This window comes from Salvelinus alpinus, chromosome 27 (genome assembly GCF_045679555.1).
Source record: "Salvelinus alpinus chromosome 27, SLU_Salpinus.1, whole genome shotgun sequence".
NCBI lineage: Eukaryota > Metazoa > Chordata > Actinopteri > Salmoniformes > Salmonidae > Salvelinus > Salvelinus alpinus.
In genome coordinates this window covers 45827248-45948694 of record NC_092112.1, presented here as the reverse complement: position 1 = coordinate 45948694, position 121447 = coordinate 45827248, and the positions used below count along the sequence as shown (strand labels likewise).

General features: G+C 42.8%; 3 protein-coding genes and 1 long non-coding RNA gene across 9 annotated transcripts; 1 reads left to right on the top strand and 3 right to left on the bottom strand.

Annotated features, from left to right (window-relative positions):
• Positions 1 to 1380: 1380 nt before the first annotated feature.
• Positions 1381 to 24095, bottom strand: LOC139556653 (ras-related protein Rab-32-like). Its single transcript, XM_071370865.1, has 3 exons — positions 23492 to 24095; positions 10716 to 10993; positions 1381 to 2596 (listed from the first exon to the last, which is right to left on the bottom strand). Exons 1-3 carry the CDS (start codon positions 23703 to 23705, stop codon positions 2447 to 2449), a joined length of 642 nt encoding a protein of 213 aa, XP_071226966.1. The 5' UTR covers positions 23706 to 24095; the 3' UTR covers positions 1381 to 2446.
• A 29-nt stretch (positions 24096 to 24124) lies between these two features.
• LOC139556654 (metabotropic glutamate receptor 1-like) lies at positions 24125 to 97848 on the bottom strand. Of its 5 annotated transcripts, none has more exons than XM_071370870.1 (10): positions 97509 to 97848; positions 95778 to 96645; positions 91101 to 91353; positions 40926 to 41161; positions 37026 to 37272; positions 34152 to 34320; positions 33266 to 33392; positions 27965 to 28895; positions 27194 to 27284; positions 26492 to 26591 (listed from the first exon to the last, which is right to left on the bottom strand). In XM_071370870.1, exons 2-9 carry the CDS (start codon positions 96502 to 96504, stop codon positions 27194 to 27196), a joined length of 2781 nt encoding a protein of 926 aa, XP_071226971.1. In that variant the 5' UTR covers positions 96505 to 96645; positions 97509 to 97848; the 3' UTR covers positions 26492 to 26591. The 5 variants fall into 5 exon arrangements, with proteins under 5 accessions (XP_071226967.1, XP_071226968.1, XP_071226969.1 ...); XM_071370869.1 differs by having other exon boundaries at positions 26524 to 26626; XM_071370866.1 differs by lacking the exon at positions 27194 to 27284 and having other exon boundaries at positions 24125 to 26626; positions 97509 to 97844.
• Positions 97849 to 107579: 9731 nt separating this feature from the next.
• LOC139556651 (putative nuclease HARBI1) lies at positions 107580 to 112086 on the bottom strand. Of its 2 annotated transcripts, none has more exons than XM_071370863.1 (10): positions 110566 to 112086; positions 110302 to 110478; positions 110150 to 110211; positions 109981 to 110067; positions 109610 to 109893; positions 109495 to 109530; positions 108842 to 109396; positions 108657 to 108772; positions 108449 to 108560; positions 107580 to 108354 (listed from the first exon to the last, which is right to left on the bottom strand). In XM_071370863.1, the coding sequence occupies exons 7-10, from the start codon at positions 109311 to 109313 to the stop codon at positions 107984 to 107986; spliced, it is 1071 nt and encodes a 356-aa protein (XP_071226964.1). In that variant the 5' UTR covers positions 109314 to 109396; positions 109495 to 109530; positions 109610 to 109893; positions 109981 to 110067; positions 110150 to 110211; positions 110302 to 110478; positions 110566 to 112086; the 3' UTR covers positions 107580 to 107983. The 2 variants fall into 2 exon arrangements, with proteins under 2 accessions (XP_071226964.1, XP_071226965.1); XM_071370864.1 differs by having other exon boundaries at positions 108842 to 109530; positions 109610 to 109783; positions 109852 to 109893.
• A 73-nt stretch (positions 112087 to 112159) lies between these two features.
• LOC139556652 (uncharacterized) lies at positions 112160 to 117013 on the top strand. The gene is made up of 2 exons (XR_011671160.1): positions 112160 to 112572; positions 113173 to 117013. It is a non-coding gene; the product is annotated as an uncharacterized lncRNA (long non-coding RNA).
• The last annotated feature ends 4434 nt before the right edge of the window (positions 117014 to 121447 follow it).

The following is a 121447-nucleotide window of genomic DNA, read 5'->3' as shown; positions in this document are numbered from 1 at the left end:
TCTGAACCCTGGCATTATGACGTAACAACCATTCCTGGACCTGACTCCAAAAGTGAGCCACCGATGGACAATACCATAAAACATATTCTATTGATTATGTTTCCTCGTGGCAGAGTCTGCACAAGGCTGACTGATCTATTGATTCTGTTTCCTTGTGGCAGAGTCTTCACAAGGCTGACTGTTCTATTGATTCTGTTTCCTCGTGGCAGAGTCTGCACAGGGCTGACTGTTATATTGATTCTGTTTCCTCGTGGCAGAGTCTGCACGGGGCTGACTGTTATATTGATTCTGTTTCCTCGTGGCAGAGTCTGCACAGGGCTGACTGTTATATTGATTATGTTTCCTTGTGGCTGAGTCTGCACAAGGCTGACTGTTCTATTGATTCTGTTTCCTCGTGGCAGAGTGCACAAGGCTGACTGTTCTATTGATTCTGTTTCCTCGTGGCAGAGTCTGCACAAGGCTGACTGTTCTATTGATTCTGTTTCCTCGTGGCAGAGTCTGCACAAGGCTGACTGTTCAAGGCCCCATATATTGAGAATTATTTTTATATCAAATATCTTTCATAATGTAATAGCTTAATTTGAAACGAACAGATTGACGTGTCAATTGTTGTTTTATGTCAGTTTATAGACCTGATGCCAAGATATTGGGCCATCAAAAACCTGTTCCCAACTGACTTGAATTTGATATGGTGTTGCCATCAAACCTTCTGACTTTAAGTGAAACTGATGATTTTTTTTCGATTCACACTAATCATTTTAAGCCATTTATGATTTTTTAATGGGTGGCAGACAGACAAATTATTTAATCACATTCAGCCTTCTTTATAAAAGTCCACTTTATTTCAGCGGCTTTTAAACTGGCACTAATGGCTCAAATTGCATAGGCATACTTCCTTTTATTTCAGTCAAAATGAAGTCAGTAGAGACAAAGTGAATAGGCAGTAGTAGACATTGCTGCAATAGTCGACATGAGTGTGTGTCCTGGAGGCTAGTGTGACGTTGGTTTCTTCTCTGGTAATAATGGGGGCATGGGAGACCATGAGCTGCAGCATAGTCTGATGACTATCACACACACAGCCTCCCCTAAGTGGTACAGCATGGTCATGCCTGATACACATCAATAGCCCAAGGAATTATGTTGGGAAACATTTCATAATGTGAATTCCCATTTCTCTGATCGCATTTTCAGTTTCTCCTCACATGTTCAGCTCCAAGGCACTTAACCCTAATTGCTCCGGTAAATTGCTCTGGATAAGTGTGTCTGCTAAATGACTCAAATCTAAATGTGACACAAACACACACACATTCTTTCAATTCCACTCAATACAGACAATTAAATTGTGTCACGAATAAAGAATTAAGCCAAGACAACACAAAGTATTATCAATTAAAATGTTTATTATTTTTGGGTTTCAAAGTATATTTTCACATGTAAACTTAATAGACTCCGCACTGTGTTTAAAAAAATTATTTACACTTGCCTAGGATTCTCAACTGCTTGGGTAGAGGGAGGGTTCACTCCCCCGCCTAATGTACCTCACAGGGAATTGTACAGTACATGATCAAACACAAATGTTAAAAAAAAATTATACGCATCTTAGATGTACTCTTTCGTACTATTACTACGACATCAAGTCTCTCAGGGATTTCTCTCTGAGTTCCTATGGCACCTTCCTTCTATTTGTTCTTTCTTTCAAGATATTTTTTTTATTTTTTTGTCCGTGTGTGACTAGCATTGCCTAGAAGAACACTGGAAGATATTCCACAGATCGTGATAAAAAAACACACATTATTTATGGCGCATCCTTAGTCCCACCTTTGTTCAGGCCTTCAGCAAAAACTATGGAAAAAAGAGAACTCATGGCACCATTATGAAACAAGACGGTTACATGCGTAATTGTCAGTGGGCTGGGGTGTGCCGAGACACACTCCCTGGACAGTAGCCCTTCCGCAGGGTCATTGGACAGGGGGCATGGGTCCAGTGTAACGACAGCTTGGGTTGGATATGGGGTTCAGGGTCACGCCCTTCCAGAACAGCAGCTCGTTGTGATAGGAGATACAGAAGACGGCGGCTAAGGTTTGGAAGGGTGTTGAGGCGGTCGAGGGTTAATGGACATAGGGGAGGGGTGGGGCTAGGAGACCCAGTCCTTGACCTCTAGGCCCTTTGTGTGAGCTGGCCTGAGGTGCTATCCTGTTATAATCTCGACCCGGCACAGCCAGAAGAGGACTGGAACCAGAGCCTGGTTCCTCGCTACGTTTCTTTCTAGGTTCATTCCATTCTAGGGCGTTTTTTTTCTAGCCACCGTGCTTCTACATCTGCATTGCTTGCTGTTTGGGGTTTTAGGCTGGGTTTCTGTATAGCACTTTGTGACATCGGCAGATGCTTTATAAAATACATTTGATTGATTGATCCAGTGGGAGGAGGGGGGAAGGTGGATGCAGAGCTAGCAGCAGCCTGGCTTGATCTCAGCAGCCACTGTCTCCTGGTCGAGCTTGATGGGGTCTCCGTTGCTCTCCTCGTATGGGAGGCCCTTGTCGTTCAGCAGGATGTTCTCCACCAGGAACCGAGCTGCCTCGTCCACGTTGATGTTGTCCTGGGAAAAGGTTAAACAACAACAGGCTTAAGGTTAAAGGTCACATCAATTCAATATGAATACAGTTGCTGGGGATATTGGTTTAGGCAGTTACCTAATGAGGAGCAACATTGGTGAAACAGGTTTGGGCACATTCCATTTGTCACACAGAACAATAGTCTATAAAAAAAGATAAACCACTGGTATTTCATCCACCTCTCTCTTCTATGCAAGCACCAGAGGTTGTTTTATCCTCAGTTGTCAACTCAAGAGGACCTTTCCTATAGCCATGGCCCGTGACTAGGCTTCCAACATTTGCAGTCTGGCTAATATTCTTTCATGACTCCGCTAAAGCTCTTCAGACTACTTCATATAGGCAGCTGAGTGGCATCAGAGAGCGGACCTTGAAAACAGCAGCCATCCCTCATTTTGTCATTTCGCACCTCGGCAGCACAGCACAAAGCTGTCATCCCTCGTTTTGGAGAGGTTATGAATATTAATGTGTCTTCTCCAGGCCTCAACTGCTGCTATAAGACATTCACAAAGTGACACTTCAGAGAAACAGCCAGGGCACCTTGGGAGCAGTGAAACTCAGGGTGAGTGTATGACTGGACGACACAAGTGTCTCAAAGCTGCATCAAACAGAAATGAGGGGTCAAATATGATGGCGCATGGCATCAAACACAAAGTCCAATTGTGAATGCAGATGAGATTTGAACTAAATTACTATTTGATAATAAACTGCTCTTTGTGTTGTGCTGTGAGGTCATTACTCCCACAGCAAACAGCTATAGGCTACATCATCATCAGACTTCTGGCATAGGAGGAATCTGGTGTGTGAACAAACAAGGAAATCTAAATCCAATTGAAGTCCAATCCAAAATCAGCAGACACAGTGGATCTCTCAAGGAATGGATAAGGCCACATACACAGTGTACAAAACATTATGAACACCTGCTCTCACCATGAGACTGACCAGGTGAATCCAGGTGAAAGCCATCATCCCTTAATGATGTCACTTGTTAAATCAACTTCAAAAATCAGTGTTGATGAATGGAAGGAGACAGGATAAGAAGCAGTTTTAAGTCTTGATACAATTGACACATGGATTGTGCACGTGTGCCATTCAGAGTGTGAACGGGCAAGACAAAAGATTTAAGTGCCTTTGAATGGGGTATGGTAGTAGGTGCCAGGCGCACCGGTTTGTGTTAAGAACTGCAACGCTGCTGTTTTTTTTTTTTTACACAACAGTTTCCCGTGTCTATCAAGAATGGTCCACGACCCATAGGACATCCAACTAGACACAACTGTGGGAAACATTGGAGTCGACATGGCCCAGCGTCCATGTGGAACGCTTTCGATACCTTGTAGAGTCCATGCCCTGATGAAATGAGGCTGTTCTGAGGGCAAAAGGGGGGTTACAACTCAATATTAGGAAGGTGTTGTTAATGTGTTGTGCACTCAGTGTATAATACACCCTTAACATATGGATTCCCATTCCACCCAGAGGAATGATGCAGGATTTCTATTACGCTCGCAGAGCTGTCCAACGGTCGATATTGAAAGTGACCTGTGACCTCTAGGGACTGTAGCCGGAGGTGTGCTTCTGAACGCTTGGCCACCCTTCACATGGTGATGCCCCCTAACCACACACACACACACACACACACACACACACACACACACACACACACACCTCACGTGAGACGACATTTAGCATGGGTGTTTAGCAGTACAGCACTATGTCAATGAGTCAACTAGATTAAACCTGGATGGCTAATGTAGCCAATGCATTACTGAGCATCAAGTGAAGGGTGAGTATCTTGGGAAAAATGTAAAATTATATTGATTATGAGACTCAAATTTGTCTGGCTCGCTCACTTTGAATGTGCAAACTGGGTGTGTCTATGAATGTGGGGTGGTATATTTTGTCTTGGGTCTATTTTTCCTGGTTGCTACATCTGCTGTGTAGCTGGTCGGTTCCCGAGAGCCAAGCTGTTTTTTCATTATTCCTCAGTATATCAGAAAAATTAGGCCGGGTGAGAAAAACAGACCCAGTTGAGCTCCTCAGAGAGATTTTCATGTGTGTGTGAGAGAGAGAGATTTTCATGTGTGTGAGAGAGAGAGAGAGATTTTCGTGTGTGTGAGAGAGAGACAAAGAGAGAGATATTTCCGTGTGTGTGAGAGAGAGCGACAGAGATTTTCATGTCAGAGTGAAAGAGAAAGCTAGGAGAGAAAAGAGGGGTACCGATAGAGAGAAAGAGGTAATGAGAGAGTGAGAAAGAGAAAGACAGTGAGAGCCGGAAGAAGAGAGTGATATTTTCCTTGAGTCTCATAGTTAAAGAGATGGTTGTCCAATTAAATGGTGCATAGAGCTGGGCAATATGACCAACATATCATAACACAATATTTAAAACAAAATTACGGTATATTTATGAATAATAACAATTCTAAATGTGTTTTATGAGTAGTGCATGACCCTAGGGTGGAAACGCATACATTCTAAGTGATTTCAATGAGTCTTTCACCATTCTGATTGTTTTATACTGTTCAATTCAACCTAAAATAATTTTCTGCATTTTCATACATTTCCTGCGGCACGATATGGGCAAACAATATAGGCCTTGTTTTTAACCAAATGTTGCAATTGCGATTTCACGATTTAGAGCACAACACTTCGGTGAACTGTTGGAATCATGGAAATAATAATTATTCCAAATCTATAGTTAGAATGTTATAGTGGGCACTTTCAATACAGTGTTGTTTGACATGACAATGAATGAAAATGCCATTGTGACAGGGTAGAAACCAAAGTGTTGATAAGTGTTTCCTAGGGGACCCTATAATCTTTGGACACATTGAACATTTTCTCTTAGCTACTTCATGTAGCTAACATATTCTTGCTTTGATTTACAAGATACTGTTACACAAACATGCTGATTTCGGTCTATACCATCACTGGTATTATCAGGACGTATAGCTAATTACATTTTCTCTGACTCAGTACATTTATTAGCTAGCTAGCGATTACCGGCTAACAATTAGCAGCTAACAGAATTTAGGCCCAACTTGCTAGGAAATGACAAACTAGCTGTTGGATGTAAGAAACTAATAGTGTAATTATAGAACACTAGTGGATTTATATTAAAAGGCAAAGTGAAAAAAACATCGTTGTCATCAACATTGTTGCATGTGCTGCATTCACCATGCAGATTGAACGCAAGTGTCTCGTGGTTGAGGAACAACAAATGCACTCATGGAGTGATAGGGGGCAGGGCTAGCTCTGTGTGGAAAGCGGCATGAGAGAGACAGATGACTCAAGTAAACTATTAAAATGGACATTACACATGGGATCTCACATTTAACAAACCTAACATTAATATATATATATATATATATATATATATATATATATATATAAATGTCATGTAAAATCCCAAACTGGTCCGTGCATCAATATCGGTAGATCGTAAAATAGAGTATACTTCCCAGCCCTAGTGGTTCAGCACAAATTAAAACAGACATGTCTATAAAACACACGTGTCGTACTTGCGCACACACAGCTCCATGCCAACCATCTGAGTTACAGCCTCTAATGGAGTCATTTATCTCAGGAACATGTGCTGGTGCATGCTGGGTACTGGCACACCTTCTGTCACTCACATGAACTCACACACACACACACACAGCTGCAAATGATGACAGAAAAGGGAGTTCAGCAGCAGGCACATTTTACATTTGACGAAGCCTGAGATTCCCTGGAGGCTCATGTTTGCCATTCTGTTCAACTGTTAGACAGAAGTGCTCACTGCATACAATCCCACAGAATAACACACACACGCACACACACACACACACCTCAAGGCTCTAAACAGACATATATAAAGTCTTTCCTCGCAATGTAGGTTATGAGGTTATCCTAGAAGAAATAACACAGGAAATCCCATGTGGCTCAGTTGGTAGAGCCCGGTCCTTGCAACGCCACGGTTGTGGGTTTGATTCCCAAGGGGGAACCGGTATGAAAACGTATGCACTCAAGTCGCTCCGGATAAGAGCGTCTGCTAAATTACGAAAATGTCAAATGAAACCAAGTTTTCAAAGCAGGGAACCTTCTACAGTACCTCAGTATTTGACCGTCAAGATGTTGCAACTATATGGATTGTGTCCCATGATTCAACACGTGAGAGCCTACTGTGTAATGAATGTATATGTACGAGGGTGGATTAGCCTGATTCTGCAAGAAGGAATTCACTCCTATAGCAGAGATGGGGCTAAAATAACTGCCACGCTTTCGGTTTCTAGTGGCACACTTAAGCTATAATCAATCAAAGGACATGTCTAAGCACCAACAGGTCTAACAGCTCAGGATTAGAGCTGGGAAACGCTGAGGGTATCATAACCTCAATGCTGATAGGGACACAGAGTGTGTGGGGTTCTAAAGGGTATCCCTGTGAGCTTTCCATGGGCTGGGGAATGGGGATGTCACTGAGATGTGGGTGAGTGTGCCATTATCCAACCAAAACTCTCAACTGTTGAAACACAACCTGCCCAAACACATTGAGTGAATGGTGCTAGTGTGTGGACATGGACACTGCAGGAGATCACGTGTGAGAGTTAACTGTAATTTCCGCAGGGACTAGAGGTGGCATCAGAATTGCAGTGACAAGCAGAAACTTAAAGAACTCCCGGTGAACTGAGACACACACACAGTCCCCAGCTTCATGACAACAGGGCCCCGTTGACCTAATTTTCACATAGATCGGGAGCAATTTCCACACACACAATACTCACAGTGTGTGTTTGTGCATACCAGGGCTTTCCCAGACTAAAAAAAAAATATTGGTCGACCGAGATTCATCCTGTTCTTTTGACCAATCGACCAAATGTTGAAACTTATTTTTCCATATATAGACAGATAGACCCTATGTGTTTAAGAAAATCAACTAAATATGCACTGAGCTTGTCTGATTCTTTATGCACACTGTTTGATTAAATAATTAAGACACACAAATGACTCATTGGTAACAGCGCGATTTTCACACAGTAAGTGCATGTGTGACTGGTGAACGTCGTCTCGCTCTCCTCCCAACTGCAGCGAGAAAGCACCACAGCAAGTGTTTATTAAATAAGTGTACCAGAGAGTCTGTTCTAACGACGAAAAAAAAATATATATACACACAGTTGAAGTAGGAAGATTACATACACCATAGCCAAATACACCTTAGCCAAATACAGTTGAAGTCAGAAGTTTAGTTTACATACACTTAGGTTGGAGTCATTAAAACTCGTTTTTCAACCACTCCAAAAATTTCTTGTAAACAAACTATAGTTTTGGAAAGTCAGTTACGACATTACTGTGTGCATGACACAAGTCATTTTTCCAACAATTGTTTACAGACAGATTATTTCACTTAATCACAATTCCAGTGGGTCAGACGTTTACATACACTAAGTTGACTGTGCCTTTAAACAGATTGGAAAATTCCAGAAAATAATGTCATGGCTTCAGAAGCTTCTGATAGGCTAATTGACATCATTTGAGTCAGATGGAGGTGTACCTGTGGATGTATTTCAAGACCTACCTTCAAATTCAGTGCCTCTTTGCTTGACATCATGGGAAAATCAAAGACCTCAGAAAAAAAAAAGTCTGGTTCATCCTTGGGAGCAATTACCAAACGCCTGAAGGTACCACGTTCATCTGTACAAACAATAGTACGCAAGTACAAACACCATGGGATCACGCAGATGTCATACAGCAAAGGACCTTGTGAAGATGCTGGAGGAAACAGGTACAAAAGTATCTCTATCCACAGTAAAACGAGTCCTATATCGACATAACCTGAAAGGCCGCTCAGCAAGGAAGAAGCCACTGCTCCAAAACCACCATAAAAAAAACAGACTATGGTTTGCAACTGCACATGGGGACAAATATCGTACTTTTTGGAGAAATGTCCTCTGGTCTGATGAAACAAAAATAGAACTGTTTGGCCATAATGACCATCGTTATGTTTGGAGGAAAAAGGGGGAGGCTTGCAAGCCGGAGAACACCATCCCAACCGTGAAGCACGGGGGTGGCAGCATCATGTTGTGGGGGTGCTTTGCTCCAGGAGACTGGTGCATTTCACAAAATAGATGGCATCACGAGGGAGGAAAATGATGTGGATATATTGAAGCAACATATCAAGACATCAGTCAGGAAGTTAAAGCTTGGTCGCAAATGGGTCTTCCAAATGGACAATGACCCCAAGCATACTTCCAAAGTTGTGGCAAAATGGCTTAAGGACAACAAAGTCAAGGTATTGGAGTGGCCATCACAAAGCCCTGACCTCAATCCCATATAAAATCTGTGGGCAGAACTGAAAAAGCGTGTGCGAGCAAGGAGGCCTACAAACCTGACTCAGTTACACCAGCTCTGTCAGGAGGAATGGGCCAAAATTAACCCAACTTATTGTGGGAAGCTTGTGGAAGGCTACCCGAAACGTTTGACCCAAGTTAAACAATTTAAAGGCAATGCTACCAAATTCTAATTGAGTGTATGTAAACTTCTGACACACTGGGAATGTTAAAAGATGAAATAAATAATTCTCTCTACTATTATTCTGACATTTCACATTCTTAAAATAAAGTGGTGATCCTAACTGATCTAAGACGGGGATTTTTACTAGGATGAAATGGAATTGGGAAAAACTGAGTTTAAATGTATTTGGCTAAGGTGAATGTAAACTTCTGACTTCAACTGTATATATGGATGACTTATAAAGCCAGGCCCATTTAATAGTTGGGCTATTGATTATAGACCTAATTAAGATGGAGTCGACCAAACAATCGATCAGTCCACTAATATGGGGTAAACTCTAGTGCATACGTATTGTAATACATATTCCTGTGGTGTCTCTCTATGAAACATAACTGCCACTTAAAACGAGATTCAGTGCCGGTAAGGGTGATGAAGCACCCCCTGAAAAATCTATATAAATATATATATTTATTTTGTACTTTCATTCTGATTTAGAAAAAAAAAACACAAAAAAAACAGAAGTGGGCCTTTAATAGTCCTGTATAAGCGGACCGATATAGCCGTCTGCAGCGCGGGCAAATCCACCCCCCGTTGAAAACATTTGCATATTCGCAGCACCCCACCTCCAAACTACTTCACACAGCTATGATCCCTAATATTATAAATGTCATTCAGAATTTCTCGCTAAAGACCTCACCTAGCAAACTCCAATAAAAGCTCAAAACTGTTCAACAAAAAGAGCCCGTAAACAAAGCAGAGTGTTTTCAGATGAGGATAAGCATTCAATTGAAGGCATTTTAACATATCTTGGAATGGAAATGAAGACAGCAGCCGTTATCGTTGTGATTGTGACCCTGGCTGGAATTGCTTGACTAGCATGCTTCTGTCTCACCTAACGAATAGTCCCCCGAGTGACACAGAGGGATGTGCTTGTGTTTTCCCACTCTGCTTTTTTTCAACAACACAGCACAAATAATTGGATTTCGCAGCACGAGGAGCACTGCTAACTAAGGTTCTGATTTAACTCCCCCAAGTCAGGCCTTAACACTTTTATTACATTACCTTTTCATGCTATTTTTGCCCTCGTTTTGATTTCCATTCATTAATCTATTAATCTGTTTGACGTTGCGCAAAAAAAACGACCAGAAAAACAGAATGTAACGTGTGAAATGTGATTTAAAAATCGGTAAGCCGTGGTGAATCAACCATGCAACTAGACCTGAAAGCACCGGTTTATCCTTAATACGCTGAGGTATGTCAGCCATCTTAAACATGTGGCTTAAAATTGGCAATTTCATGCTACTCTGAGCTGATCTGATTAACAGAGCAAAATGTTTGTCATTGTCTGTTGACAATCCAAGTGTTTTTTTTTATATTTACTGAAAAGCAACCTGTAAAACATTAGGAAATAACTTTACAAACAAAAACCTACATTTACCTTCAGTTCAAGCCGATACAAAAGCCTAATGCACACACTAACTATACTATTATCTGTAGTATGGTTGCAGCAAATGCTTTATGATTAGGGGAGAGCGAATAGCAAAACAGCAAAAGCTACACGCTGTTATAGTCTTATGGTGTAGGCCTAGCGTATGTGTGTGTGTGTGTCTGTCTCTCTCTCACCATGGCCGAGGTCTCGAACCAGCCCAGGAAGCCAGTCTCTTTACAGAAGTTGTCCATGAGGGAAGTGTTTTTGGAGCTCTCTTTCTTCTGGTCACACTTATTGGCAAGCAGCACCGAGGGTATAGGGCTCCCATTGGCCAGTTTCACCTTGCTGTCCAAGTCGTGCTTCCATTTGGACACTGCCTCGAAAGTGGAGCCCCTCGTCACGTCAAACACCACGAATGCCCCCACCGCCTCCTTGTAGTACACCCGCGTCATGTTCCCGAATCGCTCCTGACCTGAATGGGGGACATGAAAGGAATGTGATCCGTAACTCAATGGCACAGTACACAATGCAACCTCGTAGGTCTAGTAGTATCTATGGAGTTAGTAAACAGAATGCGGTTGGTTGAAATGCTCAATGTAGATATTCAGCTACTGCCCAAAAGTAACACATCAGCCAGGGTCCAAGGAAAAACAACACATCTTGATGTACAAAACATTGAAGTAGGCCTATAGGAGAGGGGTGACCGAAGTACGCCTTTGAGTGTTGCTAATGAGACATCAAAGCAGGGCCTGTTCCCTCCGTACTCACACAGGCAGACCTGTGAGAGGATATTCCACTGGTTCCTATAAGCCAGGGAAGTGAGCACACCACAACAAGGACCGGCCCCGATATTACTCCATAAAATATCTCACCAGACTCACATTTGAGACAATTAAAAAGGTACCAGTTTTGGGGAGAATTAGCCCAGTTTACCAATAATGATTTAGACATGGATATCAAACTGAGTGAGGGTTCTCAACAGTGTTTCACAAAGGCAAAAGTCTCTCAGTCAAAGAGAAGTCTTAATAGTCTTGATGCAGCATTTAAAGTGTAAGAGTGGTATTTTTTTCCCTTCATTGTGGTTCCCCTTCCCCACCAAATATGATGAAAACGGATCTTGACCCACTTTTTCCTCACTCTAATCCAAAAAGACAAGCCTAGAAAGAAATCTGCCTCCTCGATAATGAACCCATTCTCTCTAGAAATCTCGAGTGATGCTTTGAAGTCAAAGCAAGGGGAATTACCACTGAGATCTGGGGTGCCACTTTCAACTAAAAATGTTGTTACCAAATCGATAACGGAATCCCCCCCCCCCCCCCCCCCCAAAAAACTGAATTTCGGCAATTGCATTGTCTAGGACGGGAAATGATATTCGTCACAAACCACAGTTGGGTTCACAAGTTTGGACAGTGCAGAACAGCACAGTACAACACGGAAAAGTAGAGTATAGTTCATTACAGTACAAAACAGAGTAAACGTAGAGTTCAGTACAGTACATAGTAGAGGACACTAGAGTTGAGTATAATACAATGTACTCCACTGTACTGTACTCTGAGCTTTACTGTGCTGTACTTTGATGCCCAAACTTCTGAAACATAGAAGTCTATGCTAGGTTCAGATTTGGTCCGGTCCAACCAAATATGGTCTTGTTTGGGGTAAGAGCTCATTAGAATAATAGCCAGTGAGTAGGATAATAGAATAATACCCAAAGATGCAAAGGAGGATATTGTATATTTATACCTTTGTGTACCTATTTAGGTTACATCACCATGAAGAGAATGACATTCATATTATTATCTGTGTAGGACAGATCAGGGACCCATGATGAAATTCCGTTACCGCGATTCCGTTACCGGGTGTAAATCCACTCACTTACTGTAATTCAATAACCAAAAGAGATTATTTCAAAGTCAATGTGTCATATCATAGCTGAGCCCCCATTCTTTCTGCATACATCGTTGAGTTTTTGGAAAACGTGACACAAAAAAACTGAGGGAGATGTTACCAACATTATATTACCAAACTTTGCATCTGCATTCTAACAGATGTGTTTTTGTCAAATGTTCTGTGTAAATTGTTAAAAGTACAGTAATACTTGTGCATAGAGTCGTACGGTTTGTTAAACTTTGAAATCAATGGTTTTCATTTACAACTGCGACCTGGCCAAGATAAAGCAAAGCAGTGCGACAAAAACAACAGAGTTACACATAAACAAAACGTAGTCAATAACACAATCGAAAAATCTATCATCTATACATGATGTCAAACGGCAGCCAAGCATCATTTATCATGTCACCTGAATAAGATCCTTGATATTAAATGAAAAGGAGCATCAAGCTCATCACTGCAGTTTTGCCCCCCTGTGAAAAACATCATAACTTATTTCATCTGTAGCCTAATAAAAACGTCATGCTTCCCCGAGTCATAGTAGGAGACTACAGAACATATCGATATGATGGTTATTATATCAATATTTGCGTAAAAAAGGCATTTCCACCACCATTTATCGCATAATTAATTTTACCGACAACTAAACATCCCACCGTCTAATGTATTTTTGACTGGAACATTTACCGACAAATTTGCTGTTTTCCATCGGGTATGACATTTTTTATCAAACATGTACTTTACTCGCATAAAAAAGGTTGGATGGAAACCTGCTTACTGATATTGAACCGCCAAACAAGTGCCTGTTGCATTGATTTCATTGATTAAGAATTCGCACAGGTAGTCAATAATACGAGGATGAGGGTCCAATGCTCAATGTCGACTGAAGCTTGCAGATCAAAATCCTATCTAAAATCACCCATTCTGTTCCTTCCTTAATTTCAACGTATACCTCAAATACAACTAAAACTGCAAATTCTATTTGACAAGTTAAATAGAATGGGTATCATGCTTTAAAGCATTTCATCTGTATGTCTGGCAATTTGGTGGGAAAATTCCAACACAATTGACCCAAACAATTTTACATTTCCCTGAAAGGTCCATTGAATTACAGTAATGAGCACTGGACAAAAACCTTGAGAGGAACCAGATTCTGGTGGAGCCCCATCTTCCAAAAATAATTCCCAGGACAAGAGTTTATAGAACCTTCAAGACTGCTGAGGTCAAGCAACCAGTGAGTGACTGTTCGCAGAGGCGTATCTCAATTAAGGTGAATCTTTAGGTCGGGGGTTCAATGGGAAGACCCCTTGCTGGGATCACACCCAGCCAGCCAGCCAGGCTTCTAGACCATCACTTCAGTTTTCCACTGAAAGGGTTTCAGTTACAACAGAAATGGATGTGGTTACAGCACACTTCATCCAATTAAATATAACTAATTAGGAGTAGCTCACCTCACATTACAGCACCAGTATGCACTGCAGCCAAGTTAAACACGGAATACAGAGAGCAGTTTCAGGAACTTTGATGGCAGTTTTTCCCCCTGAAGGTATACTTCATTATAGGTACTTTACCCAGCCATGTATGGAAACTGAGCGGCTCGTTGCAGTGCGGCTGTAGGCGAGGGAGTGAATACACTGAGGAGCCTACAGACCTGCTCAGTAATTGCTCCTAATTGAGGGTCTAAATTTAGTCGGTTTAACCCCAGGTGAATTCACTGGGGACACGGCACAGTAGGAAGGAGAGACGATTGGTTGAAATAAGGCTTTCATTTCCAGGCCTTTTGGTGCCCAGAGATTCATTAGAAGAAGTCTTAGAAGAAATAAAAAACCCAGAAAAAAGAACCTGACTTTAAAATGTTTTCCCAGACATATTTCTTGGCTTTCAATCAACAGGCTCCACACAGAAACACTTAAGGCTCAGGCTCAGTCTGACATTTGCGGGAAAATGGTTTCCAGTATGAATCGAATTAACTGGGTAGTCAATGGAGTCAAATATTGACAGAACAAGTGCTCGGATATTTTCAAAATGTCAGCTATTTGTTGATGAGAGACGAAAGAGGAATGGTAAATGAAGATTTTCTGAAAAATCTTCTGAGGACAACACATTGAGTGGCGTTCACAAAGCTGAAAACCACATTAGTCTGAATACAGTGAATAAATAGAGAGACACAAGGCCAGTTGCAGGGAACATTATCCAGTCATGAGTTTCATAACATCGTAATTGATTTCTGCACAGTGGTGAGAAGAGGAAGAAAGATGAAGTGAGCTTAGAGAGTTTCACTCCCTGGTCCTCACTCCCAACCTGGAAACAGGTTCGCATACTGTACATACCGAACTTTAAAAAGTCCGTTTTCACTATAAATCAACACGATGCCGGCAAAACTAAGGTTGTTGTCGGTCCATTTCCGGCATGGGCCACACGTACTGGTTATGTTGACAATGACATGAATTCTGGAGTTACTCTGGATAGGAGCATCCTTGTGGTAATGAAACTAATAAGTAGCTCGGCTATTAGGTTGTGTTAGCCAATGATTTCACCTGTAGACATAATAAGCTCCGATGTATTGGAAGCCATTGGAAATTGATCTCTTCACTGACATCCTAAAATAAGATGGTGAGCTTAGGGCTGAATATTCAGTGCTACTCAGATGGTGTGTGGTCGATAAGTGAGCGTTGCTATGCTGTAGGAGTAGCCCTCACCTTCCCAGGGGAAACAGAATGAGTCGAAACGCTTCTTAGGCTGCGTCTAACACAGGCAGCTCAATTCTGATATTTTCCCCCACTAATTAGTCTTTTGACCAATCACGTCAGATCTTTTCACATCAGCTATTTTTCAGAGCTGATCTGAATGGTCAAAATACCAATTAGTGAGAAAAAAAAAGACGTGTAAACACAGCCATAGAGATTGATTAAATGGATCAATTAGCCCAGTACACACACACACACACACACACACATTACCGTGCACACAGGCACACACAGGCATGTGTACAGCATAGTGATGATTGTGGTTTGTGCTGAGATGTTCGGCCATTAGAGCCATGATGAGGTTCAATGGTTAGACAACAGACGGCTTGTTATCTATTCTACTGTAACTTCCAAGGCAGTCTCGAAAGAAGGTCTAACCCCCGATGGCACAACCTCGATGTAGGCAGCGATTCAACATTGTTAAGGAAGAACAGGATAACACAGTGAGCTTATGGGGAGAAATACGAGTCATGTGCTGTAATTGAGAAATTCTGTAACCTAATTAGCATTCCGACGAAGGGTATGAGTGTCTCACGGTGCAGGCTACCGTAATGAGCCGGAGACTGTAACGACAATAAGGAGTCAGGACAGGTTGGCCATTTACGGGTAAACATGGTTTGTTTTTGTGTGTGAGATTCTCATATCCTTTTCTAATCACTTCCTGAAGTGGAATGCCAAGTCTGTAAAACTAGAATATTTACAAAAACTGGGAGGAGAGACGATCATTAGGGAATTCCAGTACATTTACAACTTGGCTTTCCACATTATTAATATAAAACCCCAAACAAAATAAAATAGGAAGTATTGCTTAAGACCCTGTGAGACCACTATCAATGAACTGTAGGCAATGTTACTCCAAGTAACTTACCAATGACTTTCATTGAATATATTTTAAATGCCTTTAGTGTACAGCGATCCATATTGCTATTCCGAGAGGGAAAGTCATCTTTTCTACAGATACATAATGGTTAGGGTGTCCATCTCTCCTCCCCTTGATCCTTGTGGGAGTTGTCTATGAAAGTGGGAAGAACAGATGGAAACACTGAGAAAAGAGAGAAACTCTTCATCATCCCGTGCCCTAGCAACCCGAGTTTCCTCTACGGTCTCTGTCGAGATGCTATCTGTGGGTGGGTTGCCATGGAAACTATCCAAGCTAGACGTGGCAGCGGCAACGAAGGCACTGGCAGTCTCACCAGTCGGTTGTTAAGAGGCTTAGGGCTGTGAACCAACCTCCACAGAAGTCCACAGAAATGCTGGCCTAACGTTTCTCTGGCGGAGATACAGTAAATATGGTGGTCATTACGAGACAGCTAGGGCCAATAGAAGTTTGCATCATGCAGAGTGAGTGGCAAAGGAGAATCTGGAAAACAAAGAATATGAACATTGCCACATAATCAAATACTCTAAAAGGGTATTGATGGACCCTTGATGGACTATCCCCAATCTTCCTCTGTTTCACCCCTTCCCCCATTATTGATTTCCTTTCTTACCTCCCCCTCTAGAGAAACAGTGAGGTAGATCCTTGGCAAAAGGTGCTGGCTTACTTACTCCACTACCACCCCATGGTTGTAATCATCCTGTCCATGGCTCAGACAAGCCCAGATGAGGGCAGCTATTCTGGACCAGAGGGGGCGGCGAGGCCCAGGCCTCACGCTGACTTCCAACGTACATCCATTTTTCCACTAGGCCCTGATTACTATCATTCCATCCGAGATTGTAATCATTATGGGCGAGTAAGGACGACATTGCCTCTACGTTGGTTGGTCCTTATCGTTGCCATGAGGACAAGCCCACCCACTTATTCTGCACGATTAAAAAGGCTTAAAGAAGAACTGAACTCGTGAACCAACTTCTCGTTGAAAACGGCATATGTGACATCGATATTAGTCAGAAACAATTATTCCAGTGACAAAATTGACTAAATGTGCAAGTAGGTACATTTTGGTCATAAAGTCAGTATCTTCCAAAACGTAGTTTTGTGAGATTTAAATACAAGAGTTTGTCAGGACTTGAGGGCTGGATTTTGATTTCGACAATGCCCACTAATACAGGATAAACAGCTGCGGTGGATGCACTCCAATCATACCACAGGACACACTGACAGTGAGAACAACCTGCCCAGCAGATCAGATTTCATAAAACCAGTGCTTAATCTGAGCCAGATCCTGCACCTTTTAGTTTTGGACTGTTTCCTTCCGGAACCTATTTGCCACGATCTGGTACCTATATCATGTAATAAAAACAAATATCTTCACTGTTTGTAAAAATTTGAATAAAAGCGAGTTAATACGAGTCGCCTCTGTAATTCTCCTGCCACCTCAAAAAACGTCATGTGAAAACGTGCTGGACATTCTATGAATTGATTCATTTTGGGCTGGCCCGAGTTGATGGTTTGCGCAACATTGTATCCTCGGGACCAACGCGTGTGCCTGTGTCTCTCACAGAACGAGAATGGGATTCACTTCCTAGGATTTCTCTTCCACTCTGTGCTCTGATAAACACAAGCCTCCGACTCAGCGTTACACTTCATGTACTGACATAGAATCACATCCCGCGGGACGGGTGCTGGAGGTGCTGCAGCATCCCTGACAAATTGAAATAAATGTGCCAAAGTTACAGAATTACCGCTGTCTGTTCAGAAATAATTCACAATACTACAGTAGGAGTAAGCCTATATTTTAGCCACAGAAGATCAATAGCTTTTTTTTTTTCATTTTTAAATGCCTAGCTGTGGATTGTTAAGCCCGATCACAAGGCATAGCCGACAGTCGGGAACGTGCGGCAAATCTGTCAGTGAACAGCATTCAGCCTAAACAGGCCTTTTGCAATATTTCAAATACAATCGTGGGAAAACACAGGTTGGAAAGCAAATGGCTCCTGCTAAAAAGAGAATTCTCTAAATCAGTCTGTAGACTACCAACATATGTCATCAACTTCCAAATAGTCGAACAGCATCGCCGGTAAGTGAGTTTCACATCATTGGTTGAGTCAATGTAACAAGCATTTTTAGGACTATAATTTCCTCCTCATATTGTAGCCTACAATATGTGCCTCCACACACCTAGGCTATTGACGGATTCAAGACATGGTCGTTTTTATTGATCTCAGAATCGGTTTGTCAGTGTCAAAGTAGCCTGTCATTTCGATCACTTTGTGCGTGACTAAAAAAGATTCAGCTAAAGTCTCCAGTCGTGTAAAATGACACAGAATGGCATGAAATGTGTTATAAAAAGGCAGCATTTTTCCCGGACCCTAGGCTGCAAAAAAAATTATCCATGTGTGCAACTTCTGCAAGCAACTCCATTCTACTGCTCTATGCCACTATGGAAATGTAATGCAATTCTTTATTTTAAAGATTTTCCGGTACCTAAGAGCCCCCAGGTAGCCCCCCTCTCACGCTCCCTTTTTGTTCCGGCACCTCCTAACAGATTAAGCACTGCATAAGACAACATGTTACACATTGTTTTACTTGAGAAATACTGCACCTAAAACATTATAGCTAGATGTCAAATGGCGTGAGTAAAAACCTCGCCTGCAAAATCGCATTTTAATGACAGATTTCTTCTCTTAGATTCATTCTGATTATTTTCAGGAAGTGATATTGGCTTTGTTCCTATTGTGTCTCATGGGGTGACAAATATCAGTAACTGCCACATCGAACCACATAACAGAAAAACACATGCGAAATCTTTAAAGACTGGTCTTAATGACTTGGCAATACACCTCTCACTTTCTGTCTGTTTCACTCCATTATTCCTTCTCTTCTCTGACTCCTTGTCATCCTCACCGTCTCCAGCCTTGGTGTACAGGTGTGAATGATGAGTGTATCTGTGTGTGGGAGGGTGTGTGTATATTGTGTGTCATCCCCCTGTGGGTGTGAGAGTGTGTGTTTTCTCTCACAGCGTCTCTAGCAATGACATCAGTAAATGTGAATGAGGAACTGTGTGTTTGTGTGTTTTGCCCTCACAGCTCCTCTGGTAGAGTGCAATCCGGCTGTGAGAGACACTGTACCAGAGGAGGCTGGTGGGATGAGTTACAGGAGGACGGGCTCATTGTAATGGCTGGAATAGAATGAATGGTATCAAACACATTCAACATATGAAAGCCACGTTTCCCTCCGTTCCATTTTTTACAACGAGCCAGTCCTCCTATAGCTCCCCACACCAGCCTCCCCTGCACTGTACCATACCCACGTCGGTGTGTATCTCAACGCTGTCCCACTCTCTCTTTCTCAGCTGGCATGCGTATGATAGGGAGTCAACTGTGTGGAGGATCCTCAGAGGAAGAAGGGGAGGACCATCCTCCTCAGTAAATTTCATAAAAATAAGAATAGTTAAACATTAAAAGATTATCCTTTTTAAATAAAACTATACTAAATATATTCGCGTCACCAAATAACTGATTACAGTAGCCTCAAATAATGTTTAACAGTAGCCTCAACAGCACTCTATAGGGTAAAACCATGGTGGACAGCTAGTTTCCATCCTCCTCTGGGTACATTGACTTGAATACAAAACCTAGGAGGCTCGTGGTTCTCACCCCCTTCCATAGACTTACAAAGTAATGACGACAACTTCCGGAGGACATCCTCCAACCTATCCATCAGAGCTCTTGTAGAATGAACTGACACATTGTCCACCCAATCAAAGGATCAGCATAAGCTACAGCTAGCTAGCACTGAATAATTGACCCAAAGAGAGAGAAAGACAAGATAATGTCTTAAAACAATTAAGGAGAAGCAAGAGAGATAGCTGGCTATGTTTCATAGTATTTTTCTTTCTCACTTTCACTTACAGTTGAAGTCAGAAGTTTACATACACTTAGGTTGGAGTCATTAAAACTTGTTTTTCCAACCACTCCACAAATTTCTTGTTAACAAACTATAGTTTTGGAAAGTCGGTTGGGACATCTACTTTGTGCGTGACACAAGTAATTTTTCCAGCAATTGTTTACAGACAGATTATTTCACTTATAATTCACTGTATCACAATTCCAGCGGGTCAGAAGTTTCTATTTAGCTAGCATGCTGTTGCTAGCTAATTTGTCCTGGGCTATAAACATTAAGTTGTCATTTTACCTGAAATGCACAAGGTCCTCTACTCCGACAATTAATCCACACATAAAACGGTCAACCAAAGAATTTCTAGTCATCTCTCCTCCTTCTAGGCTTTTCTTCTCTTGACTTTATGTTGCGATTGGCAACTTTCATAAATTAGGTGCATTACGGCCACCGACCTTGTTCGTCTTTCAGTCACCCACGTGGGTATAACCAATGAGGATGGCACGTGGGTAACTGCTTCTATAAACCAATGAGGAGATGGGAGAGACAGGACTTGCAGCTCGATCTGCGTCACAAGTAGAACTGACTTCTGTTTTAGCCCTTGGCAAGGCAGACGCTTGTTGGTGCAATAATTGAATAATGATATTTTGCAACGCTCGCGCACGCAACACGAGCAGTGTAGTCATCCTGTTAGTTGACTGAGCCTTTAAACAGCTTGGAAAATTCCAGAAAATTATGTCATGGCTTTAGAAGCTTCTGATAGGCTAATTGACATAATTTGAGTCAATTGGAGGTGTACCTGTGGATGTATTTCAAGGCCTACCTTCAAACTCAGTGCCTCTTTGCTTGACATCATGGGAAAATCAAAAGAAATCAGCCAAGACCTCAGAATTTTTTTTTTGAGACCTCCACAAGTCTGTTTCATCCAATAGTACGCAAGTATAAACACCATGGGACCACGCAGCCGTCATACCGCTAAGGAAGGAGACGCGTTCTGTCTCCTAGAGATGAACGTACTTTTGTGCGAAAAGTGCAAAACAATCCCAAAACAACAGCAAAGTACCTTGTGAAGATGCTGGAGGAAACAGGTACAAATGTATCTATATCCACAGTAAAACAAGTCCTATATCGACATAACCTGAAAGGCCGCTCAGCAAGGAAGAAGCCACTGCTCCAAAACCGCCATAAAAAAAGCCAGACTGCGGTTTGCAACTGCACATGGGGACAAAGATCGTACTTTTTGGAGAAATATCCTCTGGTCTGATGAAACAAAAATAGAACTGTTTGGCCATAATGACTATCGTTATGTTTGGAGGGAAAAGGGGGAGGCTTGTAAGCCGAAGAACACCATCCCAACCGTGAAGCACAGGGGTGGAAGCATCATGTTGTGGGGGTGCTTTGCAGGCAGGAGGGACTGGTGCACTTCACAAAATAGATGGCATTATGATGAGTGAAAATTATGTGGATATATTGAAGCTACATCTCAAGACATCAGTCAGGAAGTTAAAGCTTGGTCGGAAATGGATCTTCCAAATGGACAATGACCCCAAGCATACTTCCAAAGTTGTGGCAAAATGGCTTAAGGAAAACAAAGTCAAGGTATTGGAGTGGCCATCATAAAGCCCTGACCTCAATCCTATAGAAAAGTTGTGGGCAGAACTGAAAAAGCATGTGCGAGCAAGGAGGTTTAGAAACCTGACTCAGTTACACCAGCTCTGTCAGGAGGAATGGGTCAAAATTCACCCAACTTATTGTGGGAAGCTCGTAGAAGGCTACCCAAAATGTTTGTCCCAAGTTAAACAATTTAAAGGCAATGCTACCAAATACTAATTGAGTGAATGTAAACTGCTGACCCACTGGGAATGTGATGAAATAAATAAAAGCTGAAATAAACATTCTCTATTATTATTATTATTCTGACATTTCACATTCTTAAAATAAAGTGGTGATCCTAACTGACCTAAGACAGGGAATTTTTACTAGGTTTAAATGTCAGCAACTGTGAAAAACTGAGTTTAAATGTAATTGGCTAAGGTGTATGTAAACTTCTGACTTCAACTTTAGCTAGCGAATGCAGCTAGCTAGTTTAGCCTACGCAAACACAAATCCAATCAAATTTTGGCTCAAACAGAGAAGGTTGCTATGTTGGCTATGGCTATCGAACACTGGCACTCTTCCAAGTCAAGGTAAGCTTTTGGTTTTGTTAATATATTGCCACCGGGCCCCGCCGGTGTAACAGCTAAACTGCTTGCTAACTCTACTGCATCATTGTAGCGGGTTTACCAACGCATTCGTTCTATTAGCTATGTTGACTATGGCGTTAGCTAATGTGGTGACAACGATGTAGACTGTGTGTAGTGGTTATCGGTTATGATATGAAGGTTTGGGTTGGAAAGGTTTTTGTGCCTGGTCACAGACAATTGACATGTTGTGCACTGAAGTCTTCAAGCAAAGGGAAAAGGTGAGAGGAGAGCACGTAGATGCAATATATAATTACGCAATGAGCAAAATGATCATGCTGTTTGTATGTGGCTGCTATGAAAGTGAACTGTGTTTGAGTGTGATCAAGGGTGTACTGTAGGCTACTCATTCCACCGATTCTGTTGATAAACGTTTCTTAAAACGGAACGGGATAAACATATCTGAATTTGTCCAATAGGAACTCTCGTTTGCAATTGTTGGACTAATGATTACACCCTAGATCAGCTAGATGCAGAAAAGAGAGTGCAAGGCGATATTGAATGTGTCACTGTCTGTCACCTTGATTGATCAAATTTCTCTTCAAATGTGCACCTATGTTGTATACTTTCAATTCATAGGCTAGGTTGTAGCAACATCATGATGGGTATAGGGAAAATGAGAGCATTAATGTAGTAGCCTAAACCTATCGATGTTACATTGAGCTGGGTGAATGGAATATGAATGAGTCATCCAATATGCTGTAGTAGAAAGACAATGCTCATAAAAAATAGCATCACCGACCAGCGACGGGCTGGCAAGCATGACTTAGTTTGGAAAACATCCCACAAACTAGATTGTAGGCTATTATTGAGAGACAGTAGGGCAGGCGTTCTTTCTGGTCTGGCATAACCAACTGTAACTCAACATGTAGGGATGAGATGCCAATGACAATGGACTGACGTTCGATTCTCGACAGACTCACTTCCCACGGGGCGGGTGATCGAGCGACCCCCACATTACCTACATTGTTTTATGTTGGTTACCCTGATCATAACACCGGGGGAAACAACAGACCAAACCGGTATTTTCACATAAATATGCACGTGCCCCTGTGTACATAGTATGAAGCCCACGTATGTAAAAAAATAAATATATACATAATTACTATTGTGCTAACAACATTATTTGCTGTGCAGTCGCGTAAACACGTGTGCAATTCAAAGCTTCCCCTCTAGAATTGCGCAGTCACCACACTCGAGCACTTTTCAGAAAGTGGACAGGCTACTTTCACCAAACAATGCATAGCATAGGGTAAGCCCATTTGTAGCATCTCAATAGTCTTGATATATAGAAAATGTGCATCCATCTGTCTTACCTGCGATATCCCATAGTTGTAACCTCACCAGCGTGTTGCTGTCCCAGTTGATAACTTTGAGCGCAAAATCGACCCCAATAGTCGCTCTGTAGTGTTGGGAGAATAACTGATGGACGTATCTTTTGATGATGCTGGTTTTCCCCACACCTAACTCTCCGATGACAAGGACTTTAAACAAGTATTCCTTGCACTCCGATACCGATCCGCCTGCCATAGTCTGAAAGTCCGAATGACTTTCTCAAATTCAACACCTTGTTTTTCTCTCACACGATGAGGCAATGGGAAACTGTTTCTGTGCTGTTTGGAAATATGGTAACTAACTACATTAGAAAGTGCTCTACTTCCCCTCCTACTACTTGTTCAAAAACACTTATCATATGACACGGTGTCATAAGACCCGGAAATGTCTAGTGTCCAAGTAAAAAATAAATAAAAAATTGCCTCCTCCTCCTGCGTTTACAAACAACAAATGTGCTAATAATGCACATTTGATAAGCAATCAATACTTTAAAATAAATTGTAGGGCCTATTTGGACCAAATTAATTCCAAAATTGAGCAGGGCTGTCAATTCAACGTACCCCTTAACCCCTATAAATTAAAGCATTAGGAAATCATCCAATCAACGAGTCATCTTACTATAAAAGGTTTTTATTTTACAGCATTTTTCGCCTTGCCAAAAACATGTAGGCCTATCTCATTCTAGCTGTGACCTTGTAAAACGTGATCCTTCTGTTACTTTACATTTAAGAAATGTTAAAATCTTCCAACAACTTACACTAATAGACTAAATATAACATTTTGTAATAACAATTACAATACTATAGAACTATACATACTGTATATATGTTTTTATACTTTGTAGTTGCATTCTCATAAAGTACTAAGAAGCGTATGATCAAGTAAACCAATGCAACTGCAATTTTATAATACAAAATCTAAACTAGATTGAAGCACATATAATCTTACCACAAGAAGCAACTATCCATTGGTACGCTTTACAACTGAATATTTTCAAGAGGATACGGCTAACTTGAAAAGTTACCCTAAATCAATGCCAACACAGCTCTTCCAGTAAGACGAGTTTTAAAACGTATAAATAGTTTCACATTCTAAATATATACACATTTACTGATATTACAAACATACCATCTGTGTGAAAAAAAAATGAGAGATGGCTAAACAATATTACAAACTTTGAAAACATACACAAGTATATTTCCATTACAATGACACAGCGGCCTCAGAAAACATTTAAAAAATAGCATCACACACACAGTATGGAAAACAGAATCTCATCTTCATAGCATCCTGTGTGAACCAAACATGTCTCAGGAGTGTGTTAAAACGTATAATGTCATAACATTACAGTCGCCTACAATCAAGCCCAACACGTAATGTAAAATACTGTACACAATCTTAGAATCTCCTGAAGATGCCTTATCAGCAAACATGAATGCAGAGAACTGGAAAACTAATTTGATTGGCACAATAAAAACCATGTTGCAAAGTATTGCATACAGCGCAAATACCCAATCTTCAATTTCCATCATATTATGTTATTGGGGCCCTGTATGCAATGTCTGAGAAACATAATACTGCTTATATACTATACTGTAGCCTACCCTGCGGTTCATAGACAGAGTTTGTTTCTTATCAGAGAGTAAATGTTTGAACTGCAATGAGGTTAGTAGTAAAAGTACTGGTAAGCTGAGAAGAGTACTTCATATTGAGGACTAAGTCTTTATGAAAAAAAGGCAAAGAGAGTCTTTTGATCCAGCTGTGTCTGCTACACATAATAATATGAGCTCAACTGCACAGGTACAGTATTGGACCAAACAGGCAGTGCATTGTGGGATCTTGGTCCCTGTATCTCACCGAAATCATAGGATAAGATCCGAGCACCTTATACACAGCCTTCCCTCCATTTGTCTCATAGGCTATTTAAATGCACAACAATAGCAAAACAAAATCATATAGCTAAAGCCTTCATTGTGATTGCCAGCTTTGCTTAATCCATTTGGCACAAGAGCCGGGTAGTTTTGGCACTGATCCCAGTCTCAAAGTTTGCAGAAAGGTTGGTGGGGACTCACAGCCCTTGAGAAACATGATTGCTACTGGACTATTCCATTTATTTTCATTTTCTCTCACTTAAACTCCCCCATGACATAAAATGTCTTGTAATATAATCCAAGCAAGCAAATGACAGAACAAACGGAGCAATGTATAAATAAATAAGCAAATCAATTATCAAATCGTTGATGTTACATCTTAGTAACATGGTGTGTGTGCGTGCGTGTGTGTCAGTGCCTGGTGGCTCTCACAGTGTGGAGGAGCTCCGTCTGAAGTCCTGGAGGATGATGGAGGAGTAGGCAGAGCTCGGGGGGCTGCAGAGGGTCGACTCAGAGATGGGGGAGCCGGGAACCGACCCGGCAGAACACACTGAGTCCCTAAAGGGGGAGGGGGGAGACAGAGCCAAGGAGTCCTCCAGGGTCAGCTTACTCTGAGCTAGCTCCTCTTCTCCCTCCTCCTCGTCATCCTCCTCTGTGTAGCTGTGTAGGAGGTCCAGTGCCTCCCCCTCTGCCCCCTCCAGGGGCGAGATGAGGTCTTCCCCTCCAAAAGAAGCCCCACCTTGCAGGGGGCAGGAAAGCTGAGAGAAGGTAAAGCCTAGGGGTTGGTTGGTGGAGCTGGCCTGGATGCCGGAGGCACCCGTTGTGTCGTTAAATCCAGGGATATTGGAGCTGTGCGTGTCCACCATCACCCCCTGCAAGGGCTCGGTGGTTAAGTGAGAATAAGAGGGTGGCTCCTCTGAATCCTTCCCGTGGAGTGTTCCAGAGTGGGAGTGGGGGGCAATCCAGAGAGGGCGTGCTTCCTCGTCCTCCTCCTCCGCCAGGTTGTACAGAGCCGTGGTGCCGGGGTGAGGGAGGTGGGGGTCTGTGCCAGGGCTGTGTTGTTGGTGGTGTGGGTCGCAGCTGTGGGGGTCGACGGGGGCATTAGTTAGGGGCCTGATGACCGCCGTCTGATTCGAGCCGGCTTCCTGTTTCCTCACATGCACAGACAGTCTGTGCCACACATTCCCCCCCCTCTGAGGGTGTCTTGCACCTGGTTCAGACCATGACACAGACTTGCCATTAGAACTATGAACGAGATAAAGACTGCCGTTACTAACAGAGACAACCCGGGGGAAGGGTTAGTCAACAACAACAACACATAGCACAATAGAACAGAACAGCAGCAATGCAACATTTCTCTACGCATGTTAAAATACACTGAAGACTTTTTAACAACATTATTAACAGGCAGCAGTGGTGTGGTTCATTTGTGAGCTCCAAGTGGGATTGCATTGACTAATCTGGGAATTTACAGTAACTAAATACTTTGTGATTCATAATTTCATAATGTGCTGTTCGAAGAGCATTATGAACCATAGATGGCTTAATTCAAAGTACTTTGAGCCATCCAGCAAATTTAGACCTGTTTATCTAAAGTAAGTGTTTATCAAGCTGAGATGGGCAACATGCACTTGTAAAATGTTTCTGGTGCCTGTACTGTCTGACACAATGTAATAACACAAGGCTTTAGCGCTGTGCATAGCAGGATCGGTTAGGTTTGTCTCTCTTATGTGATTCGTGAGGGAGACAAAGAGGGTTTCATGCTTCGAACTGGGATAAATGTGAGGACAATTCAGGATAAACTTAAATCACCTAAACCAGGGGTGTGCACATCTTCTTCCCTTGAAGGCTGCAGTGTCTACTGGCAGTCATGCATACCTTGTCATCACCAACCAGTCTGGAGCTATGAAGAAAGATTAGTAGACCCTCCTCCTACTAACTACTGAGACATTCTTTTCCAAAGACACTGCAGACCTCAAGGACAGGAGTTTGCCAAGCCTGTGTCTAAACATGAGCCTGTCAGAGTCAACCTCTGTCCATTGGAAGAGGTTAAGTGGGACATATTAGAGCAAGGGTGAGAGACAACACTCAAAGACAACATTCTCTCATCCCCAATCTCAATCCTTACTTTAGACACTGTCAGTGTTTTTGCTGTGGAACACCTATTAGGAATCCTGTTTAAATCTATACTTTAATCATCATACATGAAATATACGCTTCCATTATTTTGTGCTAATCTTGCAATCTGACTAGCTTTGAAGATATGACCAGTTCTGAGGTAAATCAATATGTACTATCTCAGGATTAAATCTGTGAATCTGATGATCTATCATATATTGTTTTTGATTGGCTTATCTACCAAGGAAGTGTATAGTCAAGCACAACTCATAATTCATCATATTTGGGCAGAAAAAACAGTAGAATGACAGAATAGGGCATACAAACTCTAATTCTCTGAAACATACGTTTATTGTAGTCACAAGACTACTTTTGGATCCAAACGAGTGTGCAGGCCCTATTCTATCCTTCTATATGCCCTCATCTCTAGACCCTGAGTTCTGAACATCACTGAAGGTTACTCACTTGGTGCTTCCGTTTTCGTTCTTCTTCCTACGGAACATGTTGAGAATGCTCTTGCTCTGCTGAGCCGCCTTGCCGTCTCCCACATGCATCCTGACTACATCGGACGTGGTGAAGGCGCTCCTCACGTTCCTCTCCGGCTTGGCGATGATGATGTACATCTTGGGCGAGAACATGCACCCCAGCGCCACGGTGACGCTCAGGCTCACGGAGAAGGACGTGGTGATGATCTTGTAGTTGGAGCCGAAGTAGATGGGCACGAAGGCCAACCAGATGATACAGGTGGTGTACATGGTGAAGGCGATGTACTTGGCCTCGTTGAAGTTGGCCGGGACGTTGCGCGTCTTGAAGGCGTAGTAGGTGCAGCTCATGATGAGCAGACCATTGTAACCCAGCGGCGCCACCATGCCCACCGTGCTGGTGTTGCAGATGAGGTAGACCTCGCGGATGCTGGGGTAGTACTTGATGGGAATGGGCGGCTCCAGGATGATCAGGGTTATCTCCAAGATGAGCTGCAGGCTGATGAGGAAGAAGGAGATGACTACTTGGGCCCAGGCCGACATGAAGCGGGGCTTCTTGGTGCAAATCTTCTTCTTGCTGCCGGCCAGGATGCGGGCGATGCGGTTGGTTTTGGTGACCAGCGCGGAGTAGCACATAGCAGCCGATAGGCCCACTAGGAGGCGCTGCAGGTAGCAGGAGGTCACGGTGGGATGGGCGATCAAGGTGAAGGGGCAGATGTATCCCAGTAAGACGCCCACCAGGATGATGTAACACAGCTCGCGGCTGGATGACTTGACCACGGGCGTGTCGCGGTACAGCATGAAGATTAAGGTTACCCAGAGGGTGACCAGGATGCCCACGCAGGACAAACACACCGCCACGATGGACTCCACATCTGACCAGTCCAGGTACTTCAGCGGCAGGGGCACACAACCTGCAGAGGACAGAGGAAAGGAGAGACGCTATTGTTGCCTATATAATCATTGAAGCATGTCAATTGTGGAAAAGTAATAGGAAGGACTATAAATGGAGAAGAGGGGAACATGGGTGTACTGAAGAGAGGGGAAGTAGATGAAGGCAGAGGACTAGTGAACAGATTTAGAAATGTTGGAAGTCAAGAGGTATATAGGGAAGATCATAGCCCTTCAAAGATGGCCTAAAATTACTCAGGAACACACACATACACATGCTCCAAATCTGTCAGCATGCTTATGCTGCAGTGTAAAGTGTCTGTTTCTGTGTGTGTGTGGCTGTCCATCATGTCGCATTGGTGGTGATTTGTCATCCGACACACACTTAGACTCGCAAGGGCTTAATGAGAGAAAAGTGACATCCCCAGACTCATCTTAAAACCCCTGAATTACACAGCGCTCCTAGCTAATAGCATTACAGTCAGCGCCACCACAGGCAATGCCTGCCTACGTCTATGCCATCACAACCAGCATCATTTAGCCCTCATAAACCAAATCACATGTATACAATTACTAGTTAGCTAACTTAATGCAAAATCTCATCTGGATATACAGTGCCCTCCACTAATACTGGCACCCTTGGTAAATATGAGCAAAACAGGCTGTGAAAAAAAATCTTTATTGCTCATCCTCTTGGTCTTTAATACAAAATATTCACAAAAATTTAACCTTTACTTAAAGTAAAATAATTTAAAGAAAAAATACATTCTTATCATAACACAAATATTTTTCTCAACTATATGTGTGCCACAATTATTGGCACCCCTTCATTCAATAGTTTGTGCAACTTTCCTTGTCTTCTCCTATAATCCTATAATAATCTAATGAGGTTGGAGAAAACATGGCAAAGAATCTGAGACCATTCCTCCATACAGAATCTCGCCAGATCCTTCAGATTCCATGGTCCACACTTGTGGACTCTTCTCTTCAGCTCATCCCACAAGTGTTCTATGGGGTTTAGGTCAGGGGACTGGGATGGCCATGGCAAAACCTTGATTCTGTGATCAGTGAACCATTTTTGTGTTGATTTTGAGGTGTGCTTTGGATCATTGTGCTGCTGGAAGATCCAACCGCGGCCCAGTTTAAGCTTCCTAGCAGAGGCAGTCCGGTTTTGATTTAATATCTGCTGGTACTTGGAGTCCATGATACCATGTATCCTAACAAGTTGCCCAGGACCTTTGGAAGAAAAACAGCCCCACAACATCAAAGATCCATCACCATACTTCACAGTGGGGATGAGGTACTTTTCTGCATGACTATCTTTCTGTCTACGCCAAACCCACCTTGTGTTTGTTTCCAAAAAGCTCTATTTTGGTCTCACCTGACCATAGAATCCAGTCCCATTGAAAGTTCCAGTAACATTTGGCAAACTGTAGGCACTTGAGTTCATTGTTTGATGACAGCAAATGCTTTTTTATGGCAACCCTCCCAAACAACTTGTGGTTATGTAGGTGGCGTCTCATCGTAGTTTTGTAGACATTCTAACCCGAAGACCCAATTAACGTCTGCAATTCTCCAGCTGTGATCCTTGTAGATTATTTGGCCACTCAAACCATCCTCCTCACTGTGCGTGGTGTCAATATAGACACACGTCCTCTTCCAGGTAGATTGTTAACATCTCCAGTTGCTTTAAACTTCTTAATTATTGCCCTGATAATGAAAATGGGCATTTTCAACCATTGAGCTATTTTCTTATAGCCATTTCCTGATTTGTGCAGCTCAACAACCTTTTGCCACACATCATTACTGTATTCTCGGGTCTTTCCCATAGGGATGGATGACTATGGGAACTTGGCCTGTGTGTCACCTCATATTTATACCCCAGTGAAACAGGAAGTCATGGCTCACCACTTAAGTGTTCCTAATCACTCAGGTGAACTTGAAAACGTAAAATATGAATGGCAATATACTTAAATTAGATTTTACTCATAAGAATTTCTAGGGGTGCCAATAATTGTGGCACATATGTTTCGGAGAAAAATATTTATTTAATTTTTTTCAAATTAAAAAAAATAAATAATCTTACTTCAATTAAACGTACGATTTTTGCGAATATTTTGAATAGACTCACTCTCTCCTCGCTCCTCAAGTGCACAACACCTTCCCTTCTCTGAACGCTGGTGTAAAACTGTTTTCCCCAGTAACCTGGAATGACAGCGCTATTGATATTCCCAGACATGCATAGGGAATCATAGGAAAGAGGGTAATTTAATCTCTGACAGCAAACTGTTGGAAATCTATCAACGGGCTCTCAATGAGCTAATGGGATTTTGACAGGGAGAAGGAAGGAGAGCTCAACTCTGCTCGAATCGCTGTCCTCTATACTGCGCGCGTGCGCACTAGCGCAACTCGTCCAGGACTGCACAGAGACGCAAGAGACTGAAATTCACTGAGTTCGCCCCATTAGTTTGCACTATATGGATCAACGTTTTTTTCTGTTATCGAATCAACATTATATCAGCCCCTTTTCAATGCATCAAACCAAAGCAAATCTAACTTTGCAAGATTGACTCTGTGAATGTGTTGTAGGCAGAGCCAGAGCGAAACAGAGTAGAATTCTATTGGCTGGGGTAGCCCACGAGCGGTCTTTCAATGACCCACGAATGAATGCGCTTTTCAGATCAGATCGGCGCGTATTAACGTGTGTTGATATTATTTGCTAGTTAGCGAGTTATTAGTCTAGTTATAGATACGTATAGGTCAGCAATGTGGAGTTACTGCTTCCAACAAGAGCACGAAACGTGTCGGCTACATTTCAAGCTGTCTTTGAAAAGCTTGCTTTAATTATTAATTGGGCAGTGTTGTATTTTGAGACAGGCTTGAATATGCAAATAAGCCAATAGGCAGAGGGGTAGCCTACATTGTCTAATTCTCTGTATGGTAATAATAATACATTTAATTTTGTAAAGTGGTTTCTTGAACAACACGTATAGGCTATATCATATATATCAAAAGTTATTTCCATGTGCATGTTATGGGATTTGCTCCATTGGTTTTGTTGGTAGGCCTACATTATGCTCAAATACCCACAATAGCCTATTGGCTACTGTATAAAACTGTAAGGGTACAGCCTCAGTGTTCACTATAAACGCACGTGGGAAGTTGCAAAAATCTCTCACAACATTCAAAGTTTCTGCTCACAAGACCTACAATTTGCTCAGTGCCCCCCCCAAAATTTGAGGGAACCTTGGTCATGGCAACAATGAGAAAACAGGATGACAGTGGAGAGAGAGAGATGAAAAGGGAAGGGGAGGCACTGAGAGAGGGAAGGTAAGACAGAGAGACTGAAAGAAAGCAGATGAGAGAGCGGGAGGTGAGATGAAAGGAGAGTTGGGGAAGGCAGAGTCAGTGTTTTCTCTAGGATTTTTTTTAGCAGCGGTGGCAAAGGTAGTGGTGGGGAGGGGGATTTGTTTTATAGAACAATGGTAAGAAGGTCAGTTCTTAAAATTATTCTCCAAAATGCATGAAAATGTTATGTTGACACCATCTGAAATATAACTGAACTGCACTGTTGGTTGTGTGCTTGTGGCTATTATTTGCACCACTGCTCAACTCTGTTTTGCTACAAATATATGTTGAAATGTCACTGGGTTAGTGTGAGATTTTGGCAATCAAGTCTTTTTCCTACTTACCCAGAGTCAAATGAACAGTTTGAATGAAGTTGAAGGTAGTTTTGTGAGCCATTGCAAACTAGCATTAGCACAATGCCTGGAGGTCTATGGTACCATAGACTTTCAGTCATTGCGCTAATGCTAGTTAGCAACTTATTTCAAACTGCATCCATGAGTTCATTTGACTCTGGGTAAGTAGAAAAAGGGCATAATTTCTAAAATCTGGCACTATCCCTTTAAAAGTGGATCTTGGCAGAAATATAATATATATATTTAAATGTATCAAACTTTTTGGAGTGGCGGCAACGATTTAGGCCACTCCTAAATTAATATAGAGGAAAAACATAGTATATGGCGCAGAGAGTCATGTCTTTTGGTGGCACAAAGAGATTAAAGGGCTATAGAAATCAGAACATTAGCAAGGAATGGGGAAGAATAGACAGATATTTGCAGTCCCTTCACAGGGAGAACAAAGCAGGGAGCAGGTTGCAGAGTGTTGGGGACTGATTTTACAAAAAAACTTGGGCGAAAACTGTAAGTGTGTGATGGTGGATTGGGAGACTAGTGAGGTGGGTGTTGGAGGGGATGAGGGCAGGGGGGCAGACATGCAGATTAAGGATGGTAGGATTAGAGGGAGTACGAGCTGGGGGAGCTACAGCCAGGTAGAGGCAGTAGTCAGTCATCATGGCACATAGATAGATAGTGTCCTGTTAGTAAGTTACCTTCCAGCTCATCATCGGGCCACCAGCCCAGGTCACAGGCCTGACAGGTGAACTCATCCCGGAGGATCTCATTGTCCTTACAGGTGGTGCAGATCCAGCAGCAGCTCACCTCACCCTTCCTGATCACCTGATCACACAGAGGTCAGGGGTCAACTCCAGAAGTCACAAGCTTACAGTCAAAACAATAACAAACCACAACCCCACACCCACACAGTACCAACCCCAATCAGATAGCATTAATTTGGCTTTGATGGTGCATTTCTAGGCCCTTTGCTCCACCCTGAGCTAAAACAAATGAGTCAATTCTGGTGCATATTATAAGAACCTATGGTGTAACAGTTTTCCCTTAGTCGCGCACAAATGATATTCCAAAAGACAAGCCAAGTTGCATTTACATGATCCTGTTCCTAAAGTGGATGTTCTCAGAGTTGTGATATGTAAAACAGGGTGATGCACAGCACAGGGCAGTAAACAAAGTGTTAGAAAGCCCCGCTAAAGCAGACAGGAGAGTACATGCACCCTATGGGGGGGGGTTAGGGTTAGGGTTAGGGCTATTGGCCAGGCTAAATAATACTGGCCCTGGTTGGAGAGACTCAAGGTGTTTCCTCAAGATACTGAAGGCTCCACAACATTGTGTTAAAACACAATGAAAATCACTCCTTTTCAACCAGGGATGAAATCTGCACATAAATTCCTGGACTAGGGATCAATTTACAGAGATAACTTAGTTCAAATCAAATTAAACAAAAGCGTCAGAGCAGAAAAATAGACAGCAGTTCTCTATGAAACTGGGTCCTGGGAATTCCTGATGGACTGGTTCAGGACCTTTCCCAATCCAGCCTGGTCCAGTCTGGCTCAGACTATTTTGGCCAAGTTGTGTCTGTACCTTGATCTGTCCCCTGGAGCAGGGCTCACTGCAGACGGAACGGACCATGTCGCTGTTGTTCATCCACAGCTTCCAGTCATCGATGTTCAGGATGCCCTCGTGCCACGAGCCCACCTGCTGGTAGTCATAGCTACCGCCACCCACACTCTGCAGGTTCATGATGTCATACCTGAGAGGGGGAGAGGAGATGGGGTGCGAGACAGTTAAAGAGATGGATGGAGGGGGTAAAAGAGGGGGAGAGGAGATGGGGTGAGAGACAGTTAAAGAGATAGGTGGGAGATGGATGGAGGGGGTAAAAGAGGGGGAGAGGAGATAGGGTGAAGGGGTGAGAGACAGTTAAAGAGATAGGTGGGAGATGGATGGAGGGGGTAAAAGAGGGGCAGAGGAGATAGTTAAAGACATAGGTGGGAGATGGATGGAGGGAGTGAAAGAGGGGGAGAGGCACAGAGAGAGATTATGGGAGAGAGAGAGCGCGAGAAAAATAGAGCAAGGTCAAGAAATGGAGATAAAGAGAGAAAGGGAGAAAGGAAAAGGAAAAAATAAGCAGTTATCTTAATGATAACAAGTCCCTTGCTTAGAGCAGACCCCTTTATCCAAAATTACTTTAACATCTTACATTCTATATAGTTAGACGTTTTTCATGTAAAGACACTTACCAGGGCACAGAATCCAGATCTATTGTGATTATGGTACCATGTCTGAGTACTAGCCCTGACCTCTGGCTGAATAACAGGTGACTTGGGCTATTTTTCAACTGTCTGTCAGGGATAGATTTGATATGGATTTGAGAGGACTGACTGCACACGCTGTAAGTAGAAATGACTGCTGCAGCACACGGACACATTTAATCTGTTCCAGTCGCAGCCCATTATGATTATGATTCCACATGCTCTGTGTATGTGTGTGTGTGTGTTTGTGTGTCTGTGTGTCCATGTACAGTATGTGCATGTATACCCATGCATGTGTGTTCATAGTCATTTCACACAAAATCTGCTCTATAAAAACATAGAGTCGCACACTCCATATCTACAGTGCCTTGCAAAAGTATTCATCCCACTTGGCGTTTTCCTATTTTGTTGCATTACAACCTGTAATTTAAATGGATTTCTATTTGGATTTCATATAATGGACATACACAAAATACTCCAAATTGGTGAAGTGAAATGAAAAAAATTACTTGTTTAAAAAATATATATATAAAACAAATGGAAAAGTGGTGAGTAAATACAGTATGTCTTCACCACCTTTGCTATGAAGCCTCTAAATACAATCTGGTGCAACCAAATACCTTCAGAAGTCACATAATTAGTGAAATAAAGTCCACCTGTGTGCAATCTAAGTGTCACATGATCTGTTACATGATCTCAGTATATATACACCTGTTCTGAAAGGCGCCAAAGTCTGCAACACCACTAAGCAAGGGGTACCACCAAGCAAGCTGCACCATGAAGACTAAGGCGCTCTCCAAACAGGTCAGGGACAAAGTTGTGGAGAAGTACAGATCAGGGTTGGGTTATAAAAAAATGTCAGACACTTTGAACATCCCACGGAGCACCATTAAATTCATTATTAAAAAATTGAAAGAATATGGCACCATAAAAAACCTGCCAAGAGAAGACTGCCCAAAACTCAAAACTCACAGACCAGGCAAGGAGGGCATTAATCAGAAAGGCAACAAAGAGACCAAAGATAACCCTGAAGGAGCTGCAAAGCTCCACAGCAGAGATTGGAGTATCTGTCCATAGGACCACTTTAAGCCGTACACTCCACAGAGTAGGGCTTTACGGAAGAGTGACCAGAAAAAAGCAATTTCTTAAAGAAAAAAATAACCAAACATGTTTGGTGTTTGCCAAAAGGCATGTGGGAGACTCCCCAAACATACGGAAGAAGGTACTCTGGTCAGATGAGACAAAAAATTAGTTTTTTGGCCATCAAGGAAAACCCTATGTCTGGCGCAAACCCAACACCTCTCATCACCCCGAGAACACCATCCCCACAGTGAAGCATGGTGGTGGCAGCATAATGCTGTGGGGAAGTTTTCATTGGCAGGGACTGGGAAACTGGTCAGAATTGAAGGAATAATGAATGGTGCTAAATACAGGGAAATTCTTGAGGGAAACCTGTTTCAGTCTTCCAGAGATTTGAGACTGGGACGGAGGTTCACCTTCCAGCAGGACAAAGACCCTAAGCATACTGCTAAAGCAACACTTGAGTGGTTTAAGCGGAAACATTTAAATGTCTTGGAATGGCCTAGTCAAAGCCCAGACCTCAATCCAATTGAGAATATGTGGTATGACTTAAAGATTGCTGTACACCAGCGAAACCCACCCAAAATGAAGGAGCTGGAGCAGTTTTGCCTTGAAGAATGGGCAAAAATCCCAGTGGCTAGATGTACCAAGCTTATAGAGACATACCCCAAGAGACTTGCAGCTGTAATTGCTGCAAAAGGTGGCTTTACAAAGTATTGACTTTGGGGGGTTGAATAGTGATGCACACTCAAGTTTTCATTTTTTTTGTCTTATTTCTTGTTTGTGTCACAATAAAAAATATTTTGCATCAAATGATACAAACCACCCAAAATCAATTATAATTCCAGGTTCTAAGGCAACAAAATAGGAAAAATGCCAAGGGGGGTGAATACTTTCGCAAGCCACTGTATAACCTCCCAGTAATTTTGGGGTAAAAAAAACATCTTTGTTTTCATAGCTTCCAGTTTATTCTCCGTTAGTCAGTACCTCTACACTAAATAATCTTCTATGGGTGTGTGCCAGCTCATGCTTTTTATTACACAAAATCTGCTCACCAACAATTCTCCATCTCAACGTCCTCTCCCCTCCCCCTCCCCGTCCCATCCATCTCCATCTCCCTCCTCACCTGCCAGGAGTGTCCCCGTTCTCGTCGAAGTACACATCCTCCCCTGACACCCCTCTGAAGTTGGTCTTGAGCAGGTACTCCAGCAGCTTGCTGCCGTCAATGGGGTCCATGGCCTCACACAGGCCTGGCTGGCCAGGGCACAGCTCACTGTGCATGTCATGGAGGCCGTGGGCCATGGCATAGATAGCATTGATGACAAAGCCCATCTTACTGTCCTGGACGTAGTTCTCATGAAGACTCTCATTGCCTGGGGATTAGTGGGAAATTACCAGAATGTCAAAATGGTGGTTTAGAATTGGTTGATGTTGTTTTTCTAAGGACTGTGGCCGTTTTGTTTGTTTGTGCTGGATTTACAGTGCCGTATCAATGTGTAAATGTAGGCACACATAATATTGTACGGCAAGAGAATTGTACAACTTCCTTCTCACTCAACCCATAAACAACTGAGTTTGGAATTATAATTTGATAAAAAAATACAACAAAACATCTCTCTCTCTTTTGCAGCACAAAATAACTGGCACACACTATACACTAGATCACAATAAGGTGTCCAGAAGCTTATTAATTTCCCCCCAAAGGATACAGAAGATGGAGGAATCTTGAGGAAGCAAAAGTAAAGTCTGTGGACACCATATTGTGTAACAAGCATTTTTGGTTAGCCAGCTGAAAGCATTGTCAAGCACAGGGAATAAGGCAACTATAGCACTAATAGGGACATTTTTAAAAAGAGACATTCATTCACCCTTCTATCATACCGTACCTGAGGTGCCACTCCATATTTGTTTTCTTCCTATAACTGCTTAAATCTCATACATTTTCTCTCCTTCTTTTCCCATTGTTTCTCAATACATTTAGAAACAGGCCATCTTTTGTCATGCAGATAGTCAGCAGAGGAGATAATCTACAGTGGCTTGCGAAAATATTCACCCCCCTTGGCATTTTTCCTATTTTGTTGCATTACAGCATGAAATTAAAATGGACTTTTGGGGGGTTTGTATGATTTGATTTAGACAACATGCCTACCACTTTGATGATGCAAAATATTTGTTTTATTGTGAAACAAACAGAAACTTGAGCATGCATCACTATTCACCCCCCCCCCCAAAGTCAATACTTTGTAGAGCCACCTTTTGCAGCTGAAAATTACAGCTGCAAATCTCTTGGGTTATGTCTCTATAAACTTGGTACATCTAGCCACTGGGATTTTTGCCCATTCTTCAAGGCAAAACTGCTCCAGCACCTTCAACTTGGATGGGTTCTGCTGGTGTACAGCAATCTTTAAGTCATACCACAGATTCTCAATTGGATTGAGGTCTGGGCTTTGACTAGGTCATTCCAAGACATTAAAATGTTTCCCCTTGGCCTCCCGGGTGGCGCAGTGGTCGCAGTGCTAGCTGTGCCACCAGAGACTCTGGGTTCGAGCCCAGGCTCTGTTGCAGCCGGCCGCGACCGGGAGGTCCATCGGGCGACGCACAATTGGCCTAGCGTCGTCCGGGTTAGGGAGGGTTTGGCCGGTAGGGATATCCTTGTCTCATTGCGCACTAGCGACTCCTGTGGTGGGCCGGGCGCAGTGCACGCTGACCAGGTCGCTAGATGTATGGTGTTTCCTCCGACACATTGGTGCGGCTGGCTTCCGGGTTGGATGCGCGCTGTGTTGAGAAGCAGTGCGGCTTGGTTGGGTTGTGTTTCGGAGGACGCATGGCTCTCGACCTTCGTCTCTCCCAAGCCCGTACGGGAGTTGTAGCAATGAGAGAAGACAGTAACGACTAATAATTGGATACCACGAAATTGGGGAGCAAAAGGGGTAAAAAAAAAATTAAAATTACCCTTAAACCACTCAAGTGTTGCTTTAGCAGTATGCTTAGAGTCATTGTCCTGCTGGAAGGTGAACCTCTGTCCCAGTGTCAAATCTCTGGAAGACTGAAACAGGTTTCCCTCAAGAATTTCCCTGTATTTTAGCGTCATCCATTATTCCTTCAATTCTGACCAGTTTCCCAGTCCCTGCCGATGGAAAAACATCCCCACAGCGTGATGCTGTTACCACCATGCTTCACTGTGGGGATGGTGTTCTCGGGGTGTTGGGTTTGCGCCAGACATAGAGTTTTCCTTGATGGCCAAAAAACACAATTTTTGTCTCATCTGCCACATGCCTTTTGGCGAACACCAAATGTGTTTGCTTATTTTTTTCTTTAAGAAATTGCTTTTTTTCTGGACACTCTTCCATAAAGCCCAGCTCTGTGGAGTGTACGGCTTAAAGTGGTCCTATGGACAAGGACTCCAATCTCTGCTCTGGAGCTTTGCAACTCCTTCAGGGTTATCTTTGGTCTCTTTGTTGCCTCTGTGATTAATGCCCTCCTTGCCTGTTCCGTGAGTTTTGGTGGGCGGCCCTCTCTTGGCAGGTTTTTTATGGTGCCATATTCTTTCCATTTTTTAATAATGGATTTAATGGTGCTCCGTGGGATGTTCAAAGTTTCTGATATTTTTTTATAACCCAACCCTGATCTGTACTTCTCCAGAACTTTGCCCCTGACCTGTTTGGAGAGCGCCTTGTTCTTCATGGTGCCGCTTGCTTGGTGGTGCCCCTTGCTTAGTGGTGTTGCAGAATCTGGGCCTTTCAGAACAGGTGTATATATACTGAGATCATGTGACACTTAGATTGCACATAGGTGGACTTTATTTAACTAATTATGTGACTTCTGAAGGTAATTGGTTGCACCAGATCTTATTTAGAGGCGTCATAGCAAAGGCACGCACCAGTTCTATGTTTTAGATTTTTTTCTAATTTTTTGAAACAAGTTCTTTTTCTCCTTTCACTTCCTCAATTTGTACTATTGTGTGTTTGTCCATGACATGAAATCCAAATTAAAATCAATTTCAATGACAGGTTGTAATGGAACAAAATAGGAAAAAACGCCAAAGGGGATGAATACTTTTGCAAGGCACTGTATACAGAACACATCTCTCTCATACAGTGGTGTTCTACTGAACAGTGTGTTTCAGTGACTCATTCTTCCTTGTTCTCTCTTCACATTGCAGTACTTTTTAAAAAAACAACCCAAGAGTTTATGCATTACAGTTTGACTGATTTGACCCCACCCCAGGCTTTCGCTGAACACAGCAGCCATTTTGGAGCATTCTATTTATTTCACTTGTCTAGTGGTAGTACAACAGGCCAACATAATCCTCAGAGCTAGCACCAGTCAAACTCTACAAGTCTTGCCAAAGTGAAGTGCTTATACAGTACAGTGCAGGTGCAGGTAAAGTCAGCATCTCTTTTATCTTGAAATATACACTTACCACCTTGGAGATCTTTAAGAAGAGAAAATAACATAAGACATACAGCAAACTATAGCTACATTACAGTGCTCTGCAATTGTGTCATGTTTTGAATGCTTGGATCAAGCTATTTTGGTTTACTTAAGTCTTAAGAGAGTGAGGTATTACACAGTAGTACATGTATAATACCTTCATGTTGAGGTGAATACACTCACAATAACATCAATACTTAAAATTGTTTTTCTTACAAAATGTTTGAACGCATGCCTATCAAGCATCATTTCAGGTGTTAAATGTAATCACTATGTTAATCATTGGCGGGGCAACAACTCAATTTACCTAGATCACCTTTTGTTCGTAAGCAGAGAGAGTATTTGGAGAGGAAAAAAAGGGAGACAATACATTATCATACAATTGCTAGCCTATGTTCAAAACATTAAGATGAACTATTAATTTGTCCTCAGCCTAACTCATCATGTATTGACATTACAATAGAAAATACTGTATGATCTTTATGGGATGATTGTATATATATTTTCTTCCCATTGCTTTTGTTGATTCCCAACCTAACCCCTGCTCAGTCCTCATGGCTCATGGCTAGTGTAGTTTATTAGTGGTTCTCACCGGAGCAGACTTTCTTGTATTTCTTAATCTCCTGTTGATGTCCGGCCAGCCGGCACTGGAAGCGGTACTGCCAGAACTCTGGGAACCACGGGTTCCGTGTGTTGGTGTCCAAACGCAGCTTCAGGAAGTAGTCATCAAATGACTTTACTTCCTCTGACTGCAGCTTCATGGTGATCCCACCTTCTGCTTCCTGTTCGTACCCCTCCACCACCTCATCTCGATCTGCCCATCCATCACTAGAGAGAGAGAGCGAGAGAGCGAGAGAGCGAGAGCGAGAGGGAGGGAGGGAGGGAGGGAGGGAGAGAGAGAGAGAGGGAGGGAGAGAAAATACTGAGCACACAGATAACGAACTGTATTTGGATTGTGAGATTGATCAAAACAAGAGCAATTTCATTCTGAAAAAAAAAACTTTCATCACAATGGAAAAACAAAAAAGATTTCGTAAATAATTGTCTGTGTTACATTTCCCCATTAACTCATGAGCAGGAGTTCAGGCATTCAACCAGTGACACTTGGCGTCCTGCTAGCCGTGGCAATAGTGCATTCTAGCTGCACACTGATCTGATAGAACCGTTGGAAGATGGGAGGTAACGTGTATCCAACCAACAAGGATGTCAGCCAGTTAGAATAGTCTCACTGTCTCGTTACCCTCACTGACAAGTGTTCTTTCAGACCAGGCCACACGAAGAGAAAACAAAAGAGTAGCAGAACATAGGTCTTTTTTTTCGTTTCGTTTATTTGATCATTTAAAACAAGGTACACATACAAAATGATGCACTTTATTAAGAATCGTCTATGGTAAACACAAACACGTATATGACTTATTTCCATTGTGGTCCTATGTCATATCCTTCCCAACAATCAAATTCCACTGCAAAGGTCTGCTCCTTTGCTCTTCAAGGTAATAGGCAGTGGCCTTTAAGTCGACCATAGTGTCTATGGTATCTATAGGAATCTTTCGCCCCTTAGCTTGAGCTCTGTGATCACTGAATATTCCCAAGGACTCTCTCCACTACGATCTCCATTTCTATGTGGATCCGTGGATTCTGGTGGGAGGAGCTATAGGAGGAAGGTCTCGTTTATTCCATTCCAGCCACTACAATGAGCCTGTCCTCCTATACCTCTTCCCATGGCTTCCATCTTCCTTTTCAACTCTACTTACAGTCCACCAATCGCCTTGTTGGTTTTCCTTCCCCTCTGTGTCAGAATCCCCATTAAACTAAGCTCATTTAGACATGCATTTGAAGGCGGGAGACCCTTAGAGGGATGAACAAGAAAGACTAGAGACAAAGACAAAGAAAATAAACGAGTTGATATACAGAGCTTCTAAGCTGTGCTCTTCTCTTCTCTGGATGCAGCAGGCTTGAATATCTGTACAGTTGACAGCTACCCTCCAATTAGAGAGTAAGTGAGCCCGTAGCCAATTACCACACACAGAAGGGATATTCTGATGGGTAAGAGCATACGTGAGTGTGTGTGTGTGTGTGAGGAGTGTGTGCAACCTGGTCTCAGAGCATTTCATATTATTAAGTAAGTAAATCCGAGACACTCCATTTAGTATCAATTACATTTCGTATGGTATGTATTAAGTTGTGGATTTCCATCACCTGTTTCATATGATATGTTACAAATAAAAATTTGTATGACATGTTACAAATTACAATTCGTATGATATGTTACAAATTACAATTCGTGTGATATGTTACAAATTACAATTCGTATGATATGTTACAAATTACAATTCGTATGATATGTTACAAATTACAATTCGTATGATATGTTACAAATTACAATTCGTGTGATATGTTACAAATTACAATTCGTATGATATGTTACAAATTACAATTCATATGATATGTTACAAATTACAATTCGTATTATATGCTACAAATTACAATTCATATTATATGCTACAAATTACAATTCGTATTATATGTTATGAATTAGAAAATGTAAAATGTGTTCGGAAATTGCAAAACGTACAATATGTTATGATTTGTAAAACGTACAATATGTTACAAACTTGCAAAACGTATGATATGTTACAAATTCTAGCTAGGTGGCTAACGTTAGCTAACTGGCTAACGTTAGCCAGGATAGGTTTAAGGTTAGTGTTAAGTTTAGGAGTTAGGTTAAAGGGTTAGGATTAGGCTTAGTTGAAGGGTTAGTTAACATGCAAAGTAGTTGCAAAGTAGCAAAAAAAGTAGTAAGTTGTTTAAATTCTAAAGTTGTCCGTGATGAGATTCAAACTTGCAACCTTTGGGTTGCTACACTCTAAAAAGAAAAGGTTCCTGGAGTATCCTTTAGTGGATCTTCACATTGAAACTGTGGGGAAACACTATTAAGTTATTTTGGGGTAAATTTTTTAACTACACCCCTCCCCTATTTATATTAATAATAATAATACGCATGACAATAATACAATATTTTAGTTGTTAGTGTTTATTATGATTTTAGTGACAAAGCAAAATAAAATATCCAGCAGAGCCCCAAGTCCAATTGGTATATCCTCTGGCGTGTTGATGTTAATGTGTTGATGTTCTCCGTATCCATAGCCAGAATGATTTTGCAGTGCAAGGTGATTGAACAGGTTTCCTGTTATATTCATCAGAGGTCTATGGAGGGTAAAGTCTGTAAAGCCAAAAATAATAATTATACAGATGATTAACAAAACATGCACATGACAGTATTCATACCTTGGTTTTTGTGGTAAATGTGAATGAAAAATACGGTGTTAATGGTTTTCATACACATACCTTGTCCATAATGTAGAGGCCTATGGGATATTCATTGAAGAGGTAAGGGAGGATGATGGTAAATCTGGTCAGCATAACATACAATACCAATTGACATACCTTTATATGCCTCCTTGTCTGTAAACCTGCAGACCCAGACACAAAAGTGACCAGTTCAGTCATCTGCACCCAATACAGCTAGCCTTCAACATATTCTTAAAGCCTACATATTCTTACCTCTTTGTTGATTGTTATCCTTTGAATTGTGTCCATTTTCTGTTTTAGAAATATTTGCACAAATATGAAAAGATAGATGGTATCATCATAAAACAATATCAATTTAGATCATGCAAGGGACAAACCTTACTTTGAATTGAGGAGATCTTTACATTTTTCAGTTAAGTTCCTGCACCTGCTACCTTTCAAATTCAAATCCAAATGTTTCAGTTGGGCAGTTAGGTTCCTGCAAGAACCCCCACCAACTAAGGAGGTTCCTCGATGAACCCCACCTCCTACGGGGTTCTTGGAAGTACCTTTAGGGGGCAATTTTCAGTGCCAAGAACCTTAAGGTTCTTCAAAGAACTTTGAGGATCTTGGAAAAACCGTTGTTGAACTCCTAATTTTTAGAGTGTAGACGTTTGCCTTAAGTAACAATCTGTCTTATGTACCCATACCACACGAAACATATCATGCTAAATGGAGCATCTCGGGAATACGTACAGAATAATACGAAATGCTCTGAGACCAGGTTGGTGTGTGTTATGTTCTGCCATTTTAAAAGAGGTCTGAGAGAAACGGTGAAATCAAAGGGATATGAAGCATATAAAGAGTGATTTAGTGGGCTGCTTGAATATTTCGAGGTGGTTTTTAGCACGTATAAAAACACAGGAAAATGTTTCCCTGCTTTCTCGAGCTCAGTTAAGGTGATGCCACTAAATAATCCTCCACTGACACACCTCTGAATTATGGGTGTTTTTTTTATATATATTTTTTTAGAAAGGTTAGCCAAACAGAATCATAACTTCCTCTGTCTTAATTGAGTTTAGGCCAGAGACATTCATCTAATTTGTCACAGTCACATTTGCCTCTGAGGCTGTGTGTGTGTGCGCACTCTATGTGCATTTATGCTCAAATCCCAAACCACTGGCACTCTTCCACCCATCTAATATTCACAATCACAATCACAACAACCATAATTTTTTTCCCTCCCTCCCTCCCTCCCTCCCTCCCTCCCTCCCTCCCTCCCTCCCTCCCTCCCTCCCTCCCTCCCTCCCTCCCTCCCTCCCTCCCTCCCTCCCTCCCTCCCTCTCACTAGTCTAGTCTATTCCCTGACCCAAGGTAGCTGACTGCATTTGATGTTCTAAATTCGATACAGTGTTATATACGGACCTCCAATATTTGTCCCCACAGACGTGGAGAACTGCAACAGCAGGCTATGGCAGAGAGAGAGAGAGAGATTAGGTTTGGTGTGTGTGTATGTGTGTGAGTGCGTGTGCGGGGAGCATTTATTTAACATCCCAATGAATAATTTATGAGTTGTTGCCAAGGTAGACATGCATCGCTGCTTCCACATCGGAGTTTGCGATAAAGAAAAAATGACACTCTCTCCCTCTCTCTTCACGCCGTCGCTGGATCCTGCTGTACTATATCTACTTAGTTTAAATACCTCATCAAAACAGTCAAACCAACGGAGGCCAAATTTGATTGAATTCATACCTACCTAAGTTTCATGAATTCATGTATCATGAATACTGTTAATGCTATTTCTTATCCAATATTCATGAAAACACAGACCCACCACAGCTATACTAATACTATCAAACACATACCACTGCTATCCTATGTGGAAAATAATTATGAAAATCTCATTGTATGGCAGGAGAAGATGATTTGTACAAAAATCTAATAAGTAATCTAATAAGTATCTGGTAAGATGTTGTATGTTTTGCGTTATATGTTAGTGGGATATTTGTGGTAACTTACATGACTGTGACAAACACAGTCGAATACATGTTTGTGGTAATTTTCCGACATAAACTGAACATAACAAGATTCAACGACTGAGACAAACTGAACAACTTCCACAGACATGTGACTAACAGACATGGAATAATGTGTCTCAGAACAAATGGGGGGTCAAAATCAAAAGTAAAAGTCAGTATCTGGTGTGGCCACCAGCTGCATTAAGTACTGCAGCGCATCTCCTCCTCATGGACTGCACCAGATTTGCCAGTTCTTGCTGTGAGATGTTTTTTTTTAACCTTTATGTAACTAGGCAAGTCAGTTGAGAACAAATTATTATTTTCAATGACGGCCTAGGAACAGTGGGTTAACTGCCTTGTTCATGGGCAGAATGACAGATTTTTACCTTGTCAGCTCGGGGATTCGATCTTGCAACCTTTCGGTAACTAGTCCAACGCTCTAACCACTAGGCTACCTGCCGCCCCACATGTTACCCCACTCTTCCACCAAGGCACCTGCAAGTTCCCGGACATTTCTGGAGGGAATGGCCCTAGCCCTCACCTTCCAATCCAACAGGTCCCAGACGTGCTCAATGGGATTGAGATCCGGGCTCTTCGCTGGCCATGGCAGAACACTGACAGGAAATCCCCCACAGAACGAGCAGTATGGCTGGTGGCATTGTCATGCTGGAGGGTCATCTCAGGATGAGCCTGCAGGAAGAAAATCACATGAGGGAGCAGGATGTCTTCCCTGTAACGCACAGCGTTGAGATTTCCTGCAATGACAACAAGCTCAGTTCGATGATGCTGTGACACACCGCCCCAGACCATGACGGACCCTCCACTTTTTGTCAGTCCTGTCTGATCCAGCGACGGTGGGTTTGTGACCATAGGCGACGTTGTTGCCGGTGATGTCTGGTGAGGACCTGCATTACAACAGGCCTACAAGCCCTCAGTCCAGCCTCTCTCAGCCTATTGCGGACAGTCTGAGCACTGATGGAGGGATCGTGCGTTCCTGGTGTAACTTGGGCAGTTGTTGTTGCCATCCTGTACCTGTCCCGCAGGTGTGATGTTCGGATGTACCGATCCTGTGCAGGTGTTGTTACACGTGGTCTGCCACTGCGAGGACGATCAGCTGTCTGTCCTGTCTCCCTGTAGCGCTGTCTTAGGCGTCTCACAGTACGGACGTTGCAATTTCTTGCCCTGGCCACATCTGCAGTCCTCATGCCTCCTTGCAGCATGCCTAAGGCACATTTACGCAGATGAGCAGGGACCCTGGGCATCTTTCTTTTGGTGTTTTTCAGAGTCAGTAGAAAGGCCTCTTTAGTGTCCTAAGTTTTCATAACTGTGACCTTAATTGCCTACCATCTGTAAGCTGTTAGTGTCTTAACGACCGTTCCACAGGTGCATGTTTATTAATTGTTTATGGTTCATTGAAGAAGCATGGGAAACAGTGCTTAAACCCTTTACAATGAAGATCTGTGAAGTTATTTGGAGTATTACGAATTATCTTTGAAAGACAGGGTCCTGAAAAAGGGACATTTATTTTTTTGCTTAGTTAGGTATGGTATGACATATTTGGGACAAAATATATTAATTATATGAGTCATCAATTAAAATTATAATAAAAGTGTATGTTTTCTTGTAAGGTCACTGAAAAAACACATACAAATACACCACTAACATACAGCAAAATATAAATTATCTTATCAGATACTTATTAGATTACTTATTTAGCTTGTTGTTGTCACGTTCCTGACCTGTTTTCCTTTGTCTTGTATTTATTTTAGTTGGTCAGGGCGTGAGTTGGGTGGGTTGGTCTATGGTTGATTTTCTATGTTGGGATTTGGTGTTCGGCCTGGTATGATTCTCAATCAGAGACAGCTGTCAATCGTTGTCCCTGATTGAGAATCATACTTAGGCAGCCTGGGTTTCACTTGTGTTTTGTGGGTGTTTGTTCCTGTGTTAGCGTTTGGGCCACACAGGACTGTTTCGGGTTAGTCACGTTTGCTGGTTTTTGTATTTTGAAGTGTTTTGTTGTTTTTTCATTAAATATGAACACTTACCACTCTGCATCTTGGTCCGATCCATGCTCCTCCTCGTCTGAGGAGGAGAACGACTACGACAGCCGTTACAGAAACACCCACCATAAAAGGACCAAGCGGAGTGGAGAAGGACGGCAAGAACAACAGCAATGGGGAAAAGAGGAATGGACATGGGAGGAAATCCTAGACGGAAAAGGACCCTGGGCAGAGCCAGAGGAGTGTCGCCGCCCCAAAGCGGAGCTGGAGGCAGCGAAAGCGGAGAGGAGGTATTATGAGGCGAAAGCAAGGCAGAGCGGCTGGAAGCCCGAGAGGCTCACCCAAAAATTTATTGGGGGGGAGGCTAAAGGGGAGTGTGGCGAAGCCGGGTAGGATACCTGAGCCAACTCCCCGGGCTTACCGTGGAGTGAGAGGGCGTCGTACTGGTCAGACACCGTGTTATGCGGTAAAGCACACGGTGTCCCCAGTACGCGTGCTTAGTCCAGTGCGGGCTATTCCACCTTGCCGCACTGGCTGGGCTAGGTTGGGCATCGAGCCGGGTGTCATGAAGCCGGCCCAACATATCTGGCCTCCAGTACGTCTCCTCGGGCCGGCGTACATGGCACCAGCCTTACAGAGGGTGTCCCCGGTTCGCCAGCATAGCCCAGTGCGGGCTATTCCATCTCGCCGCACTGGCAGGGCTACGGGGACCATTCAACCTGGTAAGGTTGAGGAGGCTCGGTGCTCAAGAGCGCGTGTCCTCCTTCACGGTCCGGTATATCCGGCGCCACCTTCCCACCCCAGCCCAGTACCATCAGTGCCGACACCACGCACCAGGCTTCCAGTGCGTTTCCAGACCCCTGTTCCTCCTCCACGCACTCTCCCTGTGGTGCGTTTCTCCAGCCCAGTGCCTCCAGTTCCGGCACCACACACCAGGCCTACTGTGCGCCTCAGCAGGTCAGAGTCGGCCGTCTGCCCAACGCCGCCTGCGCTGTCTGCCTGCCCAGCGTTGTCTGAACTATCTGCCTGCCCAGCGCTGCCCGTCTGTCCCGAGCCGTCAGAGCTGCCCGTCTGTCCTGAGCTGCCCGTCTGTCCCGAGCCTTCAGAGCCGTCCAGCCAGGACCAGCCGGAGCCGTCCAGCCAGGACCAGCCGGAGCCGTCCAGCCAGGACCAGCCGGAGCCGTCCAGCCAGGACCAGCCGGAGCCAGCCAGGCAGGATCCGCCAGAGCCTTGAGCCAGCCAGGCAGGATCCGCCAGAGCCTTCCGCCAGCCAGGATCCGCCAGAGCCTTCCGCCAGCCAGGATCCGCCAGAGCCTTCCGCCAGAGCCTTCCGCCAGCCAGGATCCGCCAGAGCCTTCCGCCAGCCAGGATCCGCCAGAGCCTTCCGCCCAGGCAGGATCCGCCAGAGCCTTCCGCCAGCCAGGATCCGCCAGAGCCAGCCAGCCAGGATCTGCCCCTCAGTCCGGTGCTACCCCTCAGTCCGGTGCTGCCCCTCAGTCCGGTGCTACCCCTCAGTCTGTTACTGCCCTTTGGAATAGTGGGATTGACATGGAGGGTGGATATTGGGAGGAGGCCACGGAAGCGGGGGTTGACTATGGTGGGGTGGGGACCACGACCAGCGCCAGAGCCGCCACCGTGGACAGACGCCCACCCAGACCCTCCCCTAGACTTTGTACTGGTGCGCCCGGAGTTCGCACCTTAAGGGGGGGGTTCTGTCACGTTCCTGACCTGTTTTCCTTTGTCTTGTATTTATTTTAGTTGGTCAGGGCGTGAGTTGGGTGGGTTGGTCTATGGTTGATTTTCTATGCTGGGATTTGGTGTTCGGCCTGGTATGATTCTCAATCAGAGACAGCTGTCAATCGTTGTCCCTGATTGAGAATCATACTTAGGGAGCCTGGGTTTCACTTGTGTTTTGTGGGTGTTTGTTCCTGTGTCAGCGTTTGGGCCACACAGGACTGTTTCGGGTTAGTCACGTTTGCTGGTTTTTGTATTTTGAAGTGTTTTGTTGTTTTTTCATTAAATATGAACACTTACCACTCTGCATCTTGGTCCGATCCATGCTCCTCCTCGTCTGAGGAGGAGGACGACTACGACAGTTGTAAAGAATTACCTTCTGCCATACAATATTCTAATTATATTTTCATGATTACTTTTGTATCAATCTGTTATGTGTATTTGCTGCCATATGTATTACTTAGAAGTTCCAGGTAGAACACATAAGAATATTGTTTGTTTCTTCTATATCGTTTCCATATGGGATTACTATTACTCCCACCACACCACAGCTAGGCTAGTTTAATTACTGGAGGCAGCATAATTTCTAGCATATTCCTTCCCTGTTATTCCAGTAAATTGCTATCAAATTCAACTGTTTTCCTCGAGAAATATACTGAAGGCCAAATTACCACATGCATCAAGTGGTCAATTAGAGATATCTGTGTGTGTGTGTGTGTGTGTGAACATTGGCCAGATGATTGACGGATGCTTAGTGTTGTGAGACAACGTTGTGGAAGAGCTTCCGAGCCAACAGTTAGATAATTAATAGCTAAAACACAGCAGATCTTTCAGTTGAGTGGTCTGAGTGCCAGGAGAGAGAACAAACAAACAAATCCCCCAGACTATTTCCGATGATCTAGTTCCAGTTTGATAGCTAACGCATTTGTATATTTATGAAGCCATGAATTAATTGGCGGGGAAGAGCCTTTATCACATGCACCGTCTCCTGAGAGAGAGAATGGATTGTACAATAGTTTCCTAAAAAGTAGAAAAGAAAGAGATGAATTATGCGTTCCCTTGTTCTGGCTCATTTGACACAAGCAGACACTTAATAAGAATACCCAAACAAACGTAGGTGTCAAAAGACCAGTAGAATGCCAACTGACCCGATTATATTCAAACCACTATAACGTTTGAAATGTATAGAGCCAAGCCCTACCTCTACCCTATCCCTCTCTCCTCTCCTCACCCCTCAGTTCCCACCCTCTCTCCTTTCTTTCTCTCAATCTTAACCCACCCCCTCTTTCCTTCGCTCCCTCTTCCCTCTTTCTCCTCTTGTCTTCTTTTTCCCCTGTTTTTCTATTTTGCCCAACCTCCACCATCTTCCCTTCATCATTCTATCTTCCCTCTTCCCTTTCTCTTCCTTCCTGATCCAGTTCATTTTGCATGAGCGAAGTGGCAGTTTGTTAGCTAGATGACGGTAGGCAGGCCAGGCCTCTCCCGAGGCAGCTCGACGACCCTGGCCAAGCTGGGATCCATTAAAACACTATCCAGATCAAGCAGCCTTTACTTATTCATCACGCCCCAGTTTGGAGATTCATCTCCCAGATCCGTCTGCCTTGGACCGATGGCAAACAGTGTTTGGAGAGACAGATTTACTGCTAGCTGGCTACCTGCTGGCAATTCTCCATATTTAAGTATTACCTAGGAAATGTGTTGTCCCGAACCATAGTGACTGTTTTCATGTTTTCCTGCCTCGGGTTGAAAAGTGTGTGTGTGCGTGCGTGCATGCGTATGCAATTGTTTAATTGTGTATGTGTGCATGCACATGTATGCATGCATTTTCATGCATACTGCATGTGTGCGAACTATAACAAGGGAAAAGTGAGCTAGGGGGCCATCAAGGAAATAGTTTCAGCCTCAGCGTGTTCTGATCTCACAGTGACATCCAGATGCCAACCCAGCATGCTCTTTCTGATCATTTCAATGTCATTCACTCGTCCTTCATACTAGAAAGAAAACAATGCATCAATTGGAGAGAGATGTCCTTGACAATGTTTTCTGTTTATCAATTCAAGTCTGTGGTACATTATGAATATTTAAATTCTGTGTGTAAAGCATACTGTTCAGTGAAACACAAAGAGATGCAATTTAGACTCATAAGTCAACTGTGAAAGACTTTGTGGAACTACTATTGTGTGTAATGCAGTTGCACCCCTAAAAACAAAAAACATTTGTCATAAGAAACTAGCTCCCTGGTATACAGAAAATACCCGAGCTTTGAAGCAAGCTTCCAGAAAATTGGAACGGAAATGGCGCCACACCAAACTGGAAGTCTTCCGACTAGCTTGGAAAGACAGTACCGTGCAGTACCGAAGAGCCCTCATTGCTGCTCGATCATCCTACTTTTCCAACTTAATTGAGGAAAATAAGAACAATCCAAAATTTATTTTTGATACTGTTGCAAAGCTAACTAAAAAGCAGCATTCCCCAAGAGAGGATGGCTTTCACTTCAGCAGTAATAAATTCATGAACTTCGTTGAGGAAAAAATCATGATCATTAGAAAGCAAATTACGGACTCCTCTTTAAATCTGCATATTCCTCCAGGGCTTAGCTGTCCTGGATCTGCACAGCTCTGCCAGGGCCTGGGATCGGGAGAGACACTTAAGTGTTTTAGTACTATATCTCTTGACACAATGATGAAAATAATCATGGCCTCTAAACCTTCAAGCTGCATACTGGATCCTATTCCTACTAAACTACTGAAAGAGCTGCTTCCTGTGCTTGGGCCTCCTATGTTGAACATAATAAACGTCTCTCTATCCACCGGATGTGTACCAAACTCACTAAAAGTGGCAGTAATAAAGCCCCTCTTGAAAAAGCCAAACCTTGACCCGGAAAATATAAAAAACTATCGGCCTATATCGAATCTTCCATTCCTCTCAAAAATTTTAGAAAAAGCTGTTGCGCAGCAACTCACTGCCTTCCTGAAGACAAACAATGTATACGAAATGCTTCAGTCTGGTTTTAGACCCCATCATAGCACTGAGACTGCACTTGTGAAGGTGGTAAATGACCTTTTAATGGCGTCAGACCGAGGCTCTGCATCTGTCCTCGTGCTACTAGACCTTAGTGCTGCCTTTGACACCATCGATCACCACATTCTTTTGGAGAGACTGGAAACCCAAATTGGTCTACACGGACAAGTTCTGGCCTGGTTTAGATCTTACCTGTCGGAAAGATATCAGTTTGTCTCTGTGAATGGTTTGTCCTCTGACAAATCAACTGTACATTTCGGTGTTCCACAAGGTTCCGTTTTAGGACCACTATTGTTTTCACTATATATTTTACCTCTTGGGGATGTTATTCGAAAACATAATGTTAACTTTCACTGCTATGCGGATGACACACAGCTGTACATTTCAATGAAACATGGTGAAGCCCCAAAATTGCCCTCGCTAGAAGCCTGTGTTTCAGACATAAGGAAGTGGATGGCTGCAAACTTTCTACTTTTAAACTCGGACAAAACAGAGATGCTTGTTCTAGGTCCCAAGAAACAAAGAGATCTTCTGTTAAATCTGACAATTAATCTTGATGGTTGTAAAGTCGTCTCAAATAAAACTGTGAAGGACCTCGGCGTTACTCTTGACCCTGATCTCTGTTTTGACGAACATATCAAGACTGTTTCAAGGACAGCTTTTTTCCATCTACGTAACATTGCAAAAATCTGACATTTCAGGTCCAAAAATGATGCAGATAAAATTCATCCATGCATTTGTTACTTCTAGGTTAGACTACTGCAATGCTCTACTTTCCGGCTACCCGGATAAAGCATTAAATAAACTTCAGTTAGTGCTAAATACGGCTGCTAGAATCCTGACTAGAACCAAGAAATTTGATCATATTGCTCCAGTGCTAGCTTCCCTACACTGGCTTCCTGTTAAGGCAAGGGCTGATTTCAAGGTTTTACTGTTAACCTATAAAGCGTTACATGGGCTTGCTCCTACCTATCTTTCCGAGTTGGTCCTGCCGTACATACCTATACGTACGCTACGGTCACAAGACGCAGACCTCCTAATTGTCCCTAGAATTTCTAAGCAAACAGCGGGAGGCAGGGCTTTCTCCTATAGATCTCCATTTTTATGGAACGGTCTGCCTACCTATGTGAGAGACGCAGACTCGGTCTCAACCTTTAAGTCTTTACTGAAGACTTATCTCTTCAGTAGGTCATATGATTGAGTGTAGTCTGGCCCAGGAGTGTGAAGGTGAACGGAAAGGCTCTGGAGCAACGAACCGCCCTTGCTGTCTCTGCCTGGCCGGTTCCCCTCTCTCCACTGGGATTCTCTGCCTCTAACCCTATTACAGGGGCTGAGTCACTGGCTTACTGGTGCTCTTTCATGCCGTCCCTGGGAGGGGTGCGTCACTTGAGTGGGTTGAGTTACTGACGTGATCTTCCTGTCTGGGTTGGCGCCCCCCCTTGGTTTGTGCTGTGGTGGAGATCTGTGTGGGCTATACTCGGCCTTGTCTCAGGATTGTTGGACAAGTTGGTGGTTGAAGATATCCCTCTAGTGGTGTGGGGGCTGTGCTTTGGCAAAGTGGGTGGGGTTATATCCTTCCTGTTTGGCCCTGTCCGGGGGTTTCTTCTGATGGGGCCACAGTGTCTCCTGACCCCTCCTGTCTCAGCCTCCAGTATTTATGCTGCAGTAGTTTATGTGTCGGGGGGCTAGGGTCAGTTGGTTATACCTGGAGTACTTCTCCTATCTTATCCAGTGTCCTGTGTGAATTTAAGTATGCTCTCTCTAATTCTCTCGTTCTCTCTTTCTTTCTCTCTCTCTCTGAGAACCTGAGCCCTAGGACCATACGTCACGGCAAACCGGGCATGATGACTCCTTGCTGTCCCCAGTCCGCCTGGCCTTGCTGCTATTCCAGTTTCAGCTGTTCTGCCTGCGGTTATGGAACCCTGACCTGTCCCAGACCTGCTGTTTTCAACTCTTAATGATCGGCTATGAAAAGCCAACTGATATTTATTCCTGATTATTATTTGACCATGCTTGTCATTTATGAACATTTTGAAAATCTTGGCTCTCTCTAATTCTCTCCTTCTCTCTTTCTTTCTCTCTCTCGGAGGACCTGAGCCCTAGGACCATACGTCAGGACTACCGGGCATGATGACTCCTTGCTGTCCCCAGTCCACCTGGCCTTGCTGCTATTCCAGTTTCAACTGTTCTGCCTGCGGATATGGAACCGCCACCTGTCCCAGACCTGCAATTTTCAACTCTTAATGATCGGCTATGAAAAGCCAACTGAAAATTATTCATGATTATTATTTGACCATGCTTGTCACTTATGAACATTTTGAACATCTTGGCATAGTTCTGTTATAATCTCCACCCGGCACAGCCAGAAGTTGACTGGCCACCCCTCATAGCCTGGTTCCTCTATAGGTTTCTTCCTAGGTTTTGGCCTTTCTAGGGAGTTTTTCCTAGCCACCGTGCTTCTACACCTGCATTGCTTGCTGTTTGGGGTTTTAGGCTGGGTTTCTGTACAGCACTTCGAGATATTAGCTGATGTACGAAGGGCTATATAAAATAAACTTGATTTGATTTGATTTGTAATCACACAAAAAGCTGTAGACATATCTTTGCCTCCTCTGTGACTTTCTACAGTATGTGATATGTGCTAGAATTGTGCTGTTGTCTTAAAACTGTGGACTTTCAGTGTTGAGATATTTTCCTGAGATGCTATTGTTTGACTGACAAGCCTAGACTCAGAGCCATTTACCCAAGTCTCCTAGCCTCTCATCAAACAAAACCAAATCTCCATGGGGATTGTAACGTTAGCAACACGCTAACCTCAGGGAGCAAAATGTACTTTCTCCATAAAAACACAAATCACAGTTATAACATGAAAGGGACATCACTTGACTAGCCAACACCCCCACAACCTGCCCCAATACACTTAATCTAAACCTATATTTGTATAATGGGTTAAAAGGGTAGCAACATGGCAGAGGGAGGAGAGGAGTAGAGTTGGGCCTCTTAAATCATACACAGGCACACACACACACACTGGTGTGTGTGTCCTGTCAGGCGCAGAGATCACGCCACACACACCGGGGGATAATCCTAAGTGGGGAAATAGAGACTTAGAGATCATCTCTATAATGCTGAAACGGGGCCGCCTATAAAGAACAGCATCCTTCACTTCACAGCCTTTTCTGAGAAAATAGTAGAAATATAATCTGTAAGGCAGGAATCACTGGCAGGCAGGCTCCCTCTGTCCCACTATACTGACCTACTTCACTATAATGCACCCCATGCTGGTAGCCAAGGCTGTCCTCGTCTGTCCCAGGCCTACCTAAGCAACACTGGTGAAAATAGATGCAAGGGCAGGAGTAAACATAACAGAAGAAAATCAGTCTCCCGATCACATATTCCTTATGCAGCTGTATAACAACCTTGGTCCTTATTCAATCCTAACTATTATCAGTGATTACAGAGGGGAGGCAAATTACAGTGTAAATACTGTATTATCAGTATTCTCATGTGTTCCAAGAGAATATTACTAGAGAAGCAGCTTATTCAAATGCAGGAGTAATAACAGCGCTGAGGCAGGCAGCATTAGATGGGGAGCTAAAGGAATGGTGCTAATTGCGGGTGGGTGGGTGGGTGGGTGGGTGTGACTGACTATGCTCCCCACACACATTCTTTCTAACGGGGGGGGGGGTTGGGTATTGGATGGAAACGGCACTGGTGGTGGTGACTAAAGGTAGATATGATGCAACTGTTGGGGAAAGTAATCTATTAGCAGTTTTGTGTGTCAATCATGACCAAAAGAGTGATTCACCGTTGAGTTAACGGAACTGTAGCCTGTTGCATTTCAGTGATTGCTGTAACAGCATGTTAATGACCCATTCGGTGCCTGTTGCTTTTCATGCATCTAATGCAATTTCCCCTGGGTAATGAAGTAAAATCAGTAAGCAGGTCAGGCACATAATTCCATACAAGGTAGTTATACTTGAGTGAGAGGAGACAGCTGTCAAGGGTTCTAGAGCCACAGATGTGATTCTCTACACAGCTCAGTCCACTATGCCGGGAAGCTGTGTAGAGTAGACTATGGTTCCCTCTACGGGACGTCCCGTCCTGACATGAGGTGTTAGTGCCCCCTTGTGATGGGACATCTGTTGAGTGTTACCTCCAACCACATCCTGAGGGAGAATATACATTGAGTGTACAAAACACACTCCCTTCTGCCCTCAGAACAGCCTCAATTTGTCGGAGTATGGACTCTACAGGGTGTCGAAAGCATTCCACACGGATGCTGGCCAATGTTGACTCCAATTGTGTCCAGGAGTGTCGAGTAAGCTGGATGTCCTTTGGATGGTGGGTAGACCATTCTTGATGTACACAGTTGTTTGCTGTGGTTTAATGTACTATAAAATGTATGGCTCTCCTACTCTCACCACTTTGCCCAGTCCTATTCAAGGCTAGAACTACTTTGTCTTTTCTTATGGTTCTAATTCTTCTAGCCTTGATTTGCATTTTGATTACACATCTAATATATAGTATTGTTCACTAGGTGTTGTGCAATGAATTCTGTAACCACTTCAAATCAGGGTTGATTGGAAAAAGCGGTTCAAAAGAGGACATTGTATTAGCGCATCTTTGTACTCCCTGATGAAGGCCATGCAGCCGAAATGCGTAGGAGTTGTCCATTGAACATGCCATACAAATAAAGGCATTTTCATTCATTATATGAAGAGTGCCTTGGTCCTCCTTTCTTTTTGATACACACGGGAAACTGTTGAGCGTGAAAAACCCAGCAGTGTTGCAGTTCTTGAAACCCTCAAACCGGTGCGCCTGGCACCTACCCCGTTCAACGGCACTTAAAGCTTTTGTCTTGCCCATTCACCCTCTGAATGGCATACATACACAATCAATGTCTCAATTTTCTCATTCTTTATCCTGTCTCCTCCCCTTCATCTACACTGATTGAAGTGGATTTAACAGGTGACATCAATAAGGGATCATAGCTTTCACCTGGATTCACCTGGTCAGTCTATGTCATGGAAAGAGTAGGTGTTCCTAATGTTTTGTACACTCCGTGTATAGTCCCTCCCATACCTCCAACACCACCCAAGACATCACACCACATACAATAAATCTAATGCCAAATCCAGCCAGGTCACTCGTGATACAAGTCAGTATTTCACATCAATCTAGTGTTTGAGGACATCGGGAGATGATGTGGCAACTGGCCACTAGGGCCAACAATGAGCACTGTTACCTTCAAGTAGGTTTCGGTTTTGTTAAGGCGTTGTGGACGGGGATGGCGGATTCCAAAGGTTGAAAATTCAAATCCAGCTATAGAAAGTTATTATTTTTATTTATTTTTGTTTTAAGCCTATCCCAAATCTTAAGCCTGACCTTAACCATTCTGAGTTAATGCCTAACCTTAAGATTTCTGAGTTAATGTCACGACTTCCGCCGAAAGTCGGTCCCTCTCCTTGTTCGGGGGGTGTTCGGCGGTCGACGTCACCGACCTTCTAGCCATCGCTGATCCATTTTTCATTTTCCATTGGTTTTGTCTTGTCTTGTATCACACCTAGTTCCAATCCCATTCCTTACATGTTGTGTATTTAACCCTCTGTTTCCCTTCATGTCCTTGTCGGAGATTGTTTGTTTGTAAGTATTGTGCAAGTTATGTTCTGGTGTGCGACGGGTTTTGTACCCACTTTTATTATTTTGTATATTTTGGGTTTTGGAGTTTTGTGAGCACTTATTAAACGACTCCATTTAGACCAAGTTCATTCTCCTGCGCCTGACTTCCCTGCCACCAACACGCACCCATTACAGTTAATGCCTAAACTTAACCCTAACCTTAAAAATTCAGAGTTAATGCTTAAATGTAACCTTAAACATTGTTTTTGAGGTTTGTGTTTTGTAAGCTAGAGATGGAGAGTTGTTTTGGTTTCTTTCATTTGAAGGAATCTACTTTTCATGCCATCGCTAGGCACATGCCAACCCAGACAATCTAAGGTAGGGAACCAGACATTCAAATACCTGCTTGGATTATTCACTTTGAAAGGCAAATCCACGGGTGAATTTTTTTTATAAAAAGTGCTCCATGTGAACGAAGGTCCATTAAACTTTGTTTAAGAAAGTAAATATTTGAGTTACCTGAAATGATCCCTGAGTAATGTTTTAATGTTAATTCAAAAAGAAATGGGAAAGAATACTTTTCTGGGCTGTTGGATATCATCAATGAAAAATGTCTGATTCATTATGATATAGTGCTGCATCATTTTATCATAGTCAAACGAGAGAGTGTCAGAGATATTAAACATATAACAAAAGGCTCTCAGACACAATGATGCAACCTAACCACATTCAACTAACTACAGTACATTCCACTGTTGCTTAGCTGTGCCTTGGTGCATGATGAAATTCCTTATGAATCACATTCTCTTTCTGAATACATCTATCTATCTATTGTATGCTGATATGAAACGACTGAAGTCATGAAAAATACCTTGATTCAAACTACAGACCAAGGCACTAGAGTCCCCGAAGATCTCTACAGATGGACCTGGTTGTCATTCACAGATTGTGACAGGACCCAAAGATTGACACAATGTTAAGAGCTTCAGATGTAGCAAAACCATGGAGATGATCAATCTGCAACTGTCTGATTCCTTCCCCCGCTAGTTACCCTCAGCAACTTCACTGGGAGACGGAGACAAAGGACAAGCCATCTGACCGAGAATAGAATATAACACAAGAGGAGAGTGAGTGGTGTAAGTACTGTAGGGTGTTAAAGCAGACCTGGGGTATTCCCGTATGAGAGTGCACCTGGCCCTCCTCTGAAGAGCAGGCGAGTGTTCAACAGCAGAGCTCTAAAACAAGAGCTCTCAGACTCTAAACCTGCCAGTCTGTCTGTCTGTCTGTATCTGTGTATCTGATTCTCTTTCTTTCTCAGTCCGTTTCTCTCTCACTCTTGGATTTTATGCATTTTTGTCTGTCATAGGAAGAAATCCTCTCTCTCCATTTCTCATAATCCCTCCCTTCACTTCTCGTTCTCTCTACGTCTCAGTCAAGTCACTCTACCTCTATCTTGCTCCCTATTTCATCTATGAGCCTAACCTTGTCCCCTCTCTGTCTCTCTCTGTATCTTTGCCTGTCTTTCACACTCCCTCAACCCTAAGGTCTAATACCATTTCTAGCCATCTCTCTTCCTCTCTCTCTCGCTGTCTTTCTTTCTCACATACACATCAACAGCTTCTCACTCGACTGGCAAGCAACGGCACAAATTAGCATGGAATAGCAGGCTGTGTTTTGATCAGCTAATATCTGTCAGCCAACCTCCAAGCCTGTGTGACCATGACACCGAAGCCAAGCTTTAGACACACACTCTCACGCACATATGTGTGTTGACCCAGAACGTTGCTCCGTCAGTCTTTCTTCATCTCCCTCTTTCACTGTCCTCTCTCTCTCTCTCTCTCTCTCTCTCTCTCTCTCTCTCTCTCTCTCTCTCTCTCTCTCTCTCTCTCTCTCTCTCTCTCTCTCTCTCTCTCTCTCTCTCTCTCTCTCTCTCTCTCTCTCTCTCTCTCTCTCTCTCTCTCTCTCTCTCTCTCTCTCTCTCTCTCTCTCTCTCTCTCTCTCTCTCTCTCTCTCTCTCTCTCTCTCTCTCTCTCTCTCTCTCTCTCTCTCTCTCTCTCTCTCTCTCTCTCTCTCTCTCTCTCTCTCTCTCTCTCTCTCTCTCTCTCTCTCTCTCTCTCTCTCTCTCTCTCTCTCTCTCTCTCTCTTCTCTGACCCAGAAGCATGTAGAGCTAAGCCACCAGTTCTGTCTCACGCCCATGGAGACCTACCCACCAGCAACAACAAAAAAAGAATCCTCTCGTGTGGAGCGGAGAGAGGAAGGAATCGGGAAGGATGGAAGAAGATATGGAGGGAGATAGGGAAGGATCGAGATCGGAAAAGGAATGTAAGAGAGGAGAGACAGGGAAAACACTGGAGCTTCGTTACGATGGATAATTAATTTGACATGATCTAAAGAAATCCAATTAGCATGAAAAGAAATATCCCTGTAAAAATCGGTCCGTTTAAACTAGAGATATCTGCAATGGGTGCGTCTCAATCCACCACAACCGGTGAAAGGTGACAGAGCTAGAGCGGTGTTTGTCAGACCATGAGACATCCTGAAAATCAGTCTTCTCACAAAATCATCTGCATGGAAAGACAAGATTCTTACGAATACAATGGTGTTCTCCGTTTTACTCTTCGACCCCCCCCCACAAGCGTATTAGTACTCGTCTGAAGTCGGTACAGCCAATCTGACAACTTCTGTCTGTAGTGTCCGAACAGTTTGGGCTACACACTAATATGTCCCCTCTGTGGAAAGGTGAGACTCTCTTCGAACACATAGGTCCCATGGCACCCCACAAGCGTCTTCAAAGTCGTCTGAAGTCGGTACAGCCGATCTGCCAACTTTTGCCTGTAGAGTCCGAACAGTTTGGCCTACACGCTAATATGACCCCTATGTGGAAAGGTGAGACTCTCGTCGAACACATAGGTCCCATGGCACCCCACAAGCGTCTTCAAAGTCGTCTGAAGTCGGTACAGCCGATCTGCCAACTTTTGCCTGTAGAGTCCGAACAGTTTGGCCTACACGCTAATATGAACACATACAGTACATGCTACTCTAGAACGCCCACAGGCCTCACATTACTCGTCTGAAGGTTCCCTGGTACCAGTTGAAAAAATGAATGAAAGTACAGTATACAGTTTATGGAGACTGCTTAGTGCCAAAAATAAGGGATTAAATACATGTCAAAACAACAAGAGTTTCCTGATCTTTCTTATATCTCTCAGATATAGGACAGACAGTTCAGAACAAACTTCCTTTAGATTTTGGGGGGATTACTATCTGTTGTTCCATGTAGTGAATCTGTTATTCAATGAGTTTGTATGGGCTAATAGCAGCTAATAGCAGCCCCCAAAAAATTCAAATCTAATTCCATATCAAATAGCAAAATGATCCTTCTTAAAACAATTCCATATAGCTTAGTAGAAACCCCCCTCCACAAGCTTAGACAGGGCTTAGACTGTTATGGGTTAAGGAAAGCGCTTTTTCCAGCCATGCTCCTACAGCGCAGCGGTCTGATATTGGCAACACCAGTGGCGGTCAGTGCCGTTTCAGATGAGGGAGGACGACTTTCTTTTCATGAGCATGGCCTCATTTCTATTACAGCATATTGGATGACTGTCATTCATATTTCATTCACTCAGTTCAATGTAACAGCGATGGGTTGAGGCTACTACATGATACAAAAATGTTCCCTATACCCATCATGAGGTTGCTACAACCTAGCCTATGAATGAAAGTTTACAACGTAGGTGCACACAGGTCGAGACAAATTTGAGGTGACAGATAGTGACAAATGGATAGATAGTGACATTCAATACCGCCCTGCACACTCTTACCTGCATCTAGCTGATAGAGGGTGTAATCATTAGTCCAGCAGTTGTAACCTAGAGTTTCTACTGGTCAAATGAAGGTAAGTTTATCCCTGTTTTGTTCCATTTGCTTCTGTTTAAGAAACGTTTATCAACAGAATCGGTGGAAGGCATAGCCTACATCCCCAATCACACCAATCACAAAGTTCACTGTCATCATTATGGTAGGAGACTATAACACAGTGTTAAGTACCTCAAATGGACCATAAAGGTAATCACTCTACAAACTATCATCACCGTGCCCTTAAGGAAATCACAAATATTATGGACATATTAGAAATAGTGGATATTTGGACACTAAAAAACCCCGACCTAGTGAGATTTACATGGAGGAGACTTGATCAAGCTAGTCGTCTTGACTACTTTCTGTTGAAGGAATTTATTTTCTAAATGTTCATTAACCAATTTAATTATACAAAGCAAACACTCTGTCCGTTTCTAAGAATATGTAAGATCCTTATTTGCATAAAATAGACATAGACCCATGTCCAAATGAATCAATAGTGTTTATTCTCGAGAGAGATCTCTCTCCAAAAATCATGTATCTCACATTATATATCACAAACAGCGTTATAGAGTCCCTCCCCCTCCGACGAGGACAAAGTTGATCAAAAGTTCATTCCAACACACTCAAGCACATACCATATCTGCATTATTTCCTGAAATCTCTCCTCAGTTTATTACCACTTAACTGACAGGTCCAGTCTCCCCCCAGATACGGAAAACCCAGAGGGCTTGAACTATTGTCCCTTATCTCCACAGAGTTATAGCTTAGTGGTTCAACCATAGGTCAATGATCCATTTCGTTTTCTTTAGAGACACACAGACATTCCTTTCTACCCCCCTACATGCTACCTAACAAATAATCCTAATGGTTAAGTTTCTGGGTAGAATTATTTAATCATTTATCTTAACCCTTGATAAAATATTCGAACACTTACTTGTCTCTTTCTCTCTTGCATCAAAGGTTAAACAAGTTTTAATAGGGGACAGAATGCAATCGGATCATTATAAAATTGGCCTTCACATAACTCTTATAGAATTTCAACGTGGATGAGGATATTGGAAATTTTATCAAAGTTTACTGGAGAACTACTTATTTTTAACTAAGACAAAATAATTCAGAACTGATTTTTTCCAGTATAATATAGGTTCAGCAAATCCCCTTATTGTTTGGGATACTGTCATGCCTCGTCACGTTCTGACCTTTATTTTCCTTTGTTTTGTCTTTAGTTAGTATGGTAGGGCGTGAGTTGGGGTGGGCAGTCTATGTTATGTGTTTCTATGTTGAGGTTTGTCATTTGGCCTGATATGGTTCTCAATCAGAGGCAGGTGTTTTGCATTGTCTCTGATTGGGAACCATAGCCTGTTTTCACTGTTGGTTTGTGGGTGATTGTTCCTGTTTGTCCCTGTTTTTTTCTGTGTTCACTAGTTCGGGACTGTAGCTTCGTTGGTTTTTCGTCTGTTTATTGTTTTTGTTCATATTGAGAAGTATTCTAATAAATTATGGATACGCACCACGCTGCGCTTTGGTCCTCCTCTCCTTCTACCGACGAAAACCATTACACGCCTTGACCATAGAGAGCCTTGTTATTCTCTATTTTGGTTAGGTCGGGGTGTGACTAGGGGGGGTGTTCCTATCTAGATTATTATTTCTATGTTGGCCTGGTATGGTTCACAATCAGAGGCAGCTGTTTATCGTTGTCTCTGATTGGGGATCATATTTAGGCAGCCATTTCCCCACTGGTTTTTGTGGGATCTTGTTTCTGTGTAGTTGCCTGTGAGCACTGCATTTGCTGCACGTTTCGTTTGCTGTTTATTGTTTTTGTACGTTTCACAAATAAAGATGTGGAATACAGATCACGCTGCACGTTGGTCCGAGTATATTTCCAAGGACGACCGTGACAGATACCTTTAAATGTACCTTCAGAGGTCATTCAATTCAATATTCATTAATAATAAAAAAGCAGTTTCTGGCTAAAGAGACAAGACTAACAAGGGAAATACATTAACTAAGAGTACAGGTAGATAGCAATAAAAATGATACTACAGAGATACCAAATAAGTTAGAGGAAAAACGAAAAGAACTTGAGGAACTTATTCAAAAACAATCTAATGTAATATATTTAAAAAATAAAGCAAACTGGATGGAATATGGAGAAAAATGCACAAAATTCTTCCTGAATCTCCAATACAGGAACGCTATCAAAAATAATTTGCAGAAACTCATTACTGAAGATGGAGTCATCTATGATTCTCCGAATTATATTTTAAAAGAGGAAGCAAAATATTTTAGGCAGATGTTCTCTTTTCCATTTCATCCTCTCCCACTAAATGAAGATTACGGTAAGGAATTCTTTCCAAATAATATCAAAATTGGAAAATTAACAAATGTACAGAAAGATCAGTGCAAAGCCAAATTACAGAGGAATAACTTTTCTGAGGCTATTAAATCCTTTCAGTCTGGAAAACCCCCAGGGCTTGATGGCATACCGGTAGAGGTATATCAAGCCTTTTTTGATATACTAAAAGCTCCATTGTTAGATTGTTTTAACTACTCCTATAGAAATGGTAGTCTGTCAGGTACTCAGCAGGAAGGTCTTATTTCTCTATTATGATACAGTCTATCTAAAAAACTGGAGGCCCCTTACACTTCAATGTTGTGATGCAAAAATACTAGCGAAATGCATAGCACTCAGAATAAAAGCGTTTTACCAGGTATTGTTCAACCTGATCAGACAGGTGTTTTACATGGACGATACATTGGAGATAATATACGACAACTACTAAAAATAATAGAACATCATGAAACATCTAAGAAGCCAGGCCTGGTATTTACAGCAGATTTTGAAAAGGCATTTGATAAGGTAAGACTGGATTTTATTTATAAAGACCTAGATTTTTTCAATTTCAGTGATTCTCTAATAAAATGGGTAAAAATTATGTATAGCAACCCCAGGTGTAAAATAGTAAATGGCTATTTCTCAGAGAGGTTTGAATTGTCAAGAGGAGTTAAACAAGGGTGTCCGCTGACCCCATATCTATTCACTATGGCCATCGAAATGCTAGCTATTAAAATCAGATCCAATAACAACATTAGAGGATTAGAAATCCAAGGCTTAAAAACAAAGGTGTCCATGTATGCCGATGACTCAAGTTTTATATTAAGTCCGCAAGCTAGATCGGTTCAAATTGGTTCAAGCATTTCCACATGTTTTTCCTGCTTGTGTCTTAACAAGGGCACAAACTCGCAAGATTGGAGATGTGATGGATTTGGCTAGTTCCATTTTTGAGAATGTTGAAGTAGAAGACAATGCACCGAGTATTCCTTCTGCAAGGCCGACAGTTTTTACTGCTGAAAAAACTAAGGCAGGGGACTGCGAAATCGCGCCCCAATTACATGACATTCTTTTGTCTGTCACCCCTGAGAAGGTGATTGAATGTCAAAAAGGAGACACCAGTCTTCGCAAGTGTTTTGCTTCGGTAATTTCCATTGAGGAAGCTAAAACTAGACAGACTGCCTACTTTATGGAAGCAGGAGTTTTGATGCGTAAATGGGCAGCTCATGACACCGTTAATGACTGGAGTGAAGTGTGTCAAGTGGTTGTTCCTACACCGTTCCGACAGCAGGTGCTGTCACTCGCCCATGACCAGGCATGGTCTGGACATTTGGGGATCACAAAGACTTATAACCGGGTCCTTCGTCATTTTTTTTGGCCAGGTTTGAAGTCTGACGTGGTCCAATTTTGTAAAACATGTCACGTATGTCAACTCACTGGGAAAGCGAATCAAACAGTTCCTCGAGCACCGCTCTGCCCGATTCCTGTGGTGGGGGAACCGTTTGAAAGGGTGATAATTGATTGTGTAGGTCCATTGCCGAAAACCAGGTCAGGTAACAAGTTCTTACCAGATATACTGTACAGATAGCCTATGTAAAGGGCTCGGCGAATGTGGTTGCCGACGCTCAATCACGGGTTTACTAACTGGGGATGCGTTGGTTTTTGTTATTACAAACTATGTTTGCAAATTTTGTGGTGGGCGTGTTACGTTCCCCAGTTTCTGTGTTGTATTTGAGTGTGTGTGTTTCAGGAGATGGCTTCCTGAAAGCCTCCCCAACCAGCTGATTGGTCGACTCAATGGCTAATGGATGATTAGAGAGCTGACCCCGCCCCCTCGTCAAGAAGCAGCTGACTCTAATCACTATTGCCACCTGAAGCTATATAAAAGCCAGTGTTCTGTTCAGGAGGAGAGAAATCATTAGAAGGAGAGCGAGAGAGATGATAGGCAGGGTGAGATCATTGAAGGCTGAGGGGTAGATCATGTTGGTTTGGTATGTACTGCGTTAGTTGTTGCTGGGTAGCAGCTTTAATATGTTCTGTGTGAGTTTGTTGCTCAGTCAGACAGAGCCTCATTGATGTCCTGTGTTTCTGAGTGTTTGTGAAATTGTTAGTAATTGTTCTGTTTCATTTGTTCCCAGGGGGGAAGGAGAAGGCACTTTGGGAGTGCTTATGCAAGAGGCCCGCGGGCATACATATACCCGTAGTATATTCATTGTCTAGGCACACTAGGTAAGACCTGGGCGGACCACCCCCTGTATTTTGGTTAGGGCACCAGGTGGTGCTAAGATAGGTAAGTAGTGGGTAGGCAGGTTAGATAGGAAAGGGGGAAGTTTTGATATTTACTTTCTTTGCTTTGGTTCCGTCCAGCCCCTTTTCCCCATATTACCGTAAGGAAATAAATCCTAGTAACGGTAAAATCTGCCTTTGTCGTCCTTACTCACGCCTACAGTCCATACCTCTTACACTTCACAGGGAGTTGAGTTGCAGCAGGGAGTTGCGTTCCCTCTTCTCAGAGGCGTGCGTAACATAATGGGGGCTCATCCGGGATTCCATTAAACCCACCAGACCCTGCTGCACTGAGCTCTCTGTGGTTAGTGATTGAGGTGTGATGGTAGGTTGTGAGTTTGGATGACTTTAGTTTGTGTGTTCAGTAAATTGCTGTGTACAAGATGGCTGCCTCAGCCATCTCCAAGTTCATTGAAGCGCCCTCTATTGATTGTTTGGTGAGGTTTCGGAAAGTAGACCTTTTAGTTATAGCTGACCATTATGGATTTGTTATCCCTGAGAAAGTCCTAAAGGCTGAGCTTTTGGTACTAGTCAGGGAGGGATTAGTAAGAGAAAGAATTCTCTCATTGCAAGGAGAGGAGACGGGTAGACTTTCCGATGCCAAGTCGGAGGACAGGGCGGAGGAAGGGGTTGCTCGTACCCCCTTTGCATTGCCTCGCTATGATCCTTTATCTTCTGCTTCAGGTCGTTCAGACGGGACCGCAAGGCTGAAGGTGAGGCTGGCCCGGTTAGAAATGCAGCAAAAAGATAAGGAGAGACAGATGCATTTTGAACTTGAACTTAGGAAAATGGAAATCGACAAGGAGGTGAGGATTCGACAACTGGAGCTAGATGCTGGCTCCAGTGCGACTCCACAAGCTGCTCATCATAAAACCCACTTCGATGTGAGTAAAAATATCGCTTTAGTCCCTCCATTCCGAGAGTCGGAAGTTGATTCCTATTTCTCTGCGTTTGAGCGTGTGGCCGCTGCGCTACATTGGCCACTTGAGGTTTGGCCGCTCCTGTTACAATGTAAATTGTCTGGGAAAGCCCAGGAAGTAGTAGCTGCTCTCTCGCTGGAAGACAGTTTACATTACGAAACAGTTAAAACTACCGTGTTGCGGGCTTATGAGTTGGTGCCTGAAGCTTATAGACAGCGCTTCAGGAACCACAAGAAACCCTCTCACCGTACTTTTGTTGAGTTTGCTAGGGACAAAGAGTCTCTGTTTAATCGATGGTGTTCAGCCAGCAAAGCTAACACCTTTGCTGATATTCGGGAGTTGATGCTGTTGGAGGATTTTAAAGGCAACCTCCCTGATAGAATTGTAGTTCATTTAAATGAACAGAAAGTGGTGACTTTGGCCCAGGCAGCAGTGTTGGCAGATGAGTATGCTTTGACACACAAGACTGTCTTTGGTGCACCTCGTTTTGAAGGTAGACTGATTACGTCATCAGTGCCTCGTTCAGGTCGCTTTTCCTCTGACAAACCTTTTCATGAAATCCGTGAATGTTTTTACTGTCATCAAAAGGGTCACGTGATTGCGGACTGCCCAGTTTTGAAAAATAAACCGAAACAGTCCCAGTCACCGTCCCCAAAAAGGAAAAGTTTGGGTTTAGTCAAGTCTTTGGCTCGACCGTTGGCCCGAGTTCTTGATTCAGCATTTGAGAAACCGGATCCTGTCTATGCTCCGTTTATCTCTACCGGTTGTGTTTCCTTAACTGGAGAACAAGCTGATCAAAAGCCCATTAAAATCTTACGAGACACTGGTGCGGCGCAGTCAGTAATCATTACTGATGCTTTACCCTGGTCTCCTGAAACATATTGTGGCTCGCATGTCATATTACAGGGGATAGAGACAAAAACAGTACCTGTACCACTACACTGGGTCCACTTAGTGTCAGACTTGGTATCAGGATGTTTCCGTGTTGGTGTGGTGTCTACACTGCCAGTAAAAGGAGTCACATTGCTACTAGGGAATGATATTGCTGGTGGTAACGTTACTCCTGTGTTAGAGGTAGTAGACAACCCAGAAATCAGAACTACAGATGAGAAATTGGTTCAAGCATTTCCACATGTTTTTCCTGCTTGTGTGTTAACGAGGGCACAATCTCGCAAGCTTGGAGATGTGGTGGATTTGGCTAGTTCCATTTTTGAGAATGTTGATGTAGAAGACAATGCACCGAGTATTCCTTCTGCAAGGCCGACAGTTTTTACTCCTGAAAAAACTAAGGCAGGGGACTGCGAAACCGCGCCCCAATTAAATGACATTCTCTTGTCTGTCACCCCTGAGAAGGTGATTGAATGTCAAAAAGGAGACACCAGTCTTCGCAAGTGTTTTGCTTCGGTAATTTCCATGGAGGAAGCTAAAACTAGAGAGACTGCCTACTTTATGGAAGCAGGAGTTTTAATGCGTAAATGGGCAGAACCTGGCCAGAAAAAATGTCGAAGGACTCGGTTATAGGTCTTTGTAATCCTTAAGTGTCCAGACCACGCCTGGTCATGGGCGAGTGACAGCACCTGCTGTCGGAACGGTGTAGGAACAACCACTTGACACACTTCACTCCAGTCATTAACGGTGTCATGAGCTGCCCATTTACGCATTAAAACTCCTGCTTCCATAAAGTAGGCAGTCTCTCTAGTTTTAGCTTCCTCCATGGAAATTACCGAAGCAAAACACTTGCGAAGACTGGTGTCTCCTTTTTGACATTCAATCACCTTCTCAGGGGTGACAGACAAGAGAATGTCATTTAATTGGGGCGCGGTTTCGCAGTCCCCTGCCTTAGTTTTTTCAGGAGTAAAAACTGTCGGCCTTGCAGAAGGAATACTCGGTGCATTGTCTTCTACATCAACATTCTCAAAAATGGAACTAGCCAAATCCACCACATCTCCAAGCTTGCGAGATTGTGCCCTCGTTAACACACAAGCAGGAAAAACATGTGGAAATGCTTGAACCAATTTCTCATCTGTAGTTCTGATTTCTGGGTTGTCTACTACCTCTAACACAGGAGTAACGTTACCACCAGCAATATCATTCCCTAGTAGCAATGTGACTCCTTTTACTGGCAGTGTAGACACTACACCAACACGGAAACATCCTGATACCAAGTCTGACACTAAGTGGACCCAGTGTAGTGGTACAGGTACTAATTTTGTCTCTATCCCCTGTAATATGACATGCGAGCCACAATATGTTTCAGGAGACCAGGGTAAAGCATCAGTAATGATTACTGACTGCGCCGCACCAGTGTCTCGTAAGATTTTAATGGGCTTTTGATCAGCTTGTTCTCCAGTTAAGGAAACACAACCGGTAGAGATAAATGGAGCATAGACAGGATCCGGTTTCTCAAATGCTGAATCAAGAACTCGGGCCAACGGACGAGCCAAAGACTTGACTAAACCCAAACTTTTCCTTTTTGGGGACGGTGACTGGGACTGTTTCGGTTTATTTTTCAAAACTGGGCAGTCCGCAATCACGTGACCCTTTTGATGACAGTAAAAACATTCACGGATTTCATGAAAAGGTTTGTCAGAGGAAAAGCGACCTGAACGAGGCACTGATGACGTAATCAGTCTACCTTCAAAACGAGGTGCACCAAAGACAGTCTTGTGTGTCAAAGCATACTCATCTGCCAACACTGCTGCCTGGGCCAAAGTCACCACTTTCTGTTCATTTAAATGAACTACAATTCTATCAGGGAGGTTGCCTTTAAAATCCTCCAACAGCATCAACTCCCGAATATCAGCAAAGGTGTTAGCTTTGCTGGCTGAACACCATCGATTAAACAGAGACTCTTTGTCCCTAGCAAACTCAACAAAAGTACGGTGAGAGGGTTTCTTGTGGTTCCTGAAGCGCTGTCTATAAGCTTCAGGCACCAACTCATAAGCCCGCAACACGGTAGTTTTAACTGTTTCGTAATGTAAACTGTCTTCCAGCGAGAGAGCAGCTACTACTTCCTGGGCTTTCCCAGACAATTTACATTGTAACAGGAGCGGCCAAACCTCAAGTGGCCAATGTAGCGCAGCGGCCACACGCTCAAACGCAGAGAAATAGGAATCAACTTCCGACTCTCGGAATGGAGGGACTAAAGCGATATTTTTACTCACATCGAAGTGGGTTTTATGATGAGCAGCTTGTGGAGTCGCACTGGAGCCAGCATCTAGCTCCAGTTGTCGAATCCTCACCTCCTTGTCGATTTCCATTTTCCTAAGTTCAAGTTCAAAATGCATCTGTCTCTCCTTATCTTTTTGCTGCATTTCTAACCGGGCCAGCCTCACCTTCAGCCTTGCGGTCCCGTCTGAACGACCTGAAGCAGAAGATAAAGGATCATAGCGAGGCAATGCAAAGGGGGTACGAGCAACCCCTTCCTCCGCCCTGTCCTCCGACTTGGCATCGGAAAGTCTACCCGTCTCCTCTCCTTGCAATGAGAGAATTCTTTCTCTTACTAATCCCTCCCTGACTAGTACCAAAAGCTCAGCCTTTAGGACTTTCTCAGGGATAACAAATCCATAATGGTCAGCTATAACTAAAAGGTCTACTTTCCGAAACCTCACCAAACAATCAATAGAGGGCGCTTCAATGAACTTGGAGATGGCTGAGGCAGCCATCTTGTACACAGCAATTTACTGAACACACAAACTAAAGTCATCCAAACTCACAACCTACCATCACACCTCAATCACTAACCACAGAGAGCTCAGTGCAGCAGGGTCTGGTGGGTTTAATGGAATCCCGGATGAGCCCCCATTATGTTACGCACGCCTCTGAGAAGAGGGAACGCAACTCCCTGCTGCAACTCAACTCCCTGTGAAGTGTAAGAGGTATGGACTGTAGGCGTGAGTAAGGACGACAAAGGCAGATTTTACCGTTACTAGGATTTATTTCCTTACGGTAATATGGGGAAAAGGGGCTGGACGGAACCAAAGCAAAGAAAGTAAATATCAAAACTTCCCCCTTCCCTATCTAACCTGCCTACCCACTACTTACCTATCTTAGCACCACCTGGTGCCCTAACCAAAATACAGGGGGTGGTCCGCCCAGGTCTTACCTAGTGTGCCTAGACAATGAATATACTACGGGTATATGTATGCCCGCGGGCCTCTTGCCTAAGCACTCCCAAAGTGCCTTCTCCTTCCCCCCTGGGTACAAATGAAACAGAACAATCCAAACAATTTCAATAATCAAAACACTGCGTCCTATTGACACACAAAAGACATAACCAATCAACCAATACAGGTCACACTAATCATCTCCCTCTGAGAACAACCAATACAGTATATCACCCTCAGCCTCCTCTCTCAGCAATGATCTCCCAGTTATGATCTCCTCTTTCAGCAATGATCTCCCAGTTATCATCCCTTCTTCCTGAACAGAACTGGCTTTTATATAGCTTCAGGAGTCTAATTGGATACAGCTGCATCTTGACGAGGGGGCGGGGTCAGCTCTCTAATCATCCATTAGCCATTGAGTCGACCAATCAGCTGGTTGGGGAGTTCAGGAATTTCTCCTGAAACACACACTCAAATACAAATCACAACACAGAAACTGGGGAACGTAACAATTATGATAAGTCTACAATATTACGTATTGGATCTTTAAAAAATACAGCTTTTACATTACCCTGCAGTTTACCTATAAAATGGGCTGATGGTAGTACTGTAGACATACTTGGTATTCATATCACAAAAGATATAAATAAGCTCTCCACAATGAATTTCAATAGAAAACTTGTAAAAATAGACAAGATCCTGCAACCAGGGAGAGGTAAATACCTATCTATTTATGGAAAAACTGCCCTGGTTAACTCCTTAGTCATATCTCAGTTTACTCACTTACTTATGGTGCTGTTTTTCAAATCATATGAGCAAAACATATTTTGCTTTATCTGGGATACTAAACCAGACAAAATAAAGCGTGCCTATCTATATAATGAATATGAATTGGGTGGGTTGAGATTATTAAATATAAAAGCACTAAACCTCTCTCTAAAAGCTTCACTTATTCAAAAGTTTTACTTGACCCATAAATGGTCATTGTTTAAAAATTGCCTTTCTGCCTTTGTGCAGAAGACCATGTCTCATTTTCGATTAATTGAAAGTGATACGTTTTTAAGTATCTCTCTTTTTCAAACAAGCATTGCAGAGCTGGCTACAATTTCAATTTTATCCCCCTGAAAAGACATTACAACAAGTATTATGGCTGAACTCAAATGTGCTGGTTGATAAAATACCTGTATTTATGGGAAATATGTTTTAAAAGGGTATTTTGTTCTTAAATGATATTGCAAATTGGAATGATAGAGTTATGTCCATGGAGTTATCAGAATTGTACGGGAAGGTCTGCTCAATCCAAGAGTACAACCAATTGATTACAGCATTACCCCAAAAATGGAGGAGGCAGGTGGCAGCGGGTAGAGGTAGGGAACTGGTCTGTCTGCCCAATATAAAGGATCAAAACTGGCGGAGGAATAAAAATAGCATAAATAGGAAAGTATACCAGTTTCATTTCAGGACCAGGATGTTGACAACTGTGCCATACAGATTGCAAAATAGTATGAGATTTTGATTCTGTATCCTCACATGATGTACTGATTCCATGGTACCGGGTGTAGGAGTTGATACATAAAACAATGCAAGATTCAAGACTTCGTGCTTTTTAGCAAAAATTATCATATAGAACTCTTGCCAACAACAAAATGTTGAATATTTGGGGCATAAAATCATCAAAGCTCTGCAGATTTTGTTGTAAGGATACAGAATAGACCATTTATTTTGGTATTGCCCTCAGATAGCCTGTTTCTGGTCTCAGGTTCAGGAATGGCTGAAAATGCATAGCATTGATCTAAAATTGACCCTAGAAATAGTACTGTTTGGAGACGTGGAGAGACCGGGTCAGTCAATTACTAATATACTAATACTCTTAGTAAAAGTATTTATCTTCAACTCGCAATCTGTAGATTCTATTCGATTAGATAGATTGAAATTGTATGTTAAACATCACAGAATAGTTGAAAGATATATGTTGTGTAAAAATCCAAAGAGGATGGCCATGGGCCAGGTAGGATGGGCTGAGGGAAGCTAAGGGTTGGGATGTGGAATTGGAGACAAGTGGGAGTGGAGTTTCTGTGCGGGAGATAGAATGATGGTCAAAGATAAAAGTAAAAAATAAAGTCAAAATAAAACATAATAAAAAAGTACCTTTGAATGACACTGAGGGGCAGTGTTTTTACAGCTAATGCTGGTTTGCCTGGGGCTGATGCCGTGCAGGTGTTCGTACACATGCATATACACACACTCCCATTCAAATGAACGCATACAAAACTACATACATACATGTAATAGTGCCAGACATGCACACAAACATATACAGTTGGCATTGCTGTTATAATTTCAGTTGTCCTTAATGTCCTTCTTTTTTTTTTTTTTTGCATTGTTGTTTGCTGTTTTCTTCTGGCTTTTAATTTTTTCTCTTTAGTTCATTCTCTTGGTTGTTGGTGCATTGGGGGGTTCTTGGGGGTGGGGAATGGAATTAATTGTATTATTTATTTACTTATTTATTTTTTTGGGGGGACTGTGGGAGGGATCTCGAATGGTTGAGGGACAGCTATTGGGGAACTGTGGGGGGGATCTTGGAGGGTTCAGGTTCATGTTTTTTGGCCTGGTGGGAGATCTGTCAACGTGCCCTTGAGCAAGGCATTGACCCTGGATGCTTCTGTGTGTCGCTCAGAATGGGAGTCTGTTGGATGACTGGTGTGATGTAGTTGTTGAGCGGCTTCTCTGCAAGTATATTTTATGTTTTGGATATTCAAAAAAAAATATATAATATATATATATATAAAAAGTTCACTTTCATAGCAGCCACATACAAACAGCATGATCATTTTGCATAATTGCATCTTGTATCTATGCGCTCTCCTCCTCTCACCTTTTCCCTTTGCTTGTGGACTTCAGTGCACAACACATCAGCTGTCTGTGACCAGGCGCAAAAACCTTTGGTGGACCATGGTGCTCCTCTACAGAGTGCTGTTGAGGCTACTATAGACCTTTGCAAAATAGTGTGTTTTAATCAAATATTTCGTGACATGATTATATCTAGTATAGTTTTATCTAAAAAGGATAACTTTTTAAATGTTTTATTTTTATGAAATTCACTGAGGAGGATGGTCCTCCCCTTTCTCCTCTGAGGAGCCTTCACTGGGCATTTGATATTTTACAATAGGCCAGCATAGCCAAAATATTGATCAATGAACACTCATGAGAAATAAAGGTGAGAAATAATGATAATTTGGCATAAAACAAATATTAGAGCCATAAGCCTAACATACAGTGCCTTGCAAAATTATTCATCCCCTCTGCGTTTTTCCTATTTTGTTGTATGACAACCTGTAATTTAAATATATTTTTTATTTGGATTTCATGTAATGGACATACACAAAATATGCTTATGTATTCAGCCTCTTTGCTATGAAGCCTCTAAATAAGATCTGGTGCAACCAATTACCTTCAAAAGTCACATAATTAGTTAAATAAAGTCCACCAGTGTGCAATCTAAGTGTCACATGATCTTTCACATGATCTCAGTATATATACACCTGTTCTGAAAGGCCCCAAAGTCTGCAACACCACTAAGCAAGGGGCACCACCAAGCAAGTGACTACACCAAGCAAGGGGCAACATGAAGACCAAGGCGCTCCCCAGGGTTGGGTTATAAAAAAATATCAGAAACTTTGAACATCCCACGGAGCACCATTAAATCCATTATTAAAAAATGGAAAGAATATGGCACCACAACAAACCTGCCAGGAGAGGCAAAACTCACGGACCAGGCAAGGAGGGCATTAATCCCAGCGCGCACGACCCACGTGGAGTTCCAGGTCTCAGGCAGCCTCTGGAACTGCCGATCTGCGGCCAACAAGGCAGAGTTCATCTCAGCCTATGCTTCCCTCCAGTCCCTCGACTTCTTGGCACTGACGGAAACATGGATTACCACTGATAACACTGCTACTCCTACTGCTCTCTCCTCGTCTGCCCACGTGTTCTCGCACACCCCGAGAGCTTCTGGTCAGCGGGGTGGTGGCACTGGGATCCTCATCTCTCCCAAGTGGACATTCTCTCTTTCTCCCCTGACCCATCTGTCTATCGCCTCCTTTGAATTCCATGCTGTCACAGTTACCAGCCCTTTCAAGCTTAACATCCTTATCATTTATCGCCCTCCAGGTTCCCTTGGAGAGTTCATCAATGAGCTTGACGCCCTGATAAGTTCCTTTCCTGAGGATGGCTCACCTCTCACAGTTCTGGGTGACTTTAACCTCCCCACGTCTACCTTTGACTCATTCCTCTCTGCCTCCTTCTTTCCACTCCTCTCCTCTTTTGACCTCACCCTCTCACCTTCCCCCCCTACTCACAAGGCAGGCAATACGCTTGACCTCATCTTTACTAGATGCTGTTCTTCCACTAATCTCATTGCAACTCCCCTCCAAGTCTCCGACCACTACCTTGTATCCTTTTCCCTCTCGCTCTCATCCAACACTTCCCACACTGCCCCTACTCGGATGGTATCGCGCCGTCCCAACCTTCGCTCTCTCTCCCCCGCTACTCTCTCCTCTTCCATCCTATCATCTCTTCCCTCTGCTCAAACCTTCTCCAACCTATCTCCTGATTCTGCCTCCTCAACCCTCCTCTCCTCCCTTTCTGCATCCTTTGACTCTCTATGTCCCCTATCCTCCAGGCCGGCTCGGTCCTCCCCTCCTGCTCCGTGGCTCGACGACTCATTGCGAGCTCACAGAACAGGGCTCCGGGCAGCCGAGCGGAAATGGAGGAAAACTCGCCTCCCTGCGGACCTGGCATCCTTTCACTCCCTCCTCTCTACATTCTCCTCTTCTGTCTCTGCTGCTAAAGCCAATTTCTACCACTCTAAATTCCAAGCATCTGCCTCTAACCCTAGGAAGCTCTTTGCCACCTTCTCCTCCCTCCTGAATCCTCCTCCCCCGCCTCCCCCCTCCTCCCTCTCTGCTGATGACTTCGTCAACCATTTTGAAAAGAAGGTCGACGACATCCGATCCTCGTTTGCTAAGTCAAACGACACCGCTGGTTCTGCTCACACTGCCCTACCCTGTGCTTTGACCTCTTTCTCCCCTCTCTCTCCAGATGAAATCTCGCGTCTTGTGACGGCCGGCCGCCCAACAACCTGCCCGCTTGACCCTATCCCCTCCTCTCTTCTCCAGACCATTTCCGGAGACCTTCTCCCTTACCTCACCTCGCTCATCAACTCATCCTTGACCGCTGGCTACGTCCCTTCCGTCTTCAAGAGAGCGAGAGTTGCACCCCTTCTGAAAAAACCTACACTCGATCCCTCCGATGTCAACAACTACAGACCAGTATCCCTTCTTTCTTTTCTCTCCAAAACTCTTGAACGTGCCGTCCTTGGCCAGCTCTCCTGCTATCTCTCTCAGAATGACCTTCTTGATCCAAATCAGTCAGGTTTCAAGACTAGTCATTCAACTGAGACTGCTCTTCTCTGTGTCACGGAGGCGCTCCGCACTGCTAAAGCTAACTCTCTCTCCTCTGCTCTCATCCTTCTAGACCTATCGGCTGCCTTTGATACTGTGAACCATCAGATCCTCCTCTCCACCCTCTCCGAGCTGGGCATCTCCGGCGCGGCCCACGCTTGGATTGCGTCCTACCTGACAGGTCGCTCCTACCAGGTGGCGTGGCGAGAATCTGTCTCCGCACCACGTGCTCTCACCACTGGTGTCCCCCAGGGCTCTGTTCTAGGCCCTCTCCTATTCTCGCTATACACCAAGTCACTTGGCTCTGTCATATCCTCACATGGTCTCTCCTATCATTGCTATGCAGACGACACACAATTAATCTTCTCCTTTCCCCCCTCTGATAACCAGGTGGTGAATCGCATCTCTGCATGTCTGGCAGACATATCAGTGTGGATGACGGATCACCACCTCAAGCTGAACCTCGGCAAGACGGAGCTGCTCTTCCTCCCGGGGAAGGACTGCCCGTTCCATGATCTCGCCATCACGGTTGACAACTCCATTGTGTCCTCCTCCCAGAGTGCTAAGAACCTTGGCGTGATCCTGGACAACACCCTGTCGTTCTCAACTAACATCAAGGCGGTGACCCGTTCCTGTAGGTTCATGCTCTACAACATTCGCAGAGTACGACCCTGCCTCACGCAGGAAGCGGCGCAGGTCCTAATCCAGGCACTTGTCATCTCCCGTCTGGATTACTGCAACTCGCTGTTGGCTGGGCTCCCTGCCTGTGCCATTAAACCCCTACAACTCATCCAGAACGCCGCAGCCCGTCTGGTGTTCAACTTTCCCAAGTTCTCTCACGTCACCCCGCTCCTCCGCTCTCTCCACTGGCTTCCAGTTGAAGCTCGCATCCGCTACAAGACCATGGTGCTTGCCTACGGAGCTGTGAGGGGAACGGCACCTCCGTACCTTCAGGCTCTGATCAGGCCCTACACCCAAACAAGGGCACTGCGTTCATCCACCTCTGGCCTGCTCGCCTCCCTACCTCTGAGGAAGTACAGTTCCCGCTCAGCCCAGTCAAAACTGTTCGCTGCTCTGGCACCCCAATGGTGGAACAAACTCCCTCACGACGCCAGGTCAGCGGAGTCAATCACCACCTTCCGGAGACACCTGAAACCCCACCTCTTTAAGGAATACCTAGGATAGGATAAAGTAATCCTTCTAACCCCCCCCCCTTAAAAGAGTTAGATGCACTATTGTAAAGTGGTTGTTCCACTGGATATCATAAGGTGAATGCACCAATTTGTAAGTCGCTCTGGATAAGAGCGTCTGCTAAATGACTTAAATGTAAATGTAAATGTAATTAATCAGAGAGGCAACAAAGAGACCAAAGATAACCCTGAAGGAGCTGCAAAGCTCCACAGCGGAGATTGGAGTATCTGTCCATAGGACCTCTTTAAGCCGTACACTCCACAGAGCTGGGCTTTACGGAAGAGTGGCCAGAAAAAAGCCATTGCTTAAAAAAATATATAAGCAAACACGTTTGGTGTTCTCCAAAAGGCGTGTGGGAGACTCCCCAAACATAAGGAAGAAGGTACTCTGATGAGATGAGAGAGATGGTGTCAGATGAGACTAAAATTGAGCTTTTTGACCATCAAGGAAAATGCTATGTCTGGCGCAAACCCAACACCTCTCATAACTCCAAGAATACCATCCCCACAGTGAAGCATAGTGGTGGCAGCATCATGCACCATGCTGTGGGGATGTTTTTAGCTGGCAGGGACTGGGAAACTGGTCAGAATTGAAGGAATGATGGATGGTGCTAAATACAGGGAAATTCTTGAGGGAAACCTGTTTCAGTCTTCCAGAGATTTGAGACTGGGACGGAGGTTCACCTTCCAGCAGGACAATGACCCTAAGCATACTGCTAAAGCAACACTCGAGTGGTTCAAGGGGAAACATTTACATTTCTTTTGAATGGCCTAGTCAACTCAGACCTCAATCCAATTGAGAATCTGTGGTATGATTTAAAGATTGCTGTACACCAACGGAACCCATCCAACTTGAAGGAGCTGGAGCAGTTTTGCCTTGAAGAATGGGCAAAAATCCCAGTGGCTAGATGTGCCAAGCTTATAGAGACATACCTCAAGAGACTTGCAGCTGTAATTGCTGCAAAAGGTGGCTCTACAAAGTATTGACTTTGCACGCTCAAGTTGTCTGTTTTTGTTCTTATTTATTGTTTCACAATAAAAATATTTTGCATCTTCAAAGTGGTAGGCATGTTGTGTAAATCAAATGATACAAAATAGGAAAAATGCCAAGGGGGTGAATAATTTCGCAAGGCACTGCCCTACAGCAGGACCTATTGATTCGTACAATTTGAAACACTCATCTCCCGTCCGAATGCTTGAAAAAAAAACTATACAAAGTAACAAAATGTGATATCACGTAAAAGTTAATGCAACCAACTACAGAGATTGATGGGAAGGGGGAGCGGGAGAGGAGGGAGACCCATGTACACCACTTCAATAAAGCAGGCTTGGCTTCAATATAGCAGGCAGTCACACACTTGGCTTCAGTCACCCCCAAGAATGAAAAGGGAGACAAATCCAGCCTAGGGCTCCTCCTTGTCAGGCCTCTCACACTGGGCAGACAGTGGTCCTGGCATGGACAGCTGATACAGCTTCCCCACATACAGTTGAAGTCGGAAGTTTACATTCACTTAGGTTGGAGTCATTAAAACTCGTTTTTCAACCACTCCACAAATTTCTTGTTAACAAACTACAGCATTGGCAAGTCGGTTAGGACATCTACTGTGTGCATGGCACAAGTCATTTTTCGAACAATTGTTTACAGACAGATTATTTCACTTATAATTCACTGTATCACAATTCCAGTGGGTCAGATGTTTACATACACTAAGTTCACTGTGCCTTTAAACAGATTGGAAAATTCCAGAAAAATGTAATGGCGTTAGAAGCTTCTGATAGGCTAATTGACATAATTTGAGTAAATTAGAGGTGTACCCGTGGATGTATTTCAAGGCCTACCTTCAAACTCAGCGCCTCTTTGCTTGACTTCATGGGAAAATCAAAAGAAATCAGCCAAGACCTCATAAAAAAAATGTGGACCTCCAAATGTCTGGCTCATACTTGGGAGCAATTTCCAAACGCCTGAAGGTACCACGTTCATCTGTACAAACAATAGTACGCAAGTATAAACACAATGGGACCACGCAGCCGTCATACCGCGCAGGAAGGAGACGCATTCTGTCTCCTAGAGATGAACGTACTGTGGTGCAAATCAAATCCAGAACAACAGCAAAGGACCGTGTGAAGATGCTGGAGGAAACAGGTACAAAAGTATCTATATCCACAGTAAAACAAGTCCTATAAAAACATAACCTGAAAGACCGCTCAGCAAGGAAGAAGCTACTGCTCCAAAACCGCCATTAAAAAGCCAGACTACGGTTTGCAACTGCACATGGGGACAAAGATCGTACTTTTTGGAAAAATATCCTGTGGTCTGATGAAACAAAAATAGAACTGTTATGTTTGGAGGAAAAAGAGGGATGCTTGCAGGCCGAAGAACACCATCCCTACCGTGAAGCACGGGGGTGGCAGCATCATGTTGTGGGGGTGCTTTGCAGGCAGGAGTGACTGGTGCACTTCACAAAGTAGATGGCATCATGAGGAGGTAAAAGTATGTGGATATATTGAGGCAATATCTCAAGACATCAGTCAGGAAGTTAAAGCTTGGTCGCAAATGGGTCTTCCAAAAGGACGACCCCAAGCATACTTCCAAAGTTGTGGCAAAATAGCTTAAGGACAACAAAGTCAAGGTATTGGAGCCTACAAACCAGACTCAGTTACACCAGCTCTATCAGGAGGAATGGGCCAAAATTCACCCAACTTATTGTGGGAAGTTTGTGGAAGGCTACCCGAAACGTTTGACCCAAGTTAAACAATTTAAAGGCAATGCTACCAAATACTAATTGAGTGTATGTAAACTTCTGACTCACTGGGAATGTGACCAAATAAATAAAAGCTGAAATAAATCATTCTCTTGTCACGTTCCTGACCTTATTTCCTTTGTTCAGTCTTTGTTTAGTTGGTCAGGACGTGAGCTGGGTGGGCATTCTATGTTATGTGTTTCTATGTTTGGTTTAGGGTTGTCAACTAGCCTGATATGGTTCTCAATCAGGGGCAGGTGTTTTACGTTTCCTCTGATTGGGAACCATATTTAGGTAGGCTGTTCTCACTGTTTGTTTGTGGGTGATTGTTCCTGTTCATTGCGTTCTTTGTTGTCTGTATGTTCACATGTTCAGGTCTGTAGCGTCGTTAGTTTCATTTTCTGTTAATTGTTTTGTTAAGTGTTTCCAATAAATATGGAAACGTACCACGCTGCGCTTTGGTCCTCCTCTCTTCCACCTAACGACGAGCGTTACATCTCTCTACTATTTTTCTGACATTTCACATTCTTAAAATAAAGTGGTGATCCTAACTGACCTATGAAAGGGAATTTTTACTAGGATTAAATGTCAGGAATTGTGAAAAACTGAGTTTAAATGTATTTGGCTAAGGTGTATGTAAACTTCCGACTTCAACTGTACGTCACTGGTATAAGAGTGACCTCGTTGAAGAGGAGATCCAGAAGCCCGTCTACGTAGCCGGTAATGTTTTTGAAAAGGGAAATGTTTGTTAATTCCTTAAATCCCCTAAGTTATGATGCTATCAATTAATTGATGGAGTGATCTACTCATTCTACAATGTGTTTTCTGGTGTTTTTTAAGTACTCAAATTGAAATATGTTATATTTGGTCGAACACTTTTTTTGTGAAATGTTTCAGTGTTTTGTGTGCCTGAAATGCTCAATTGATGCAGATTTTACATGAATAACTATGACTTCACAGCATATCCCCCCTTCTTTGCCTTGGGAAAACTGATTTTGTATCACTGGAATCCTGCTGCGGTGATTGCCTAGGAATCTGTGCAGACAGAGTAGGTTGAATTTTTTCGAAAATGTCTATCATTACAGCTTGATGATAGTGGAAAGACATGATTAGCCCAAATTAATTACATCAACTGTAAGACAACAACCAACACAATGGAATGCCAAAATATGATTTTCAGGGGAGAATTACAAATACTGTACACACTGCAACACCTTTTGGACAACATTCTTTTGTGCCAGCTGTGTGCAATGTAGGCGGCTTAGGGATGGAAGAACAAAAAGCATATAGTGACTATCAGGTGTGTTACAGAAAATATACCGTTCACAAGTCAGAGCAGCCACAGCCACAGTTGCATTATCTAACGTTAGTCCCCCGATCCCCCCAAAATGTTGGCTACCAAGTCAGACTTATCAAACTCTGATACTTACATTATGGTCAGCGCTTGCAAGATCCACTGTCAATGATGGTACAGCATCCGTCTTCAGGATTAGCTTCCTGGCAAGACCAACCATCGCTCTATCAATTCTCCCCAATTGATATAGCGACTTCACTCGAAGTGTGCACTGCACATGCGTGACATGATCGTAATTTCCGGTGCAGCCTGTCCACCCGAAATATGAAGCAGCCACTACTGCTGTCAGATGTCTTCATTCTTCGGGAAAATAGTGTCAGGTTAATTTTAAACTCTGGCATCCAGTTGCTGGCCACCTGGTAGTAGCTTGCTAGCTAACAGCCACACCACATATTAAAGGTTATCCGTATCTTTGGTAAACAAAGCCAACGCAAGATGTAGGCGCACATGTGATGAAGGTTTTAAGGTGACACATATTTCCATTCGTTAAGATGGTAAGATGCTACCATTGGTGTATTACATTCCGGCTTTATGTGATGTTGCATAAAGCCAAAAGTAAATCCTTGGTAATGCCTGCCTCCTGAATCCATGCGTTTGAGACAGGGCGGTGTGGGGGGGGGTAGTAACTTTAGAACCAAACTTTATCAATGTACCAGCTACAGTCATTTTTCATAATTGGGTCACCCTACTTTGAACGGGTTTCATCCTAATATCATCCAATTAGATGAAAAACGTTATTTCCACTGTTCAGGACCTAAAATCCATGAACAGTTTGATCTGCACCACATGGAGATCTACTGGTAGACAGTTCATTTCCCTAAAATTATTAGGACCAATGTGCGTCCTAGGGCCGAGCCTGAGTATCATTTTCAGCAGTTTGTTTTGGGCCATTTGAAGTATAAAAAAAATATATATTTTATTTTTGCATTTTCTAATTAAGAACATTCAAAACAAAAGTGAAAAGATATTAGACAACAATAGGACAAAGTGACAGTAACAGACGAGCGTAATTTTTTAAAAATATATATACAAACATACAATAAATAAGTCATAATAAAGAGTAAAATAAATAATAATAATAATAATGAGACATTGCATCATATGGTCACCTGCCGTAAGCTACATATTATACATTACGTGTGAAACATTATATAAGGATTATGTAGAGATTCTATCAATGTGATGTGGGGGGAGATTCTCCATATAGTCAATAAAAGGTTGCCAAATTCTGTAAAATGTCTTTAACTTATTCCTCAAGCAGTAAGTGATTTTCTCCAGTGGGATACAACTATTAACTTCCGATAGCCACATTGCAACTGCCAGGGAGGAATCCGACTTCCATTTCAAGGCAATACATTTCTTGGCAATCGCTAGCAATATTTCTGTTAGTTTTATAGTATGGCTTTGCCTAAGATTGGAGTTAGTAAAGTTACCCAGTAGCCAGACCTCCGGGTCTAAACGGAATGCAACCCTGTGAATTAAGGATATGGTATTGCATACCCCCTGCCAGAAACTGTGTAGTTTTGAACACTGCCAAATGGAATGGAGGAATGTTCCTTCATCTGAGCCACATCTAAAACATAGGGAGGAGATATCAGGGTTGAACTTGTGCAGTCTAGATGTGGTGATATAGAGCTGATGGAGGAAATTAAACTGGATCAGTCTGTATCTGGAGTTCAATGTGGATGTAACACCATCCCTGCATAGGTCACTCCATAGACCCTCATCAAGATCAATACCCAGATCTTGTTCCCATCTAAGTCGGGGTTTACATACATACACTCAGGCAGTGTTAGTCCTGACATAAGAGCATCGTAAACACGGGAAATGGTCTTGAACAGTGGTTGGTCTGTGTGGCAGAGTTGTTCAATAGGTGACATCTTAGGTAGGTTCCAATGTCCCTTGAGAGTCACCCTAATAAAGTTTCGTAGTTGTAGGTAGCTAAAGAAGTCCCTGTTAGACAAGTGGTATTTCTGTTTCAGCTGATCAAAAGACATAAGAACTCCCTCCTCATAACAATGTTCCAGAAGAGTGATCCCCTTATCAGACCATGGTCTAAAGTTACTATTCTGGAAATACATAGGGATCAATCTATTGTTCCATAAAGGGGTTTTAGGGGAAAAGAATCCCCCTCGTCTGAACAGTTCATGCAGTTTGCACCATGCCAGGACAGAATGTATGATTAAAGGGTTGTCTGTGATGGTTTTTATAGATTTTCTGTCCCATTTGTAAAACAATTCTGCCCCAGTATCATCATTTACCTCAAGCTTTTCAATGTTCAACCATGAGGGAGAGGGACCATTGTCAAACCTCTGAGCCAGAAACCTAGACTGTGCAGCCCAGTAGTACATTCTAAAATAGGGGAGGTTTAAGCCCCCTTGAACGTAATCAAGGGTCAGTTTATCCAGGCCAACCCTAGGGGTTTTTCTGTGCCAGATAAACCGTCTGGTCAGCTTGTCGAAAGAGGAAAAGAATGCTGCGGGAACAGGGATAGTAAGCGATTGAAACAAATATAGAAATCTGGGCAGGACATTCATTTTAATTACATTGATTCTACCCAGTAGAGTGAGAGGCAAGTCCATCCATTTACAAAGGTCACCCTCCACCTTTTGCAACAAACTGGCCAGATTGAGTTTATAGAGGTTGTTCAGGTTACCATCCACCATTATGCCCAAATATGTGAAGCCCATAGGCAACCATCTAAAAGGAAACTTGTGCTTGATGGTATGATGGTCAAAGACAGACAACGGTAAGATTTCGCTTTTATCAAAATTGACCTTATATCCAGAGAAAGAACTATAACACTGTAGTAGGATCTGCAAGTGAGAGAGGGAGTGTTCTGGGTTTGTTAGAAATAAGATAAGGTCGTCCGCAAAGAGTGATCATTTATGGGATTGGGGGCCCACCTCAAAGCCATGTATGTCAGGGCACGTTCTAATAGCCTCAGCCAACGGTTCGATGGCGAGGGCAAAGAGGTGGGCCTAATTGGGCAACCTTGTCTGTTCCCCCTATAGAGAGGGAAAGAGGAGGAAGTAATCCCACTGGTAGCAATCCTAGCTTTAGGAGATTTGTAGAGTGATTTTATCAAATTTACAAACACGGTACCTAAACCAATTTTTTCCAAGACGCGAAAGAAGTATGGCCATTCAACCCTATCAAAGGCCTTTTCAGCGTCGAGGGAGACTGCGACACTAGGTATTTTGTTTTTGTTAGCAAGGTGAATTATATCAAAGAACCTTCTGAGATTATTGGAGGACAATCTATTAATTATGAAGCCAGTCTGATCTGGGTTGACCAACAGGGGAAGACGTGACTCCAGTCTCTTAGATAGCATCTTGGTGACCAGTTTACAATCTGTGTAAAGGAGAGAGATTGGTCTATAGGAGGCGCACTTTAGCGGGTTTTTCCCTTTCTTGTGGATTACAGTAATCACTGCTTGAGAGAAAGACTCTGGAAAGGAGTTGTCTTCCCCGGCTCTTTTAAGTACCTCCATAAGGTAGGGGACCAACAGCTCCCTAAATTCTTTATAGAACTCTGGAGGGAAGCCATCCTCCCCAGGAGATTTATTAGAAGGTAAGGATTTAATGGCCTCCAACAGTTCAGGAACTGAGAAGTGTTCACTCAGGCGCTCTCTGTCTTCCTCTGGACAGGCATGGGAGGTTGAGAGAGGAGAGAAAGGGGTCGATCTCTGATAGACCATCGCTTGATTGGGAAGTGTAGAGGTCTTCGTAGTATTTCTTAAAAGTATTATTAATTTCAGTAGGGTCGAAAGATATCTCATTAGTAAGAGTTTCTATAGCATTAATTGTCCTATTACTTTCCTCTGCTTTCAGTTGCCATGCCAATACTTTGTGAGCTTTCTCTCCAAGCTCGTAATAACGCCCTCTCAGCTTGATATGTGTTCAGAATATTATATTTCAGTTTGTTATTTACCAAAAGTCTCCAACTATATGCTCCATTTATCCTTGGTAGGAATGGAGATTGATAATAGCAGAGGAGAATGGTCACTAAGCAATCTGGGGAGATACTCGATATCTAACACTCTATGAAACAGTTGGGTCGATAGTAAAAAGTTATCTATGCGTGTGTGTGTCTTGTGTGGGTGTGAAGAAACATTTGACGTTTTTTGTTATGCCACTGAACCATGAGATACAATCATAGTCATAGTGGCACTGTATCAGAGATGTTGCCAGGGTCCTCATGGTCTCTGTCTCCATGAACATGGCTACATGTTGGCTTTAGTCAGTTAGCTGCTTAAGGCCTTTTCAACAGTCTCCTTATTCTTATGTGCAACCAAGAGGGCAGATAAAAACAATGAAGATAAAAAACACACAAATAAGTATAGAGAAATTCGCAGGAGTAAACTACCAAGGCTGCCACTAGGCGCCACGGCAACCATGGAAGAGCAACTGCTTTCCCTCCATCCCTGCTGTTTAGACATAACAGCCTCCATCTAGATAAGAGGAGGAACAGAAGGGCTCTCCAAGAAGATTAACCTGGTGATGGAGCAGTGTTTGAGAAGAGTTTGGCAAATCCACCGAGAACGGTGCTTACACTGGCTCTGAATCTACTCCCTCCCTATCATTCTGTCTCATCAATGTCCTCCTCCTCCGACACAAGCCTGACAGTCAGAAGGACCGATGCCCTACAACGACCTCCATCCCCAAACATCTTTAAGAAATAGACAGGATCTTGCAATAAAAAAGGTGGCGATGGAAGTGGAGGTCAAGTTTTAGGCATATCTTTTGATGACAACAGAGGAGTGTCCTTGTCTTTTAAGGTCTTGATGGTGTAATGTGTGGTTGTCACACTGTGAATGCTGCTCTGCCCTTCTCCCCTATTCTTCTTCTAATGAAGAATTACAGCTGGAGTCACTCAGAGTCACCCAGCGTTGACACTAGAGAGCCTCTCAGACACCCATGTCTGTGCCCTCTGCCACAAGGAAGAGCCCATCAGAGGATAGACAGGGGTGGGGGAAGAGAGCGAGAGAGGCTTTGACTATGTACAGACTTCGTGAGCATAGCCTTGCTATTGAGAAAGGTCCCCATAGGCAGACCTGGCTCTCAAGAGAAGACAGGCTATGTGCACACTGCCCACAAAATGAGGTGGAAACTGAGCTGCACTTCCTAACCTCCTGCCAAATGTATGACCATATTAGAGACACATATTTCCCTCAGATTACACAGACCCAAAAATAATTTGAAAACAAATCAGATTTTCCATCAACTAAATTTTCCATCAACTCCCATATCGACTGGGTGAAATATCACAGTGTGCAATCACAGCAGCAAGATTTGTGACCTGTTGCCACAAGAAAAGGGCAACCAGTGAAGAACAAACAGCATTGTAAGTACAACCCATATTTATTTGTATTTATTTCCCCTTTTTTTACTATTTGCACATCGTTACAACACTGTATATAGACATAATAAAACATTTGAAATGTCTTTATTCTTTTGGAACTTTTGCGAGTGTAATGTTTACTGTACATTTTTTATTGTTCATTTCACTTTTGTCTTATCTATTTCACTTGCTTTGGCAATGTAAACATATGTTTCCCATGACAATAAAGCCCCTTGAATTGAAATTAATTGAATTGAATTGAAAGGGGGAGGGACTGACTCGACTTCAAAGAGCAACTGGAAGCTTTGTTGATGTATTTGTAAAGATAAACAATAAAAAATAATCAAACAAATCAAGTCTTTCTTTTCATACTGGTATATTGACACAGTACAGTATGTGTTATTGGTAGTTCCTTATTCTATGGATTGTTTTATGTAGTGGATATAGGTGATTATCCTAAATTACACAACAGGTATTCCACAAGTTACCACCATCTAAATCTATGACGTTGAAATGTCTATTTACTTTGTTCCATCTGATTGCGCAAAACCCGCTGTCTCATCAGCCCAGCCAGGCAATTTACAGTATATACTAGATCTACACTGTAAAAAGCATGATTTTAATCGATGCATACAAAGAAATGTCAATAGAAAACATGTTTGAAATGATTGTGTTAGATGTGTAGTTGGCTATCTCTTCTGAACAACGGCCTGGCGAGAGAGCAAATGTTCTATGCCAGGCGAAATCGCGCATCATTACCTCATTGTTATGGATGTCTCCCCAACAAAAATCACTAGAAAACAGTTTAAACAAACGCAAATGCAGCTTCTTTGCTATTATTCTGGCTGCACTGTTTGACGTGACCGTGTTAGCTTCAACGTGATCAAGACAAAGGAGATGATTGTGGACTACAGGAAAAGGAGGACCGAGCACACCCCCATTGTCATCGACGGGGCTGTAGTGGAGCAGGTTGAGAGCTTCACGTTCATTGGCGTTCACATCATCAACAAACTAACATGGTCCAAGCACACTAAGACAGTCGTGAAGAGGGCAGAACAAAACCTATTCTCCCTCAGGAATCTGAAAAGATTTGGCATGGGTCCTCAGATACTCAAAAGGTTCTACAGCTGCACCATCGAGAGCATCCTGACGGGTTGCATCACTGCCTGGTATGGCAACTGCTCGGCCTCCAACCGCAAGGCACTACAGAGGGTAGTGCGTACGGCCCAGTACATCACTGGGGCCAAGCTTCCTGCCATCTATAACAGGCGGTGCAAGAGGAGGGCCCAAAAAATTGTCAAAGACTCCAGCCACCCTAGTCATAGACTGTTCTCTTTGCTACAAGTGGTACCGGAGCGCCAAGTCTAGGTCCAAGAGGCTTCTAAAGAGCTTCTACCCCCAAGCCATAAGACTCCTGAACATCTAATCAAATGGCTACCCAGACTATTTGCAATGCATCCCCCCATCTTTTATGCTGCTGCTACTCTCTGTTATTATCTATTGTTATTTTACTGCTGCCAACTGCTGCCAATTACCAACTGATGAATTGGTTTACAAATACCATCATAGTCATAAAAACCAAAACATTCCTCTTTTAGGGGTTATTGACTCCTGTTAGAAATGTAAAAACCAGCAACTCTTTAATCGGTGACTCTTTAATCATTTGTTACTTTCATTTCTTTTTTTGTTGTTGTATTTTTCTTGACATTGCGTTGTTGGTTAAGGGCTTGTAAGTAACCATTTCACTGTATGGTCTACACCTGTTGTATGGGACAAATACAATTTGATTTGATTTATTCACACCCCTGAGTCGATACTTTGTTGAAGCACCTTTGCCACCGATTACAGCTGTGAGTCTTTCTGGGTAAGTCTCTTAGAGCCTTCCACAGGTGGATTGTGCAACATTTGCCCATTATTCTTTTCAAAATTCTTCAAGCTCTGTCAAATTGGTTCATTGCTAGACATTGGATCATTGCTAGACAATCATTTTCAGGTCTTGCTATAGATTTGCAGGTAGATTTAAGTCAAAACTGTAACTCGGCCACTCAGGAACATTCATTTGGTAATTCACTTGATAAGCAACTCCAGTGTATATTTGGCCTTGTGTTTTAGGTTAGTGTCCTGCTGAAAGGTGAATTCATCTCCCAGTGGAAAGCAGACTGAACCAGTTTTTCCTCTGTCAATTAGATTAGTATTGTGGAGTAACTACAATGTTGTTGATCCATCCTCAGTGTTCTCCTATCACAGCCATTAAACTCTGCAACTGTTTTCAAGTCACAATTGGCCTCATGGTGAAATCCCTGAACGGTGTCCTTCCTCTCCGACAACTGAGTTAGGAAGAACGCCTGTATCTTTGTAGCGACTGGGTGTATTGATACACCATCCAAAGTGTAATGAAGAACTTCTCCATGCTTATTTTTTTACCCATCTACCAATAGGTGCACTTCTTTGCAATGCATTGAAAACCTCCCTGGTCTTTGTCGTTGAATCTGTGTTTGAAATTCACTGCTCAACTGAGGGACCTTACAGATAATTGTATATGTGGGGTATAGAGATGAGGTAGTCATTAAAAAATCATGTTAAACACTATTATTGCACATAGAGTGAGTCCATGCAACTTATTATGTGACTCGTTGAGCTCATTATTACTCCTGGACTTATTTAGGCTTGCCATAACAAAGGTGTTGAATACTTATTGAATCAAGACATTTCAGCTTTACATTTTTTATTAATAATAATAATAATAAAAAATGAAAAACATAATTCCACTTTGACATTATGGGGTACGTGTGTATGCAAATGACCAAAAAAAACATCGAAATGTAATCCATTTTAAATTCAGGCTGTAAACACAACAAAATGTGGAAAAAGTCCAAAGATGTGCCCTGATTGGGTCGCGTCCATAGATTTAGAACAAAAAGACTGGGTTGCGTCTCTGGCAACCGGACCGATAGAACGAACGACCAGCCGGCCTGGGTAGCAACCCTAGATTTGTGTCTGGACTATATCTCGTGGAATGATGAAATAGAATGAATATGAATAAATTCATCAAAATATATTTTTTAATGAAAATATGTCAATCATTATTTGAATACGATGGTAACCCTTATAAAAGTGATATTGCCCTAGAAGCCGGTGTTTGGAGGATATATTGGCACGGTTTGCCGGCCCTCGACCACACATGCCAATAAAGTTGTATTGAATATCCTCCAAACACCGGCTTCTCAGGCATTATCAAGGTCTACAAAATCTACACCCTGACACAGCATCATATAAGCAGTTTTATATCTGTGACAGAGATACCAATTATTCATTACCGGTGACCATTTCTCACTGGAAATAGTGGTATCTGCTCCAATTCCACTTAGTTGCCTTGGTGACATGTGTGTCGGGAAGCAGGCAGCACAAAACCACCCTGCACCCACCATTGAATACAATACAAAAACCACATTACCCCAAAATAAGTACCTTACAGCCATGTGCCTTACCTGCCAATGAGAAGGAACTCTCCTCCAGCCACACCCAGACGTCTCATGGCCATGAGGAGGCCGCGCACGGTCATGCCCTCGCAGAAACACAGCACCACGCGGGCCTTGGGCAGACGTTCACGAAGCTTCTTAAGTAGGCGGTCAAAGTGCTTCTCCCCGGCGTTGCTGTAGATCTTGTCAGAGTGGGCGATGCACAGACCCTCCTGGGAGGCCAGCTCCTTGAAGGCTTCCATGCCACTCTCCCCGTAGTTTCCTAGGGTGGAGGGATGAACCGATGGGTTAATCACCACTTGACATACAAAATGACTGACGAGGAGTCACCATTTTGGAGCAGGAAAAGGAAAAACATCCTCGTCATTGATCTACAACGGAGGTTTTGTCGTTATAGGAAACGAAACCTACATAAAAAGTCACAATCGAACGGCCTCCCGGGTGGCGCAGTGGTCTAGGGCACTGCATCGCAGTGCTAGCTGCGCCACCAGAGTCTCTGGGTTCGCGCCCAGGCTCTGTCGCAGCCGGCCGCGACCGGGAGGTCCGTGGGGCGACGCACAATTGGCATAGCGTCGTCCGGGTTAGGGAGGGTTTGACCGGTAGGGATATCCTTGTCTCATCGCGCTCCAGCGACTCCTGTGGCGGGCCGGGCGCAGTGCGCGCTAACCAAGGGGGCCAGGTACACGGTGTTTCCTCCGACACATTGGTGCGGCTGGCTTCCGGGTTGGAGGCGCGCTGTGTTAAGAAGCAGTGCGGCTTGGTTGGGTTGTGCTTCGGAGGACGCATGGCTTTCGACCTTCGTCTCTCCCGAGCCCGTACGGGAGTTGTAGCGATGAGACAAGATAGTAATTACTAGCGATTGGATACCACGAAAATTGGGGAGAAAATGGGATAAATTTAAAAATAAAGAAAATATTTTAAAAAGTCACAATCGGAACAATCGTAGCACAGAATTCATGAGAAAGAATATAGTCTATGAGCATTGCTTTTCATTTCAACCAAGCCTCTCAATCTATTTCACTGAGTTGTAGCTAACAGTCTATTTCAGTGTGCACTGATTTCAGAATTTCTCTATATACTTCATCAAGGCCCTGCAGGCTGACAGTGACTGGATTCAGTCACACTAAAGCGAAAAACTCACCAGAAACGGACGGGCGGAGCAAGCAGAGCGAGGTGGGTGGAAAGGATGGGACAGGCAGAGAGAGCAGTGACTGTATGCTAGCAGGATAGTCCATATCTCCAATCATCTTTGCTGATAGCGATGTTGTGTTTTCACAAGTGGATGATTTGGTCTTATTTAGCATGTATGGTAAAGCTTCAACCCTTAGCTAGCTCTTCCAATTAAAATAAGCTCGAAAAAAAGTGAATTACTTTTTATTTTGTGTGACTAGTGCCAGCAATAAAACGCCAAAATAGAGACAAGTTCTAATTGAGCAAGGCGTCAATGAGGACAACCTGCCCGCCCAGCTTCGGTTGGGTCATTATAATTCAAAACAATGCATTCTAAAATAAATCACACACACACGCCTCACACACTCGCCTTTCGGGAGTTTAGGCTAAAACTACTGTCGTAGTCTGATGACTGTGACTGTGCTGCAGTCCATATCCATCCTCTGATATAACCAGATAAATAGGGAGTCAAGTGGCTACTGATCGCAATCAGGGATGCTGAAAGGTGTAGAGGGATGCTATATTTGCCTATGATGGCATCCTAATCAAGCTCTGCAAAGCTGTCTTATTTTACATGTGTAACCTTTATTTAACTAGGCAAGTCAGTTAAGAACAAATTCTTATTTACAATGACGGCCTACACCGACGTACATACATAGGCTGCGTCTGAAATTGCATCATATTCCCTATGTAGTGCACTGCTTTTGACCAGAGCCAAAAGTAGTGCACTATAGAGGATATGGTGCCATTTTGGACACAGCCCTAGTTGTGCACAGAGGACGCTGTTTTATTGTGTATATTCAAAGTGCTGGCTTCAATCAAAGATGTTGTCTGCAATGTTAATGCAGTGCTTTCATGGCCCTTACACACACCTGTCTCATTCTGAAAAATTGAGGCATCTTCCTAAGCACATTGTGCTCTTTTGACAGTCTGATTGTGCTTGACAAGGGAAAATAGCTCTGAATTGGCAGCACACTAATGCATTACCCTAGGGGTGCTATTAGACTGGGCCACAATTGTTAGTTTTCCAACATAGCCTTTGATGATACTTTGAATTGCCTCGTTTTATTTTCCTGATGGCAAATGGGAATCATGATATCCAATTATTTTTCTCTTTCGATTGAGGTTGGAGGGAGGGATGGATGGATGAAAGCAGGCATATTGACACCCATTCACTGAAACGATTTATGTTAATCTAGCCAGGTAATTTATGCAATCGCAGATCCTTAGCTGTTGCTATGGGCAACATGCTGCATTTTTACTTGTCTTAGGTGGTGGAGAGAGATGGCTGCTGTTTGGGGAGGGGGAGGTGCTGTCTGTCATTGTGACTGCTGTTTAAAGCTATCTGAACAGGTGAATTCGTTTTATGGTTGATCAATTCTAAACCCCTTCAATTCAAAGGATTTCAATTTAAATATTTCAGTCTAGCAAGAGACATTTTAGTCATATTTTTCATATCAATTAACAAATTCACTACATTTTTTAACTCACAGCCCCCACAATTCTCACAACAACAACCATTCCTCAAAGTGCACAAAATACGATTTACCTTACCATACACTCAATATTATACCTAGCAGGCATGGTGAAGGTCAGATCCCTAGCACCCCCTAGCTGTGCCTCATGGCACTTCACCTCCACTCTCTCCTGGCTCTGCCTGCATGCCCTTCAACCTGACCGTGACCCCTGAACTTTTGTGATTCCCCTACTGGTTTCTAGGCTCTGCCTTTTCAAGGTGATCCAGAGTTCAACCCTCCCTTTAGGGCCTGTCTATCACATATCCCTCTAACAACTCCCAGAGCTCATCAGTGGCCACTACAGAGCAGAGATGCACTCTGCCTTTCAATCATTACCTGATCACTCCATTGGTTACATTTCACTGAGATTTAGGCTGAAGAGTCTCGGCTAATGGCTAATGGCAGAGATTTACATGTAACTACAATTTAGCCATCTTCACATTTAATGTTATCCTCTCCCAATTACAGTTGTGGTAAAACTGGTGAAAGAGTTGTCTGTGATTCAAGCTTAAGCGGTGTGTGTCTGCGTTGTGGAGTGCTACTGGTGTATGAACCATTTCAGCACCATGGACAGCGCACTGACAAACTCCACCGATAACGCATTCAGACAGGTGCTGCTGAGAAGCTAATGTGGGCTGCTATTGCGATGTGCTGGTATTTCCAGCGTTGAGGGGCATTGCCAGAGGTGCTTAGAAATCCCTCACAACCATGGGTTAAATATGATGGAAACACACTCAACACAGTAATTCCTCTACATCTGAATAGAAATAATTTTCTATCGATATCCATAACAGGGGGAGACGTTTGGAGGTATTGATTACACCCATAGAATTAGAATTACTAGAGCAGACATTTCTTTCAAGTGTTATGTAAATGGGCGGACCAGACGGATTCTATTTATATGATTCCTCGCATAGAGATACATTACCTGTAACCCCAGCCTGATAGTACGCCGCACAGCACAAGAACAGCAAATGCAGGGGGGGAAACAGTCCATTAGTGCCCCTGTTAAATATGGATAGGCTGGTTGATTAATTGAGACCATGCTTAGAAATGCAAATAATGAAGATGATGGAGCCCGCCTGTTATTTTCTAATGGAATAGAATTAGCATCAAATTAAACATCCTGGGAGACAGAGAGAGAGAGAGAGAGAGAGAGAGAGAGAGAGAGAGAGAGAGAGAGAGAGAGAGAGAGAGAGAGAGAGAGAGAGAGAGAGAGAGAGAGAGAGAGAGAGAGAGAGAGAGAGAGAGAGAGAGAGAGAGAGAGAGAGAGAGAGAGAGAGAGAGAGAGAGAGAGAGAGAGAGAGAGAGAGAGAGAGAGAGAGAGAGAGAGAGAGAGAGAGAGAGAGAGAGAGAGAGAGAGAGAGAGAGAGAGAGAGAGAGAGAGAGAGAGAGAGAGAGAGAGAGAGCAGTGCTGACTGGTTATCTAGTGTCCAATCTAATTGTCTCTAATATAAATAGATCCAAATAAACACCAAAATACATTTTCAGTCAGAGAACACTGACAACAATACGACTGAATTGTGGCTTGAGAGATCGGATGCGTTGCTGGAGTGTGGATGTGATAAAAGGCGGAAGAGCAGACTGTTGTGACATACATCCAATATAGGTCACAACCCCATACTTTACCTGGGGTGTGTGTATGGATAGTTACATTGCACAGGATGTATAGGTTTGTCTGGAGAGAGGGAATTCCAGTTTTACAGTTTCCCTTCAACGCAATGCACACAGAAGCACACACAGGGAGGACACAACGTTAGGAGCAAGTGCTTAACTGTTCACAAACCACGCTCACAATCCACCACCATATAAATAGCTAGGCCTATTTATCATAATCCCAGATTTTTCAACCTCAAACCCAAACAGAGACAAGACAAAATCAATTTGACAGCATGTGCAAAACCTCTCCAAATCTGTGCTAGTTCGACTATGCCTACTTGGTCTAATCCTATCCTAGAAGTTGAACCCATGTTTTGAGTGAGTTGAGTGAGTGACTCACCCTCTGTGTGCACCGCAGACACATAGGTCCAGTTGTAACGCTTGACTATGTCCAGCATGGCCCTGGCCTGGAGCGTGTCAGAGGGCACGACCCGCAGGAAGTACTTAAAGAGCGTCTTGTCACTCAGGTCGATACTGGTCGCGGAATAAGCAATCTGGGGGATGTTGAAGAGCTGCAGTAGGTTCTGCACCTGGATAGCCACGGAGCTTGAGCCCGGCCCGATCACCCCAGCGATGGGCTTCTTGGAGGGCGGGGGCTGGTTAGATGGCGTCCCGTCGATGCACCACTTGGAGCCGTCCTTGTCGTCCCGGATGGAGATGAGGGAATCCCGGATGAACTCGATGCTCTGCTCCAGGGCCACAGAGGAGTGCCAGCAGGAGTCCCGGATCTCACAGCCCAGGCTGATGTTGGGGAGCAGGAAAGGGTCGGCGTTGATCCGGTCCAGGGTGTGGAACATGGCCTCCACCCGCTGGATCCCATACTGCTCACGGACATCCCCGCACTTTCGGTCGGCCACTTTTTCGGCTGACGGCTGGTGGTGGACGGAGAAGAGGGCCCCGATTATCACGTCTCCATCCATCCGGGCCACGGAGCGGGGAGTGGCCCGCGGGACCGCCGATCGCTCAAAGATGCTGCTTTTGTGGGACAGCACGAGTACATCAAAGAATAGTGTCGGGAGACACAGGAGCATGAGGAAAGCCATCGTTACGCTTGCCATATCCCGCATCACGTGAGCGGCGCCAGCTACGAGGGCATACTATCTGTTCCTGGCAGTTGAGCAGGAACGTTGGCTGTCTTTCAGTATATCCACGTTTAACCCAATGACCATGATTGGGGAACACAGCGCCCTGAGCACATCCAAACACACCTAGAGAGAGATCAAAACATAGTCATAAAATATCAAGCAAGATTGTGAAGGCAGCAACAGATATGCAACGTTTCAGTTAACATGTAGTCTCTACATTACATGGGTTTGAAAATAATGGTGGCCCTCACAATGAACAGGAGGATATTCTTGGATTAATGAGGTTCATAGCCTATTAGCCAACACACCATTCCTTCTAGAAATAAGGCTAATACCTTGCCCCTTTGCAAACTATATATACTATCATTAATCCCACAAGGGGCAATTATGTTATCTTAAATGAAATAATGGCATCGCTCCCACCGTCCATTGAGAAACCCGAGCTGCCGAGAAACCCATTTCAGCACCCTGGAGAGCTCACTAACTCAGCGGATTACTGAGGAAACGCCTTCGTACAGGTAGGTGCTACTGATAAGCTATGTAGGGTACTGGAGCTATGTGCTGATATTTCCACGGTCGTGAAAGGATCTCATTGAGTTCCTAAACCAATCAATGGCAAAGTATATTCCTTTCATTAGACACGACTGAACAAATCCTTGATACCCAGTCTGATGACATGGAGCTTTGAACAACGTTGCACAGAGTCTCGTGGAATTATAATTGAGCATAAATCGAATTTCCAAGACATTGTATCTTGTCATGCTCTGTAAGATCCAATGCGCAGCATGCAATATTTTCCACCCTCAACTATTCAAATTCATCGCTCACACCCCTCAGTGGCCTGAATCAAAACATTCAATAAAATGCCATTTTCGAAAAAGGATGATTACAAGGTAATCCGTGTCACGAGCATATCAAAACCGACACATGCTCTAGCGTTCACATCTCTTCTCTCAAATGAATTCGGGGAAGAACTTCTGACGTACCTGAATCTGCGAGACATATCGCGTGCCATGCTCCGTCTTCTGTGCCGCGTGGTCCTTGGCTGTGATAGTTGAGTTTGTATCGCTCGAGCGGACGTTTTTTTTTCTCTCCTCCAGCGAGATCACGAGAACCCCCACCCCTCCTCGTCTTCTTCTCATTTCTCTCTCTGCCCTTTTGTTACCACATTTCAAAATCCGGGTCATAAAAGCTACAGTCTTAATAGCGCAAAAGTGTAGGCGTTTAAAACCCCACTACAGGTAACTTATTCTTAGTCGTGTCATTCTTCATGCGAGGGTTAATCAGCCTGAACCTGAGTGGTGCCGCATTGGAGAGTTAAGCAGTGCACAAGCCGCTTAGACAGCTGATATAGATGGTGTTTGTCTACAGAATTGTGACCCGGTCCATTACCCCATGCCTCAACTGGACCGTCTCACAGCAACAACACTCAGTGTGAGAATACATTGATTTATTTTGTCAATGGTTGACCAGATAATGGAGGAATCATCAATCAAATGTTACTTTTCTTATTAAGGAATGAGAGTCCAACATTGTACTAGTCCTGGTCTACCCTAGCTAATCTGTCTATAGATCTGTCTACCCCATGGTCTTCTGATCCAATATCTGACCTCTAAATTCGGATGGATGCCAGATATGCCGACTGACCTGTCTGACTTAAATCCAAATAGTGATCTTTTAACGAAGCACCTCAATGGTAGAAAAACCTATAGTTGAAGACCTTACATGTAAGCCTAACGTAGAAGATGTAAATTGAGTTAATTGCCGAAGGTCAACAGTGTCAGTCTTCCAAATCGTGGAGAGGTGCTTTGGGTCATTTCTGTGCTATATTCTCTGTGCCATATTCTCTTCAAAAAGAAATGGGTTTGGGCGACATATATCAAACAGCGTTAGGAAAAACAAGAAAAACGAAAAAGGAGCCCACAAGGCTAGAGAGGGCTGCGTTGCGTGGGCACGCCGGGAGCCAGCAGCAGCAGGCGTTTAATAAGTAAACAACCGGCGAGCGCACTAGGACATATCTTCCTGACACGCGCCCTGTGGAGTGTGAACATGGAGAGCAAGCGTAATTATGTGTGTGTGTGTGTGTGTGTCTGAGAGAGTGATAGATAGATAGAATCGAGATGAACAAATCTCTCTCACACTCACACGTACACCATTACACACACACACACACACACACACCGTCGCTTATTAGAAACGGATGTCATGCGGTGTTATCCTATATGTATCCTACTTCTTTGATAGCCTGCTGAGAAGAGTCAACGGGATTTAAGAGATTGGAGGCTATAGAAGATGGTACCCGAGGGCCATGAGAAGCGTGACCATAGACCAGACAGAACCATCAGAAAACGCACAAAAATAACGTTATAAGTCACTATCACGCAGTCAGTGGTGGGAAAAGTACAACATTTTCATACTTGAGTAAAAGTAAAGATACCTTTATTAATAGAAAATGACTCAAGTAAAAGTCACCCAGTAAAATACTACTTGAGTAAAAGTCTAAAAGTATTTGATTTTAAATATACTTAAGTATCAAAAGTAAATGTAGTTGCTAAAATATACTTAAGTATTAAAAGTAAAAGTACATTTATCATTTAAAATTCATTATATTAAGCAAACCAGACGGCACAATTTTTTTTTTTTTTTTTTTTAAATTTATGGATAGCCAGGGTAAAGCTCCAACACTCAGACATAATTTAAAAACAAAGCATTTGTGTTTAGTGAGTCCACCAGATGAGAGGCAGTAGGGATGACGAGGGATGTTCTCTTGATAAGTGTGCGAATTGAACCAATGTCTGTCCTGCTAAGCATTCATAATGTAACGAGTACTTTTGGGTGTCAGGGAAAATGTATGGAATAAAAAGTACATCATATAATTAATGAATGTAGTGAAGTTAAAGTAGTCAAAAATATAAATAGTAAAGTAAAGTACAGATACCCCCCAAAAACGAATTAAGTAGTACTTTAAAGTATTTTTCGTAAGTACTTTACACCACTGCACACAGTGACTGTCCCCCTCAACCATATCCCGTTAGCCTAACAGTCGAGACAGCATGAGTCACTTTAGATGAACCACAGAGCAATGTGGGCCTAGTATAACACCCCTCAATCAGAAATCAATTGACATGGTCTTGAATTCATTTTGTTTGATGGGAAAATACAGTGCCCCTTTACCTATTCCACATGTTTTTGTGTTACAGCCTGAATTCAAAATGGATTAAATATATTTTTTCTCTCACAAATCTGCACACACTACCCCACAATAACAAAGTGAAAACATGTTTTTAGACATTTTTGAAAATGTATTGAAAATGAAATACAGAAATACACTATATATACCAAAGTATGTGGACACCCCTTCAAATGAGTGGATTCGGCTATTTCAGCCACACCCGTTGCTGACAGGTGTATCTGCCATGCAATCTGCATAGACAAAAATTGGCAGTAGAATGGCCTTACTGAAGAGCTCAGTGACTTTCAATGTATCTCATTTACATAAGTATTCACACCCCTTGGTCAATACATGTTAGAATCACCTCTGGCAGCGATTACAGCTTTGAGTCTTTCTGGGTAAATCTCTAAGAGCTTTCCACACCTGGATTGTACAATATTTTCCCATTATTCTTTTTTAAAATTATTCAAGCTCTGTCAAGTTGGTTGTTGATCATTGCTAGACAACCATTTTCAGGTCTTGCAATAGATTTTCAAGCAGTTTTAAATCAAAACTATACTCTGGAACATTAATTGTCTTCTTGGTAAGCAATTCCAGTGCATATTTGGCCTTGTGTTTAAGGTTATTGTCCTGCTGAAAGGGGAATTAATCTCCCAGTGTCTGGTGGAAAGCAGATTGAACCAGATTTTCCTCTAGGAATTTGCCTCTGCTTAGCTCCATTTTTTTATTTGTTATCCTGAAAAACTCCCCGATTACAAGCATACCCATAACATGATGCAGCCACCACTATGCTTGAAAATATGGAGAGTGGTACTCAGTAATGTGTTGTATTGAATTTGCTCCAAACAGGACAAAAAGTTAATTGCTTTGCTACATTTTTTTTGTTATACTTTAGTGCCTTGTTGCAAACAGGATGCATGTTTTGGAATATTTGTATTATGTCCCTTCTTCCTTCTCTTCACTGTGTCAATGAGGTTAGTATTGTGGATTAACTACAATGTTGCTGATCCATCCTCAGTTTTTTCCTATCACAGCCATTCAACTGAAATCCCTAAGCGGTTTCCGTCCTCTCTGACAACAAAGTTAGGAAGGACGCCTGTATCTTTGTAGTCACTGGGTTTATTGAAACACCATCCAAAGTGTAATTAATAACTTCATCATTCTCAAAAGGAATACTCAATGTCTGCATTTTTTTTTACCCATCTACCAATAGGTGCCCTTCTTTGCAACGCATTGGAAAACCTCCCTGGTCTTTCTCGTTGAATCTGTGTTTGAAATTCACTGGTCGACTGAGGGACCTTACATATAATTGTATGTGTAGGGTACAGAGATGAGGTAGTCATTCAAAAATCATGTTAAACACTATTATTGCACACAGAGTGAGTCCATGCAACTTATTATCTGACTCGTTAAGCACATTTCTACTCCTGAACTGATATAGGCTTGCCATAACAAAGGGGTTGAATACTTATTGACTCAAGACATTTCCACTTCTTATTTTAAATTAATTTGTAAAACAAATCTAAAAACATAATCCACATTATGGGCTATTGTGTGTAGGCCAGTGACAAACAAATCTCAATTTCATCCATTTTAAATTCAGGCTGTAACACAACAAAATGAGGAGAAAGTCAAGGCACAAAACCCCTACTCTTATCCACAGATTCAAATTAGTTTCAGGCATCATGAATTGGTCATGGCCAGATTTGACTCTTAGTAGCAGGTTAGGAGAATTTGAGCAGAAAGTTAGAATAATTAATATAGCAGGTTAGGAGAATTAGGTTAAGGTTTGATGTTAATTTGGCAAAAGCTGGATCCCTTTTATCCATGACCTCATGTGAAATGGACAATTTCAGCGCCAACAACAGCTACTTCAATATACTTCTTTTTGAAAGCAACAGACTGCCCTCTAGTGTTCGACAAATAATGTTCTAAACGTCTGAGAGCAGACTTGCTTATGACACAATTTCGCCCTCTTGTGGTTATATCAATACTATGCATGCCACTCTCTTGGCTAAGAGAGACTGACTGCATCACTTCTTGTTTTTATAAGAAACATGAATGTGTTGGACTTACCAAATTCTTTGCATAGATAACTCATTACACAGCACTGACACACACCCTTACCACACCAGACATGCCACCAGGGGTCTTTTCACAGTCCACAGGTCCTGAACAAATTCAAGGAAACAGTATTACACAGTCATGATTGCATGGAACTCCCTTCCATCTCATATTGCGCAAGTGAACAGCAAACCTGCTATCAAAAAACAAATAAAGCAACACCTCATGGCAAAACGCCTCACCCCCATCCCATGTGACCTACTTGATGTGTGTAAAGTATGTACTGACATGGCTACACTATGTGCAACTGATAGATGGAGACACACGCATACTACATGTTAATGTTTTTAAATGGATATAAATTGTAAATTACTTAGTCTGTAATGTATTTTTCGTTGTGTCGGATCCCAGTAAAACTAGCTGTCGCCATTGGCGTTGACTAATGGGGATCCTAATCAAATCAAAATAGCTTCAACCAGCCTTTGGCCTACACACACAGAAACTGACACAAAGTCATCATAGGTCTCACAATTTGACAGGTGTTTAGCCTAAATAATAAATGTCATGAAAATGTACACATTTTTACTGATAAAGAAAAACTCCTAATCATCAAATAGGCTACAGTCAGATAGTTTCAGGCTTGCTATTCATTATGAAAAAGTACTCTGGGTCTATGTTTTGCCTCAACCAAGTTTACAAACTAGGCTAACTTTTAATAGGCTACTTAAATTTTTAGCCTACAGTGAAAAAATGTGGTTCTCGGTCGCCAATGAAGATGCCGATGAGTGAGTCTACAACCCACGGGAGCATCCCACGCAGACCCCAGACAGATGCGACCCGGTCACCCGTATCCCGGGGCTTCTCTGTGCTTGATATGTTTGAGTTATGAGTCAGGTCCGCCCTGCGCTCCACAACACAAACAAACTTTTATGGAGACTAGACACTATGACACTGCCACCGCGGCTGCCCTAGGGTCATAAGAGCTGATATTGATCCAGACTAACAGCGACATTTTGAGGGATAGGGAGGGAGGCGTCGTGGAGTAGGTGCTTGGGGGGGACCTCAGTGTTTTTGGTTTTGAGTTCCTTTGAGGTTAAAGGATGACATAGTCCAGATACAGCTCCTATTATTAAGAACGGTCCCCCTGAAAATTACCCTATTATAGCTTACATGCGGCCTCTGCAACATAGGGGCAAATGTCCAAGGAAAATAGCTTAGACTGCCTACATCAAGTGAAGGAAACTGTGAAGTTATGTCGTCTTCTTGCCTTGCCTTCTTTTTCTGTGGCCTGAAAAGGCTATTGTTTTATCCCTCTAAATAATTGATGTCACTATCTAGACCCGACTTGCGACAAATGGTCTGATCTCAAAACGAGTCATAGGCTATGTTGCCGTTTTATGTGCTGGTGTGCAGTGAAGGCCTATCAATAAATCGTTCACCTTTTTTGAGAGGACAGTCCTCCATGTTCAGCCTCGAGGACCATCCTTCATGTTTGGCCTGACGTCATTAGTGACAGTTGGAACTGGCTTTGAACAGGCGAGTCTACACCCATCCATCAATGTAACACTTGTTATTTTTTTCTGCAATGAGATTGATGGCCCCTCCAAACTATTATGGAGAATTTATAGTGCACTAAAGAGGATACCTCATCACACGTCATGTAGATTTTCCAGTGAATTGAGATTTAGAAAATGTCATTTCATTGAATAGGTCTACTTCAATCAATGATCCAACATGACTTTATTTAGACCACACGGTAAACCAGGCACGTGCAGATAGCGATCTACCTGTGCCCGAGCACCTGCCCCTTTGCCCTCCCAGTCGATAGGCTTTACTTGATAATGATCATCCAGTATTGATTATTGGCATTATTTAAAAAATGTTGTGCAGTTCTGTCTCCTTACCTCACTGGAGTCCGTGACATGAAGGTCTACTGAGGATATCTTTGACACAACATTCAACTCCTCCTCCTTAATTTCCTCTTGTTTTTTAAGCACTACTTCAAATATCTCCTCTCGCTTCACAACAGACTCCGATGGCATAGAAACTGCCAGGGATGACCAAGGCAGCACCAGTTTGACATCAGATTCCTCCTGTAAATCAATAGATCAAAAACATGTACTGATACAGCCATGACATTAAAATCATTATTTATGTTTTGGCGTAAATTAAGCATCAGTTTTTAGGGAACTTAAGAAAGAGAACTTGCTTTACTGCCTTCTTGTCATGGTCTCGGACACACAAGTTCGGGTTGTTCTTCCGTTGGCCCGTCATCACAGGGTCCAGTAGCACTGACCTCAGGCCTCATCTCTTCCCCCCCCACACCACATTGACCCAGCCATGACATGTGGGTCAAATTGAAAGATACCTGTCCTCCTGAACCCATCCTTTACAGTCCTCTCAGTCTCAAAAGCGTCATACGTCTGCTTCAACACTGTGGCAACCATGTGCCTATGGACAAAAACCATATAATGTGAAATGCATTACTGGAAAAGTGTCTTGAAGGGCCTAAAGGACTCCATGGTTAGTGGCTGCTGGAAAGGGGGAAAGTCAGGTGGCAGGTAGATACAGAACAATATGACTGTCTCTGTAAGCTTCATTGATAATATCAGAGTCAAGCAGATCTGTCTTTCCTTTGAGAATCAGCACAAGCGGAAGGTCCTTCACAGCAAAGCAAAAATAAATCTTATACCACCCTTTAAAATCTTTTTGTCCATATTCCCATTTTCTGATACGTAGTGGAAAAATTCATCAGGGTAAGCTGTGTCAAACAACTTTGGGCCGACCGTTTGAAGACGGTGCTGGGTGGTATTGTATCTTTTGTGCCGATGTAGCAGGCCATCAGTGAAAATATTCCCTGGTCTGCTTGATATCTGCCCATCTGGAGACAACATACTTCACAGCTATAGATCTGTCTGGGTTTTAGCTTTAAAATTGTAGGAGTCTAGGGTGACATCCAGGAGTTTAAAGTACCCACAATAGCTAGGTCAACTTCTGTACAGAGATTTGACTTTGAAGGTCTGCGATTGTGGTGCTGGCTTTGCTGAATTGGCTAGAGCTACCTAGCTAACGTTCATTCTAAAGACTGCATTCATAGGTTTAGGGCTAACCTTTCTTTTTTCTAAACCCTATTTATAAAAAAAATCCTTTATTTAGATTGGTGGATAAGTTACATCTCATTATTTTAATACATTTTGGAATATTCGATGATAGTTGTTGACATCAACCGCCTGAATTCAATGGAGAGATGTTATGTTATTAGCTTCATGTCATGAAATATGCATAGCCATCTCGAGGCAACTGATATAAAATGTATTTTCACAAAGTTGCCGGGATGTCACGTGTCCTACTTATATCAGTAAACTCGCAGCAAGTAAAGCATTACACAACTTCTATTCGAAATAAATAGTAAATAAGCCATTACATTAAAAAAATGACCACATTTCGACACTCTTATTGACCTTCATACAAAAACTCCTTGTTAGGTGAGCGAAAGAAACGAAACAACCCCACCTGCTGGAGAAGACATATTTTTGGTTGAGTTTGGCCTCTCGCTGCGCCTCTTCCAACGTTATTTACAATAGGTTATATGGGGAAATTCGGACCTCTCTGAAGTGAAAATAGATGGCCCTCCCTTCAGTAATATACATTTTACCTAAACCCTCCCTGAAAAAAAACAAGTGACCTCCCCTATACCCAAAATTATAATTAAAACTAAGTGGATATCAGAGAACATGTCTACCATTTAACCTCACTACTTGGACAGACCAGAGCCTTTGATATGCAGTTTTAGAAACTGTTCTTCGTCCAGTAAGCATTAGATATTAAAGCAGGAATTTTGATATCGCACAGGGCTGCGGGACCTTATTTTATAGTAAATGCATTACATGACTCTACAATCGTATTTGCAGGTCCAAGAAAAAATTGCATTTCATAAAAATGTCATGCAATTCTACGTAATTTTAGAAATTAGCGGAATATTTTTTTAAATCCAGACAAATTACCAAAATGACAGGCTAAGAATGGCCCGAGAGATAGCCCTATGTGTTCGTCTCATCCTATTTCTCCAATGCCAAATCCGTGTGTCTTGTTTGCAAACGAAACTGTCCCTGTTTGCAAATCATTTAATCTGAGACGTCATTAGGGATCTGAGCATGGTTCTTTGAAAAATTAGGACTACATTTCCACCCCAGACAGAGTAGGCCTACCGACACATAACAATTTAAGCTTCAACTGCTGCCTACTCTTCATCCGTGGTTTAATCCAGCGAGAGGTCAAGTGTTTCCCTAAAAGCTGTCTGCGTTGTTTGTATTGTACAGAAAGTGAATATCTTAATCAATTGATAGTAACATAATTAGATTACTTCCCAAGCAAAGTCAGCCTCTGAATGACAAAGAAATGAAACAATGATATTCCCATATGCATCCGAGTATTTGCCTGGTATTTTTCAGTTTGTTTCTAGCATAAAGCGGCGTGGACCAAAGCGCTGTTATAGATCACTTTATATTATCGGATCCGTTTTATTTTCTTCAGAATCTTAAACTAACAATGGGTAGGCATGTGCTTTTTGTAATTTTCTTTACTAAAAGGTAGGCCTATGGCATACCATCTCATACCCCCTCAACTCAAGTATTGGTTTTCATTTAACAGCCCTTCATTGACATGGAGGAATTGACCGACAAAATCTATGGATATAGCAGCCTATAGCCTATAGCCTAATTTCGTCTGTCAAACAGGTAGAGCTACCTCTTATTTCTTAAATAGGAAGAAATAGGCTCCAACAAAAAGCCATCAATAACGTTGATTAATACATCATGGACAAGAACCATATTGTTTTTAACTAAATCAATTATAGTAGTAGCAAGCTATCAAAGTTGACCTCTGGTCCTCCGTCTCATCTTCGCGCTCCCCTTCTCAAACTACACAGAACATAGGCTATAGGTTAGTCCGCACACAATATATTTAATTTATTGCACTAGGCCTAATCAAAAATAATTATTGGAAAAAAACTTTGATTCTCTTCCTGAACTGCACTACAAAGCACAGCCATTGGTTAAGCAGCACACAACATGTTTATGATCAGCAAGAGCAGAGCAGGGGCCTGTTGCACAAAACTAGGATAAGGGATTAAGCCAGGATATCTTGGTGATCCTGGCTCAATTGATCCGTAATCCGGTTGCACTAAAGATGGATAGGGGGCAGGAGGATATGTTATGGTATAAATTACCATGGAGATTTATTCTGTGGAGCTAGCCTGCTCCAGACCAGGCTAAATTCCAGGATCTATTTAATCTCATCCCTAATGTCAGTCAGCAGTCACCACAAATGGAAACCAATAGTTATTTCACTGCTCACTATACATTGTTATCACATATAACTAGACCCACTGTTATTATTTAAACGTTTGTGATCATTAATTTCAATGATTTTGGATAAAAAATGATTTTTAGATGATGTTGCTATCATTAGATAATTTACAGTTTCCCATAGACTATAAGGCTATATATAAAATGATAGAATATTAGGGCCACAGAGGGGAAAAAAACACAAGTCATAATATTGTAACCAGTTGTTTTAAAGGAGGACAGTTGTTAAAATGACAGATGTGGGGCATTTCGTGAAATTGTACTTCAGTATGGTTTCATAAACAAAGACATGCTGATGTGCCAGAATATTAAGTATCACATTGTCATAAGTATCAAAACTGTAAAAACAATATGTAGCTTTTCTGCAGAAAGAACCAGCCTCATAAATTTATGACTTTATCCTTTTTCGTCAGTGTGGCCCTAGTACTCTGTCATATAAACAAATACACATTCCATATGAATATAAAAACACAATGTGTAACATTATGTTCCTTTATTGAATAAGGACAAAACAAAGCAGGTAAACCATCAGCTCCTTTCGAAACTGAAGTCACAGTGACTCTACAAGATGGAAAGCACAGAATCCAAGCATATTATACAAAATGATACATACACATTCAAAGGTCTGTATATAACACACCCTGCATGTCTGCACACTAAAATAAATGCAGGACAAATCCATACACATCAACTGAACAGACAAATGAATGGATGCAGTAGCCTCCCTGCAGCCTTGTATTACATACAGTATACCGCACAAACATCATAAGAGGCCAAATTCGTCAAAAAACGAACCCAAAAAAACCCAAATTCCTCTGCCACCGCAGGACATATTTAACCAAAATTGAAAGCACACATACTAACTAAAATAATTCAACACATATTGGTCCCTCAGCAGCCGACCACTGTCGTCATCAGGGAAGATTGCCGGATTGTCCCAGTCCATGGCTGGTGGCACTCTGGGGGCCCTCTCCTTCCTCAGGCAGGCCACATTGTGGAGGACAGCACAAGCCACAGTAATATCACATGCCCTAACAGGGCTGACCCTTAATTTGTGAAGGCAGTGAAAGCGTGCCTTCAGGAGGCCAAAGGTCATTTCAACTCTGGCCCTGGTCCTGGCATGGGCATGGTTGTAGGCCTGCTGTGCTTCCTGGGGGTCTGTGAAAGGTGTCAGGAGAAAAGGCTGGCAGCCATACCCCCTGTCTCCCAGCAACACACCAGAGAATTCACCTGTCAACACAAAATCTCATCATTACTACCTCATAAACACAGTGATATTCTTGACACAGCCATGATGGTTATAAATAGGGGTTGTGTGGCTTACCTTGTGATAGGCACTGATAGATTTCAGAGGCCCGAAAGATTCTGGAGTCATGGACTGAGCCAGGCCATTTTGCCACAACATTGCTGATCACACAGTCAGCATTGCAGACCATCTGAAATCATAAGATGAGGAATATTACACCAATCAATGCACATCACTGGCAATGCAGAGTGTTCGTCAATGGACAATATCAAAAAGTTATGTTCACCTGAACATTAATGCTGTGAAAGGATTTCCTATTCACAAAATCGGCCTCATGGGCACCTGAGGGGGCTTTTATCCTTATGTGTGTGCAGTCCACTGCACCAATGACATTGGGGAAACCTGTCACACAAAGTAATTAGTATCCTACTATGTGTTAACAGTTGTCCTGTAATTTGTAGATCCTCTTACCTGCAATCCTATAGAACTCCTCTTTGATGTCACAGAGTCTTCTGTGGCCAGGGAAGGAGATGAAGACATCTGCTAATGCTTTGATAGCCAGACACACACTCCTTATTGTGCGGCAAATTGTGGCCTTGTTCAGCTGTTCTGCATCCCCCACTGAGTACAGGAAGGCTCCACTAGCAAAAAAGCGCAAGGCCACACAAACCATTTGCTCCACACTCAGTGCATGGCTCCGTGCAGTGCGGTGCTTAATCCTGGGACCCAGTAGTCTGCATAGATACCTGATGCCATCTGCAGAAAACCTGTATCTTTCATATAGATGGTCATCAGGGAAGGCCAGTGGGTCCAACCGGTCCCTGAAGACCCTTTCTCGCCTGAAGGCTCTCCTCAGCACAAGTGCTTCTTCATCCACCACATCTCGCACGAATGGGCATGCCATTGTCAGAGCAGAAAGGAACACACAATTTTGGGCCTTCATATAGGCTAGTGGCCACACCTGGTGCTGGGGGGGTGGGCAAAAGAGGGCGATGCCTTATAACGATGACTTGGTTGTACTGATTGCTGGGAAAATAAAAAAAACCTTAGAAAGATGCCACCGTCCTGTGTGCTCACAATAAGAGCTCATATGTCATGGCTCACTTGACTTTACGAGAATATACCTAATTTTTATTTTGAGCTGTGTCATCTTCTTGGAGCTGGGGGAGGAAAGAAAAATAATGATTAATACATTTGTGTTACAGTTAGCATACAGTGTACATTGAAGGCATATCTCACCTCCCTCTCAAGTTTTTTTATTTCAAGGTCCAGTTTCCTAATTGTCCTCTTTTTTATTTCGGACTCCAGTGCAAGATTTTCCATCTTTTTCTTCTTGTACTGAATGTCTATGTCTGCCAGTTCTATTTGGCGCCGGAGGTGGTTGCCATACAACTTTCTGATAGCTTGTGAGCTCTGTGAACACAATACAATTAGCGCAGCTGGAATTTGGCAGGATGTGGTGTCCTTTTATTAATACGCACTATGTTGCCAGGCTGGTTTTCCCACTGTATAGCATCTGGGTCCTGTAAAAGAAATTAGATTTTTTGATTTTGATGAGGACTCCTCACCATTGTAGAGTAAATAGTACTTTCACAGTCTTAACATGATACCTCATGCCTTCTGGAATCCAGAGAGATGGTCTCCTCCTCATCATCGTCTCCATCACGTGCTGTTGCTGCTGCACTGGGGCCTTCACCCTATCACATTTAATCGGATTCATATTGAAGCTAGTAGACAAGACATGCCAGGCCTACAGTATGCCTTTGATGGAGTACTCACTGGATCAGCATCGTCTGGTGCTTGTGCTGGTGGCTCTAACAGGAACACAGTGCTGCCAGACACTGCAAGGCAATAGGTAAACCAAAGTCAGACAGTCCAAATTGATTCAATATGAATGTGGTTGTATCCCATGTAGAGATGGAAGGACATACCTTGAATGAAGCGGGTGGCATCTTGGGAGGAACCTATGCTCGTCTCTTTCCCCCCAGGGATCCCCTCTAAGACGGGCCTGCCTTTATTTAGCTCCAAGGCCATGTCCTCTGCTGGGGTAAGGTCAGCCTTTGGTGACCCACCACCCGTGCCTTGTCTGTGGGTATTCTTTTTCACTGCTAAAACAGTACAGACAATGTGTGAGCAGGCACCTTCTGGGTACAATATATGCTTGTGCTTTGTTAAATATTAGTCAGGGACCATACCATTCTGCAGAATGTTCTTGTATTTGATTTTGACCTGCTGCCATGTCCGTTTTGGCCCGTTCATGTTTAATCTACACACACACACACACACACACACACACACACACACACACACACACACACACACACACACACACACACACACACACACACACACACACACACACACACACACACACACACACACACACACACACACACACATTTAATGGAGTCACACTGCAAAAAATTACTTGGTATTTTTGTCTTGTTTTCAGTAAAAATATCAAAAAATGTATCATAGCTTTATACAGTGTGATGGAGTTACTTTACACAATTTCACTCATATCTGCAGTGCATTTCAATTAAAAATTTAACCGTTTCATAATTACAGTACAACTGCATTTTTGGAGATGTGAATTAAATATTTGAATTGTAATTGTGATGTTTCAGCGGAGCGGTGAGTGTGTAATTGTGCACTACTTACGCATTCAGGCGGTCTGCAATACTTTGCCACGCTTTTTCTCTTTGCTTTATCACTGTGGCGGTGTTGCCTTTCTTCTTAATTATATCTTTTACCTCCTCGTATGCCTCCATGAGGATTTGTGCTTCCGACGGGGAAAAGTACGCGGCTCTAGTTGCCATGGTAAATCAGTTAATCTGTGATCTGTGGCGGGGTCTATTTGAGTGAGCCGTGAGCGCGCACCTATCCAGGATTGGTTTCACCTGGCTTAATGAATCCGTGTCTGCTCATCCTGGCTTGGTCTTTGTGCAACCAATTAAGCCTGGACGCACATGTTTTGGCTTCATTGAGCTCAGCTGAGTCATTTATCCCGGATGTCTTAATTCTACTTTTGTGCAACAGGCCCCAGGTGAGAGTTCAGGGTTGGAATATCCATTGCAGTGTGTAATGCAGCCAAATTTTATTCACACAATCCCAGCAGCTATTTTAGAAATATAACTTTGCTTTGTGCTTCTCAGATCATGCACTTCGTAGTATTTTGATTGAGACCACAATAAATAGCTTATACTGATATTGATATTGCTTGCCCAGCTGCTTGCCCAGCGGAGAATCAGAGATGAGGAGCTGCATCGGGCACACGAATATATAGCCTAATAAGCAACTCATTCTAAAACACAGAGAAATATTCAAATGTCATCAACTACAAATTACATTACCCTCCCCTGGACTACTTAAAAACAATTATAATAATACTAAACGCTCCCCTTGACTGATATTGAAAAAGCATGACCCTCCTCCATTTTCCTCCCAGTAACCATTCTGTAAATATCGATCCGCCCCTTACATTGCAATGAGCCATGCCTGTTCCCGAATCGGATGTTGACGATTTTATCATTACGTTACTGCTGCATGATGACAATATCAACTAGCGTCCCAGCTAAACGATACAAGTTCCTCATTTGAAGATGCTAATTACGAATCGCATTCCTACCTAGCTAATATCAAAACGTGTTATGGACAAACGGCATACGACTACTTCGCTGTGAAATAGTTGAAGGAAAACTTCACAGGCCAAACGTCAAGAAAAAGGAAAAAGAACCGCGACCCACATGACAACCATTGTCCAATTGTAACTCACATCTCTCTTTGAGGTTTCCACTAGTTACCACAGTCAAAATTGGCTATTTCGTAACATTCATGTAAACGAAAATAGACTTTGTGGCTGTGATAACTAGTGCCGACCTGTAATCATTAGTACAAACAGTTGCAAAACGTTCCTAAAATGAGAGTTTCTATTGGACAAATTCAAGTAGGTCCCTCCTTGTTTCGTTCCATTTGCTTCAGTTTAAGAAACGTTTTGCAACAAAATTAAGGTGATGAATATGTCCCTGCTATCAGTTTAGAAGGCGCCACAGCAGACACACAAGGCAAAGGGAGGTTGATTGAAAGACAAGAGTATAGAAAATAGTAGTTTATATCCAGCTGTAACACTGTATGATAAACGGGAAAGTAGCTATATTTCTATAGTCGTGGAGTTTGAACAACCGGGTCACATCAACTCCACGGTACTGTAGTAGGTGACGTTAACCAAGAATATACGTTTCTTGTTGAGTTGTTCATGGGACATAGTTACTGCGACACGGTCTTCTTGCTTGGTGTTGTCTACAATGAATCTCAACATCAGCATGGCCAGTCTATGAAACCAGTCCCTCAGATAGTTTTCCTTCATTCGTTAGGTTCGCTTTGGGTTGATCAAGCTGAATCTTGCTAACTTGCTAGCTAGCTTCAGCTTGTTTTCCTTTGTTGACAAATCTGGCGAACTAGCGGCTAACTTATGCTAAGTAGCTATCCAGTTGGCCAGTCAAGTTATTATGCTTTTTATTTGGTGTTACAATGACTCGACATAGCTAAACTAGCTCGCTCTTTAGCTTACGTATCGAACTGAGCAAGACAGACCACTTTCCTATCCAAATTATTATTTGATATAATGTTGCTACTTGCATGATTCTGACAGTGTATTCTGACAGTGAATTGCTGCATTTTGGTACATTTTCACCCAATTTACTTGTGTAGAAAAAAGCTAATGATTCCATTTAAATACTTATTGTATTGTCTGCATCAATTATAAAATTAGGTCCTGTGTATTTTCTCTTTTTCCCTCACAGAGATGCTGACTCTCCCGGTCCCACCACCACTCCCAGCTCCACCTTACAACACTCTAAATACTCCACTCCCTGCCCTCTTAAAGATGGAGCAGCAACATATCCACTGTGTGACCTGCCTGAGTCAGAGGTGCATCACCAGGCCGGAACCCGGTGTCTCCTGTCACCTGCCCCCTAGTCTGTGGGGACATTTTCCACTCCTACGAAGGGCCCGAGTACCTCCTCCTTTGTCCCCTGGAGAGAGTGCCCTGCCTGAATAGGGGTTTTGGCTTCCCTGACACTCTAGTGCAGACCCGGATGCCTGCGCACCATGGAGTGGAACAGGTGGGCTATCAGCTGCCTGGATTACACATCATACGAGAGCTTGAGCTGGGGGGTGGAGGAGACAGAGCAGCTGGACATGGCGCTGGCCCTGCAGGACCAGTACACGCTGGTCAAGTCCCTCAAGGTGGTCCCAATGGCACCCATGGTCGAGAGAAAGCCACCTGTTTTCGCCGTAGAGAGCGCGAGTGAGAAGGACACTGCGTTGACAACGCATTCACCACCCTTGATGAAACAGTCATCACTACCATTGACGACACAGTCACTACCACCACTATTGACGACACAGTCACCACCACCACTATTGACGACACAGTCACCACCACCACTATTGACGACAGTCACCACCACCACTATTGACGACACAGTCACCACCACCACCATTGACGACACAGTCACCACCACCACCATTGACGACACAGTCACCACCACCACTATTGACGACACAGTCACCACCACCACTATTGACAACACAGTCACCACCAACATTGACGTCCCAGTCACCGCCACTGAGCTTAGCGAAGGATAAAATTCATAATGGAATAAATGGTTTGAACGAGGAGTGGTATAGCAAGCTGTACACGGTGGAGACGGCGCGGAGCCTTGCCGCAGCGTTGGATGTCCTCAGCACAGAGCAATGCATCAACAGCATTGACTGGAACGATGAGCTGCTGCTTCATAACAGGCTGATGATTTGGATGTGAAGGAGTTCTACAGTCAGCTTATCAGCTGCACCAACTCCACCGGGCTACTGTCCAGCTGAGGAGGATCCTGGTCACAGCCCAAGCCGGCTGGTCGTTCATTCTATCCATTCGGTTGCCAGAGACGCGAGCCAGTCATTCAGTCTTTTTGTTCTGTATCTATGGACGCGACCCAGTTGTTAATTCTAAATGTCCCATTACCTTACTGGCTGTCAAAGTTCTTATCCCTTGCTAGCTAGCCAACTACAGCTAATTTACAGTCATGTCAAAAAGTGTAGCCAGAATAACAACAATGTAGCTGGATTTGTTTAACCTCTCTTGGGTACGTGAGACGTTAGCGTCCCACCTCTTCAACAGCCAGTGAAACTGCTGGGCGCCAAATTCAAATACAGAAATACTCATTATAAAAATTCAGAAAACAAAACATATTTTACATAGGTTTAAAGATTAACTTCTTGTGAATCCAACCACGGTGTCAGATTTAAAAAATGCTTTACGGCAAAAGCATACCTTACGATTATTTGAGAACATAGCCCACTAGACAAATCATTACAAACAGTAACCAGCCAAGTAGAACAGTTACACAAGTCAGAAATAGAGATAAAATGAATCCCTTACCTTTGATGATTTTCATATGGTTGCACTCAGCAGACATTCATTTACTCAATAAATGTTCCTTTTGTCCGATAAAGTCTCTTTATATCCAAAAACCTCAGTTTTGTTCGCGCGTTTTCTTCAGTAATCCACAGGCTCAAACGCAGTCAAAACAGGAAGACAAAAAAATCCAAATTGTATCCGTAAAGTTCATAGAAACATGTCAAACGATGTTTATATTCAATCCTCAGGTTGTTTTTAGCCTAAATAATCGATCATATTTCAACCGGACAATAACATCGTCAATTTAAAAGGTAAACAAGAAACGCACTCTCTCGGTCTTGCGCATGAAAAAGCTCTGTGACACTTTAGGGTCCACTCATTCAGACTGCTCTTACTTCCTAATTTTTCAGAATACAAGCCTGAAACAATTTCTAAAGACTGTTGACATCTAGTGGAAGGCATAGAAACTGCAATTTGAGTCAATGGATACTGTAATGGCATAGAAAAATGTGCTCTTGCGTTGTTCAGAGGAGCTAGCCAACAACACAGCTTACACAATAACTTGAAACTGAAGCTGGAAAGACTAGCTGCACTTGGTCTCGTTTTACCTGTTTCTTATTGATATGTCTGTATATATCCATTAAAAATGATGCTGATTCATGATTTTGACTGGCTAGAAAAGCTGCCTGCCTGTCTCTCATCCCGGACTTCCGACACATTCATTACTATGCGACAGCAGGAGATCGAATTTGAACATTGAAACAATGTTGCAAATGTAGGATAGACAGCCAGCAAGATTTCTACAAATCTCTGCTGTTAAACTAAATGTTAGTTTAAAAGAAATGTGAGATAATGTCTAGATGCTTTTTATAGTGGAGATCAAGTTTATAAATTGCCTGGCTGGGCTGATGAGACAGTGGATTGCGCAGTCAGGTGGTAACGTGTGGAATAGACCCCGGCTGGAATGCGGTTTTAACCAATCAGGATTCGACCCACCCGTTGTATCTAACTATATTTACAACCCTCATCTGAGGATTTACATTCCCAGTCTAGGATTTTAAAGTGCCACTGCCACCATATAGGCCTTTCTTATTGTATGTACAATAGCACTGATGTTGATTCCCTTACCCTATACCCCTTTAAATGTTAACTAGACTGGATTGAACTTTCCTGCCTTACTAATGCTTTCTTACCTGTTCGGGCAGGTGTGGAGATTTAGCACTGCCTTTAGCCCCATTAGTGAGTGGCGGTTCGGCGAAGTCTCCAGTATGTCTGACCATCTGAGGAAGTGCCACTACAACACAGTTGAGCACAAGTTGGTTGGCCGTTCCACTGCCGTCCGTGTGCACAGCCGGAGACATATCCCTCCTCCGTCTTGAAACTCCAGGAGCAACACATAACCTTACCAGTACCTAACCTCTGTTAGCTACACTGTCTAATTTAATTCAGGTTTTGATGTTACATTAATTTTTTTATTGGAAAAGACTGTCCCGTGTTATATTGAGGTTGAAGGATAAGATCCTTTAATGTATGACCTTCTTGACACAGTTCCAGTAAATTTGTACCTTTTATTTAACTAGGCAAGTCAGTTAAGAACAAATTCTTATTTTCAAGGACGGCCTAGGAACAGTGGGTTAGCAGCCTTGTTCAGGGGCAGAACGACAGATTTTTACCTTGTCAGCTCGGTGATTCGAGCATGCAACCTTTCGGTTACTAGTTTAACGCTCTAACCACTAGGCTACCTGCCGTGTCAATCGAAGGTACTATTTAACAATTTGCCTCGCATGGTTTGGTGTTTAAATCGTGCTCCTATTTTGGTAACGTGTTTGTCTTGGAGAGAGAAACATGCAATAGTTGCAGTTTTATTTAGTACTTTTTTGTGCGATACTGACCATACAGAGAAAGAAATACATATTTTCTGTTTGTCTTGTTTTTCTACTCATAGCCATGGGATGAGCAAGTTGTTTGCCATATCACACCATTTTTGTCATAAGAGTTATGCTAGCACTTTAATGAATTTTGCACTCTTAAACCCATTTTCAATTTACCGAAATCATCCTCCATGAAATGACTCTGAAGGACAGTCTGCTCTCTGTGGGTTGGACCAGAAAGGGACCACAACACACAAACTAAAACAAAGGGAGAGAAGTCACACAAAGTCCCAAATGGACATACCCCAACAATGCATGTGATTCTGTTGCCATTTAATAAAATGGCTTCATGATTTTCCTTGTGCTCTTTTTATTCTTTTTATTTTTTATGGTTGTTTTTCTATCATCACCATGAAGCTTCAGTGAATCAGACAAGCTGTTTGAGGTGATTTATTTGATCATTAAAAGCACATATGAAGATGCTCAATCAGGAGACAAATGTTAGTTCAGTCATTAACATGGCCAATGAGATCACATAAGACGTTGTGGCAAGGTAACTGTTGCCAGCAGCATACCAATCTGCATCCCACTGCTGGCTTACCTCTGAAGGTAAGCAGGGTTGATCCTGGTTGGTCCCTGGATGGGAGATCAGGTGCTGCAGGAAGTGGTGTTGGAGAGCCAGTAGGAGGCACTCTTTCCTCTGGTCTAAAAAAATAAAATTCCCTGGGACATTGCCCTGTTGTTGGTTGCTGTCTTTTGAATGGGATGTTAAACGGGTGTCCTGACTCTGGTCATTGTACATCACATGACACTTATTGTCAGAGTAGGGGTGTTAACCCTGGTGTCCTGGCTAAATTCCAAGTCTGGCCCTCATACAATCATGGCCACCTAATCATCCCCAGCTTCCAGTTGGTGCATTCTTCCCTGTAACTGTTCTGCAGGTTGATGATGTAAATTAGAATCTGTTTTCAGTCAATTTACTAGGTTAAATAAATACAAAAATGATATCCTCCAACTCTCCAAAGGTTCAATTACACTTTCACTTGAATGCTCATAATTACATCCTGTACTACTTGAATGCTCAATCATATAGTAACATGAACAGGCTCACATGGATAGACAATTCTCCATCTCGGCCTTGTTCAGGTAATTTAAGGGTAGTGTAAAGGGCCCTCCACACCAAGGACAATAACTATAACGCAAATTTGTTGTTATAATTCAAGTGGACAGGAGCATTAACACTACAACGTTAACTACAATAGAGTGAAACACGATAGCTCTCGTTATCGTTTGGATCACTTTCAGAGACATTTTTTCTCGATAAAACATTGAAAACCAATCAAAAACGGGTTTTATTGACACGTTCTTGATTCTAGGTGCGCGAGGCTGATCACGAGGGGAGAAGGCAGAGCGCAAATTAAACATGTGTGAGCATATTGGTGGCCACATTCATTATAGGAAGACTTGGAAAAACGATGATCCACGACAAACAGCGCATGTGAAAGCCATATTTTCCGATGGTAGGCCTATCTGTAAACGCTGATACATCCTGACAAAGTGCACATTATACACATTATGACTGCCATGCTAATGTGACTTTTTGGACCTTGTAAACTTGAAATACCCATTATTGATCCAAATGGTTGCCTAATCAGGCCTAGGGTAGATTATTATTATTTTAACATGCATTCAAAACGCAGGGCTTTTTTTGCGGTTATTGAAATGGCATATTCACTGCAGTTTACAGCCTAGACTAGAGTTTTTTATTCACTAGGAAAAAAAGTGGCTTATTGAATTGTGTTGTTATAGGCTAGGTATGATCATTTTCTTGTCCCTAAAAAGTTTAATCAATTGGGGAGATTTTTGATCTGGTGCGCAGCCTGGGGATAACACCCCAGGAAAGTATTCAAACCCCTTGACCATTTCCACATTTTGCTACGTTACAGCCTTATTATAAAATTGATTAAATAAATACAAATCCTCAGCAATCTACACACAATACCCCGTAATGACAAAGAAAAACGTTTGCACATGTATTATTATAATTTTTTTTTAAATAACAAAATACCTAGAGTTTTTTTAATTTAACCTTTATTTAAACCTTTATTTGAACCTTTATTTGAACCTTTATTTAAACCTTTATTTGAACCTTTATTTGAACCTTTATTTAAACCTTTATTTGAACCTTTATTTGAACCTTTATTTAAACTAGGCAAGTCAGTTAAGAACACATTTTTATTTTCAATGACGGCCTACTTAAAGGCAAAAGTGGGGATGGGGGCTGGAATTCAAAATCAAAATAAATTCAATAAAAATATAGGACAAAATACACATGACAAGAGAGACAACACAACACTACAGACAACATAGCATGGAAGCAGAACATGACTACACAGCATGGTAGCAACACAACATGACAACAACATGGTAGAATCACAACATGGCAGCAGCACAACATGGTAGCAGCACAACACAGGGTACAAACATTATTGGACACAGACAACAGCACAAAGAACAAGAAGGTAGAGACCACAATACATCATGCAAAGCAGCCACAACTGTCAGTAAGAGTGTCCATGATTGAGTCTTTGAATGAAGAGATTGAGCTAAAACTGTCCAGCTTGAGTTTGTTGCAGCTCGTTCCAGTCGCTAGCTGCAGCGAACTGAAAAGACGAGCAACCCAGGGATGTGTGCGCTTTAGGGACTACATAAGTACATACATAAGTATGAATACATAAGTATTCAGACCCTTTGCTATGAGACTCAAAATTGAGCTCAGGTGCATCCTGTTTCCATTGATCATCTTTGAGATGTTTCTACAACGTGATTGGAGTCCACCTGTGGTAAATTCAATTGATTAGACATAATTTGGAAAGAAACACACCTGTCTATATAAGTTGACAGCGCATCTCAGAACAAAAACCAAGCCATGAGGTCGAAGGAATTGTCCGCAGAGCTCTGAGACAGCATTGTGTTGAGGCACAGATCTGGGGAAGGGTACAAAAACATTTCTGCAGCATTGAAGGTCCCCAACAACACAGTGGCCTCCATCATTCTTAAATGAAAGACGTTTGGAACCACCAAGACACTTCCTAGAGCTGGCCACCCGGCCAAACTGAGCAATTCGGGGGAGAAAGGCCTTGGTCAGGGAGGTGACCAAGAACCTGATGGTCACTCTGACAGAGCTCCACAGTTCCTCTGTGGAGATGGGAGAACCTTCCAGAAGGACAACCATCTCTGCAGTACTCCACCAATCTGGTCTTTATGGTAGAGTGGGCAGACAGAAGCCACTCCTCAGTAAAAGGCACATGACAGCCCGCTTGGAGTTTGCCAAAAGCCAACTAAAGACTCTCAGACCATGAGAAACAAGATTCTCTGATCTGATGAATCCAAGATTGAACTATTTGGTGTGAATGCCAGACGTCACGTCTGGAGGAAACCTTCCCTACGTGAAGCATGGTGGTGGCAGCAGCATCATGCTGTGGGGTTGTTTTTCAGCGTCAGGGACTGGGAGACTAGTCAGGATCAAGGTAAAGATGAACGGAGCAAAGTACAGAGAGATCCTTGATAGAAAACTGCTCCAGAGCGCTCAGGACCTCAGACTGGGGCGAAGGTTAATCTTACAACAAGACAACAACCAAAGCACACAGCCAAGACAACGCAGGAGTGGATTTGGAACAAGTCTCTGAATGTCCTTGAGTGGCCCATCCAGAGCCCAGACTTAAACCGATCGAACATCTCTGGAGAGATCTGAAAATAGCTGTGCAGCGATAGCTGGCAGAGTTTAAGAGGATCTGCAGAGAAGAATGGGAGAAACTGCCCAATTACAGGTGTGCCAAAATTGTAGCATCATAGCCAAGAAGACTTGAAGCTGTAAATGGCGCCAAAGGTGCTTCAACAAGGTACTAAGTAAAAGGTCTGAATACTTATGTTAATATGATATTTCAGTTTTTTATTTTTAATACATAAAAAATTGTTTTTGCTTTGTCATTAAGGGGTATTGTTTGTAGATTGATGAGGGAAAAAACGATTTAATCCATTTTAGAATAAGGCTGTAACGTAACAAAATGTGGGGAGCGTCAAGGGGTCTGAATACTTTCTGAATGCACTGTACATGTGAACTCCTCCTTTTCTTTCCTAGATTCCTTTCCTATTTTCTTCACTCCCTTTCCTTTCTTCCTTTCTTAGCTCAATTTATTTTATTTCTTTCCTAGCTTCCTTTCCTCCTGTCCTAGCTTCCTTTCCTCCTTTCCTAGCTTCCTTTCATGCAGAAAAAAAAAATCCTATGTCAGTCCGCTAATACAGGACTAGTAAAGTGCACTACTTTTGTGAAAAAATTGAAACTAAATGCACTTGAGTGTTTACCAGCATTTGTAATTTACGTCTGATAATTATCTGTAAAAAACTGTTAATCTGATAATACTTGTGGAATATAAAAATACTTGCTTGATATATGTTTTCCAGTTTCTTGAAATATTTTGCAAATGCAACTTATTTCTATGTGAAAATTTTGATGTGGCTGTTTTGTGTCTTTGCCCATAACTTTGTACCTTTGGTGTAAATGTTTGGGGACAGGGTTTTGTTCGTTCTGGAATCCATTAGAATGACAATCGCAGAGAAAGGGCAACAACTTACAATTCCAGATATTGAATCCTACAAGAAACTATTCTTAATTATACAACTACATTTTTTCCAAACCATAGATGCAGAATTGTTTTATTTAACTAGGCAAGTCAGTTCAGAACAAATTCTTATTTACAATGACAGCCGACCCCGACCAAACCCTCC

Bases quoted from the DNA above. Each gene is read 5' to 3' on its own strand.
- LOC139556653 (XM_071370865.1), bottom strand. From the start codon at position 23,705: ATGGCAGGCGGATCGGTATCGGAGTGCAAGGAATACTTGTTTAAAGTC. The intron at 10,994-23,491 runs GTAAGACAGATG...TCCCCCATTCAG, and splicing joins ACAACTATGGGATATCGCAG to GTCAGGAGCGATTCGGGAAC. The intron at 2,597-10,715 runs GTGAGAGAGAGA...ACCTTTTCCCAG, and splicing joins GGTTCGAGACCTCGGCCATG to GACAACATCAACGTGGACGA.
- LOC139556654 (XM_071370866.1), bottom strand. From the start codon at position 96,504: ATGCGGGATATGGCAAGCGTAACGATGGCTTTCCTCATGCTCCTGTGT. The intron at 91,354-95,777 runs GTGAGTCACTCA...CCTCCACCCTAG, and splicing joins GTCTGCGGTGCACACAGAGG to GAAACTACGGGGAGAGTGGC. The intron at 28,896-33,265 runs GTAACTTACTAA...TGTCCTCTGCAG, and splicing joins GCCCGATGATGAGCTGGAAG to GTTGTGTGCCCCTGCCGCTG.
- LOC139556651 (XM_071370863.1), bottom strand. From the start codon at position 109,313: ATGAAGGCCCAAAATTGTGTGTTCCTTTCTGCTCTGACAATGGCATGC. The intron at 108,773-108,841 runs GTAAGAGGATCT...TTTGTGTGACAG, and splicing joins GGAGTTCTATAGGATTGCAG to GTTTCCCCAATGTCATTGGT. The intron at 108,355-108,448 runs GTAAGCCACACA...TTGTGTTGACAG, and splicing joins CTATCAGTGCCTATCACAAG to GTGAATTCTCTGGTGTGTTG.